The sequence below is a fragment of the Leopardus geoffroyi genome, chromosome D1 (genome assembly GCF_018350155.1).
Source record: "Leopardus geoffroyi isolate Oge1 chromosome D1, O.geoffroyi_Oge1_pat1.0, whole genome shotgun sequence".
NCBI lineage: Eukaryota > Metazoa > Chordata > Mammalia > Carnivora > Felidae > Leopardus > Leopardus geoffroyi.
Genome location: NC_059329.1, coordinates 9,468,119 through 9,609,229, shown reverse-complemented (window position 1 = coordinate 9,609,229; position 141,111 = coordinate 9,468,119). Strand labels below are relative to the sequence as shown.

The following is a 141,111-nucleotide window of genomic DNA, read 5'->3' as shown; positions in this document are numbered from 1 at the left end:
CTGGCCCGGGTCTGCGGTCTCCTTCCCCTGCCTCGGCGTTCTCCGCCTACCTGGGGAGCTTCCCGCCAAAACCGCTCACCTGTGACTGCATTTGGCACCGGGCAAGAACTGTGGCTGAGCAACGCGTTGCTCACAGGCTCCTTTCTTTGTATCCTTTTCTCGTCTGTTTTTGCAGAAATCCCTCCACCTTTTGATGTCTCTGAGGAATCTTTCTGATAGCAGGGTCGCTTATAGACACACAGGATGTCGGCGTTTGAAAAGACACTAGAGATCACTTAATCCAGGGATTTGGAGCCTCAAATGGGCTTCAGAGTCTCAGCCCGCCTAAAATGTATGCGAATGTTTGCTTTCTGGAGATGGTCTGTGGGGAGATGGGACCGTAGCTTTTGTCGGATTCGCAAACGTGTCGGTGACCCTGAAAAGGTTAAGAAATACCTGTCTAATCCAATTTCTTTTCAGATGATGAATCAAGCCCCAAAGAATGAAGGGAATTGCCAGGGTCATGCAGATCATGGTAGAATTAGGATTGCAAATCACCACACACCAGTCTAACGTGTGGCGGCCCCAGGAAACAGGAACAGTGTTCTTGTAATATTTTGAAATGTATTACATGGCGCCAGATCTTGCTTTCTAAATGCCAATCTCTACTAAAAGGAACCAGACTCTGAAGAAATGGCTGATTCGAGGTCAGAAAGATGGAAAGTATAAAATGTCCTTGAAGGTCTTGTGCCAGTAAGCAAGATTTTCGAGGAATGGTGAGCACACATCAAAAGGAAACGAGCCGGTTTGACGCTAACTCCACCTACCAAGACTGGGACAATTAGAGCACCATGAATGAATAATGATAAAAATGAAATTCATTGTGTCATAATTCAAAAAAGAATACACAAGTGCATATTTAATCTTAAACTGTTAAATAAATATAAAGGTGGGGGGAGAAATAACTTTTTGACAGTTGATGCACTGGAAGAAATGGTAGGAAATCACCATTTTGCAACCATTGTAGTAATTGATTCAGATATGGAATTCTCAATAGATTTAAAAATTATAAAATAGATGTTAAAATCCCTGAGACAGGATATTTACACACTCTCAAAGTATCCTCAGGTTTCTTATTCATTACAAAGTGACAAAATGGCACCTTTACAGTGGAGAAATCTGACAGACAACACCCTAACAAATAATCAAAGTTAACGTCACCACTTATGGGATAAAAATGACATGATGTGCCTTCTGATGTGAGATACTGACAAGGATACAGTGTCTCTTATATAGTATCTCACTCAAAAATCCATGTTCTGAATCTAATCACAATGAAACAATTAGAAAAATGCAAATTAAGAAATAGTCTACTCACCCATTGGCCTATACTCAAAAAAAAAAAAAAAAAAAAAAGTCAGTGTCATGAATGATAAAGGCTAAAAACCCATTATAGATTTAAGTAAAGAGACCTGCCACTAAAGCCAACATGTAATTTTGAATTGTAAGAAATGTGCTATAAAGGAATATTTTCAGGACAATTGTTCAAATTTGAATATGGATTGTATAATAAATGGTTTTGTTTAAATGTTAATTAAGTCTTTTGAATTTTGTAATTGTGGTTATGAAATAGAGTGCCCTTATTAAGAGACACACACTGGAGTATTTTTGATATTGTAACTTACTCTCAAATGGTTTAGCAAAGATAGATCATGTGGCAAAATATTCAACCGATAAATCTAGATAAGGTGTATATGGTAGATATTGTATTGTTCTTGCAGCTTGTTTTAATTTTTAAATGAAAATTTAATGTGTATATGTATACATTTTATATTATTAATATTCTTCATGTAAGATCAATTGGTTCTTGGGCCTTCCACCCGCTGTTTTTCTGTCCTTCAATAAGGTACTGTGCATGCAATACCTTCTTCTACTGTGAATTATGTTGTTTGCAAAAGTGAGAAGGAAGGTTGTCAGACAGGTTTCTGGATTGAGGAGAGCAGTATGAGGGTTTTTATCACTATACCAGGAGCCCACATCCATACCGTGATTCAAAGAGTTCCTATATACATTTTGCCAGTTAGAGTAATGTGTTATAAATGCTCTGGGGTTGGGTTCCTTTGGGAACCTGATGCAAAGCTATTTACATAAGAACCCCAAAATGCAAACAGAGACCCATCTAAAGCTAACAACCTCCGCCTTTAAAGTACATCTTTTGAACAGAAATTAAGAGTCTTCTCCATCAGATTATTTTGATCAGATAACCAGGCCAACTACTTCCTTGCAGAGTCTGGAAATAGGACTCGATTTGGGGCTGGAAAGAGGAGGAGGAGATGGCAGGGAGTACCAACAGGTTTTTGGCAGATGAGAGATCGGTGCGAGGATGCTGAGTGTCTGGAGGTCAGAGGAAGAGAAGCCATGGATAGGAGAGAAGTAGGAGGAGCTGTGCCAGAAATAAACCTTGCCCCCTTGGAAATGCAGCAGGTGCACCACTGAAAATTATGGTAGGCTGTAAATAGAACCCTGGACAGACTATGTGGACTAAGAGTATTGCAATCTTGGAATCTGTGATTCAGCTCAGTTTCCTCAGTCCAAGAGATCTACTTGTCCCTCTGCAGTTCTTTCCCTAAGTGTCTCTTATGTGCTTTTGCGTCAAATGACAGCTATATACATTTTAGAAATTATTAATATTATCCAACTCTTGTGTTCCTCTCCTCTTTCTCTCTCCCCCTTTTCCCTCTCCTCTTTTTTTCTCCTCAAACACACACACCACCACCACCACCACTAATCAGGAAAAAGAAAGATAAAAGGGACAACAGGAGACAAGAGAGGTTTCATACAATTCCCATAGTTTGTCATCTCCAGTTTTATTATCCATGAGGGAGAGCACTCTGGATACCAGATTTCCTACTTGCTTGACCTTTAAAATGCAATATACCTAGTTAATGCTGTGAATCCATTATATTTGCCAGTGAGTTAGTAAAAAGAGGTTAAGATAACATGCGAAAAGGCAAAAGCATGTATATATATAAACAATTAAGAAAGATGACGAGAAGCTGAGATAAGAATGAATTCTAGAACATACTGAACTTAGAACAAAAACGTGGAGAGGAGTTAGCAAAGAGTTAACGCAAGAGTGATTTGAAATGTGAGGGGAACCTTCATGGGTTACAGTGCTGTATGTATTTTGTAGAAACTGATAGTCTATGAACTTGAAAAACAAGATATGTGCCATGTTTCCTTGATCATGAACAACATCTGCATTTTTACTGTTTTATTGTTTTAGGACAGAATAAAAGTCAACCTACCAGGCAGCTCAGGACGGAATTCAGATTTAGTTCAAAACTGAAACCTGGTGGAGACTTTATTGGAGGCCTTTGCTTAGAAAAAAGAGATTACAAAGCTAAAATGAATGCTTTTCTTTTTATATTACACAAGGAAGAATGTACATGAGAAAGTCCCAATCACTCACCTGTGCCAATTAAAATAGCTTCTGATGCTTATAAAATACAGGTATTCCCCAAATATGCATCGATCTGTCAAGTTAATGAACATGTGGGCGCCACTATGTTTAAGAAACTATTATGAAAATAAAACTAGAGGATGGACGCTATTTAAACAAGGCTTTCTTTGGTTCTTTTAAAGGATGGGTAGCCATGTTCTGGCTTCAACTTTTCAAGTTTAGTTTTAGCTGTGATGGATCTTCTCTAAATGAAAAACATGTGATTCTCCCTAAACTTTGAAAATAATTTCAAAATTTTTCTATCTCCTCCCAGACAACAGGTTTTCTTAGGATCCTAAATTTGAAAGGGATCTCAGAGTATCGTAGGGAGTCTATCTTCCCTTCTGATACAGAAATCTCTAGACACTTGACAGATGGTGCCAAGCAGTGGTTTCCTGCTTCATGCTTCATGCTTCATTACATGTCTCACATGTAATCTATGTGAAACAGTTCATTTCAGTAGAAAAGATGCCCTCATATTAGCTTCAAAGCTGCTTCTGACTTCTATCCAGTTTTAGTTTTTTTACCTGCCACAAGACATTACAAGCAGACACACACCTACCATCATGTTCTTTCTTCAGGGGTCCAAGCAAAACATTCCCAAATTCACTGTCTACTTAATTATGTTTCTAGCCCACTACCCTTCATTCTTGTGCTTCTCTGGACTCTGGTTTGTCGATGTCTCTTAAAATATTATTCCCCAAACTGAATACAGTAGCCGAGGTATAGTCTAAGCGGCGTAGAATACTGGCCTGTCTCTCCTTTGATCCACACGCCGTACTCATACTAGTTCAGCCAAAGATAGTGCAATTTTTCTTTTTAGCAGCTACAGCCCAGAGTTAAGATTAAGGACAACTGAAATTTCTTGGTCTTTAAAAAAAATTTTTAATGTTTATTTTTTTAGAGAGAGAGAGACAGAGCATAAGTGGGGAGGAGCAGAGAAAGAGAGGGAGACACAGAATCCGAAGCAGGTTCCAGGCTCTGAGCTGTCAGCACAGAGCCTGACATGGGGCTCAAACTCATGAGCTGGGAGATCATAACCTGAGTCAAAGTCAGACGTTTAACCAACTGAGCCACCAGGACGCCCCTCTGGGTCTTTGAAAATAACAATTATTATTACCATTTTCTCGGACAACTGATTTTTCAAAAATATCAATAGAAAATCTTATAGTTAAAATGTCATCTTGTTGGTTTTGCCCATTGTTCCAGCTAATTGAATCGTTTGGATTCTTCACTCTCATGTCTATCCTATTACCTAATCTTAGTTTTTGGAGCCATCTGCCAATTCCACCAGCATGCCTACTAGATCTTTATTGCAGTAATTATTCTTTGCAATGCTACTCCTACTACAAGTGTGTGGCTCACAGTAGGTTCGTAACTGGTATGGTAAACCAGTAAACAGGGCACAGCCTGGACCAGAGTCTTAGAGGTGACCACTTGGTATCTTCCAGTTTGACTTCCAACAGTTTACTGGTCAACATCCATTTTATTTGATTTCTCATACAACCATGAGTTCCAGGAAGTTTCCATGTCCATGCTGCTGGGATAAGATGCTAAAGAGGGTCGTCAACGTTCTAATATCATTGTTTCTAAGTATAAGCTACTCAATTCTCAGTTACTTTCTATGTAGTTCATTATATGCTGTTAGTTGAGTATTTTACCAATCTTCCCTAACCCCACTAGGGCATGAGCTTCTTTGAGGGGAAGGATAGTATCTCAGTCATTTTTGAAATTCCTAAACTCTTAGGCAGAACTCAACAAATACAGTTTAGTTTGACATTTATTGCATTCATGTGGTAGGCACCATAACAGAAACTACGGATACAAACATGAGTAAGGCACTGTCCCTATCCTTGGGAATTTTATGCCTTGGAGTGGGAGCTCTAAAATCTGAGCGCTTAAGTGTGAATCATGGCTCTACTCCTTACTAGCTGGTGACCTTGGAAAAGTTGCTCAACCTTTCTCTGCCTCAGTTTGTTATCTCTTAAATAGTGCTAATAATGGTGCCTACTGTAGAAACATAAAAAAAAATACCGAAAATGTAACATGGCGAGAGCCGAGAGATGAAGTTTGTACAGACAGCTCAAATGAGAGGCAATTAGCTCAATTTAATGGTTTGCAGGGAAGGCTTCCAAAAGATGAAACTTGAGCAGAGTTGTGAAGTCTTAGTAAGACTTTGCCAGGTGGGAAATGCTTGGGTGAGCATATGAAGAAGAAACATCATGAGCAATGGTCCTAAAGGTGTGAAGAGGCATGATGTGTTCAGATAACTGCCATCAATTGTGAACTTTGAACCTCAGTGATGAGAGTGTCTACAGATAAAGCGAAAAGATAGGAGACCAGGTCGTGGAGGGCTCCCTCTTCTCCTTCCCTCCAGATTGCTATTCCTAAACCCTTCCAAAAAGAAATTCTGAAGTTGCAACTGGTAGGAAGCTGCTGGAGCAATGGATGCCAACTGTAGCTGTGATGAACTGTGAGGGATGAAGAAGAGAGAGATATTGAAGACTGCTACCAGGTTTTTGGAGAGCTTACCATGTTTTACTCTGCTGGACACTGAACATACAAAGGTGGATGAAATATGAACCCAGTCCTCAAAGAGATATCATCTATTTCATTCAGATATTTAGTCCTTATTTCTCAAAAAATATATATATAGGGGCGCCTGGGTGGCGCAGTCGGTTAAGCGTCCGACTTCAGCCAGGTCACGATCTCGCGGTCCGTGAGTTCGAGCCCCGCGTCGGGCTCTGGGCTGATGGCTCAGAGCCTGGAGCCTGTTTCCGATTCTGTGTCTCCCTCTCTCTCTGCCCCTCCCCCGTTCATGCTCTGTCTCTCTCTGTCCCCAAAATAAATAAACGTTGAAAAAAAAAATATATATATAGATAGATAGATATAGATATTGTGAAGGCTATTCAATAATTTGCAGATACCAATATATAATGTCTGTGTACTAGAACAGAATGAGTTGTGCTAGGAGTTATGTGTTCTGCAATGCCATTTACATGCTCTGGATATTTAATTCTGGAGCTCAGTCTAGAGAGTTAGGTGGAAAATTTGGAGATTGTACCATGAAATCAAGGATGTGGAGGGTATCGTGCAATGGGAATGTCAAGAGTCAAGGAGAAGACATGGCAGCTACTTATTGCATTCTGCTGGTCTAGGAACAGGTTACTCACAGCTCAGAAGGATCCGCCCACAGATTCATGGGAGGCCTGGTTTTGAGTTTTTACCATTATGACTCATCACTGAAGTGAATAAACCTTACAAGTAAGTAAAGAGTCATTGTTTTCTCATCTTCAGTCTTGGAAAGTTTGTTATATTGTAAAAAGTGGAATCTTATTAGCTAATTTACTAGTAGATTAATTTTTTGTTGGTTTTTTTTTTTGGCTTTATAGGTATATTTTGGGAGCAAAGCCTAAGTACATTTCAGTTTTTTAATATAATCGTCCATCCAATTTTGGTGACTATTAATTTTAGCCTACTTTTTATCAGATCCCTTTAGATTATTTGTTTATTTAGATTTCTTCTATGTGTAACTACAATTTTTTTTTTAAATTTTCACCTATATTTAGTCTCCAAGACTGAGGAATAGATTTATTTAGTTCACTAGTTTAAAGATAAAATGCATAGAACAAGCAAAAAAAGAAAAAAATCCCACTACCCCCATCCCACCCCTGCCCTCCAAATAAAAGAGTGAAGGAAAAGACAAAATCTTATTTGTTTACTCACAAGAGTGGGAAAATAAAGAGAAGCATCCCCTCCTTGCCAAGGAGAGGCCATAAAAATGGAAATGGATAGCGATGGGAAAAATACTTTTAGAATCTAGGGATAAAAGAGCTTAAAGGAGAAGAAATTCAAGAAGGAGGTAATACTTTCAATCACTGAAAAGATGTCAAGCAAGATAAAGATGAAAAGAATTCATTAAGTTGAGTCATGAAGAAATAATTGATGATTTTTGCACAGAATTTCAGTACTGAGGGCGGAAGCCAAACTTGAGTGGGAAGTGGTGAAGAAGAGGGAGTATAGACTGTTCTTTCAAGAAACTGGTCTGTGAAGGAATAAAGATCGACAGGGAGGTAGAGTTAAGAGAAAATTTTTTTTTGTTTTTTATTATCTTTTTTTGTTTTTTAATTTTTTTGATGTTTATTTATTTTGAGAGACAGAGATAGACCATGAACAGGGGAGGGGCAGACACAGAATCTGAAGCAGGCTCCAGACTCTGAGCTGTCAGCACAGAGCCCGATGCGGGACTCAAATCCATGAACCTTGAGATCATGACCTGAGAGGAAGTTGGACGCTTAACCCCCCAGGTGCCCCTGTTTTTTATTTGTTTAACTGGTAGAAACTTAAGGATTTTTGGAAGAGGAGAGGGAGACTGAAATAAAAGTAATGAGAGATCATCTATAAAGGGCAAAGAAATCTAGAACACAAGGGACTTTTCAGTGAGAAGGTGAGATGCCTCCTTTACTATGATGTGGGTGGGGAAGGAAGCAACAGTGCTTTGTCTGCAGGTAAGTGGGTAGTTTGTAGTGCAGGAACTTTGTCCTTGGAATCGGTTTCATCTATGAAAGTAGGAAGCATGTCATCCACAGAGTTAGAGAGTAGAGGATTGGAAACTTTCGATGAAGTACGGAGGTATGCAAAATCTGCTATGAAAATGAGCGGGGAAGTTGATTAGGACACATCGCAAACTTGCTGGGCTATAGGAAGCTCCAAGACGGTCCAAGTGAGGTGGGAGAACCGTGAATTGGTAGAAATACCAATCCAAATGGTCATGGGACTTTTTCTTCTTTTTTAAAAGTTTATTTATTTTGAGATAGAGAGCACACACACATGAGCAGAGGAGGAGCAAACACAGAGACTCCCAAGCAGGCTCCACGGTGTCAGCACAGAGCCCAATATGGGGCTCAAACTCACAAACCATGAGATCATGACCTGAGCCCAAACCAAGAGTCAGTTGCTGAACCGACTGAGCCACCCAGGCACCCTGGGACTTTGTCTGACAATGTTTGGTAGCCTGGATGTCAATTGATACAGTGCTACAATATGCTGGGTGTCAAAGGGTCAAGGGAGTAGAGAATTAGGCAAGAAAATTACTGAAAACAAATACCATGCAGTCTGGATAGAGAAATGCATGAGGGTAAGAAGGGGAGGGGAGACTGGTGGGAAAAAGGAGGGCTCAAGAGTTTGGAGCATAAAGGAAATGAGCGTGAGGGCATGCAAGACCTTGAGGAGTCATGTCTATGCTGGTACGTTTGACTTAGATACTGTTTTAGGTGATAAGATACAAAGAATATCCTCAAGAATGGGTGATTAAAGAGGGGTGGTCTGCCTCTTTCCCCAATCTATTCCCAGTTACTTAACACAATGCCTGGGACATAATAAGCCTCCAACATTTATTTGCTCAAAAAAAAAAAAAAGAATAAAAATGATTTCTTTCCTGCTTTCCAGTATGTTATACCAATTTTCCATTTCCCCACATATTTCACTAGTTAGTTACAATTACGGTAAATGTTTTAAAAGAAAAGTACTGCCTGCTATGGGATTGCATAACATGAGGTCCTGATCTAGTATGGTGGTGTAGGGGCCAAGAAATTTCCCTAAGGAAGTGACATTTAAGGTAAGGTCTGAAAAATAAGTAGGAGGAAGCCAGGGGATGAGAAGTGGACAAAGTTTTACCAGTGAAAGCAAAAAGATTTAGAAGTATCTTGAGGTTGGAAGAAGCTAAAAATGTCACAACTATATAGTTACAATGGCAGCTAGAGGGATGGGCTGAATGTGTAGATTGAGATATTATATGAAGTCCTATATATCCTAAATCATGGAGTAGGTTTTGACCCATTAGACTCGAAATGTGCAAGTTGACTTACAACTACTATTGTTAGCTCATAAGCATAAATACGAATTATAGGGGCACCTGGGTGACTCAGTTGGTTAAGTGTCCGACTCTCGATTTTTTTTTTTTTAATTTTTTTTTTTTCAACGTTTATTTATTTTTGGGACAGAGAGAGACAGAGCATGAACGGGGGAGGGGCAGAGAGAGGGAGACACAGAATCGGAAACAGGCTCCAGGCTCTGAGCCATCAGCCCAGAGCCCGACGCGGGGCTCGAACTCACGGACCGCGAGATCGTGACCTGGCTGAAGTCGGACGCTTAACCGACTGCGCCACCCAGGCGCCCCCCGACTCTCGATTTTAACTCAGGTGATGATCTCCCAGTTCATGTGAATGAGTCCTGCAATAGGCTCTGCACTGACAGCACCGAGCCTGCTTGGGATTCAATCTCTCCCTCTGTCTCTCTAATTCCCCTCCCCTGCTCTCTCTCTCTCTTTTGAAAATAAACACAAATTCTAAGAATTATAATATTACATGGATGTGTGATTCCACACAAATTTGAAAGCTGAAAGATCACATTCACCTAAAATGTCTCCTCCAGCAGCCTGCTACTTCCCTTGTGTAAAGCCAATAAGGAAGAAACCTTTGGATTAAACAAAACAGATGCAATAGCCTTCTCAAAACCACTATTAAAATTCACTTTGGTTACCTGGAGAGAAAGTCTCTAGGCCTTCCTCGCCACTATTCTCATTTTTTTCCATTAGTTTCATGATTGGGTTAATTAGGTATTCACATAGGGAAAAGAGAAGCATCAGTTAATGAAATGAGGAGAAGGCAAGGAATAGCAGAGGCCTCTGTCTGATGATGGGGATGAGAAGCTCACGTAGGTAAGTGTTGTAAAGGAGATTCTGAATCTTGCGCTGTCCTGGTGCAGCGAAGGTCCCAAAGGATATTTGTTTCACAATTTGTATAGTATAAACCTGGATAAAACTCAAAGTTAGCCAAGATAGAAATTACCATAGGATGGATGCTGACCCCAAGGTCAATCTTGGGGGAACTGTGTAGTACTTAAATGGGTTATCTCTTCATTTGATGGGCCCCCAAATGTGGGGCAATGATCAGGTGGAAGCCTATGACACAGAAGGTCAAAGAATTCACCTGAGGCAGAACAAGAAGATAGAAGTTTACTGAATACACTGCAAGGGAGCTGCAGGAAGGGCAACAGAGGAGAGGCTGTCTGCCATGAGGCAGTGGGAGGCGCTGCTTTTAAGGAGGGAAAGTGAGGAGGAACGGTGACATATGGAATTTTCCCTTCTCTGGTAACTGTGTCTAGTTTTAGGTAGCCCATTGGTCATTTAGAGCCTATGGCTATTTCTGGCTGGGCTGTCCGATTCAGCCAGGTGGGTAGCCTGTATTCAGCGAGGTGGTCAATGTGGCCCTTTCTGCATTCCATTGCTCAAGCCTGTTTGTCTAAAAGCAGCCTCCATAAACTGTAGAGGAAAATCATCACGAAAGTAGGAAATAATGGGGGGATAAAACAGAAAAAATCCCCAGGCACAGAGAAGCCTGGTGTATGTATGTATCTGTGTATATGTATGTATGTATCTGTGTGTACATCTGAAGCTTGGGGCAGGACCCTTCTGTGGAATTCGCACCAGGGGCTCAGATTGCTGGTTTAAGTGGCATCAGAACCAGAAGCCAGAGTGTGGAAAACTGGTGGGGATTGACTGACCTTGAGCATTTACTGAACACTCCATAATAATCTCCTCTGTCCCCAAGGGCTGGCGAATTATAATCTAAGGGTACTTTCTCCTTTATGTTTTTAATGTTTATTTTTTGACAGAGAGAGAGAGAGAGAGAGACAGAGAGTGCGCGCGCAGGGGAGGGGTAGATAGAGAGAGGGAGACACAGAATCTGAAGCAGTCTCTAGGCTCTGAGCTGTCAGTACAGAGCCCAATGCAGGGCTCAAACTCACAAACTGTGAGATCATAACCTGAGCCAAAGTCAAGAGTCAGACACTTAACTAACTGAGCCACCCAGGCACCCCTAAGAGTACCTCCCCTTGAGGCTGCTTCTCCTTGAGGGTTGGAGGGTAGAGTGGGCCTAAAAATAGGACTGGGACCTGAAGAGTTGTTTGATGGCATGATACCCAGACAGAGCAATTAATGATGGTACTCTGGTGTTTGGAGCTCTCTCCCCTGGGGTTATCCCTTCCCCTCTCCTTGATCTCACTGGATGTTGACACAGACTGGGATTTGCCCTTTGGTCTTTTCCCACACCAAATGCTCAGACAGAGTAGCTGATACCATCAGAGAAATATATGCTCACAGGCCAAAGTAATGAGACATTAGGAGCATAACTACTTCAAAAGAAAACAACAGCCTGCATTACAGATGCCACCAGAAGCAAATATGTTAAATCCAATGCCTGACAAATATAAAACAAACATAATAAATAATCAGTAAGAAAATCATTGAAATCAAGAGGAAATACCAGGCATGAAAAAAATAGAAATAACATAAACTTTCAGAAAGAATACACATGGCTGAACAACAAGTTAGTGAGCTGGAAGATCAGATTAAGGAGCTCTTCTAGAAGGAAGCAGGGAAGAACATATAAAATACAAGAGATAAAGAAGATTGAATTACAATGCCAACTTCAAACTTACAGATAAGAGGAGTGTCAAAAGGTTGTAGCCGGTACAGGGGTGCAAGAACATCTGACTCTGAGGGTACAAAGCAGACCAAGTTTGGCAATTCTCCGCAGACAAACTCCAAAGGCGGTGAAACAAGAAAGGACTTTATTTCAGTGAGGCCAACAACAGGAAGACAGGGGACTAGTCTCAAAGACTGTCTCCCAAGTGCTGAAGATACTTCAAGGTTTACATAAGGAAAAAAAAAGTTGGTGAGTATGTGTCAGTGGGCAAAGTCAGGTGGATCATTGTCTTGGGACCAATCATCGCAGGAGTGGGAGGGCTTGGTGGCTCAGGGAGGGCCTTATTGGTTGAGGTTCCCATCAGGAGATGCTCTACCTGCGGGGTCTTTTTCCTGGGTTAAGAGACAAGCTGAAAAGAAGAACTTAATGAATTGTAAAGTTTGAGGTCGAAATGGAGGTAGTTGAAGTCCTCTTTCAAGGAGAGAAAAAGTGGAGAAGAAATTTTTGAAGAAAACATATTTCCCAGAATTAAAGTTTCAAGACTTTCTATTTATGAAGTACCAAACAAGCGTGATAAGGAGAAACTGACCCTGGTATTATTATAATAAAATCAAAGCTTTTACAGGCAAAGATAAAATTCTAAAAGTTTCTAGAGAGACAGAGAGAGAGCAGATCAACTATAATGAAACAAGAATCATCAGGATCTCAGACTTTATGAGAGCAACAAGAAGACAATGGTAATATTTTTAAAGTATTGGAAAGACAAAAGAGTTTTGAGCCTAAATTTATACCCAGCCAAATTTTCATTCAAATGTTTGGGTATAAAAAAATTATTTTCAGGTATATAAAGCCTCAGTAGGGTTGTCATACAAAGACCCATATTGAAAACACTATTGGAATAAGGAAGCAATTTGTTTAAAATTGTAATGTTTATTTTAGGGGGAGGGGGGAGACAGAGGGAGTAGGAGAGGGAGGAGACTGAGTGGGGGAGGGGCAAAGAGAGAGGGAGACACAAAATCCAAAGCAGGTTCCAGGCTCTGAGCTGTCAGCAAAGAGCCTGATGCAGGGCTCAAACTCACAAACCATGAGATCATGACCTGAGCCAAAGTTGGACATTAACCAACTGAGCCACCCAGGTGCCCCAGGAAGCAAATTTAAGAGATGCTGCTAGAGATGCATGGAGTAAAGATAATCCAATACCCAAATCAAATTTGGTGTTGTTTTTCAAAAATTAGCCAAGACTGAGGAATAGGAAACAAAGTTTGTCTACAATAGCCTAGACTTAAATTCTACACAATATTAAGAAGTAGTGTCTTTAAGTTAAACGTTTCTTAAAAATTATTTCATGTTTATTTATTTTTGAGAGACAGAGCACGAGCAGGGAAGGGGCAGAAAGAGAGAGAGGGAAACACAGAATCCGAAACAGCCTCCAGGCTCTGAGCTGTCAGCACAGAGCCTGACGTGGGGCTCGAGCTCATGAACTGAACCATGAGATCATGACCTGAGCCAAAGTCGGACACTCAACTGACTGAGCCATCCAGGCGCCGCTAAGTTAAACCTCTTTAAGGTAGGGTGAGTAAAACAATAAATTTAAAGAAAGTAATAGGGACTAGAGAAGAATAGCCAAAATTAATGAATTAGAAAGTAAAAATACAATACAGAAGATCAACAGAACCAAAATTTGATTTTTTGAAAAACACGAATAAAATAGACAAGCCTGTGGCAAGACTGCTCAAGAAAAAGAAGAAAAGCAATTATTAAAAGACTAGTATTTTCTTACCATCTTTTTTTTTTTTTTAAGTTTTATTCATTTATTTTGAAAGAGCATAAGTGGGGAGGGGCAGAGAGAGAGAGAGACAGAGAGAGAGAGAGAGAGAGAGAGATAGAATCCCAAGCAGGCTCCCTGCTGTCAATGCAGAGCCCGGCTTGGGGTTTGATCCCATGAACCGTGAGACAACCTGAGCCAAAATCAAGAGTTGGATGCTTAACCAACTGAGTCACCCAGGTGCCCGTCTCTTGTTATCTTCAAATCACAACTTTAAAACTTGAAGAGTCTGAAGTATAAATGAAATTGAGGGCAAAGGTGTCCATTGTGTTGTCATAATATCTCCACACTACACTTTTGAAATAGATGGATAGATTCCTAGAAAAATGTAATCTACCAATTGAATTAAGTCCTTAATAGTGCTACAACTAATAAGAAATTAGGGCTATTTATTTATTTATTATTTAATGTATTTTTGAGAGAGAGACACGGAGTGTGGTGAGCAGGGGAGGGGCAGAGAGAGGGAGACAAAGAATCTGAAGCAGGCTCCAGGCTCTGAGCTGTCAGCACAGATGAGCTCACAAGCTGCTAGATCATGACCTGAGCTGAAGTGGATGCTTAACCAACTGAGACGCCCAGGTGCCCCAAGCAATTTAAAAATCCTATCACAAAACATTGAGACTGGTAGTTTTATAGGCAAGTTCTAGTAAACTTTTATGAGACATACCATACTCAACTTATTGCAAAGTGTAACAGAGAATGGAAAAAGAGGGGATATTCCCTATCTCATTTATGAAGCCATGTAGTCTTGATCCCCAAGCAAGACAAGGATAATATGAAAAAGGAAAATTCCAGATTATTTTCTTGGGAATGTAAGTGTAGAAATCCTAAATAAAACATTTACAAACTAAGTCCCACAGAGTATATAGAATAAGATATGCCATGTAGTGTTTTCTTAAGTACGCAAACAAATTTATAGAAAATCTGTAAGTGTAACTTACATTAACAGCTTCAAGGACAAAAATAACACAATCATCTTAAAAGATATGGAGAAATATTTCATAGACTTTGAGCATAAACTCATGATAAAAATTCTTAGCAAATCAGAAATTTGCTTAACCTGGTGAGAGAGATTATGGCACACATTATACTTCATGGCGAACAGTTGTAGCATTCAATTTAAAATCAGGAATGAGACGGGTGCTGTTTATCAACACTGCTGTTTGACTCTTGTATCATCAGTTTTAACTAGTGCAATAAGACGAGAAAAAGAAGATAGAGGCATAAGCACTAGGAAGGAGAAAACAGACTGTCATGATTTGCTGATGGCATGATTGCTTCAGAGTCAATCAAGGCGCCTGGGTGGCTCAGTCTGTTGAGCATCCGACTTCCACTCAGGTCGTGATTTCATGGTTCCTGAGTTGGAGCCCTGCATTGGGCTCTGCGCTGACAGCTCGGAGGGTGGAGCCTGCTTGGGATTCTGGGTCTCCCTCCCTGTCTGCCCCTCCCCCGCTCACACTCCGTCTGTCAAAAAGTAAATAAACATTAAAAATAAATTTTTTAAATAAAAATAAAAAAAATCAAGGACTCTTGGAACAAGTAGAAATAAGAGCATTTAGAAAAGTCAATTAACTCCTGTATGACAAAATAACCATAAAATGTAACAAAAGACACCACATAGGACGCATTTGAAAATGTCAGATACAAGTTTTTAAGAATATGTGCAGGACCTCCATGAAAAAATGTAAAACTATTGAGACTACTACAGAAGTTCTAAGTAAAGGAAGAGAAATCCTAGGATATTTCTTGTATCTTCAATGGAGAAAACTTTAAGATTTTAAGTATTTTAATTCTCACATTGGTTTGTAGGCTTAATATAATCCCCCCAAACTTCAATACGATTTCAATGGAACTTGATCATTTATTCTAAAGTTTATGTGGGAGATTCAAGGACCAAGAAGTCCAGACATTTCTAAAGAACAAGAGTGGGGAGGAAAGATTTGCTTTACTAGAATAACAGGATTTATTTTGAAACTACAGTATAAACATAGTATGGTATTTGCTTAGAAGTAGAAAAATAAACCTTTGGGCAGATGGAAAACTCAGAAACAGAGCCATACATTTATGGAACTTTGATACATGATAGATGTAGTATGGCAGATCAATGGGGAATGGATTTGTAAAAAATGTCTATCTATATGGAATATAGAATATCTAATAAGTGGATTTGTAAAAAATGACTATCTATATGAAAAAACTGATATGGATCCATGCCTCATGTCATTTGTGAAAAATGAACTCCAGATAAATTAAGGACTAGAATATTAAAAGTCAAATTTTATTAGAAAATATAGATAACTATCTTTCTGACTTTGGGGTGGGGAAGCATTTATGAAAGACTCATGGTAAGCCTCTAACCGTAGAAGATCAATAAATCTGACTATATTAAAATTAAGATCTGAACAGCAAAAGAATCTTACAGAAGGAAAAGAGAAGGCACCAACTGGAAGAAAGTATTTACAACCTAGCCAACCAAGAATTGATAGCAAGAATTTATAAAGTTTTCTTCAAATTAATAAGGAAATGACAAACCAATAGAAAATGGGCAAGGAATACAAATAGGAATTCCAGAGGCAAAGATACATATGATCAGTAAAATCATGAGATGGTCAACTTCATTGACTGGGGAAAGCAACTGAAACCACAATGACATACCAGTTTTTACCCATTCGGTGGCAAAATTAAGAAGCATAAGAGTGCCAAGTATCACAGCAAATGTGAATTGACAGGGTGTCTTATATCAACTCTTAGGATTGTAAATGGGGATGACCACTTTGGGGTTTATCTAAACATTGAACATTTCCTTATGCTATAACTCAGCAATCCTACTTCTAGGTATACACCAGAGAAAAATTCTATGTGCCGTAGGAGACTAACAAAAACATTCCCAACAGCAGCAGGAACATTTAGTAAGATAAATACCTGAAACCAAATACTTATTGATAGGAAATGAAGAAGTTGTGGTGACTTCACACAATGGCATATTACATAGCCAAATAAATAGCTATAAGCAAAAACATGAATAATCTGAGCAATGTGTTTTTTAAAAAAAGGAAGTGCCCAAAGATTTTATAGGTTGATACTCTTTTAGTCATGTTAAAAACAAAAGAAAATTGAACAATCTCTAGAAATACAAGTGTGTGATGAAGCTATAATTTCAAAAATAAATTATAACAATACCTGTAAGATTCAAGGAAGGGGCAATAGAAGAATGGATTGAGGAGAAGCCCAGAGGTGGATGTAAAGGATTGTTAATGTTCTAATTCTTTTATTGGGTGGCTGGTTAACAAGTATTTTTATTATTAATAATGAACAAATACACAAATAAGTACAAAGTATACATAAAGAAAAACAAAAGAGTGTCATACTTAGGCCAATGATCAGAGTGTGTCATGAATCAAACATAATCCAATTCTGTGCACTTCGGTGAAAAGACAGCTATAATATCAACTCCTCCGCCATGTTTTGGTTTATTATTAGGTTGTGATTAATCCATATGACAATCCTAGTTTTGATTTCTTCTATAATCTTCTTAAACATGGACCAAATCATAATGAGTTAACGTAATTTGCTCAAGGTCACCAAGCTAGCACGTGGTAGAATCCATATTTTGAAGAGTCATCCCTTTGATTCCAGGGCCTAGCCTTGAACAAGTGACTGGGTTATGCTCCCCATCACTAAGACTGGTTTATGCACTACTGTATCAACCAAGAGCAACTGTTCTGCTGAGGATAACAATTCTCTAGGTATGTGAGGGTAAGAGGTCACCTAACTTTTAAGTATTTTGCCACGACAAATTGAGGAAACTTGCACATCTGTGTCCTCATGGATAAGCTGTGTTAAAACGAACTCACATACGGAGCAATAGAAATCTGAAGGCAAAAGAGTTCAAGTAAGAAATGTCACACACCACTAGGTTCATTCCTCTAGCATGTGTAATGTTACCTCGTCATAAGCCCACGCAAGAATGCAAAGATAAGGAACGTTTGCAAAATGTTTTCAGCTGCTGTAAATTTGCTCTAGGCCTAATTTATTCTGCTTTATGATCTCATTCTTCTTTTTGGTTTCTTAATTCTTTGAAGAACACCAAACGCGAAGCTCAGGCCCCCTCTACTGGTCAGTCACATTTTGTTGTAAATGTCTTCCTAAGTAGACATCCATCCATCAATCTCCAAGACTAAATTTGATCATTATCAAAAGATTTGATAGCTTTTCTAGGGCCCTGATTTATTTTTTTCTTTTGAGGGTAGAGTTGACAGTGAGAAAGAAGAGAATATATACATTTTTTTTCTGAAGGAAACCGACGTCACCAAGAACTTGTTTTGGGGCCGATGCCAAATAACTTGTACAAATACTTTGGGGGAAAAGTATCAGAAGTGTGATCAGCTTGAGAGGCAGCCTCAGCAGCCTTCGCTTTAGAGCTAAAAGAATCTATTAACTTTCTTCAACTCATCAAGTTAAATTTATTAGGTAGTCTCACAGAGTTCTGTCTTTTTGGGTTTATCTCTCCCCCATTTCCCCCAAAGTTGATGTTTGTCTCTTCTTTCCTGTGTTTACATGTCAAATCTATTCGTCAGAGTAAAATGAAGACCTCTGAGGACAGAAATCACATTTAATTTTCTGTCAGGTTCAGTCTCCAACTCCCAAATAGTGCATACCTCATGGTAAATAGCAATTATGCTACTTAGCTAGCCGTCTCAAATTGCCACGTAACAACAGAAAACCTCCCATCCAGTAGCCCAAGGGCATCTAAATCAAAAGGATGAAAGAAAATGCTGACCACTTCCCAGAAGACTAAGTACAGTGATTGTACTGTTGTGCCCATAATCACTGTTTGATCAGAAACATTTCAGGTATGTTGTTTCCAAGAGGCTGAAGTAGTCAAGTTCAGGAAACATCTATTAAAAGGACTTCCATTTTCTCCACGCCTGAACCTCCAAATCCTTAAACACTAAAGAGGGCGAAACAATATGGTTCTTCTGTTCTTTTCAACTCAAGTGGCATTTTATCACAAAATCCTAATATAAATATAGGATCAACTCCGAGTATCCAGAAGCTGGACAAGAGTCAGCAAGACTCCGGGCGGGAAGCCAGGAGCCCCAGGTTCTGATCTCACCCCACCAAATTGTAGCCAGATAGTCACCGGAGAGTCGCTTCAGTTGAGTTTGTGCCTCAGTTTCCTCCTTTGTAAAGCAGTAATAATCATAACTTCTCTCTAGACTAACTTCACTGGTGGATAAGTAACGTATGGGAAAGCACCTTGTAAGTCAACTTTTTGTTCCTAGATGCTCTTCTTACTCTGCATTCTCTCTGGAGAATAAAGGGAACAGGTCACATGCACTTTTTGTACTCCATGATGCATCCATACACTGGGTGCTTCTGACCGCCTTCATACTCACCAGCTATCGAAGAGCACAGGGGCCCCCTTGCATGGGGGCATTCAGCACGGACATTGTATGGTCATAAGCCCATATATCCACTTTTGTAACAACCACTGTTTGGGGACATTTGAATGATGGAAGTGCCTAGTTAAGAGGCAAGACAAATTAATCAATTCTTCAAATCTTCTCTTTCAACAAGAATGAAGAGACTTTTCTACATCCAATTATTGTTCTTCAATAGTGCTGAGTGTATCATTTGCTTTACTTCTTTTAGGATGGTTTCACAACCGTTGGATATGGTGGCTCAGCCATGTTTTGCAATGCGAAATTATTCATATTCTTCTCATAGTGTGTATTTGAAGGTCTAACTAAAACATTTATGAAGCGTGATACCAATTCTTTGCACTGGCAACTACAAGCACAATCAATTTCGAATGAGGAATCATCTTATTTTTATAAGCCATTTAATGACATTAAATTTTCAAGAATTAGATTTAAAAAGTTTAAAATGTTGACATTATCTTTCTGATCTGTTATGTTATTTAAAAAATTTTTTTTAAATGCTTATTTACTTTTGAGACACAGAGAGAGGGAGAGCAGGGGAGGGGCAGAAAGAGAGAGAGACACACACACATACATAGAATCTGAAGCATGCTCAAGGCTCTGAGCTGTCCTCACAGAGCCCGATGTGGACTCATGGACTGTGAGATCACCACCTGAGCCTAAGCCGGATGCTTAACCGACTGAGCCACCCCGGTGCCCTTACTGTTATTTTAATATCTATATTATCTTTCCTTTTAACTTTAATCAATGCTTGGTGCTTATTTTAGAAGAGACGTTTGACTGTATGTGAAAAATCGACATCTTTAAGTTTTACTTTAGTTTTCATGTTTGATGACAATATAGTAACATTTTATTTCTTTTTTTTTTTTCTTTTTCAACGTTTTTATTTATTTTTGGGACAGAGAGAGACAGAGCATGAACGGGGGAGGGCAGAGAGAGAGGGAGACACAGAATCGGAAACAGGCTCCAGGCTCCGAGCCATCAGCCCAGAGCCTGACGCGGGGCTCGAACTCACGGACCGCGAGATCGTGACCTGGCTGAAGTCGGACGCTTAACCGACTGCGCCACCCAGGCGCCCCAATATAGTAACATTTCATACAGTTTGAATACACTTAGTTTTCTTCCTTGTTGGCAAAATAAAAATTATGTGAAACATCTTCATCATCACAGCTTAACTAGTGATTTTGCTAAAATAAAAGCAAGTGTAGTAGATTCTCTATAAACATGAGTTGAATAGATAAAATGCAAATTACAAAAATATTAAACTACCTTGAAGAGCACGAACTCTGCCCCAGAACCAGAAAAATCAATTGTAAAACATCAGTTTTTCGAGTTGGGTTTCTCAAGGGGGGCTAGAAGATGTGCTATGACTTGGTGGGGGTGGGGATTTCTCCAAGTCTTCATTAAACATACTGCATCTCCTGGAATACCAACTTTCTCTTTTAAGCTTTCATTTATACATGAACAACAGAGTCAGCATGAGATTTAAACAAGTATTTTAAATAAACAGGACCTGAGAGACATGTCTATTACCTAGAGTATGTTGGGTCACTATCCCAGGACTGTGCATTTACACACATAGGTGACTGTGTGTGTGTGCATGTGTGTGCACATAGGTAGCTGGCCCTCCTCTCCTAGTACTTCGATGGAAAAACTTAAGAAGCACTGACAGAAATAATAAACAACTGACTTGGAAAAGATTAGTGGGCCTAAGGAAGGATTGACAGAACCCTTTAAAAATCCTTCATTTGAACAGGAGTGAGGCATTCCACCCTGTGGCCAAATGGTTTATTTGTGTGTGTGGCACTAATGAGACTCCATCATTAATTCTGCTTCTGAGCAGGCTGGTTAATTGCATTCTGTAACTTTGCTAATATAGCCCAACATTGGCCAGGCTGGTGCATCACTTTTCGGCCACTAGCACAAGTGAGGCAGAGAATGGGAAGACACGGCCCAACCCAACAGTGCTTTAGGAAAACAACCGAACGCATGTTTTTCGTGGGTGAGCAGCGCTTCCTTCATGGAGATCTGCCCTCTGAGTTCTCGCTCCACTGAGGCACCATGAAATCCCAAGTGAGTGCCATCCTCCTTTTTGCTCCCCTCTGCTCTATTTTCTTATTTCTTCAGTAGGAGAGCGTTGACAGTAGGGAGAAGAGTCAGAAAACAAGAAACAATGTCAGGGGACAGGTGGCCCCGTCCGAGTTCTGCTCAGGGCACCAAGTAGTTATGAAATTTGGAGGAAGTTCACTCAACTTTGCTAGACTCCTTTTTCCTCATTTGCAAATCAGAGTTTTGGTCACCAGGTAACTTCTGAAGTTCTTTCTAATTCGGATGTTCTGGGTTATGTTTGAATGCTTTCTTGTCAAGTTCTCCTTCACGTGACCCCCTCAGAGAGTAAACTTAATGAGATTCAAAAAAGACTTAATCAGATACCTTTTAGGAACTTTGGTAGGATTAAGGCATTTCCAAGCTTCTCAAAACCTAAGATTTATACCCATAGTTCTGATTTTCAATTGTAACTATCAGGAGGAATGAATGATGTGTATTAAAATCATCTTTCTGGGGTGCCACAGTGGCTCAGTCAGTTAAGCATCTGACTCTTGGTTTTAGCTCAGGTCATGATCTCATGGTTTCGTGGGTTTGAGCCCCACATCTGGCTCTGTGCTGCCAGTGCAGAGCCTGCTTGGAATTCTCTGTCCCTCCCCCACTCATGCTGTCTCTGTCTCTCTGTCCCCTAAAAGGACCTAGAAATAGAGATGAACCCAGGAGCAGTGAACACTCCTAGCACCCAGAGTAAGGTCTCTCTATATTAGTTTTCTTTAAAAGTAATGAAGGCACATAGTAGATGCTGTGTATGTCACCCATACCCTCCCTTTAAAGGGGAAAGACGTCATTCCTCCTGATGTAAGGACATCGGTAGCTGTTGGCTCGCAGCTGAGTCAATAACAAAGCATTGCCCTAAACCAAGGTTTCTCAACCTCAGTACTATTGACATTTTGGACTGAATAAACAGTTGTTGGGGGCTACCCTAAGTATCAGAAAATGTTTAGCAGAATCCCTAGCTTCTACCCACTAGATACCGATAGCACCCACTCCTGGTTTTGACAACCTAAAATATCTCCAGATCCTGGCAAATGTCCCCTAGTAGAGGGTGGTATATAAAGTTGCTGTGGTAAAGAACCACTGCCTTAAAATTAAGAGACACACTTTATTCAAGGTTACTCAGTGGGGCAGCCCACATCCAATGCCTGGTGAATGGAAGTTATCGAAATTAGACTCTCTTGCCTCAAACAGGACAACGTGAAAGGCAAAACCATCCCTAGAATTCTGTGGGATATTGGGCATAGGTACACTGTAGTTCAGTTCCTTCCTCTGCCCAGTTTTACTTCTGTCACCCCTACTCGCCTACCCACAGGTGTTGATTCTGAGTGCAGTCCCCAGTAAATCAGTGTTTGGGAAACAAAAGCTGGTATTTGGCTTCAGGATTGGCTTCTTCAGCATTGATATTGGCAGATCCAATTCACAATCAAGTCCTACAACACTTGTGTTGTTTTTTAAAATCCCATATGGACTTATTCTGTAAAACCTCTTGGCACATTAGCATATTTTTGTTTCCTGGAGGTTCCTTTGGATTTATTTGGCTTTGGTATCATGATTATTTATTGTATTTTCACTTGAAATACAGAAAGAAAGAATCAACTTGTTACATTTTGTCATTAATGTATTTAACAAGTATTTATTGGTCTGTGTCCAAGGCGTTGTTCTTGGCACTCTGAAAAGACGTAAGAACGAATCTGACAAATATTATGATCTCAAGGTACTTCAGGCCCAACAATGAAGACAAGTGACGGGCCAGGCATTCAACTAGTTGCTGATAAATAGAGATTACACAAGGCCTTGTGTAGAAAATATCCTGGAAGCAGAAATTATAAAAAAAGGACCGATTCAAATTAGCCAGACAAAGTGGAGTGGGATAGAAAAAAGCTAGGGGTCCTTTATTTGCTTATCTAGAAACCTGATCCTTCAGGTCTCAGAGTAGACTGGACTCAGTCTGGAGATAGAGCCACAGGAATGCAATAATGGTGGCCTTACATATAAACCAGACTAACCTGGTCATCTTAAGGAAATACATAGAATACAGACCAGAACGCCCATAACCTGAGTATTTCTTTTCCTGCCAGTAGATCTAGGTGAGCAGTTTATGTTTACTAAGATTGCGTTGCAGTCCTGGCATCAGAACTGGGGGTTAGTTGCATGATTCATTGGTCCCAGGCTATGATTGCTGATGCATGCATGTCTGCAAAATGGATAGAACCACCATCAGAAATGGACTAGCCTAATTTGAGGGCCTCATCTCTTTGAGTAGTGTTAGATGTTACACAATCACTGTATTTTTTCTGTAACTCCTTTTTTTTCCTGTTTTTCTGTGTTGACTATCCAGCACAGAATGACTGTAATGGTCAGTCTTATTTTTATAGGTCCAGTCAACTGCCAAGTATTAATTAATGTCCTTTGAATTTATATACTTGTTTTAATCCCTATTCTCTTCATTATCTCTTGTCTATATTATTGACATAATCTCCTATGTGGTCATACTCTCCCCTGGTTTTGTCCTCTTCTAATTTCTTCTTCACACGATGGACATGATGGACTTTCTAACATACAAGTCTGATCACGTGATGCAACTGTTACAGCCCTTAACTGTCTCTCCATAGCCTTTGGGACTGTATCATTAAGAGTCTTGTTAGGAAACAATTTATGTCAGATGGGTCAGCGGAGGAGCTTTCAAGCAGAGTGGTACTTGCAGATATACAGATAGGGTTCAAGAAGCTAACAAGGTATGGGAATCTACCAAGAGTCTGGCCACAGGGGGAGGCTGTTACCACCTAGGGCTGAGGGGACAAGGCAAAGGAGTGGATTTACTGTCTCACAGCTTTGCTCTGGAGTTTTAATTGCACAGGGCACAACTACTGCTATAGATAAAACATCAAAGCAGAAGCGGGTGGGGAAGACATACTATGACCTTTCCTTCCTCCTGCCCACAGATAAGCTGGAGCTTCCCATTATCCAAATTGTATGGGGAATCAGCTGGCCAGGGAGTAGGATGATGCAATCTGCAGCAGGGGTCAGCTTGGTAGGATACAGAGCAGGGCAGAGTAGGGTAGAAAATACATCTGTGCAGCAGTGAGGGTGAGATACAACAAGCCATGAATAGGGAGCATGGGGATTCCTAATATCTAGCTTAACAATGTTATTATGAAGACTAAAGAACATGTTAAGGAAAGTACTTTTCACTCAGTACTGAGTTAACATCTTGATTATTATGATAAACAGGAAACCAGCCATTGGTGCATAGTAGATGCTAGCTAAATGTTAAGCTAGTTCCATTGTTCTCTTCCTGCCATTTGATTATTATTTCCTGTAAGGAGAAATTCTGGAGTTTCTACACCACTCTCCTTTACCCTCTATCACAAAAAGAGTTTCCTTCCTCATCGGGACTGGAGACCTGTGATTCTTCCTCCTTTTCCCTTCTTTTTAATAAAAAATTTTTTCAATCGAAACTCTCAATCATATATAAAAACACAATGCTGAAGGGGCATATGCATCCCAATGTCTATAGCAGCGCTAGTGACAATAGCCAAAGTATGGAAGGAGCTCAAATGTCCATCGACTGATGCATGGATAAAGATGTGGTATATAGATGCAGTTGAATATTACTCAGTGATCAAAAAGAATGAAATCCTGCCATTTGCAACATCACAGATGGAACTAGAGGGTATTATGCTAAGCGAAATTAGTCAGAGAAAGACAAATACATGATTTCACTCCTATGTGGAATTTAAGAAACAAAAACAGATGAACATAGGGGAAGGGAAGCAAAAATGTGAGAAAAACAGAACGAGACAAACCATAAGAAACTCTTAAATATGGACAACAAACCGAGGGTTGCTGGCAGAGTATTGGGTGAGGGATGGGCATTAAGGAGGGCGCTGTGGGGATGAGCACTGGGTGTTGTATTTAAGAGATGCATCACTAAATTCTATTCCTGAAATCATTATTACACTCTATGTTACCTAACTTGGATTTAATTTTTAAAAAAGATGGGGCGCCTTTGTGGCTCAGTCGGTTGAGTGACCGACTTCAGCTCAGGTCGTGATCTCACAGTCCATGAGTTCGAGCCCTGCGTGAGGCTCTGTGCTGACAGCTCAGAGCCGAAGCCTGCTTCGGATTCTGTGTCTCCCTCTCCCTGTCCCTCGTTCATGCTCTGTCTCTCTCGGTCTCAAAAATAAACAAACATAAACAAATATTAAAAACATTTTTTTAGTTTTAAAGAAAGAATTGAATGGTTTTTATTTTAATATCTAACAGAATAAAAAAATAGAGAATGCAATGAGCCTCCCTATGTCTCTCATTCACTCTAAGAAATTGTCAACAGCTTGCTTATCTTGTTTTCATTCATCCTCTCTACCTTTTACCTAGCTAACACATTTTACAACAAATCTCAGAAATCAGGTCATTTTAGTATAAACCTCTTTAACCAATAAGGACTCTTATCTTTTACCAAACCACTGGCGATTTTCCCTTCTAATAAAACAAAGGTAAATCTTTAATTTTGTCTCATGTTCAGTCCATGTTCAAATTTTTCCAAATGTCTCAAGCTGTCTTTTCTGGTTTGTCCATACCAGTAACCAAACAAGATCCCTACATCTATAATTCCTTTTAAATTTCAATCCAACCAGAGTAGTATCTGCCCTGGAAGCAAGTTGTGGCAATGACCTGGGTGTGGGCATTTGGGGGCCACCCTCACAGGTAAAATTCCCTCCTATATTCTCTTTATCATCCACACAAAAGAGGTGCTCTAAATCTCCCAAACTGCTGATAGCTCTCCAGCCTACTTAATGGGGCAGAGTCTTTTCTTTGAATCTAGCAAGAGGTGATTTGAGGTGAGTTATCTGCTAAGTAGCACACTATGCTATGCATTGTTGCCTACTCCAACTGTTTATTGAAGATTCTTGTTCATTGCCTTGCAGGTAGGCCTGGGGGTGAAATTGTGAGGATCTGTGGCATAGGATGGGGTTCCTCAGCTTCAATCCTATCTAATTAACTCAGTCTCTCATAAGATTAGCTGTTAGAGATTCTAGAAGAAAAATAAATTACCACCAAGCATCTTTGTCCCGTTTCCTTTTTCAGCTTCTTTGGAGTCAAATGGCAATGGCTGAAATTCATGCACTGGGATGAAAAGGGAGGTTACAGCTTATTAAATCCAAACTTCCAACCAGCAGGATGCCACCTATGGTAATAAGAACTAACACCTTTATAAGCAAGTGGTTTAGTGACTCAAAAATCACATGTGGGGGCTTCAAATCCTACCCCCTCTAGGGGTCATGTGGCCTTTTTGTGAGCCTCTTGAAAGAATGAAGACCTTATAATGCTCATGGTCAGCAGATGTCTTCCTGCATTTCAGTGAAATCTCTCCCCCTCTTTTGGGAGGTTTGCTGTTGCTCCACAGAATATCACAATTTGTTGAGGGGTCAGAGATCTAAATCTATGATAGATCAGAAATGCACTTTAACTTGCAGTAGAAATGGTCTTGTTGCCTCAGTATAATAAGGTCAAAAGTGTACTGGGCTGCCAAGCACAAAGAATCTGCAGAGGGGACACCATACACAGAATTGCTCCTTCAAGTTTTGAGGAAGTAGTCAGTTCATCTAATCCATAGAAACAAACACAGAAAGTCAAGCAAAATGAGGAGACATAGGAGTATGCTTCAAAAGAATGAACAAGAAAAAAATCTCAGAAAAAGTGAAACAAAGATAAGCAAAATGCCTGTTAAAAAAATTTTAAGTAATGATCCTAGAGATAGTCACTGGGTTAGAAAAAAAAGAGTGGAAGAATTCAACGAGACCATCAATAAAGACATAGAAAATATTAAAAAAAGAACCAACCAGAGTTCAAGAATACAGTAACTGAAATCAATACACTACAGGCAATCAACAGTAGACTAGCAGATGCAGAAAAACCTACCAGTGATTTACAAGACAGGGTAATGGAAAGCACATAACTGAATAGCAAAAAGAGAAAAGACTTAAAAATGAGGATAGATTAAGAGATCTCTTGGATACTATCAAGTGAACAAAACATTCACATTACAGGGGTCCCAGAAAAAGAAGAAGATACCAATGTGTGGAAAACTTACTTGAAGAAATAAGTGAGACCTTCTCTAACCTAGGAAGAGAAATAGACAAAGTCCAAGAAGCACAGAGTTCCAAACAAGACAAGCCCAGGGAGGTCCACACCATGGCACGTAATTAAAAACACGTCAAAGACTAAAGATAAAGAGAGAATCTTAAAAAATGGCCAAAGAGAAACAAAACATACAAGGGAAAACCTCAAAGCTATCAGCTGATTTTTCAACAGAAACTTTACAGGTCGCAAGGGAGTGGCATGATGTAGTCAAAATGCTGAAAGGAAAACCCTACAACCAAGAACACTCTAGCTGGCAAGGTTCTTATTCAGACTTGAAACAGAGATCAGGAATTTCCCAGACCAAAACCAAAACAAAACAAAGATAAAGCAGTTTATCACCAATAAGCCTTTTAAGAAATGTTTAAAAAAGTGGAAAAGAAATGGCCACGATTAGACATAGACAGCTATGAATAAAAAGATGTAAAATATGACAACCTATACATGAACGTAGAGGAGGGAGTGGAAAAGAGAGAGGAAAAAAGGGTATTTTCTTTATTTAGAATGTGTTTGAACTTAAATAACCTAATTAGTATGGACTGGTATTTACTTTGGATGTTATATATGAGCCTCATGGTAACCACAAAGCCAAACCTTATGATATACAAAAAATAAAGAGAAAGCCAAACAAAACACTGTAGATACTCATCTATCACACAGAGAGCAAGAGAAAAAACGAAGAAGAACTACAAAAACAACCAGAAAACCAATTTAAAATGGCAATAAGCACCTATCTATCAGTAATTGCCTTAAATGTAATGGCCTAAATGCTCCAATCAAAATACAGTGGTGGAATGGATAAAAAAGCAAGACTCTTCTATATGCTATCTATCCAAGACCTAAAGACACTTACAGACTGAAAGTGGGAAGATAGAAAAACATTCACCACACAAATGAAGAAAAGAAAAAAAAAAAGTTCATGTAGCAATGCTTTTATCTGACAAAATGGACTTTAAAACCAAGACTAACAGGAGACAAAAAAGTATAAACCCAACACTAAGATAACATTATTATAAAGATCTACATACCTAACACTAGAGCACCTAAACACATAAAGCAAATACTAACAGACATAAAAGGAGAAACTGATGGTAACACAATAATAACAGGGGTCTTTAACACTCCACTTACATCAACAGATAAAGCACCCAAACGGATCATGAGTAAGCCAACAATGCCTTTGAATGACACATTGGACCAGATGGACATAACATATATATCTAGAACATTGCATTCAAAAACAGCAGAATACACCTTCTTTACAAGTGCAAATGGAACATTTTCCAGAATTGATCACACATTAGGCCATAGAACAAGCTTCAATAAATTTAAGATTGAAATCATTCTAGGCATCTTTTCCAACCACTATAGTATGAAACTAGAAACCAATCACAAGAAAAAAAAAAAAAAACGAAAAAAACCCACGAACATGTGGAGACCAAACACACAACCAATAGGTAAATGAAGTAATCAAGGAGCAAATCAAAAAAATACATGGAAACAAATGAAAATGAAAACATAATGGCCCACAATCTCTGGGACACAGAGAAAATAATCTTAAGAGTGAATTATATAGCAATATTGGCCTACATCAAGAAACAAGAAAAAAATGTACCCTTATACACCTAAAGGAACTAGCAAAAGAAGAACAAAGCCCAAGGTAAGTAGAGGAAAGGAAGTAAAGATCAAAGCAGAAATAAGAGACTAAAAAAAGTAATAGGAAAAAGAAATCAATGAAACCAAGAGCTGGTTCTTTGAAAAGACAAACAAAATTGACATGTTTATCTAGAATCATCAAGAAAAAAACAAGGAATGGGGCGCCTGGGTGGCACAGTCGGTTAAGCGTCCGACTTCAGCCAGGTCACGATCTCGCGGTCCGTGAGTTCGAGCCCCACGTCGGGCTCTGGGCTGATGGCTCAGAGCCTGGAGCCTGTTTCCGATTCTGTGTCTCCCTCTCTCTCTGCCCCTCCCCCGTTCATGCTCTGTCTCTCTCTGTCCCAAAAATAAATAAACGTTGAAAAAAAAATTTAAAAAAAAAAAAAGAAAAAACAAGGAAGGACCCAAATCAATAGAATCAGAAATGAGAAAGAAGGAGCAACTGACACCACAGAAATACAAAGGATTTTATAAGAATACTATGAAAAATTATATGTCAATAAACTGGACAATCCAGAATAAGTGCATAAATTCCTAGAAACATGCAACCTTCCAAAAGTGAACCAGGGAAAAATAGAAAATCTGAACAATTTATACGAAAAGAAATTCAATTGGTAATACAGCAACTACACAGAAATAAAAGTCTAGGACCAGACAGACTCACAGGTGAATTCCATCAAACATTCCATTCTCCTCAAACTATTCCAAAAAACAGAAGATGAAGAGGAATTTCCAAATATATTCTAGGAGGCCAACATTAGCCTGATGCCAAAACCAGACAAAAACACCCCCAAAAAAACAACAGGCCAAACATCCCTGATGAACATAGATGTACAAGTCCTCAACAAAAATTAAACTCTCTACAACAATACATTAAAAAAAGATCATTCACCTCAATCAGGTGGAATTTATTCCTGGGATGCAAGTATGTTTCGGTATTTGTAAATCAATCAACATCTGGCATTGCATCAACAAAATGAAGGATAAAAATCGTGATCGTCTCAACATATGCAAAAAAAAAAAAAAAAAAGCATTTGACAGGATTTAATATTCATTCATGGTAAAAGCAACTCTCAATATAATGGGGAAAAAGGTAATGTACCTCAACGTAATAAAGGCCATATATAAAAATCTCACAGGTAGGAAGTGGTAGATTCCCTCTAAGGTCTGGAACATCACAAGGATATCCACTCTTGCCACTTTTTAATTTATTTGTTTTGAGACAGACAGAAACACAGAGAGACACCGGCCGACAGAGACACAGAGAGACACCGGCCGACAGAGACACAGAGAGACACCGGCCGACAGAGACACAGAGAGACACCGGCCGACAGAGACACCGGCCGACAGAGACACCGGCCGACAGAGACACCGGCCGACAGAGACACCGGCCGACAGAGACACCGGCCGACAGAGACACCGGCCGACAGAGAGAGGATAATGTGCACGTTAGTGGGGAAGGGGCAGTGAGAGGCAGAGAGAGAATCCCAAGCAGGCTCTGAACCACCCATACAAAGCCTGATGTGGTGCTCAATCGCATAAACCGTGAGACCATGACCTGAGCCACAATCAAGAGTCAGATGCTTAACCGACTGAGCCACCCAGGAGCCTCCTCTCTTGCCGCTTTTATTCAACATAGTACTTGAAGTCCTAGACATAGCAAGAAGACAAGAAGTAAGAGATGTCCATATTGGTAAAGAAGAAGTAAAATTGTCACTCTTTGCAAACAACATGATACTGTATATAAAACAATCCTCAAGAATCCACCAAAAAACCACTAGAAGTAATAAATGAATTCAGAAAAGGATACAAAATTAATACCCAGAAATCCAGATCTTGAGATGTTTACAGATGAGAGCTTTACAGATCAAGGACAATGAAGAGCTAGATGCAGTGGTGACCCAGCAGCTATTATCCGCTGCTATATGATTGCCCAAGGGAACAATTGGGCAGATCAAGCCAAGTTGGCAGCCTGTACAAAGACTCCCAAACTCTCTAAATGTTAACCCCAATATTCCAAGGAGGATGAGAGGACCTCAGAAGAGCTAAAGAATGGGGATATGGACACCACGCTGCCTCTAAAGCCAGCTGGAAATCTAACAAACCCTTATCTCAGAATATCTTATGGAAGAAATGATTAACCATATTCATCAATGCACCATTATGGGTGACATACTGCTGTTTGGTGGTCCCACCACAAACCACAGGTTCCCTACATGCTGTTAGCAAGGAGAACATCAAAAAGAACACTGCTTGGACCAACAAGCTTCTGACAGACATGAAAGTACTATTTAGTGGGGGAGAGATCATCTCAAGAAATCGGTGAGTACTCCTTGGGTACAACCAATCCCCTCTAAGGCCTTGGATAAAATCCAGTACAAGAACTCACAAATCCTGGAAGTGCAGAATGCTGGGTTTCAACCTGGAACTAAGGAATATTTCTCAACGAGTACAGAAATATTCCCTTCCTTTAACCCCAATCTTCATCTGGAAGTAACTAGAGTGGTCACAAAGTTAATTTGGAAATTATTTCTGAAATATCCACAAGATTTTAAAGCACATGCCTAAATAAGATTTTGATCATTACAAAATGTAGTTATCTATTTATCCAAGGTGGCAATACGATTCTAGAGGCAAATGCAGAGAGTTGTATAGTTGTCAACAAAACTTAGCTCTTTTAATGTTGACAAGATTCAACTTTAATAGAAACTTTGTTTTTCTAGGCAGATTAAAGATAAAGAAAAACCTTTGTTTGTAACTTAGACCAGTAATCCAAGAAAACTCATTTTAACAGGGAGAAAAGTCAAACTCCCATCTTGTGGGGGATAAGTTTAGCAATCCCCTGGGCTTACACCAATGGGTTAACAAGGCATAAAGAAATACAAAGCCATAAAATGCTCACACCTGAGTCTGGGTAAACCAGATTGGCACCCCAAGAATAGGGGGGTTCAAAGGCACCCCTAGAATAGGGAGGTGCAAAGGTGCCAGAAATAGAGAGGGGGTGCAGAGCCCCCAGAATAGAGAGGGAGAGGCCAAGGCCTACAATAGGTACAGGGCAAAGGTGCCCAATACATAGGTATATGAAATAAACAAGATTAGATGTTCAGGGTGGAAGCACCCCCAACTTAGTACTACGGCAGAAAGCTGCTTTCACAGGAGGATAGGGCCACGTTAGGTAAATTGGTGAATTGGACTATGGACCTTTGCGCTGCAGGCAAAGCAGCCCAGAGCCGAGATGGTTAAAAAAAGAAAAGGTGCCTTGTCAACCCTGAGGTTATTTCCCCCTGTTTCATCCCCAAGGCTGGCTAAGGTAAATAGAGGTGCTGCCTCCTGTCGGCTGGAAACAACCCTCCTCCGACTACCCAGCACCTGGTTTTTGTTTTATATTAACCCAAACCACGAGTATCTTCAAGACCCCCTTTCCCTCATGTCCACAAGTTAATATTCACAGATTCATTGTCTCTTTATGCACGTCCATCACCATGTTTGTAAGCCTTTTGACCCTAATAAAAGCGGGGCAAGGGCCCTTATTCGGGGCTCTTGTCTTTTCCTGGACATCAGCCATCTCTCACTTTCAATCCTGCGTCCCACTGTTTTGCTAGACAAGAGAGAATTTTAGATTCAGAGTCTACAACACCATCTTATACCAGTATACTTCTGACATTAAAACTCATGCATTCCAACAAGATGAATTAAGCAAACTTATGTGGTCTCTGTTTCCCTGCCTGTCATCTTCCATGTTGATATAGGATGTTCTGATCAGAATCTCCATCAGGAATGTAGGGCTTTCAGCTGGAGAAAGGCAGCCAACAGTCCTCAACTCTCAGAGATCATCAAGGATTGCCTTGACTGAAGACAGCTGCCTTGCCAAGGTCATGCCCTCTTCTCAGCTGGTCACATACCATGACTATTATAAAAGTGCATGACTTTTGCTCTAACTTAGGATGGTTCCCAAGGATGAGCCTACTTTAGAACTCCCCAGAGAATCAGTTAAGACTTCTGTTGATATTGTATCACAGCTGGATATCTCTTACTCTCCCTTCTCTTCCCCAGGTGTTGATCACTCCAAAATCAACTTTTTTTTTTTTTTTTACATATTAGCCTCCATAATCTTAGCCTCAACCATGCAAAAAATTCCTTTCCAAAGATTCCCTTCTCACAAATCTTCTCAACTTTCCTTTTTACATCAGAATTTGTCCTAAGTTTTCCCTCTTTAAACAACCAGTCTCACTTTGCTTCCAGAGTTATTTCCCTTATTATTTCTGGTAGTCTGAATGACATTTATTGAAGTTATTTGGTTGTTTATTTGTTCTTAGATTACCCATAAAACCTCATTAGGCATTAGACAAAGTACTAAGGTTTTTCTCTAAAAAAAACCCCAAACAAACCCAAATGAACAAAACAGAAACTAAAATAACAAAAAAACTAAAACCACAACAACTAAAATGGTGATAGAAAGACCAATACCATACACTTTTTCTTTTCTGACAAATTTTGTAATAGAAAGAACATGAACCTCCTTGACTTTCAGTAAACACAGGCAGAACAGAAGTTCTACATATAATGCTGACAACTCTAAAGACAGATCCATCTTAATAGAACAACCTGAAATTAGCTTTAATACCAAATATTTTCCCAGACCACATAAACTTGAAAAATGTTTGGGTCAGTTCCCATTTTCCTGAGTTTTAGAACGCCCAATTCTTACAAGTGCTTGCTTTTAAGCCAACTAGAGCTCTCTTACAAATTAATTTTAGGAATACCATCCAGAGGTAGAGAAAGCATTTCACATTTATAATATACACGGACACCCATACAAATACACAGACAAGATGCTAACAAAATCTTAAAGGCTCAATTTCCAGATATCATCTTTTATAAACCAAACTCAATTGCAAGATGGGGTTTTAATTTACAGACACACCACTTGGCCATTTTTCTCAGGAGTCTAATGGATAATGTGGCCAAGTAGTGTTGCAAAATAAATAAATAAATAAAAAATAAAAAAAGATTGCCCAAATTTGGAGAATACAGCCCAAAGGGCAGCATGTGGGGATCAAACGGTCATTTCTCATTTCCCAGTTAGAACATGGCTAGCTTTATTCAAAGATACCAAAAGTTTCAACGACACACAAGCCAAATGAAGCCCAGAGTTCCTCTGTGAGCCCTGGTTCCTCCCCAAAAGTCAGAGCTTCACCGATTGAACCAAGAGGGAGGAAGACATAAGGTCACATGCCATTGCACACAAAGTACTCACCAAGAGCCATCCGTCCAACCCAAACTCAAAACGATTTCCTTGCCGCAGGAGCTAAATTTGGTGCCGAAGTTTGGTACACCAGTTGGGGTGAGTCCCCTAGGATCAAGAGCCTAAGCAGCTGCTTGGACTCACCGGATTTCCCTTGTTGGCTGGGAGTAGATGAACGGTGGGCAAGGAGCTCCTGGACGGCTTGCCAAATTTGTAACTGAACCCCCGTTCGTCCGCCTGAGGCACAGCTAAGATAATCGCTGAGACAGCGAGTATGCGACACCAAAAGGACTTATCTGAGAAGTGACCGAACCAGGAGACCAGAGCGCAAGCCTCAGATCTACCTCCTTCAAGGAAAGTCAGGGAAATGTAAAGGCAAATATAAAGGGCCTGGGTAAAAAGCTGCAGCTGCACTTGAGTCCCGTGAACCTTTAGTTACCAGCTTCAGCGACTTAAAGCAAGTTGTTGACACAATTCACCAACTTCTGTTTGTTGTTGCCCTATTTCCTTCTTCCTAGGCAATAGGAATGCTTTTTAAACTAAAATAACTGTTACCTACCCCACCCAGTTGGAGTATGAACTTTTAAGTTCTGCAAACTTTTCAGCTGACCTATATAGACTCTGCTGTATCAGCCTGAAAAATGAATTGCTCATCCATTCAACAAATATTGATGGTCTACTCTGTGCAAGGTGCTGTCTGGAGTGTGGGAGTTACAATGCTGACAGGGCGGACTGGATCCCCACCTTGATGGGGGGGCAACCTAACAGGGGCCCCAGTAGGTGACACAGGGGAGGATAAAGGGATAGATTATAGACCCAGGACATCTGAAGCAAAATGGGAGCTTTGATGTTTTGGAGCAACGAATCGGTCCTTCAGACCACTGGGTCACTCATTTTGCTTATATGTTGTGAGTCCACAAAATACACTTCCTGGGAGCAGGCGTAAGTGATGTTTCTGTTGTCCACCCTACTCCCTGTCCCCGTGTAGCCGGCCATTGGGCAGTGATTACAACTGACTGCACGTGATACTGCTCAGACCCAGACCAGCTAACTCCATCTAGTTCGGGGCTCTGTGTGTGAGACAAAGTGACAAACTATGAAAAAAGTAAGATATATGATCAAAGGTTACGGGGCGCATGGGTGGCTCAGTCGGTTGACCGTCCGACTTCAGCTCAGGTCATGATCTCCCAGTTCATGGGTTCGAGCCCCGCATTGGGCTCTGTGCTGACAGCTCGGAGCCTGGAGCCTGCTTCGGAGTCTGTGTCTCCCTCTCTCTCTGCCCCTCCCCCACTCACACTCTGTCTCTCTCCCTCAAAAATAAATAAGCATTGGAAAATTTAACATAATAAGCTAGAAGGGGTTTGCTGATGATATTAGATAAGAGCCTGCAGACCTTCAAAGTGTAAACAGCCAATGTTGGGCCAAGAAACTTTTCTGTGGATTTGAGTCCAAAAGTATTTGAGATAAGTCCCATAACACAAAGGAAGAATCATTATCATCATCAGCCAAACCATGTTGCTGCTGCCGTAAAACAAACACACGAGGAGAATAAGAGCACTACCGGGGCTGGGCACACAAAGAGGCCTAGAAGCCGAGACTCACATTCCAGTTTTAGTTTGTAACGTATTTCCAAGTTGGATATGTCCAAGTTTGGATGCGAGGAGAAAGAAAAAGAGGTCCCCTGAGGTTACATGCAGAGGAAGGGCTGTAGACACAGACAGACTAACATTCTGCTTCCTGCTTTTGATTTGATTTGATTCTTTGAAAAAAAAAAAAAACAAAACAAAACAGATCTAAGATTTGTCCGTACACTGGCCAGCCTGATGCCACAGTACGTGGGCTTTGAAAAGATTCTGTAATTTCTGTCTCGTTGTGATTATATCTGCTGCCGAGATATAGTATATATATATGTATATACACACACACACACACACACACACACACACACACACACACACATATATATATATATATATATATATATATATATAAAACAGAGCAGAGCGAGAAAACCAGAACCCAGAGATGGCTTTCCCAAGTCCCACAGCCTCAAACTTATCCCTGCCAGGGAAGTCACTCTCCCTTGAAAGTCAGATAGAACCAGTCGATTGACATTTCTTTTCTACTATGTGCCTGACCGTGGGCAAGGTGCTTTCTCATAAGGCTGATCTGGGTGAGGAGCTGGGGTTGGGGATTTGGCCAAACTTGGGGATCCAACAGGGGCTAATGGGGGTCACATGCTTGCCCCCAAGACCTGAACTGAGCATTTTCATACACATTCTCTTTTCCTCACAGAAAATAGGAGAGTTTTGCTCCTCTTTTCGTTCCCATTTCCATTTGTTCAAGTGTTTTTCATGTGCCCTAATAACCATATATTTCATTTTCCACCCATCCAGACTCCTTGCTCCTCCCCGTTCGGTCTGAGGAGAACTCGTAAATGTCATTGGTCACAAAGCCACTCTCCACGCTCGCCAGAGTCACGAATCCACTTTCGGATGGGTTCACGGCCATGTTGTCATAGTCACAAGACAGGTCATCGAGAGTGGCTTCTCCCGAACACACTCGGAATGAAATGTTCTTCAGGTCTGGCCGGGTCTCAGCCAAATCGGCTTCACTTTGTTTTCGAATGATGTTGTAAACCTCTAGGTCTGGACTGTTCCCCGCATGAGGAGAGGGCCAGATGGTGTGCTGCTCCTTCGTGCTGGGGCCTGGCTGCTCCCCTTTCCTAGGAGGAGAGAAAAGCGGGGCCAAATATTTTAGACAAGGGGACTGAGAATATCCCCGTGTCTCCTGTTCAGGCAGGAGAAAGCCAGCCTGGGAAATCACTACACTGTCCTTCTCACCTACGGAAACTTACAGGTCAGGGCTTCGGGGTGGGGTGAGGTGGGGTAACAAAACGGGGAAGTGTCGTATTCAAAGCGATTGCGTAGCTATCATTCACTGCTGCAAGAGCATAGAACAGAGGGGGTTATCCTGGGATCCTCAGAGCTCCCAGAGGGTCCATGGATAGAATTGGATGGGGAAAAATATCACATTAAAAAAAACTCATCTCCAAGTGAAAGTGAGCCTGTCCTTCAATTCTGAATGTAGGCAACAAACTAGAGTAGAATTAGTAATACCTTTGACTCGATCACCAACAGAAATCACAGGTTATTTTCATATCACATCACAGTTGCCATAGAGGTCTTAAAGTATTTTACACTCATCTCTCTTTCAAAATTATGGTAATCATAGCCACTACTAGATAAGGAAGCATTAATAAAGAAATGCATGTATTACCAAATCACAATCATTTTTGGAAATATTTTGCTAAACTGTTTTATCAGTATAATGGCTTCCCTTGTAATCCAATATATTTTATTGTAATATATTTAAAGGTATTGTTCTGGGAAGGAGTCCATAGGCTTCATTTGACTGTTACAGATGTCTGTGGCACAAAAAAAAGGTAAAACCCCCTGAGATAGACTCCAGCTTCAAAGTCACAATTCCCAAATCCTGGCGAGGTGTTAAATAGATAGAGTAAGGAAGGGAAATTAAAACCAACCAACCAACCAACCAACCAACCAACCAACCAAAACAAACAAAAACAACTGCAGAGTGAGCAGTTGGAAAATATATTTGTAACTTTTAACTGAATTCTCTTTTTGGGTCAAAGAGAATCAATTAATAAAAATAATCATAGTAAGAGCTAACATTTTTGACTGCTTACTGTAAGCCCATTCTGCATGAATTAATCCTTCTAATGATCCTATAAGGAAGTTATTATTAAATGAAGCAGGTTCTACTTCTGACCCTTGAATGATGAAGGGCTTAGGGGTGCCAACCCCCCACACAGTTGAAAATCTTCATGTAACTTTTGACTCCCGGCAAACTGAACCACTAATAGCCTACTGCCGACCTGAAGCCTTAATGATACTGTAAATAGTTGATTAACACATATTTTGCATGTTATATGTATTATATATTGTTTCCTTACAATAAAGTAAGGGAGAGAAAAGAAAATGTTATTAAGAAAATCACAGGGCGCCTGGGTGGCTCAGTCGATTAAGCGTCCAACTTCAGCTCAGGTCATGATCTCATAGTTTGTGGGTTCAAGCCCCATGTTGGGCTCTGTGATGACAGCATGGAGCCCACTTGGGATTCTCTCTCTCCCTCTCTTCGTGCTCCTCCCCTGCTTGTGCTTGTGATCTCTCTCTCTCTCTCAAAAATAAATAAACATTAAAAAAAAGAAAGTGATAAAGAAGAAAAAAAAAAAAACATTTACAGTACTATACTGTATTTACTGGAAAAAAGCCCACAACATGTATAAGTGGACCCACACAGTTCAGACCCTTGTTGTTGTAGGGTCAACTCTGCATTGATATCTTACTCATTCACCTTAAAATAGTCATCAAAGGGAGTCAAATCTTAAAGTCCAATCGACTATAAACTTAAAAAGTCAAATCTTAAACAAGTCGAAACTTAAAGCAAATACAAAGGTTTACACAAGTCAAATCTTAAGCATTGGTATTTTACTAATTCATCTTAAAATGGTCATCAAAGGGAGCCAAATCTTAAACTGGACCTTAGTTTTTCTGTTGTAAAATGGGCATACTGGCCTTCTTCTATGTATGGCATGATGATGGGGAATAAAAAACCCACTGAGAATAGCTGTGGGTCCCTCAAAAATGGTGGCCCATGATTCATAAATAGAGGTCCTCTAGGCTACTTAGTGGAGCTATTTGGTAGCAATCTATAATTGTATATTGAATTAAAAGAAAGTCCATTTAAGAGACTGAGCTATTTCATTTTTAATAAAGTGATTTCATTGCAGATGTTTGCCAGAAGGCTCTGGAACAGTCATATTTCAATGGCTCACTATTTATTCCTTCCCCCAACTAACAAACATTTTTGGAGTGAGAGTATTCATTCATGAAAGTACTGTGCTGAGTGATGTGTGTATACAAAGTAGGCAAATAACACAGTTTCACCCCTCAAGTCATGTAAAATCTTCCTTACACAAAAATGAAAGAATATAAGGTCACTCTCTTAGTCACAACTAAGCACAAATGCTTAGTACTTCTGAATGTCCTGAGCCCATCGGAGAATATACTCTCAAATCTGCAATGGTGATTCTCTTGGAGCCGCTATGGCTTTTTAATGAAGTAAACAGAGCAATGTCCAAATCTCAAAGAGTCCAGAAGATACAAAGACTCACACAACGACAGTTTTACTTGCCTCCTTCTATAGATCCAAACCCAACACACAACTGTGATGACCACAAGGAGAAGGACGATGCTGGGGATTAGAATGTAAGCAAGATTTAAGGCAGCTTCTGAAAAGAAAATTGCATATTATCAGCATCAGTGGTTTTTACGTGCTTCAAAACAGGCTTAAAAGAGCATAATCAACATAGAGTATTTCAAAGAGCACATTCCTGGAAGGAAATAGGTATACAGTTACCCAGTTGGCAAAGTCTTCTAGTTTCAATAAGTGAGCGTTTTCTACCTATCTTGTTATCCTAAGTAATAGAGAAAAGAAGTTTAAGTGTTGGAGTCTCTTGCAAAATATCAGAGAGGCATTTTTTGAATTAAATTTGTTTTTTTTTTTCCCCAGAGGAAAGAGATACTCTCTTTTCTTATCCTTCCTGTCCCTTAACAAAGCAGGGGCTGCTTGGGCAGTGTTGACGTCTTTGGCTCTTGGGACAGAAATGGTAGTTCCCAAGGTGGGGTGGGGAAGAGGGAGGGAAGAAGAATTGAGTCTCAGTGCTGTTACCAGGAAAGAGAAGGTCACATGAAGCCCATGAATCAGACTGTAACCTTCCAACAAATCTGACTAAGACTAATTGGATCCAGTTGGGACCAAGAGCGGTGACTGTGGAGGACATTCAGAGGTCTGTTATCCCGACCTATCCTTTAAGACTTAGAACCAAAGAATTTTCTGTCATGGGGCTTGAGGAGGAATCAAGGACTGGGGTCTGACCCCTTTCTTACTCCCACTGGTCCAAGGTTCCCAACCTTCTGGAAGCTGTTGCTTTGTTTTCCTGTGAGGCTGCACACCTAACAACCACACAAAGAGCCCAAAGCAAAACCCACTTTAAATGCCGCCATAAAACCGATGAGCACTGAAAACGCCACCCACCTCTGTAGAGCCCTTTGTACTTTTTTCAAAGCATTTTAACACATTTTATCAGTTGTATAATAAAATTTGACCTTGCTTCTGGAAGAGAGGCCCTAAATCTTTGGAATTTTGCAGGTAACAGGGGTAACTTTATTATTCAGGAGCCCCTCCGACCATATCAGAGTTTATGCTGGTAAGATGTCTCAGGAAGGGGGCTCCTCGGGGGTCTCAGGACAGGAGGGGGCGTGAAGAGTGAGTTTAATTTCATGGCCAATGACCAAATCAATCATGCCTATGTAATGAACACGTTGATGTGCCAGGAGGGTGATTATGCATCCTGATTCCCCAGGGAGACGACACAGAAACTCCCCACATAAGACCCTCCCGGACCTTACCCTACCTGTTTCTTCAGCTGGCTGGTGGTGATCTGTATCCTTTACAATAAAATGCAGTCCTACATACGGTATTTTCCTGAATTCTGTGAGTTGTTCTAGTGAGCTATCAAACCTGAGGGGGTTGTGGGCATCCTCTGGATTTGTAGCCAGAAGTGGGGGTGGCCTGGGGACCCCTGAACTTGTGACGGATGTCTGAAGTGACTTGCTGTAGACTGTGCCCTTAACGTGTGGGCTCTGTCCTAGCTTGGTGTGGCTAATGCCAGAACTGAACTGCAGTCTTACAATATCCGATTTCATTTGACGGCCACAGTGAGGCTCTCGGATACGTGAGACACATGGCGTTACTTCCGTCACGCAGAACATGAAAACTAAAGCACAGAGAAATGAAGTGGTTTTTAAAAGTTGCCCAGCCACATAAACCCAGATCTCCCTCTTTGAGACTCCAGGTGAGAGCCCAGGTGGAAATTCCATCAGCGATCCCAGTTATCACCCCCTTTTCTCTGATCCTTCTTGATTCCAATTGTGAAATGTTTGTGTCCATTTCCTCTATTTGTTTCACAAGTGAATGTCAAGGTCGGACCTGTTGGCTTCACGGCCTGGGTTTTTCCCCTTTGTTCCTCTACAGCCATTCTCTCGGTACCCCGCCCCCACCCACAACTGCTGGGCGTCCCCCAGCCCTATCTATCCTCATCCTCAGGCAGGCATTTCACCTCCTGGCCGACTACTCTCCCCCTGTGGTTTCACTACAAGCCCCAAAACTTCGTGCACTTTCTGCAAAGTCACAGAGGCCCTGTCTAGTTCATTTTTTAAGTGGTTACAGGAAAGAACCAAGTAGAAAGTGTAACCTTGGTCATCTGTGATCGGGAGAGTCCCGTCATCTATCTCCCCCAGGAGAGTTGGGTCCATACCATTGTTTCCTTTAAAAGTCTCTCTGGCATCTTCTTTCCGTGTGTCTTCTGGAAGCATGGGTGTTGCTGGCTCTGTTCCTTCACCTGGAGACAGACACACTGACTTGAGACCCCAGAGAAAAGGCCTCATAATCCAGATAGTCTCCGAGGGTGGCCAGGTTGTGGGTGGGATCCCCCAAAAAGAGGAGCAGTTTGACTCGGGCCATTTAAAAGCATAGAAAAGTGAAGGGTTGAGTTTGCCGGCCCACAGGTTCAACTGCCTTCATCTTCCTGGCATCTTTGCTGCCAAGAATCATGTACCGAAACGGACAGCAGGCAGCTGGTGTCAAGGCACATAAGATACAGAGGTGCCAAAGGGAAGGGCCAATGACTCACTTCTAGGAGCATAAATTATCCGTTTGGCTCACTTCTTTTCTCATTAGATGGAATTATTCCTCTCAGATTGTCAGTAATGACAAGTCACATCCCAAACTGAATTTGTGGTTGCTGCTTTTCAGCTTTGGGAGAAATCGGCAACGCCAGGGAGAGATTAATGAACTACTCGACAGGGCTGCACGCGGCATCTACCTCTCCTAAAGGCATGACTTAACACCCGCGCTCTTTCTGTTGGAAAATCTGGTCTAAAGACCCTATGGTTCTAAACCCATAAAGGGGGCCTGTGAAACAGTCCAAATGAACCCAACTCAAATGAGAGCTTACCTCCAGGCTTTGTAGAAGGAGCTGTTGGCTTCTCTGTGGCAGAAAGAAACAAATATGAAAATAAGTAACAAATAAGTAAATTTCCATGCCATCTGAGTGAAACTGGCCAAATCATGGCATCCACTTATTTACTCAGTCTTCCGATAAACTTTATTTTGTGTTACTCAATGCTAGGAACTGGGTTAGCAAGCCAAAAGAATCACTTTTTCACCAAGACTAGCCTTCCCCCAGCTTTACTTGGGTATTTTTAAAAAAGTATTTTAAAATTTTATTTATTTCATTAAGTTCATTTTTGAGAGAGAAAGAGGAGGGAAGGAGGGACAGAGAGAGAGAGAGAGAGAGAGAGAGAGAGAGAGAGTCCCAAGCAGCCTCTTTGCTGTCAGCATAGAGCCTGATGCAGGCAGTCACGACCGTAAGATTATGACCTGGGCTGAAATCAAGAGTCAGATGCTTAACTGACTGAGCTACCCAGCCCCAAAGTATTTTAAAATTTTAAATATGGGAATTTCCAAATATAAACAAGAATAGAAAGGCTGGTATAATGAACTTCTACGTACCATCACCCAACATATGGCTAATCCAGTTTCAACAGTAATCCCTATCCCTCCCCAGCTACACTCAGGCCTCAATTTTAAAACAATCTAAAAAAAAGACGAAGAAAAGCAAAGCAAAGAAAAAGCAATCCAAGACATTTTAACAACTCTCACTAGGGATGTTTTAGAGGGTAACAAACACGATGTCCAAGCAGTGGAAGTGGTTGTAGGGGGGTAGGTAAGCAGACCACTGCCAGCCCCAAGGCAGACACTGGTGATCCAGAACCTGAGTCATCCAAAATGTTGCAAAGAGCCTCAGGACAATCAGGTTGCACAGAACAGCTACACTGAATACTTTTACCTTTGGCTGAGAGTGTGTGACCCTCAGGTACTGGTAGTGAATCTCTCATGCTAATCAGATGCTCTGGCATTCATAGGGATGGGGTCCTTAAGGGTGTGATTTTGGAATTCACAGTCCTAAGCCCAGGATGCCAAGGCCATTCTGAAGTTTCATTCAGAAAGGAAGCTTTTAATCATCTTCCTGTAAGTGTGTGTGCAATGCAAATCCATTCATTTATTTAAAAAAAAAAACCCCACTTATATAGTTCCTGCTATATGATAGAAACATCATCATGTTCTAAGTGTTTTATAAAAACAAACATGATTTACCCTGATAACAGCCTAATGAGGTGGTTGCTCTTACTACGGTGATTTTGTACACGAGGTGCCTGAGGTACAGGGAGAGTAAATAACTTGTCCGAATCTCATAGCTATTGAGTAGCTGAACTGGGATTTGACCCAAACGACTCAAGTGAAAATTAAAATTGCAAGGAGACAAACTCAGCTAGGTACTGGAGACGCAACAGCAAACGAGAAGAGTCCTTACGCTCTCTGGGATGGCCATAGCATATGGAAACACAGGAGGATATTAATAAATACTAATTTGTGACATTATGTGATAATACATAGTGTATTCAAGAACATCACATGATGTATTCATTTTCTTGTCCCTCCATGGTCCCATCCACGGTGCAAAACTGCATTAAACATGGCACAACACGAATGCAGCATGCCATCACGCCCTACGATGTATCTGCAATGCACTGCCTCAGATGATTTGTCTCTCATTTTCACTGGATACACCTACGCCTTTCGCACACCTCAGACGTAAGCCAGAGTTCAGCCCTGGCTAGCGTGCCACCTGCTCTACGTGGTCATGCTGTCTAGTTTTAGATGTTATTCAACCAGTCTCTTGCTACCTGGCATAATAGATGGTGTGCCTTCCTGTTGGGACCGCCCTGGATGACCTTCCCCTAGCCCATCAGGTGCGGGGATTCATTGCTCCAAAGTGCACGTTTCCAGACCTCATGTCAACCAGGTAGTGAAAGGCAGAAACTTATAAATAGGCAGTTAAAATACTGTGTGTGTGAGGTGCTCTGATCCTCCCAGGAGGAACACCTAACTTGGTTTTGAGGGGCCCTTGGGAGGTTTCCCAGAGGAGATTTTTTTTAACTTCTTATTTTGAAAAAATGCAGATTTATGAAAATTTGCTAGGATACTACAAGGAATACCCATATAGCCTTCACCCATAAGTTACAATTTTATCATATCATTTATTTAATTATTCTGTCTCTCTGTATCTCTCTATGTCTATCTATATTCTTACTTATACCTACATATACACCCACATATGTACAAAGAACACATACAGGACATATGCATATGTGGGGGGGGGTTCTCTTACATAACCACAGTAACAGTGATCAGAACCAAGATATTGTCATTGATAGTCTATTACCTAATCTATGCACCTTATGGAAATTCTGCCAATTGTCCTAAAGCTGCGCTTTATACAAAACCATCATCATCCTCCAGGATCCAATTCACGATCACCTGTTGCACTTAGTCGTTCTGAGAGGTGATGTTCAACGTGAACCACAAAGGTGAGGATGAGTTGTCTGGGAAAGGGGAGGAGTGTTTCAAGCACAGGGAACAGCAGTCAAGAGCTCTTGGGCAACTTCACAGAGTGCAGAGGGGAATAGGGGGGGTGGGTGGACAGCTTCACAACGTGCACAGGGGAATGGGGGAGTGGAGGTGAAGAGAGCTGCTCGTGCAGCTTCTTGTATGGCTAAGGTGCGTGAAGTCATCCTGGAGATGGGTGGCCACATAAAGACAACGTGTTAGTAGTTTTTCTCCACGTGCTCACCTCCCTCTGCCAGATCTAGTCTGCCCTCCTCTGTGTCCCAGGAGGCTGACGTCTATGCACTGTGTTATTGGGACTCCCTTGCCTTTTCACTTCTGACTGGGCTTTGCTGATGGGAGGCAGAGGCAGGAGAGCAGAGAGAGGTCCCAGGCTTTACTCCCCAGGCTCCCTTCCTGCATCACCACCATGGTTTGACAGTCGCTGCATTTTATGGTTATGGCTTCTGGTGGGTGGCTCCTATTCCATGACTCCAAGCTCATGGGAGCTCTGGGTTCTGCTAAAACCATTCTCTCCACTTGCTCCTTTGGGCTCAGGGGTAGTAACAGTGTCCTACTGTGGCTAGTCCCTGGGCACCTCACCGTCTCTTTCTTTGCCACACTTCTGTAAATATCCTTTTATTATACTCTCCTCATTAATCCTGTACATCTTTTTTTTTAATCTTTTTCCTGTCAGGACTCGGTGTCATTCAAGTAATAGCAAAAGCAACAAAGAATAGTGTGTATATATATGAATATTATATTATGAATATTTCATATAGGTACATACATGTACATATATGCACATATATGTATATATGTATGCATATGTATATATACGCATATACACATATATACATGCTAGGTTCAAAGTCCAAAAATTAAAAGGTATGAAAAGAACTTTTAAAATCGCACATTTCCTTCAAAAAATGTTTAAAAATTACAACATTTTAAACCACAGAGCTGCTAGGACATAATTAACAGAGCGATGGAAAGTTTTGCTTTTACTGCTCTAAAGAGGCAACTTGCTAAGCCAGCCCCGTCTCAGCCACCTCCCTGCCTGAGTCAGCTCTGTGTTGGCAGGAAGGGCCAGGTCTCTGTGGGGAGGAGTTCACCTGGGGTGGGGTGGAGGTGGGGGAGAGAGAGGAAAAACACCTTAAGCAGCAAAAACCAGAGCAAGAGCATAGTCCAATTCAAAGAGTTTAGAATGACAGGATTATTCTCACCAGGAAAGGTGAGGACTGGGACCCAGCAGTTGGCTTTAGGGATCTGAGAAACTTCAGGGACAGATAAAAAAAAATCACGTAAGTTTAGATCTAAGCCAGTTACGATGGGGGAGTTTGGGAAACCCCAGGAGCGTGAGACTGCAGGCTTGTAGCCAATTTGAAAACCTTAACAGACCTAGAAGCCAACGCCAGATGAATCTGCAAGGTGGTTTAAGCCTGTTCCTCAAGGTGACCGCTATCTGTCCAAGGCCAGTGAAATCGGTGTACTCCATTATCTACCTCCTCGGGTCATTATTCTGTTTCCTTAAAGCCCCCAGAAAATAATGTCACATGGCCGTTAGAAGACTTGCAGGAACAATGGCCAGCTTCCTTTCATATTTCTTTTTTTCCAAGTTCCTACAGCCAACCTCACATGTGGAAAGAATAAGAATTTGTCCACTTAGAGGGCTTTTTGTTTCCTGAACTTGTCATGATTGTCGCTTTGTCAGACATAAATTAGACCCTTTCTTTTTTTCATCCCTTCTCTTAGCATCAGACCCTCCTCTCCTTTGCTAGAAGTACTCCTCCACGAGGAACTGTCACTGCATTCCCCAGTGTTCAACACCGCTGGCATTCCCAACAAGCTTTCTCAGAGACCACATAACAAATTCTGGGAACTAGCAGCTGCTTATGAAGTTAAGAGAGGCAGCTGGGGATTCAGCCACATGACTTGGGGAAGGATTCATTACCATCAGAATATTTGCAAATGAAATTGTTCTTCATGTTGCATTGGTCGTCATTCCACTGGAACATGTAGCGGCCCCCGATGCCAGCGGGTGCCGATGGCTGATGGTACATGACCACGCAGACCTCGCTGCCGCAAGAAGGCTCATCCACGTACCAGTTCCTGCAGGAAAGGGGCCAACAATGGAGACAATTGGAGAAGGAAGCCCCAGACTTTTCCCATAGAGTTCCAGTGAACCATGAACGTAGGATTCTGCGTCAGGAGACAGTAACACAGGGAGGAACTGAAGTGTTGCCAGTATGTAGAACCACGTGCTTTCTAAGATGGACATCACAACCAATCATCTGACATTTGCCACAGGCTCTCTGCAGGGAGGAATATATTACCATATGATGTCTGCAAAGCAATTATGAGAAGAAGCAGTCTGGGATGATCTTATTGCTTGCTTTTTGCGAACCGGCTTTTGTTTCTCTTTGTTGTAGAAATCAGACGCACTGACAAGAGGCATGGCTCATCTCAGCCAGAGCTTGCCTCGCTCCTATCTCTTTATGCTTTTCAACCATCATAACTGCCTTTCTAGCCCTAGGAAGTAGAGGGAAAATTCAAGCATCTGAGCAAGACTTTCCAAAATGGAGAGGCTGTCAAGGCAGGTGAGGGGGTAGGGACAGAGCAGAGGGCCCACCTAGTCTAATTTCAGCTTTTATCTTGTTTTCACTTCATCAGGCGGATGAGCCCCTCCTTCAGCCTCTGCTGCCACATTTCTTGCCTTTGTCTTCCTAGCTCCGTTAGCAGCCTGAGCTCCACTATCCGGTGGTACTTGGAATTAAATGGTGCTGCCACCCAGTTGAGTATATGGGTCCCATTTTAGGGCCTCGGATTCCACAGAGAGTCTGAATGCTGTGAGCACTCACTGCATGCAGTGATTCAGGGCTGGGTTTTATAGTCTGCGTGGTTACCCACCTGAGCTGCTTCCTTCTGAGGCCCCGATCTCACCCTCATGCTCAGGTTATTTAGCTGGGCCCTGCTGCTGTGCCTGGATCTTGCCAGAGCCCCTCCTTAAGAGGCAGCTGAGAGACAGGTCTCCTTGCAGCACCTCAGTACGGCTCTGCTTGAGGGCTGTGTTGCCCTCCACCCAAGGGAAGGTCCTTTGCTATGCCTACGGGGTTGAGTTTGCCTGGACAATAACTGAACTTGCAGCACTATTTGGACATTGTGCCTAGGCAGTTGGGGGCCCTGACTTGGGCTGGGCTCTACCCCATTAGTTACCTCCAGGCCATTTGCCAACCCAGTTGGTGGACCTTCTAACTTGACTTGCCTTGTTCTCTTCCCCACTGGCCTTATGGCTTTATGTTATTTCATTTCACTGATGATGGAATGGGTGGAATTTTATGCCTGGCACCTGGTTTGTGGACTTGAGCCAGGTCTCAGGCTTGGAATTCACTGATAGAAGAAGAGGCCAGGTCGTCAGGAGGAAGGACCCTGCAACGCCATGGTTGGTACACATGGGGATAATTTTCCTGTTCTCCCAAAGGTGCCTATGGCCATTTAGTAGAGTAACCATACACTGGGGGAAAGGAGATACCCAAATATAAGGACTGTTGGACACAGGATGCAAGGTGACATTGATATTCAAAGACTTGAAACATCATCAAGACTACCCATTAGAGTGGGAGCATATTGAGCCCAGGTATTGAGTAGAGCTCTGGCCCAGGACCAGCTCACAGTGGGACCCACCCAGCAGTCATTTACCAGTCTGCAGATATATGACTTGAACAGCCATAGTTGGTAGTTGGTATAGTCCCATGTTTGTTCCTTAGCCTGTGAGGTAAGAGCTGTAATAGTGGACAAGGTCAAGTAGAAGCTTCTGAGACTTTGCTTTTCCCCAACATCTCCAAAGCAGTAAATAAAAAAACCAGTATCTTACCGAGGGGAAGATCACAGAAAATGGTACCACCATTCTAGACAATGCAAGGGTGTTATTCGCCATCGTACCTTTATTTAATTCACTAGTCCGGCTCCTACAAAAACCAGATGGATCCTGAAGGATGACACTAGAACAGCATAAATACAACTAAGTAGAAACCTCAATTACAGCTTCTGTGCCATCTACGGTGTCTTTGCTAGAGCAGGTTAACTTGCCCTTGGGTACCCACAATACAGATCTGGTAAACACAATATTTTCCATCAGAAAGAGAATAAAAAACCATTTGCATTCACTTGGAATGGACAACAATACACATTTATCATCTTGCCTGAGAACTACATTAATTTTCCAACCCTCCGTCATAATGTGGTATGAAGAAATTTGGACTACCTACACATTTTGCAGAAAATCACACTGGTCTGCTATATTTCTGACATCATGCTAATTGAACCAGAAGAGCTTAGGAAGACTCATGTGCTCCAGAGGATTACATGTCAACGCTATGAAGATTCAAGAGCCTGTCACTTCATGAAAATGTGTAGGTTTCTAGTGATCTAGGGAATTCCAGATCATCCCTTTCATATTAAAGGACAAATATTGCATCTTGAAGCATCTTAGAATAATGTGAAGTAGGAAGCGTAACACCTTTGGGTGCTGGAGACAGCATATTTCACACTTGGACATACAGCTCTGGCCCATATATCAGCTGACACGAAAGACAGCCAGCTTTGAGTGAGGTCAAGAGCAGAAAAAGGACCCTGAAGCAGGTCTAGGCTGTAATGCAAGCAGACTTATTATGTAGCAGACCCTATTAGCAGAGGTATCCAGATGGGAAAAATAATGCCACACAGAATTTGTAACAAGCCCCAACGCAAGAATCACAATGTAAACCCCTAGGATTCTATAGCAAGGTCATGTCTTCTGAAACGGAGAGATAATCACCTTTTGCAAAGCAGCTCCTGGCTTGCTACTAGGCAGGGAGCACCAAGAGACCGTGCAATTCAACTTACCCATTGTGAGTGAGGTACTATCGGACACACCCAGTCCTGGGATGGGAAGGCCCAGAATCAATATATATTGAGGACCAAAGGGCACTGTATAAGCAGGTAGAGCAGTCTGCCATAGCCTCTAGCACTGTCGTTCCAAAGACTCTCCATCAGCTTACACCAATAGCTGCATAAGGGAACCCCTTATGACTAGTTGATAGAGGTGCCTGAGTTCGGTTCACGGATAGATCAGCCAAGAATGTGAGTACAATTCCAAATGGATGGCTGCTGCACTACAACCCCACTCAGAGTTGGCCTTGAAAAACCGACATCCTCCCATTGGCCAGAGCTTAGATGGTATACTTAGTCAACTACCTGGCACAGAAAGAGAAGTTACTGGAGGTCAGAATATACAGGGACTCAGGGGTAAGGCACAGAACTTGGCCAGCTGATCAGGAGTCTAAAAGGAGAAAGAGGGGAAGTGTGGGGATAGGGAACTCTCGGCTAGGAAGATGCGAATAGACATACGGGAATAGGCATGAAGTATGAGGATCTATCACATGTTAAAACCCGGCAGAAAGCCTCTAGCACTGAAGAGGCACTAAACGACCAGGGAGACAAACGACTCGGCCCGTTGATGTCAGCTAGCCTGGTATCAGCTGCCTTGGGGCCGGCACAACAGACACTCACTACAGTAGCCGTGGTGGCAGGGAAGGAAGCTATGCATGGGTTCAACAGTACCCACTCCCACTCACCAAGGCTGATCTAGCTACTGCCAAACATTGACCCTTCCAGCAACGGAGACCAAAGCTAAGTCCCTAAAGGAACACCAATCCTAGAACACCAGCCTGGCGTTCGGTGGCAAGTTGACTGCACTGGACTCCTTCCATCCTGAAAGGGGCAAGGATTCACTTTGACAGGGATAGACGTACAACCTGGGTACGGGTTTGCCTTTCCTGCCGCAGGGCCTCAGTCAGCACTGCTATCCAGAGCTTACGTAGTATTAGATCTACCAGGACACAATCCCAAATGACACCTCATTGGACCATGGGACCTACTTTACAGCAAAGGAGGTGTGGCAGGGGCTCGTTGCTGGGGCATTTACTAGTCATATGACATGTTGCAGCATCTGGAAGTTGCCAGCCTGACAGAATGATGGACGACACAGCTGAAGCACTAGCTTAGAGGCAATACTTTTGCAGGGAGGCAGGATCATCCTCCAAAACATCCTCCAAGGCTCAAGTATCATCCCGTGTCCCCAAGAGCAAGAACACACAGATCTGGGAGCCAGGGGGTGGAAACAGGAGGAGGCTTGCTTACCATCACTGGTTGTGACCCACTGGGGAATCCATGCTTCTTGTCTCTGCAATGCTGGGCTCTGTGGGTTTTAGATGTCCCAGGACCCAAAGGGGAAATACTTCCCCCAGGAGATCTAGGAAGTCTTTTTTTTTTTTAATATTTATTTATTTTTGGGAGAGTGCAATGGGGGGACAGGCAAAGAGAGGGGCCAGAGGATCTAAAGCAGGCTCTGCACTGACAGGCTAACAGCAGCGAGCCTGATGTGGACCTCGAACTTACAAATCGTGAGATCATGACCTGAGCCGAAGGTGGACGCTCAACCGACTGAGCGACCCAGACACCCCTGGAAAAGTCTTATTAAACTAGGAGTGATGGCTGCCACTTGGGCAAGAGGAGCAGTGATTATCTTTGTAGGAGGAAACGGGCCCCCATTGCAGGAGGATGTAGCTATGCTATCACCTATGCTGGGCAGGGAGAAATGTTTGGCATCCAGTTGTGTCCTTGGGTTCCTGTGGGTATTCACACACCCAATTTGGATGGCAGATGGAAAAGTGCAGTCACTCCAGCCTGAGAAGTGCACATTGACTGGGGCTTCACATTCCTCAGGGCTGAGGGTCTGGGTCCCTGCCACGAGGTAAGCCATGTTGGTTCCCTGAGCAGAGAGAGAGGGGAACCTGGGCTGCAGTAGAGGAGGGAGGTCACTGAGTATCAGCTGTGGCCCTGGGACTAGCGACAGTGATGGGAAGTACAGTTCATCCTAAGAACTTGCCTTTTTCAAGTTTCTCCCTGGAAGAGAGGCCCAGAACCCTGTAGGGGCTACTCCTACTCCTGGAAGGTGTAGATGTGGTCAGCACAATGGGTAGACTTTGATAGAGGATGATCAGCTGTCTTAAATGTAACAGGTAAAATCATGTATTTTAACCTGCATTCTTTGTTTTTTTGGGGGGGGGGGGGTTAGAGGAGGGGCAGAGGGAGATGGAGAGAGAGAATCTTAAGCAGGCTCCACGCCCAGCTCGGGGCTCGATTCCATGAGATCATGAATGACCTGAGCTGAAATCAACAGTCGGACGCTTAACCGACTGAGCCACCCAGGCTCCCCTAATCCGCATTCTTTTGACTGATCATGAGTTCAAACTTTTTTCCCCCATGTGACTGTTCACCAGTTAGATTTTCTATTTTTCAACGGTCTGCTCAGGTCTTTGGCCTCTTTATATTTTGGGGTTTTACCGACTTACAGAAACCCTTAGCGTGTTAATGACTTCTATAAACTCTTTATCTAGTAACACTGTAGTTTGTTACACTTTTCCAGTCTATGTCTGCCTCTTGACTTTGCTATCTTTTGATGTTTATCCATGTCACTGAATTTCTTAGGGAGGGACCGTGGCAAAGCCATGGTGCCAGGGTGCGGTGTAAAATCAGTAAGTCCTGGTGCTGTGGGTTTACAAGGGCCCTCCAAAACGCAGGATCCCTCAAGTCCCCTCTTGGTCCATCCAGGCCCTGTGGTCGGGAGCCCTATATTGAGTCTTAGCTCCACAGACCTTCAATTTCTCATTGGTGTTCTAATCCAAAAGGCTGGACAGCCAGAACCATTTCACTTCAAGCATCACCTGCTATTAAAACAACGCTTCCGGGCCACGGCCACCTGGACAGAGCTCTTGGGACATGAGTTGGGCACAGATCCCACCACCTTCACCACACTGCTTTGGTCAGCGGCTGTTCTGGTGCTGTCCCCGCAGGGTTCTGCCTGGCTGGGTCTTTTCCTCTTCCCCACTGACCTGGCACCATGGATTCAGCCCAACCCCTTTCTGAGTTACGTCAAGTGAGTTGGCTGCTGTGGATTCCACACACTTACCTGAATGTTGACGCGCTGCCATCGGTCCAAGCATAAAGGTCCTGGCAGGCTGTGCCATTGCTCTGTTTCTCCTCACGCCTCCTGAGCCCGATCCAGAAATCACCGTCAGACGCCAGGAGGTTTTCAATGAACTTTTCTATCAGTCTCTGCTCATCCTCAGACTCGATGCTCACCAGCTGGCCTCCATCCCTCCTGCAGGCTGCCTTGGCTTCCTCAAAGTTCAGTCTTCGAGAAGCGTCGTGGAAGTAAATGACTTTATAGCAAGGCTTCTGTGTCCCTCCCCGGCAGACCAGCTGCCCTAGAGAAAACAGAAGCCAACCTATTTCACTACTCCCCGAAGTATACCAGGGCATGGGAATGGAGCTATCCCTGGGCAGGGATTCTGATTACTCATCAGGGGACTGTGTAATGTCATTTAGCTTCTCAGAGCAAATTAACACCCCTTCCGGCATGGAGATGCAGTGATTTAAACCCTGATGCTTATATTGTGTAAGAACTCCACGTTTCGTTCGTTCCATTACAGATTCTTGAAAAGCAGACATTGTTGACCATCCTTTAGAACACAGGTAGATGAAGATTTATGGTTTCACCCCAAGCCGCACATCTAACACTGGCACATCATCGGGAAGCCTCAGGGGATAGTGTGGTTCAGCGTGAGCCACCTCTGTTTGGTGCTTCCTTCAGGTAAGAGAGGTATTCTGAAGTTGGGTGTGGGCTCCTCTATCCTGGAACCCTCTGCCTAGGTAGTAGGACTGAGATGTCACCCAGTCTGTGGTGTAAGCGGAAGCTAAGAGCATCAGGTCAGTGCGGGTTGTCTGTTGTTGAACTTGCCTCAAGACACAGCTGAGTTGTACTGAATTCCTACCATGTGGCATGAACTATGCTAAGGGCTTTTGCATTTACATATGTTATCTCACTGAACTCTCCTGATCATCCTGTGCTGTAGATTTGTTTATGCCCCATTTTACAGATGGGAAAACTGAGGCTCAGAGACATTAAATAATTTGGCTAAAGTCACATAGCTATCAGTATCTTCACTGGAGTCGGAAGGCCATTCTGATTACGGACTCAAGCCCATAACCATTGAACTATGCTGCCCAGTTCCCATGCCACCGCAGTTTCAGGCTACACTGGGAGCCTATGTGATGTGTGGTATCTGACCGACACGAGAAGGACTGAGCACCACCTCAGACAAACGTGTGGGATTCTACTGAGGAGGAACAACATCCCACCCTAGCTTGCATCTGGGTGCCTGAAGCCTTGCTGCACTGGAACTTTGTTCGACCAGCATGTACTCAGTGTCCACTCTGTGCCTGGCACTGTGCTAGGTCCCGGGAATACAGATACAAATACGAGCTCCTAGCCTGCAGAAGCACACGGCGTATGTTTCTGGACCCAAGCGTACAAGTGAAAACCACATTTCAACAAGGGGAGTCCCTCGCAATGTAAGAGCCAGACTGTGGGCCGTGGGTGTGAATTTCTACCACAGACAGAAGGATGACGGATTCTGGTTTGGGAGCCTCTTCCCAGCCCTCAAGGAGCGTTCTCATTTTCCTAATTTGTTTTGCAGCCGTGCAGCGAACAGAGAGCTTTCATTATTCCCAACAGTGTCCAGAATATGGGGCAAAGGCTACACTTAACGGCATTTTCAGTGCTAAATGGGAAGGGAGCACATACAGAGAACCCAGAAGACTCCTGCGAATTCTTGTTTCTATTGCTTCTTTTACCGGTTTTGTAAGGACATCCTCAATAAGCAACAAGTTATAAGAGTTTTGCATCTTCTCCCTTTTCTTTGTTATTCTTCTGTTATTGCTAGAACTCTAACAGGACTGGCACATTAGCAAATTAGGAGGCCTCAAAAGCAAGACATTTCGCACTAAGAAGGTGTTCCAGGGAGGGTGAGGGCAGAGAGGCTGTGGCTGGAAGGCTGCCTGGAGAGGATATTGGCCCAGCCCAGCTCCTGTGATTCTTTAAAGGTGGCTCCAAATGAGGGGGTGGACGGAAAATGAGCCCCAGGAACCTACAACCTGGCCACAGCATGACAGAAACTGGAGTTGAATTTACTGGCAGTCCCCACTTTTCTGCCCTTGGTTTACCAAGGGAAAAAATAACACCTTAAACGAATTTCCTGTATGGTCCAGCCTGGCTCCTCAGCGCAAGTCAGCGGGTGAGTGCCAGACAGAGAGCCAGAGCTGGAAGGATGCCTGAGGCGCATCTGGTTCCCCTGCCTTCAGGAAGTGTCTCTCTCTTCTCTTTTGCAGGAAGGGGAAGGGCGAGGGCTTCTGTTCCCCACAACCTAGGACAAAGCCTATGCAGCCCTGACCCAGGCAGCTTTATTCAGATGCACTCCCACCCCCCACCTTCTGCCACCGGGCAGTCCACCCCCATCCTGAAAGCAACTGCGGGTCCTTTCCCTCAACTCCGCAAGCAGGGATAACGCAGTGGCGGCTGCCATTCTCCGCCATCCCCTACGGCCAATCTGTCGGCGCCCCGGAGACCTGAGAAAGGGGCACGGACATTCTCTCCGCTCCCCCCCCCCCCTCGCCACCCCCGACATGCAGAACAAACGCAAGAGGCTAGAAGCCAGAGCACTGTACCTCCGCTGAGGTCCAAGTCCGAGGCTGCAGTGGCACGACAGGAGGAAGGAAGCAAACAGTCATTCCCCTGAGTCAGGCGGGGCTTGTCCCGCGCTAACTAGGGTTCTTTCCCGATCTCTAAGCGCTCTGGTTCCAGAGCTGGATCTGGCCATCCTCCCCCCACCGCGCCCCCCATCACCCCGAGAAGAGACTAGAGGTACCAGGCTGGGTGCCCCGCGCACAGCCGATCCAGAATCCCCACTGTACCCGCCGTCTCCAGGAGCAAGAGATCTCCCCAGTGGGCTGGAGGAGAGTTGGTGAGCCCGACCAGCGCCGCGGTCCTGGCAACTATTGGGCTGCACTCAGAGGGGGGGCCGAGGGGGTACCTCCTGGGGCAGATTTGCGCCCCCCCCCCCCCCCGCCTATGTCCTCCACCGCCCGGAACTCAGGGCGGGGAACGGCCTTTGAGGGTTCCAGGATACCCAGGGACTCGCGCTGGTCTTAGCCGCTGGGCTAAGCAAGCCGGGCGCGCAGGAGGGCTGGGTCCACCAGCGGGGCGGGGACGCCCCCAGCCCCTGCAGAGGGCCGGAGGAGAGGCGCCGCCGCCTCGAAGACGGCCAGCAGCAGGTGGGGTGCAGGCGGTGCCTCTGCGGAACCCGACCTGGAACCAGCCCCCGCCCCAGCTCGCTCACTCACCGCTTAGCAGGCGACCGGTGGCGCCCCGGGGCCCCGCCAGCAGCGCGGCCAACAGCATGGCTTGCAGCGCGGCTCCCGGCTGCATGGCTCGGCTCGGGTACGCCCTCGGACGCCGCGGCGCCTCGGCGGTGGAGCGGAGGGACCCGCAGCTGCGTGCACGGAAACCGCAAAGGCGGCGGCGGCCGCATCTCCCGAGGACCCACGGAGCCGGCACCCGAAGGAGGAGGGGAGGGCGCGGAGCCAGCGCGCCGCCCCCCGCCCCTTGGGACGTCACCGAGCCCGCCCCCCGACGGCCTCCTCCCGCGAGCTCAGCGCCAAAGACCCGGCTGGCCGGAGAGGAGCGAGCCGGGGAGGGGAGACCGCTCCCGGCTCCCACCCCCCCACCCCCACCCCCCGCCGGTCCCGCCCCGAGCTGCCCACGGAGATCCTGCGTTTGCCCAGGGCGCAGGGCCGAGGACCGTCCCAGTCTGGTTTATCGGAAATCTGATGAAGAGAGCACTGTGGCTAAGATCACGACCGCATCTCAACCCCACTCCCGGGAGACTTGGCCAGATTCACCCAGCGCCCTAGGCTCTGCAGTGTGGCCCAGTGGGACAGGCGAGGCACCGAAAACCTCCCTGGGGCTGCGTAGGCTGCAGTCCGGGTGCTCAGGGCTACCCCCGAGAGAGGAAGGGTGGGTGCAGAGAACAGATGCTCAAGTGGGCAGTGTGCCAGTGGCCCGACAAGTTACGGGGCAGAGTGGATAAGGTCCAGAGGCGATGGCTAAGTTGGAGTTCTGGCTGAGAAGAGTGTCACTGCACCTGAAGCCAGTGAGTGTCCCTGAACCCAGCCCGGAAAAAATACCGCTCTTTGCAGAGCACCTGTTGAGGGTGGGGGCGGATTGTAGGAGAGGGAGGAGCCTCCCTAGGACAGCGATCCGTCTGTGAAGATTTCCTCACCAACTCAGCCCTCGATGCGTGTGCTCCCTCTTCTAAACTGCGCCGCAGTCGTGTTTCACATTTGCTGCTTATAGTAAACAGTGTTTTCAAACGTATTCCAGTAACGAGGCGAGCCTCCCGTACCGAAACTAAAGTGCTACTAAGTGGCCGAAGGTGCTTGGGATTTCCTTGCCTTCTCCCCCGTGCAGCTGTGGAGCCATGCAGAAGCCCTGTGTCGGCCGCGGACTTCGAGTTTTGGTTTCAGCTGGAGCCACCGCAATTCTGCAGGAAAAGCACTGAATATGTGGGTGGGTGTGGGTGTGGGTGGGAGGGAATCTATTTCAGTCTCAGCTGCTAATGTAAGGAAGCCCTGCCACTGTAGAAAAAAGGGTCAGCAGGAGGAGGACTGACCTTTCATGGCAAGCTTATTTACAGCAGTCTTTATGTCTGAATTAGATCTCATATCCAACCTTCATCCTTTCTAGAAATTCCTGGTTCTCAAAATGAGGAGGGGACTGCTACCGTGAACAGAAACACTCGAGGTGGCATCTGATATTCTGCTTTTCCTCAAAGTCTGTGTGGCCTTTGGCAATTCCTTTGTCTAAGTTATCAGTGAACTCCTGGTGTCACTAAAGGTTACCTTAAGAGTTCTGAGAAGGTCTGACGGGGCAAACAGACATGTAAGTGTGCAGATACCAGGTTTTTAAATGTCCATTGAAAAGGATTTCTTTCCAGTATTACAGCATCTGTTACAACATAGGGGAGCTGTTATGTTGGCTCAAATAATTAAATTGTGCTGTGACTTCTCCCTTTGATGCTCTGGCCCTTGGTTCACATTGCCTTTGTTAAGGGACGTGGTCAGCCTAATGTGATAAGATTACAACAGCAACTCCAATTCTCCACAGGTCCTGTGTCCACACCCTTCACCGTATGACTTTGCACTTCTCCTACTAAAGGTGCTGAGTGGATTTCCCTACCCCTTGTCTTTGTGTTTGACATGTGACTTCTCTGGCCAAAGGAATAAGTCAGAGGTTTCTGAGCCTAGACTGGAAAAGGCCTCGCATGTTTTTGTTTGTTCTTTTGCTTCTCTGCCACGGTCTGAGAGGAACCTGGCTCAAATATCCCACTGGTCCATGTACATCCCAAAGAAGATGACCCATGGAACAAAGCTGCGTCAGTCAATCAGCAGACCTGAGAAGCAGACCTCCCCGGTAGAGCCGCCTCCGCCAAGCCTAGGTCAGTTAGCCCCCACCCCCCTGCCCCCCACAGCTACCCTGCTGATGTGTGAGCAGTAATAAATGTTGCAGATCACTTTGCTATATTGTTGCAGCAAATACCATTACACCAGGTAATGCAGAGCCCTGCCAACTGGGGAAGGCTGGCTGGCTCACTTGCAAGAATTTTTCTTGGTGAAATTATCTTGGTCCAGGGTCCCATCCTTAGATTGACAAGCCCAAACACAATCTAACAGATGGATATATATACACACTTATATACATATATATATATATATATATATATATATATGTATTAGCCATATATATACATACATATACACACACACACACACACACACATTGAGAAATATTATCGTCAAGCAAACCGATCTTGGCATTAGTGTGTTGAGAACATACTCTACCTCCAGGCAAGAGATTTCTCAGCAAGCATGGAATCACAACAAAGGGAGTTAGTTACATGATTTGAAAGTTTAGGCTTTGACAGCTTGCAATGTCCAACTTTACAAGAGATATATATCTATCTGGCAGACAAATCTATCAATCACCCTGATGGGGTACCTTTTATTCTTGATAGTGCTGAGATGGGATTGCCAATTGGTCATTTTCTAAATTTCCCTTTTCTAGGCCTGACTACCTTCCTTCGTTCAAAACATTTTTCTCCAAAGAGTGTTGTGGCAGAAACAACTAGTTGTCCACCAGTATCCGTTTTCCACTTCTTTTAGTGAGCGTCCTAAATATTAACGAGGCAGATGGTCCTCCACTTAAAGACCATTTCCCAGTCTCCCTTGCAGTTTGGCGTGTCCCTGTGATTGAGTTCTGACCAGTGGGTCAGCCACTCTTCTGTGGGTGCTGTTGGGTGGGAGTCGCCTCTGATGGGGGTCATGTCCATTAGTGGCAGGTGGGGGCCAAGAGCGAAGTGAATGGTGGTCCTTAATAGAGCAGGGAGCTTCGGCTGAGCACGGAGCACAGCGTACAACCCTAAGACTGCCAGTTATGCAACACCGAAGGGACGAATCAAATACCTAACCCTCTCTTTTCCAGTACGTGCCTTTGAAAGTGAGGGAGGTTGGCAATGGGATTACGTGCCTGTGTATTAGATCTCTCCGTGTTAAGCCAGCTATTTACAGAACTAGACATAATTAATTTCTGACTTCGGACATGTTCCGGAAACTGAGTAAACTAAGTTTTTGAAAATGGATTTTATTTTTATTTATATATATTTTTTACAGCAAGAAGACTTTAAGGTTTTCAGGAAGGCCGTTTCATCTCCATGTCCTTATGGTTTTTACTAATGGTCTCAAGTTGGGGCATGTGAAGCCCCTGTTTCTTGTTTATCTGATAGTCATAATACAGAATCAAATCTGGCAGTTCCGGATATACCCTTCAGATGAGAACAAGATACATAGGAGTTAGAGAAGTGTAAGATGGGAGAGATGATCCTGTAATGCCAAACACAATAGGAGCCACCAAGTAAAACAGACACAAGCTTTCAATAACTGGTAACATCCCTAGAAGCCTGCGTATTTAACTTTTATTTCTTTGTCTATCTTAACAAGGTGATCCGAATGATCCTGACTTAAGAGAAGGTTGTTTCAAAAGTAAAGATCTACGTGAGCCATCCTCTCCCATTTGTCCATCAAGTTAGTCCAAGGCTTTGACCTCCTGTTGGTCTTCCTTGTCTGACTCTGGTATCACTTTCCTGTGGGCAGTAACATGAATCAGTTTTAATACACAGAACTCTGTAGTTGTAAACACAATGTAGCATGGAAACAGCTTTTCAAAGTTTCCCCAGTAACTGTCTTGGATTCTGGGGATGCATTAGGTTTTGCAACCAAGTATCAACGTGCAAGTGGGAGGAGGGGTCATTATGCAGTGAGGTGGGACTTGAAGGGCTTGGGAGAAGACTGCCCACCCTAAATATATTTTGCTCACCTGAGAGTGACACTTCTGAGATTTCATCATTGATTATTGATTTCTTTGGATTACCCATTGCTTCTTCTAGTCAGACCTCTTTTGAGATGCAAATATTTCTGGGGTGGGCAATAAACATACTGATACTAAAACCTTACCAGGAACACACTTTCTAGTTCTTTCTGACCGAAGAGGACCTAGATTATCATCAAATCTGTTGCAGGAGCATGGTGAGGGTGTATCTGTGTGTGCGGGGGGGGGGGGGGGGGGGGGGGGGGGCAGGCTGGGCGGACACGAAAGGATGGAGGGAGGAGGAAGAGGGCAAATTTAAGTACTTTACGATTGTATCTAAAATATTTCAAAATTTTTAAAATGTTTACAATGTGCCCTATAAAAGCATCACCTTCTAAATCAGCTAATACTGAACGACATGCTCTTTTTGAGCTAAAATTTTTTGTTACAAATATTTTCTGAATTCCCACATGCAGCCAGTGTGTCAGGCACTTTGGGCGGCCCAGTTTCTCACTGAGCTTACCATGCAGTGGCAGACAAGCCCACAGTACGTGAAAAGTTAAATAATTTAGGAGTTAATGAGTTGAGTTGATTCTAAAACACAGGTGCAAAGTAGCGTGTGGTTATTTGCCAAAAGAATGGTACAGACGGTGACTGCAGAAGAAGCTCAGGAAAGGAAGATCCCCGTGAACAGAATGACATTTAAGGCTCCAGGGCTGAGGAGGGAAAATGGGTAAGCTCGTATACAAAAGGAGTTAGGCAGGCATGTAAAGCATTATCTGCTCAAGCCTGAAATGATTTTGTAGGTGAATCAACATGGGTGGTAGCGGGAATGTTCTGAGCATTCCTGTAAAAATATGCACAGAAACCTGAAGCGCCCAGACCCATGAGCCCATGCTGGTTAAGTACCAGTCTTCCCCCATTATTTGAATCAGATAAATGAACCTTCCCCTTGGACTAGTTTTGCTTCACCCTTAGAAGCTAATTCAAATCATCTGGCTAAAAAGTAAGACATTAAGTTGCTGACTATTATGTGGACAACAAAGCCAGGTGATTAAACGATCTTTTCATTTCTTTCAGAACTTAAAACAAACAAAACAAACAAACAAACAAAAAAAACTAGTGTGGCCATATTTATTTTTATTTATTTATTTATTAAAAAATTTTTAAATGTTTTTATTTATGTTTGAGACAGAGCATGAGCAGGGGAGGGGCAGAGAGAGAGGGAGACACAAAATCTGAAGCAGGCTCCAGACTCTGAGCTGTCAGCACAGAGCCTGACACGAGGCTCAAACTCGTGGACTATGAGATCATGACCTGAGCTGAAGTTGGACACTTAACCGACTAAGCCACCCAGGCGCCCCTAGATATATTTATTTTTAAAAGAGAATTCCTTTGATAATATTAAAGGGAGTCAGCCTCAATACCAGTAGGATAAGAACCAAAATTCTATTACTCTCTGTTCTTCCCTGAATACAGTATGCAAATAAATATTTATAAAATTAATGTTGAGTTAGCCACATCAGTTTTCAGTCTTAATAACAAAAAATGTAGAGTTTTTTTAAAATAGGGCTTCTTTTTTTAAATAGGGTGTTTCCTTTAAACTCTTCGGGACCAAGTGTCTCCTCCTGCTCTAACATGATTGCAGGGATAAGGCTATTAACCCCTCACCGTGAGGCTAAAGCCCCCACCACATGAACCTAGGTTTCGCATCCTTAGATGTGGCTTTGGTGGGATCGGAGCTGGTAATCGAAAAGACCCGCTGAGTTGTTAAAGATGACAGGGCTGGACGTGGGGAAGGGAGTGGGGAGCTGAGAGGGTGTGGTGGCAGGTGGGTACTGTAGCCTGGAATGAGAAGGAGGGGAAGGGAATGTGTACAGAGATTCAGGCTTCATTCGTTGTCCTGTTTGCACCACTTCATGCTGGCATATTGCCCAGATACGCAAGTGGGCACACAGGCTTTAAAGTGGAGGGGGAGAAGGTTTATTCAAGGCCCTGTAAATACAGTGGGTGGGTTTTTAGAAGATTTGAGGGCAGGGGGCAAAGGGAGTATGAAAAAATAAGTGCTTCTCTATGGGGGGAATCTAGAAAGGTAAGAATATTTTTTTTTCAACGTTTATTTATTTATTTTTTGGGGGGACAGAGAGAGACAGAGCATGAGCGGGGGAGGGGCAGAGAGAGAGGGAGACACAGAATCGGAAACAGGCTCCAGGCTCTGAGCCATCAGCCCAGAGCCCGATGCAGGGCTGGAACTCACGGACCGCGAGATCGCGACCCGGGCTGTAGTCGGACGCTTAACCGACTGCACCACCCAGGCGCCCCGGTAAGAATATTTTTGACAGAAGTAAACTTACTTTGCTTTGTGTCCTTTGGCCTTTGGCTTGTAAGGAAGGGAAACCAGCTCTTTCTGAAAACAAAAACAAAACAGAACTCAGAAAGGAAAATTTTTAATTCTTGCGCTGATTGAAATTTCCTTACTTGAAAAAAAAAATCGGAGGGAGAATTACCATGGAGTTTACACAGACTAGCTTCTTAAATCTGGAGACTGTGGGGTTAGAAATGTTCCAGATTAAGAGAGTTAGGGTTCATTCACGAGAGCAGGTGTTTGTGCATCTGTAAGTTTAGGGGGTGCTATTATTGTTTTCCTATTTTTATTATGTTTCTCTTCATTTAGCATTTGTTTTGGTATGATCTAAGCAAGACCGATCACTGGAAAACAAAGATCAGCACTGCGGGGACCCATGGGAATATCCTATAGCCTTAGGATGCGTGATGGCAGACACACTGGCCATATCACCTTGCTTCTATGCCAGCAGACCTGCGCTCTCTGGAGATGGCAAAACTACCTGATGTCTGTATCCTGCCCTCACTCCAGTAGATAGAAGGCTCTGGGCCATGAGTATCTACATATCTGGGGACAATCTATAAACCTCTGGGAATGTGCCATAAGTCGCCCCTCCAGATCAATGTATCTGAGAGCCTATCGATCTCACCGAGATCCTTTCTTCTCTTTGTTTTCTTAAGAGTTGGAGAATCTCATCTCTCCTTTTAGCCTGTTTAAAGGAAAAAAAAAAAAAAAGTGAGTGAGTCTTTGACTCAATAATAAAGGTTTTGTCTGTGAAGGGTAGATATCATTGCATTTGCCTTCCGGTGTTCTTTGGAAGAATTTAAAAGTATTTAATGTCCATGATAGATTTATACTTTTCATGTGTAACACAGTTTATTCCAGAAGATGCTACTTTACAAAATAATATGATTTTCATACTAAATGGAAGGTTTTTTTTTTGTGCCCATCTAATAATCTAATAATAACCTTTATTAAGAGTTTACTACACAAACTATGCTGAGAACTTCATGTACATTATGCCATTATTTTCTTATAATAACCCAGAAGTTCGTCACTACTGTTACCCCACTTGATAAAGGAGGTAACAAGGTTTAGTAAGGTTCGATAACTTACCCAAGCCATGAAATGGCAGATCTGGAGTCAGTCCCAGCTCTATTTGACAACAAAGCCCAAGCTATCATCCACCCCACTAAATTGCCATCAAATGGTAGTAAGCCGCAAGATCAGCAAACTCAGACAGCAGGCCACAACCTAAGTCTGTGACAAGACGGCTGTCAGCAGTGCACACATGGAATGGAACCTCATTCTCTCATCTCTCCTCTGCCTTAGATGCTGAGACAAAGACATCCTCAGGTAAGTTTTCCTATGTCTTAAAACACTAATTTAGTGCAGGCATGAAGATTTATCAAGATATAGACTATATAAAAAGGGGCAAGTATGGGTACAAAATTTCGTTCATAAAATCCAGTTATGTTCAGTTTTGGAGACAGCCAGGGAGAACATTGTATCTAGGGTATTTGAGAACGAAAGAAGAACCTGAAAATCAGACAAATAAAATTTGTAGCTTTGAGTGGCCAAATAAAATGAAAGCAGCTCTGTTCAGATCAAGGCTACAACCAGGAAATAACTGGGAACAGACACAGATTTGTCATAGCCAGGTACAAACTCGGAAGTCACCCATCCATCCAAATTGATTGAACACTGCACTCTTTTCCTAGGGCTGGGGTAACGAAGCACCATGAACCGGCCGACTTAGAACAACAGATATTTATCGTCTCACAGTTCTGGAGGCTGTCTCACAATTCTGTCAAAAAATCAAGGGGCTGGTGGGGCCACGCTCCCTCTGAGACGTGTAGGGGATCCTCACGGCCTCTGCCCAGCCTCTGGTAGCTGCTGGCCATCTGTGGCACTCCTTGCTTGCAGTTCTAGACCTCCAATCCCTGCCTTCATAGGCATGTTGCTTTCTCGCTGTGTATCTCTGTCTTCACGTCTTAGAAGGACACTTATAAGGCCCACTTTACTCCGGTAATAACTTACCTTAACTAATTTCATCTACAGCGACTCTATTTCCAAATAATTTCACATTCTGAAGAATCCTGGGGGTTAGGACTCGAACATATCTTTTTTTCAGGGGAGACGCGTTTCCATCCGTGACGAGCACCTGTGATGTAACATCACTGTGCTAGGGGCTGAACAGCACAATTCCTGCTTGCAAGGTAACTGTGCCATGAAGGCGTTTGTATAGGCTGCAATCAAGAGACCTGACAAGGGACCCTTAATTCAGACTGGGGGGGGGGGGGGTGTCTCTAGGGGAGACTCAAAGATGTCCCAGAGGCGACAAGCTTGCTCCTCCAAGTGGTGGTCACCAGAAAGCAACAGACACAGGACGGGGATGAAAGCTTTTGAGGCGGAGGAAGCTGGGTGTGCCAAGCCCTGGAGGCTGCTGCGTCGCTAAGCAGTAGTTCTTCAGGACGAGTCTTCGCCCCGGCGCCCCTGGCAGGTGAAGCTACAACCGCGGGGTGAGCTCCACAGAGACGCTGGAGGAAAGGAGCCCAGGGGGCGGGAGAAATCAGCAGCTGGGCCAGGTCCACCTGTGCCTTGGCTTTGCCCCGTTTTGCTCCCGTCATGTGAATCTTGCCTTTTATAAGCCTATGAAGTTTTTATTTGGGGACAGGATTTCTACCTTTCACTTGAATGTTAGGTCTCACATAACATCACGGTTATTGAAAGAAAACTAATTCAGGATACTTGCAAAAACGAAGCTGAATTTCGTAACACCTGTCAAACTTGCTAGGGACTGGATAAAATAATGTCTGTAGATAAGGACCGGGGATGTTTTTAATGTAGGTGTTCAGTGTTGGTTTCTTTTCCAACTTTTCCATTACACATGTGCTCAACGGGAATCAATGGCTCCCGTACTGTGATTACACAGCACTTTGTGCCTTTATTAAGGTATGGATCTTACTTTCCTTGTTTTATCTCATAGTTGCTACCATGACTCTTTCAGGGTATTATCCTTCTTTTTATCCTTCTTTAGAGCCTAGCGGTGCCTTGCAGATGATATTCCATGAAGTTTTGTTACGCTGAATTGATTGAGTCACAACATGTGAATGAAACTATTGCACTAATACACAATTATTGGCCTAAGGGGGAAATTTAAAAAAAAAAAGAGGAGGAAGAAAAAGAAAAATGTTTTAGAAAGTGAAATTAAACAATGGATAGTTCTGAAGATTCTTTATGGACAAAACTACATGATTATTTTGTGTGTAACTCTGGGGTAGCCATAGGCAAGTTGTATTGACATAATGCTTCTCACGTACAGACACATATTTAGTTACAAGATCTAAAACAATAGTAAAATTAAAAATTCACCTGTCTTAAGAAGAGAGATGCGTTTATTCTATGATCAGTCCAGACCAAGTGCATATTCATGGTAGGAGAGTCACTGGCTCTGGAGTTTGGCCAGCACTGAGGCACCAGCACCATGGTGTAGAGTGTGCTCTCATGGCATGTGCAATATCACCCAGGGCTCTAATCATAGAATTTTTTTTTTTAAGTGAGGCATGGAGCAAGTTGGCTGGGCTGGTCAGCTGGGCACCTGCTAGGGGGGCCTCTACCTCACTCATATGGTGGCTCCCAGCGCCCCCGCCCCTGAATCCCTGCTCACCTCATCCCCTGGCCCTGCCTTTCTTGGTAAAAAAAAAAATAAAATAAAAAAAAATAATAACTCAAATAGATTTTATGTTAAAAAAGAAATTGATTTGTCCTTTTATTTCAGGTCCTTTTTTTTACTATAATGGATTTAACTGCCTGATCAGTTTTATAATGTAATGCACCAGAAACAAAGCTTTCAGATATGATTTGATTTCTGATTTCTGGATGTGCTTCCTCGGAATGAATAAGAAAAAACTACCACAGGCAACCGTGTCATCAGAACAAAAACAGTGCCAACTATTCTAATAAATCTCTGCCTTGATAATTAAACAAATTCAGTGGTAGGAGAAAATCTCTACAATTTAACCTACTAGTAGGGATAAATAATTTACTTGTTAATTTCATAACAACAAAAGACTAATCATTTCTATGCACAGTGTTCTGGTTGTATTCATTAATGGGATAGAAATTTTAGCCATATGATTTATTAGTTCTTCAAATAATAATATAGGGAGATCAGAATTTAAATTTAAATATTTTAACATAGTATTTTCTTCTATATTTATACATTTAATTTATATACTATTCTTAAAAAAATAAATTCTGGACTAAAATTGGTTCCAGGAAACTAGGATAGTTAATATCTCATTGATGGTTAATACATTTTGGTGTCACTTCAAGAATTAAAGGGCTTAGTTTTCTCTTTTTGGCTTTTCAGAGCCAAACAACATGGGCGGCTCCACAGACTATGGAGTCAAACACTTGGGTTGGAATCTCAGTTCTGCTGTATGATTAATGGCAAGTAGTACCTTAAATAGCCCTCCCTGTTCCTCCTTTCTTCCCTCTGACAGTAATCACTAAGCCACAGGTTAGAGATTTGTGATCCTGGGCAAAACCAAGAGCCACTTTCTGAGTCTTGGATTTCTCATTTCCAAGCAAGGTTGTTGTGAAAACTGGAGATCATACAAACTGCTTTACCGAATGCATGGCATATGGTAAACATTTAATAAGCGGTAGTCATTATTATCGTTATTATTACTCTTATTAGAGAAAAATTTTCTTCCAATGCTTTCAAAATGTGGAAAAGTGGGAAAAAGAGGATGGATTGCCCATCCTCTGTGGACAGGAGGATACTGATGATTCCATCGCTGGCCTATGGGTGAGCTGCTGGATAGAGTTGGATGGAAGAAAGGGAAGATGAGGAGGGTTAGTGAAGAGATTATTTGCCCTTAATTATGCAGTGCAAATTCCTCTGCCCACAAATTTCCAGTGCATTATAAACTTTCTCCTTAGTTAATCTTCAGTTATACAAGAAACTCTTAATAAATACTAGTCTTTGAAAGAAAGGTCCTTTCTTCTCAAGACCTGGTTCCCATATGAAAAATCCATTTCTTCTGTGGATTATGATTGAAATTTTTCGACTGAAACATTCATCAGAAATAGCATACGTGTGTAATTCTCTGATTTCTTATCTACATTACCAAAAGAATATAGATGACCACAGCATAAGCTGAACTACTGAATTTAATCTTAAGATGATTTTAGAAGAGTACTGAATTGATTTTAAAACCAATTCTTTGCCTAGTTGCCTGGCAACCATCCCAATACTTAGAGAATCTAGAAACTCTTGGAACCAGTAGGGTATAGTAGTTAAGCACCTTGGCTCCATTGACAGATAGACCTGGGTTCCAGCTGCCTTTGCTAGATTTTAGCTGTGTGACTTTGAAAAAGTCACTTACATGTTTCAGCCTAAGCTTCTTCATCTATAAAATAGGGGTAATGGTGGTAATTCTCGGAGTTGTTCTGAGGATTACATAAGGAGGTGAATAAAGGATTTACTGCATATGTGCTTTTTTTTAGTTCCCAAAGTATCATATTATACAATGATTTTCCTTTCCTTCTGAAAGGAAAAAAAAAAAACATGAAGAAAATAGACTAAAAAATACTGGAGTAAATATATTAATTTACATGGAAATTTAAATTTTTTTACAAATTTTTTCCATTGAATATAAATGCAATATATACTCATGGTCCAAACATCAGAAAATGACAAAAAGTACATAAAAAATAATATTTGAACATATCCATTGCTGGATCTAAAATCTTTTTTTTTTAAAAAATTTTTTTTTTTTCAACGTTTATTTATTTTTGGGACAGAGAGAGACAGAGCATGAACGGGGGAGGGGCAGAGAGAGAGGGAGACACAGAATCGGAAACAGGCTCCAGGCTCTGAGCCATCAGCCCAGAGCCCGACGCGGGGCTCGAACTCACGGACCGCGAGATCGTGACCTGGCTGAAGTCGGACGCTTAACCGACTGCGCCACCCAGGCGCCCCTGGATCTAAAATCTTAATATAAGTTTAGAATTTTAAAACATGTAGAAAGTTTCATGAGAACCTTAAAGGAGCTCCAAAATAAGCAATCTAAGGATTTAAAAAATTATGCATCAAAGGGAGAAAGGCAGCCAGAGCAGCATTGGGGTAACTTAATGACCACAGTAGAAAAAGCATGCTCAGCAATGGCACGAAGGTAACAGTCCAAGTAAAAATAAATGGAGACATGGAAATAGGAATGAGCTGAAAGATGCTTAAAGATGATGATAAGCCTGTCTTTCCTGGGGCAAGATGTGTGTTTTGGGGGAAGAGGAGTATAAAGCGTAGGATAGTTGAATGGCATCATACTGAGGAACTTGACATAAAGACAGCTCTGGTTAAGCTTGGTTTAGTAGAAAATGGGAACTATGTTTCTGACCACAATATAATTTAGAAAATAAAAAGAGATATCTTAAGAATATTTCCAACATTTGGAAATTAAAAAGTATACTTCTAGGGGCGCCTGGGTGGCGCAGTCGGTTAAGCGTCCGACTTCAGCCAGGTCACGATCTCGCGGTCCGTGAGTTCGAGCCCCACGTCGGGCTCTGGGCTGATGGCTCAGAGCCTGGAGCCTGTTTCCGATTCTGTGTCTCCCTCTCTCTCTGCCCCTCCCCCGTTCATGCTCTGTCTCTCTCTGTCCCAAAAATAAATGTTGAAAAAAAAATTAAAAAAAAAAAGTATACTTCTAGATGTGATACACACACACACACACACACACACACACACACACACACTGGAATATTACTCAGTGATCAAAAAGAATGAAATCTTGCCATTCACAACAACATGGATGGAACTAGAGTATATTATGCTAAGCGAAATAAGTCAGTCAGAGAAAGACGCAGATCATATGATTTCACTCATATGTGGAATTTAAGAAACAAAACAGATGAATATAGGGGAAAGGAAGGAAAAATAAAATAAAAACAGTTTTGTATGTTTGTTTGTTTTTTTTTTGGTTTATTTGAGACAGAGAGAGAAAGAGAGGCCGAGAAAGAGGGAGAGAGAGAATCCTAAGCAGGCTGTGCACTGTCAGTGCAGAGCCCAACATGGGGTTCAAACCCATGAACTGTGAGATCATGACCTGCGCTGAGATCAAGAGTAGGACACTTAACCTACTGAGCCACCCAGGTGCCCTGCAAACCATAAGAGACTCTTAAATACAGAGAACAAACTGAGGGTAGCTGGAGAGGAGGTGGGTGGGGGGATGGGCTAAATGGGGGATGGGCATTGAGGAGGCCACTTGTTGTGATGAGCACTCGGTGTTGTATGTATGTGATGAATCACTGGGTTCTCCTCCTGAAACCAGTATTACACTGTATGTTAACTAACTTGAATTTAAATAAATTTTTTTAAAAAAGCATATTTCTAAATAATTCTTGGGACAAATTAGAAATCAAAATAGAAATTTAGAAATACTTAAAATGGAATAATAATGAAAATACTATCCAGCTTGTGAGGTGAAGCAAAAATAGTATTTTGAGGGATATTTATAGTTGTGCTTATGTTAGAAAAGACATAAAATGGACAATTAAGAAACAAACTGAAAAGAGAAGGAAGGTAGAAAGAAAATAAGAACAAACCTGAAATTGAAGGAAGAAGTGACACAAATCAATAGTAAGGTAGAAGCCAAATATATGATGGAGAATAGTAAAGCCAAATGTTGGTTTTTGGAAAAAGACTATTAAAATAGATAATCTTTTGGAAAAACTATTAAGAAAAATATACAAATGAGTACAAATGAAAAGAAGCAATAACCAGAGCTACAGCAGAGATTAAAAAGATGACTAAAGGGGCGCCTGGGTGGCTCAGTCAGTTGAGCGTCCAACTTCAGCTCAGGTCATGATCTCACAGCTCGTGAGTTCGAGCCCTGTGTCGGGCTCTGTGCTGACAGCTCAGAGCCTGGAGCCTGCTTCGGATTCTGTGTCTCCCCCACTCTCTGCCCCTCCCCTGCTCCCACTCTGTCTCTCCTGCTTTCAAAAATAAATAAGCATAAACAAATTTTTAAAAATGATGAAAAAACACTATGAATCCTTTATACCAAGAAATTTGCAAATGTAGACGAAATGGACAATTTCCTAGGGGGGAAAAAAAAACTTAGCAAACAGATCCAAGAAATAACAAACAGTCTCATCCATCTAAAACACAAAAACAAAATTAACAAGCAAACCAAACCTATACTACTCACTCAGTTTAGGGTCATATTTGTAATTTAAATTTTAATGATGACTGTAACGTTGGTCACCATTTAGCTCATCAGTCGGGTTTGCCTTGGCTTGAGTTGGGTCTAATTGTCGTTGCTATTTACCACCTCTAATAGCGTGTTGGCTTCACTTAGTTAGCTTCTATACTAGAGTCTTTTTCTAGGTTTCCAAGAACTATTGCAAAGGGTCTGTATAGCTGAAAATATTCCTGTCCCAGTGGATTTTTGATAGGGTTCTGGTTGAGAACCACTGATCCAGACCTTCACCATGATGTTCACCTCTTAATCTATACTTGCATAGAGAGGCGGTATTTACCTGCAAGGGTTAACTAACTTTGGCCACACGTTTTTGGTGAACTTTCCATAGTTGATATTTCCAAATTTATTTTCAGTGACAATTTTTTTTTCAGGTGGTACATAAAATAGGATTATGGGGAAACATTATGAGAGTCTCCTTAACAGTATGGGCAAGCCAATCTTGATTGTGTCTTTTAATCGGGACATGGGTACCTGGGGGACGGCACCTTTCGTCATCTACTCATCATATCTGGATGACAATCTACATCATTTGATAATCTATATCATCACCCTTTTACCCTGTTAGTCAAAGCATCTCATTTAATCCTAAAGCTTGGTTTATACCTGGCTAACCTTTCAATTATGGGTTAAAAGAAAATAGAAAGGGAGAGCAGAGAAGATAAAACAGACTTTCACTGAATCACTCTTGGATGACAGGCCTTGTGCAAGGGATTACTCATTAAACACTCATAACACAGTGAAATGGGTATTATTATTATTATTACTGCTTTACAGGTAGAAAGAACTCAACCACATAAAAATTAACCACTTTTCTTGGGGTCACGTAACTAACTAGTAACTGGCAGGACCAAGGATTCAAGCTCATTCCCAACACTGTTTGTTTGACTCCATATCCTCTGCTTCTTTTGCTATAGTACTTCGAACACATCCTGGAGATTTTGGAACACTTACACACACACACACACACACACACACACACACACATACCGTGACAGATGATTTCTTCATTCAGTCTTCATTTTGAAAATGAAGAATTAATTCAGATTAACCATGGTGAACAAGACAAATGTAGTCTGCTCTCAGAAAAACTTTGTATTCTAGTAGAAAATGGGAACACACAGAGTGGGGAGCTAACCCAGCTTGAGGTCAGCTTTGATCAAAGTTATTTTATGCTACCATGTAGCCCTTTGCAAAAAGTGGTTGAAGGGCAACGAATAGTTGAATTACAGTAGTACTTTTCAACTGATGAGCTAAGATCCTATTTAATATAAATATAAATATAAATATAAATATAAATATAAATATAAATATAAATATAAATATATTTTTATAATATATTATAAAAATAATATAAATTCATGATAGGATTTTTGATTAAAAGTTAACTATTAAATGGGAATCACACTCCAAATTTATAATATTCAGCCAAGGCTCTATAGTTTAACACAAGTTAAGGACATGAGCTGATCTTTTTTCTTGAGACTCCTAAATTTAACTTTTAATTCTATGCCTATGATTGGGAGTCCAACAGGAGCACTAGGGAATTCTAGTTCTTGTTCTACAGATGCAATCCTCAGTAGGTTCCGTGTCTCTTCCACGTGCCATGCCAACTTGAGGAAGGTGCAAATTACCAGTGGCTTTAGGTACAACTAGGTATGGGTAAAAAGTCTCACATCTCGGCTTGATTCCAAAAGGCGGTATGTAACTGCTAGCATGTTGATTTTGATAACAGAATGCTTCAACTATGAATTTACTCTATAAATTTACTACCATCCCCTGTGCCTATGAATTGAACTCTGCTCTGTAGATTCTATAATTTCTGTGTAGTAAATTTATACCTGCTATGTAGTAAGATACTGAACTGTTGGACCTCAAATGATCTACTATGTACTTTAAAAGACAGCGTGAATAATCAAGGAAAAGGCTTTCTCCAGTCTGAATTTTAGGAGGCAAACCCACCAGCAGTAATCCATGAGAGTGGATGGAGGATGTCAGAGGGCTATTAACTGGAGGAAGAACGCTGACTGGCAGGAAAAAGATGCATATCTAAGCACCTTTCCATACCTCCTGGAAATTGCTTGATCCTGGCTCAGTTCCAAGCTCTGACATATATAATTTTCATTTAAAAAATGACAGCTTACTAAAATGAGAAAAACATATCAGTCATTACATAAGAGACAGTCAATACACAGTTTTTCTTAAATGTAGATTCCAATAAAATATTAACTTATCTATTGTGAAGAATAAAAAGAAATCTATTTTCTTGGTTCTGTTACACATATTTTAATGGAAATCAGTACTAATTATCTGCAGAGCATAGCTCTTGTTTTAAAACATTCACGCAAAACAAACGCACGAAAGTACAAGTGATTTTTAAAACTGCTTAATGTTGCTTTCAAAGGCACTTATTTTTTTAAAAAAGCAATAAGTGAGATTTGAATTTTAATGTTGGGGAAAATAGGAGCACAAAATGAACATTGCATTTTAAAACTCACTAGAGCATAGATGTATTAAGGGTACTTCTACATGTGATTGAATTATAGACTATTGATGGCTCAGTCTGCGATAATTATTAAGGCTTGTCTTCAGCAAACAAGTAACTACTGAGTCTCTAAGGTTTTCATCATATTGATGCGTATAGATAAGGTGAGTGTGTTCATAGCGCTGGCCTCCTCTTTCAGGAGTGTCTTTCCTGTCCTGCCCATTAGGCTGCAAGAAGGAGGGGGTGGGGGACTTCCCACTGGATGGCTCTCCAATCTCATCCCTGGCCCTTAACTTCCCTGAGTTTCGGGCCCGGCAACTCCACCTGCTTCTCTCAAAGGCACCCCACACTTGTACAGTCTAAGCTGAATTCTCAACCCCTCCCCACTCCAACAAAACACCAACGCAACACCTGAACTTCATCTATCCAATGCTCCTTGTTTCAGAGAACGGCACCTTTTGTGCAATCCAGAGAACTCGGAGTTATCTTCAATAACTTGTTCAGTCTCACATTTCCTACCCAGTATAGGACTTAAGTCTTGGTTATTTTGCTTCCTAAATCTCTCCCAAACCTACTTTTCCTAATCCAAGCTTACCATTACCTCCCAGCTGGATGATAGCAATGGCTTCCACTCTGGTTTGCCCACTTCCTCTCTGGCCACTTCCAATCCATTCTCAGTTCTGTCATATGTATTTTAATGGAAATCATTCTCTGTATTATAGTCAGTCTCCTGACTTTTCCAAACAAATCCGATATTATCATCCCCCCGATGTAAAACCCTTCAGTGGCTTCTTATTGTTCTTACGGTGGCCTAAGCTTTGCATTGCTGGCCATTCAGCTTCTGAAGTGCCCTATGCCTTTCGAAGCACAGGGTCTTTGCAAAGCTGCTTCTGCTGTCTGCAATGCTCTCCCCCAAAGCTCCCAACACCCCTGCTTCTGGCCTAATGAATGCCCACTCTTCCTTCAAATCTCCAGTTAGTCTTTGCAGAAATCCTTCCTGTTCCCTTGATTGGGTCAACTCTGCCCTATTCAGTGTAGGCCCAACATCACGTATAACTCTTTCACAAATATCTCTCTCCCTGATTAGACTGCAACTTTCATATAAGGATAGAATTTGTATCTTTACAACATGTTGGTGACTCCACCACTGGACTCCAGTGCCCAGCACAGTGCCAGGAACACAGAGGTACTCAAAAAATATTTGTTGAGTGAATCTTGCCCAGTTCTTCCAAAACATATTCTCCTAAGTTTTGTCCTCATGATTCATTGTACTGTATGGCTTTGCTTGCCTCTTCTTGCCTGAGCTTGGCCTTGCCTCTTCAGCTATGACTGTTGACTTGCTTACATCTTTTTTTAAGGCTACCAAGTTTTCGGCAGCTTTGGGAGAACATTACGTAAAGTTCAGCTTGGCCCCATCTGACTCTACATTTCAGTATAGAGCCTTACCTGTATGGGGTGGGCCCTACACAATGTTGAATTCAACCTTGCGTTACAGGCGATTGTCTGTACCCATACCAACATTTACATTATGTCTGCTGGAAGCATTATGGTCATAAACTCCAGAGAATGCAAAGATAATACATAAAACATGATAAGCATCATTAAAAACTATCTTTTTTCTTTCTGTTTTTAGTTATTCAGTGTTCCAAAAATGTATCCTTTATAATAAAAGTTTCAAGACTTAGATATACTGTCCTAAATAATAGCTAAGTTTTCTCTAATAAGTTACTGAATTAAGGTAACTATGAAAATATGTCTTTTTTCCTCAAAAAGTTATTTAAGTGTTTATCTCTATAATAGAACAACTGTTTGTAGGTTGATTTTTTTTAAATCATTTTTATTTATTTTGAGAGAAAGGTGGGGGGAGGGGAGGAGCAGAGAGAGAGAGAGAGAGAGAGAGAGGGAGGGAGACAGAGAGAGTCCTAAGCAGGCTCCACATTGCCAGTGCAGAGCCCAACGTGGGGTTCAATCTAACAAACCATGAGATCATGACCTGAGTGGAAATCAAGAGTCAGACACTTAACAAACTGAGCCACCCAGGCACCCCTGTAAATTGATTTCTGAACATTTTTTTGACTTGGCTAAAAAAATTACCATTGGTTTAGGGCACCTGGGTGGCTCAGCAGTTGAGTGTCAAACTCAGTTTCAGCTCAGGTTCTTGATCTCACGGTTTGTGGGATCAAACCCCAAGTCAGGCTCCACATGTCAGTGTGGGATTCTGCTTGGGATTCTCCCTCCATCTCTCTTTGCCCCTTCCCTACTCTCACGCAGTGCACACACATGCTAATAAATAAACTTAGAAAAATGCCATATGTCAATTTGTTTATCTTGTATACTGATGGCTTTAAAGTAGTTTTCTGGGTATGGCAGCGGGGAATAACACAAATGTTTAACGCTGTGATTGTTGGGGAGAAGGGTTTATGCTACTAGGACTCTGCTTTCTTGTTTATAGCCAAGGCTTTCTCTTGTATCAGAGTTCTAGTACATGGAATATTGTCTTCTGTGTTCAATTTCTTTCTTGTTTCCTTGTCTAGTACCCCAGATACTCCAGGACAGTGGTCCTGCCTTATTTTCTACTCTTGACCCCATATTCTAATTCCATTTCCATCTGTTGCCTTTTCCTGGTATCACTTCCTTTGGAAAACATACAATGCTCATCTACTGTGACTTTGTCCTATCCACTGTATTTCCACTATTGCCTTGTCAATTATTTTAAAACCTACATAATCCCATTGTGTTTCATCCTACACTCAATAGTTTCATTTAGTCATGTTTCACAAGCAGATAATTAGTATGGGTTCTTGACCAGGTGTATCTTAGGGGTTAAAATGTTTTTATTCTGTTCCTGAGGTGAATGTATATAGAAGACAAAGTACGTAAATCTTAGGGAAGAAAGAAGAAAAGATTTGGGACATGAATTTGGGACATGTCCGGGTTGAACTCTGGGGCTGTGTCTGTATCAGGCAATGAATTCGTGTAAATGATTGCAAATCTCGTCTATCTGATTCCTTTTCCTCCAAGTATGTTTTCACGGACTGTAGAAGTTGCAAAGAAGATTAACAGGGGAACCTCATCTGTCAGCTGAAAATGTTTCCCAAGTCTGAATAATGTTTGAAAACAAAGTGTTTCTATAGATGATATAAAAGAGTAATTCATACATATTTATGTAATCTTTTCATTATCATTTGCTACCAAAATATTTGCTTGTTACTGTGAATGCACAGTCTATTTTTATGATTCTTTCACTTGAATTCTTTGACAAATTAGGAACAACAGGAATTTAAATGACTAAGTATCTTTTGTTGGTGAAGGAGAAACCTACCATTTCCTAAGGTTCTATGGAGGAAAAGAAACTTCGTTAATATTACATTAGAGCAGGATAGCAAAACTAAAAAAGTGCTCGATAACACTGTTACTGAGAAAATTTAGGTTTGTCTGGGTAGCCAATTCTGATCAATTTGATAGCAAAGAGGATTTTTTTTTATGTGAGCATCATGGTAAGGACACTGAGAAAATTTCCTACATCTTTGGTTTGGATCTATGTAACTGATAAGTATCCCTTTTATTACTGTGAAGTATAGGATAGTATATAGGATATATATACAGGATATAGGATAATGGAGAATGCCGTTAAGGTTTTCCACTTTCATGCTGTTTCATAATTCAGTGAATAAAAGTATTGTGAAGCTTCTTAGATTCTTCTCTTAAGAATGTTCTCATGGCATGATTTGCTTCCGGTTCATGGAAATGCCATATATTTGCAAGCTCACTTTTGAGGAAGACTTACACTATGGTCAGTCTTGGCTGCATAGGTTATGTGAGAGGATGGACTAAAACCCCATTCCCTATAAAGAGTATATCTGGGATGTTGTTCTGGAGATGAATAATTTCCTTGTAGAAATCTTCAGTTTATACATACTCATGTCAGAACTCTGATTTCAGATGGACATTTCCAATAAGTCATCGATTTATATGACTTAAAATACTGTTCTGATCTCTTCTTCCTTCTCCCAGCAAATGAATTATTTATAATTCTTTTCATAAAGAGATAATCAGCTAAAGAGCTTTCTTAAAGGTGGCAAAACTAAAAAGCAAATTAGTTTTATGACTTCAAAAAATTAGCTGACTATTCATTTATTATAATGTTTGCAGACTACTTTAGAACTCTCAAAGGAAGAATAATGGTCCAGTATAGTGCTATAAGGTTTCCTTTATGGACAGAGTAAGCCATTTAATCTTGACAGACTCAACTGTTTTTGATTTTCTGCCATGGATATCCATCAAAGAAACAGTAGTTGTGATTAATAGCATTTTGACCACTAACCAAAAGCATTTATAATGTATACCTGGAGAATATTCCAAAATGGAGGATAACGTTACAGTTTTTAAAAAGTTCAACAACCAAAAAATCAATATCAGTCGGGAGAAAAAGCTTTTATAAAGGTACTTCTAAGATATATGGAAATGAAATTTTTAGATTTTTCATTAATTTTAAGGAACAGGAGAAGAAAAAACCTTTCAGAGAATTGATGGGAAATACTTTCCCCCTATTTTAACATGAAAATCACACTGGGTATTTACTTATCAATGTATATGTTCAAGATATGTAGAAGATTCTCTGAAATTAAACAGATCATTGTAAAATTTTTATTAGCTAAAAAGAACCACCCACTGCCACTTTTTTGTCTGTCATCAAGCTAAAATTTCTAGAACGGTGATGGCAGCAACACGAATGGGGCACAATAGACTTAGAAAAATGGTAGAATCCAAAAACTGACTCTATGTTTTCATAATTACACGGAGTCACATTCTCTCCCACCACCTAGAGACCCATGAGATAAAGGCAAAACTGAGAATAGAAGTGATGTGCTAACACACTCCTAAAGCCAACTTGCAAACAGATTAGCTTTGGGGAGTATTCTTGCAAAAATTATCAGCCTAGAAAAATTTGCCAGATGGATATACGTGGAAAAGGCTAAACAAACTGGAAACATCATTGTATAGACCATATGTTCACTCATTAATTCATTCACTTATGCATTTATTTATTCAATCAACAAATATGTATTGTGTTTCAATAACCAGAAACCAATAACGGGCTTAGGCACTATGAAATGACCTCTATTCTCACAGAGGAGAGGAGAATTCACATTTGTCGAAGGCAAACTACGGCCAGGTGCGTCACATGACTTGTATCAGTGTATGAAGTGGCCATCTTTATCATTCCTCTTTTTCTATCTGAGGAAGCTGAGCCTCACGGTTAAATAGGTCGTTCTAGGTCACGCAAATAGTAAGTGGCAAAGTTGGACTTCCGAACTGGCTTTGTTTCTGAAGGCCACTACACCATGGTGCCTGTGATCTGGCAGGGAAGACGGGAACACACACAAAGGCCCATAGCACGGATCAGAGGCTGTGATAAACGCCGTGAGAAAGATGTACGTGACTTGCCATAGGAGCGTGCGGGGGGAAGCCGTTCATTCTTCTAGCGTCTAGGTCGCCTCTCCCGGCACAGAGAAGCTGGCACTGGAGCTAGGTTCTTGGAGGTAAATGGGGAAGAGCATTTCAGGTAGAGACACCAAAGCGCACTGCAGGTTGAAGAAACAGCTTACAGTCTCACGGGGCTGGAAACAGTGTTTCTCACACACGTTTTATTTACACTACAGTTTTGAATTCTAACTTATTTGGGAGCAGAGCCCAACGGTGCCATGGCCAAAATCATTATCACACAAATGAGTCTCAGGGGCTTTGAAGTGAGGATACAGGCTTTGAATCTAGGCTCTGCCACTTACCACTTGTGGGAATCAGAAGATCACTTAAACCTTGTTGGATTAAATGGGAATCGTCGTCATGAGACTATTGTAAGGCAAATAGGAGCTGATACAAGGGAACTGCTCAGCTTAGTTTCTAGCACATGGTATATACTCACTAAATTGGCCGTTATGGACACTACATCACAGTAGTATCTGAAATATACCGCAGGATTCCTTTGCCTTTTGTACCAGGGCACTGTCTGAACAGCATTCTACTATGCTGCACTGACTAAGCTCTTCAATGTACTCACAAGGCATAGCTTCAGTGACATTCTGTTTCTTTCCTGCGGGCTTGCTGTTTTGTTGGGCCTCTTCTGCTCTCAACAAATAGAATCTTCTTTACCGCATTGCACACCTACTTGAGCTGATGTCCAATTTGGCAGATATCACAGAATAATCTGTCTATTTAGGCTCCGCAAAAATTATTTTACCCATTCTCCACTTCGCTAGTACCTACGGGGAGGCTATGGAGTATGCCCTAGCCTAGTGGTTGCGAACCAGTTGTGCAATACGGGCTACACTGGGGGTGGAGAAGGCTCAGGGAGGAGGAGGAGAATGGTACAAGTCGGTCAGGTTATGGTCAGATCGAAAAGGAACTTAACATACTGAAGGATTTGGTCTTCATCCTGCAGAAATGGAGAGCCAAGGAAAAAAAGGAAGTAGGTGGATGGACTGAGTCGTTCATCTCCTCACTTCCCACCCCCACTCCTATGTTGAAGCCTTAACCCCATGTGTAACTGTATTCTGAGAGAGGGCCTTTGGGGGGGGGGTAATTCAGGTTAGATGAGGTCATAAATGTGGGGCCCTAATATGATCGGACTGGCGTCCTTATAAGAAGAGGAAGAGACACCAGAGTTCTCTCCCTGTGCCATGTAAGGACCCGGTGAGAAGCTGGCCATCTACAGGCCAGGAGGAGAGGTTTCATCAGAAGCCAACTCTGATGGCACCTTCATCTCAGACTTTCAGCCTCCAGAGCGTTGAGAAGATAAAATTCTGTTGTTTAAGCCACCTAGTCTGTGCTATTTTGTTACCCTAGCATGCTGATACAGAAGGAGAGAAGTGTAACTGGATTTGGGTTTTAGGAAGACAATCGGTACACTGTGGAGGACTGCTCTGCATATTCTTTGGTCAAATCGATATGTTCTTTGAAACTCAGCTCCTTTGGGGAGATTTCTGGATTCCTTAAGCTTCATTTTGATGCCTTTCAATGTGTTCCCACAGTGTTATGTGCATACAACTATCATGATGATGTATCATAATTCTTGTCTTTAGTTGGCTGTCTCTACCACCAGACTGCACACTCCTTTAGATCACAGACCACATCTTTCTCTGTATTCCCAGCATCTGGTATGGTACTTGGCGCTTGGTACTTCTCAATAAATATCTGTAGCATTAAGTAATTAATGTAGAAGAACCCGAGGCAAGGAAACCAGTTCTAAGACTACTGATATAATAGTCCATTAGCAGGGGTGCCTGGGTGGCTCAGTCAGTTAAGCGTCTGACTTCAGTTCAGGTCATCATCTGGTGGTTCGTGGGTTCAAGCCCCACATCAGGCTCTGTCCTGACAGCTCAGAGTCTGGATCCTGCTTTGGATTCTGTGCCACCCTCTCCCTCTGTCCCACCCCCACTTGTGCTCTCTGTCTCCGTCTCTTGAAAATGAATAAACATTAAAAAAAATAATTCATTAGCAGAACATGCAACTGTAACTCACATCATCTTAATTGTTTGGCAAAAGGTGATAAAAATTGACAATAGTTTGTCTTTAATCTTTTGTTTTTCATATCTTCCAAAAATGAAATTAAAAAGTATTGAGGAAGTTGACTTGAATGATTTTTACCTCACTAAAAATTAGGTTCCATCCCACCCATTAAGTCCTGGTATAAATACACAGTACCTAATAGCCTCAAGAAAGAAGAAAATGCTGACTATTTATAATCACCTCATTTGTTTGGAAGAATCACCAAAAATCTATACAGTGAATTAATGTAATCAGCAAACTGAAATGCATTATTCTGTAATCTATGTAGAATTCCCGATAAGTCTTTCAGAGTTTGCCAGTACACCAATGATTAAAAGATATTAGGCCCAAACCAATCTTCTATCTTTGCTTTTATAGTGCAGCAGCAGTTACAGGAATGGAATTTATCCATGAACCAAACAAAATGTTCCTATAAATCACCATATTAATTGAGGAGTTAAAGTCTGTGCCTGTGCCATTTAAGCAAAGGAGGGATGTTGCCAAAAAGAGATATGCTCAGTGGATTTGACTGTGCTAATGTGTTCAATTTCACCCTTTAGTCGCTGTGGTTCTAGATGACAGACTCATCCCTCTGATCATTTAATTCTGACCTATTAAGATAGCCATTTCTTTTAGATTTTTCCAGTTCTTACAACGTTCTTAGAACACTGTATATGGTTTGGGGATTTATTGGATGGCAAATGTGTGAAGCCATTTTCCCCCATTTCCCTCTGATTCTGTGGGCTTTTGCAGAGACTGAGAATAGCCAAAACTTGATAGAAGTTTTTAATCTTTAATTATAATTCTAACAAAGGTTCTCTAATTGCTCAAGCTGACATACAAGAAGTAGAAAATTTTTACATACATGTGTTTAGAAAAGAATATATATATATATATATATATATATATATATATATAATTTTTTAAACGTTTTTAAATTTATTTTTGAGAGACAGCATGAGCAGGGGAAGAGCAGAGACAGAGGAAGACACAGAATCCAGAGCAAGCTCTAGGCTCTGAGCTGTCAGCACAGAGCCTGATGTGGGGCTCGAACTCACAAACTGCGAGATCATGACCTGAGCTGAAGTTGGGCACTTAACCGACTGAGCCACCCAGGCGACTCAAATGACTAGGCTTATTTAGAAAATAATAATGAATTTCTAATGAAAATATGATGACCTTGAAAAATTGGCCTACCTTTTGGAGATACTTTTCTTTCTCCTCAGATTGCTGAGTCTTTAGGGTTTCAGCAGTGATGTCTGGACTCTCTAAAGGAAACAAAGTCAAATTCAACCTGAAATAATTTTATCCTCATTTTATACTAAGGTTGATATGAAACTGGATAAATATTAAAAGGTAATAGAGCGGGAAGGTAGACACAAATATGTACTGTCTTGAAACTTTATAAACCAGATGCATAAATAATCGGAGACTGAATAATTGGCTATTGCCAAAGGGAACCTCTAATCTCTTTAGAAGGTAAGACAAGAGTCCAGAGACAAGAGAAGGTCTCTGAAGAGAACATATTTGCAGTATCAGAGTTTCCAATTTCTATATTCCTATTCAATGTGGTAGGGAATTTAGACTTTCTCCTCTGGGTAAATAGGGTGGTCTCTGAGACAGAGCTTTGGTATGCAATTCAGAAAGTTATGCCAAAGTGTAAAGTCATCTCCTTATACCTAGTACCTAGTTTCTGAAGAATCTAGGAATCAGGATGTTGAAATGCATAAAACTTGGTACTTAATGTTTTTTCCAGTGAAAAAAGGCTGAAAGTAAATTTTCTCTAAAAAATACAAAGGGGAAGTAAAGCAATTATTGGTAAGACGACGGCATGAAAGGTATTTAAGCTCTCTAGACCTATAAAAATTGCGTAATAGCAGTTTGCATATCTGCTTACTAATGTCTTACACGTCTGGGAACTTGGCTCCCAATATTGATTCTGCTTTCAACTTTCTCGGAGGCTTTCCTGTGTGAACTTGATTACGTAAACACCCCATTCAGTCAACATGTAACGTTCCCCCAGATTATTCTCTACCGTTTAGCCAAAGAGCTGCCATAACTCAAGAGATACTTTCAGATGTGATGTTAGATGTAACAAATACACCAGTGGTGCTTTTGGGGAAGGAGTGCTGAGAAGTTTGAAAAGCTGTGGGTATAGGGTTTTAGACATGTGAAACGAAAGATTCTTTTAGAATTCGGTTCTGCAGTTACTTCTGGGAGGAGCTCTGCAATCCTCCGGGTTGGTGATGATGACAGGAGGCATCCACTCACCAGTTGCACCGCCCCTGGAGGCCCTGGCCACCGGCAGACGCTGACTGCTACCTCTGGACAGCACCAACTGAGATTCATTGGTGGGATACATCGACGCGGCCACCCAGAACTGCTTGGCCAAGTTGGAGTCCTGTTCTGAAGATCCTGTGAACACCAGTAATCCCTGAGGGCAAATTTCAACGGACTCCTTTAGGCCTGGGCGACCTCTGCCGCTGGGCTTTGTTTCCATGGCAACTCAGGACGCTTCTCCAAGCTCCCTTGGCTTCTTTCCCAGCCCCACCTTGTAGAGAACTGTCAGATTGGCAACAACCACGCCAGAAGTCCTTAGTTTTCCTGGATAGGTGTGGGGGTGCAGCGCCTGCACATGGGCTATCCGAAAGCCCACGTCTTCAGGGCCACAGGCTTTAGGGTCGGTCCAAGCCTTGTGAGTCCAGATAGCAGAGTCAAAACATCAAGTTGGAGGCGTTTCTTGTCCTGTTGGGAGTCAGTGGGGCAACACTTCAACGCTCTCACATCCCCAGTCAGACTTCGACCCACCTCCCACCCAGCTCCCTATCCCCCAAATATATCTAGATATCTACATAAAGCTTTCAATTTCTTTGCTCTGCCACCCGAACCCACCCCCTCCTTCCACACCAGATTGCCACAGCTCAGCATGCCCTATGTGGATATTGGTTGGAGAATCCAACAGGGAGGCTAACATCCTAGCCTAGGGGAGCCCAGAGGTCCAAACGGGGCGATAAGCACCTAGGTGTAAAATTTTTGTTAAAGAGTCCCCTCCGCCCTATCCTTTCAGGGAAATCTAATGGAAGAAGCTGAATTTAGATCCTAAGTGCATTTACTCATCAGTCCGGCTAAAAGCTGTGTGCTCTGCAAGAGTCTTAAACGATTACTTAAAATAAGGGGCTATGGCTCATGTATGGACTCGGTCCAAATAAACTGTGAAAAATGTTCATGTATTCTTAGAAAAAAAACCATTATGAAGTGTGAGCGAATCACTTCCCTGGGAGATTTCGTTAATCTAGGAACAATCTCACTATTTCGGCCAACAGCAAAGGTGTGATTACCATGGCAGGAATTGACATGGATGGCCTACAGCCAACTCAGGAAAGGATAAGGGGACACCTGGTAATAACCACAACTTACAACTTGATGGCACTTTTTAATCTTTCAAAAATTTTCATACAGCCTCACAGAAAGATAGTTTCAAAAGTTGATAATCACAAGTCTATACAATGGCAATAGATCAACTAAGCAAAAAATTATATTCCCCAATATATCCAAAATTTTGGGGGGTTAAGCACCTCAAGGAAGTTGAAAAATTATAAAAACATATAAATATATATATATATATATATATATATATATAATACATTGTATATTTAGCAGCTAAGATACTGATTTCTCTCTTGGCTAAGCTATTCATAGGCAATGGGGAGTATCTGCATATTCCAACCCCCCTCCCCCACCCCAAACACACTGATGTGCATAGGCAGCTCATTTGGACGATTAACAAATCTTTTTACCTGGCCGTGTGGTTAGTGATTGGTACTATTAGCAATCAGCTAACTACACTGCCTAGTAACTAGACTCACAGAGCGGGTAAAAAAAAGTTCACTTCCATCACACACTGCAGACCAAGTTGGTGCCCCAAACGTGGTGATAGGCAAATCATGGTTTCAGTTGTAGCTCCCTTTAGTTGGTGGGTTGGTGAAAATGAACTTACTCATGAAAAAAAAAAAAAAAAAAAAAAGGCACAACGGATCACATCATACAGCATTAAACGTCAAGTTCAGGGCTCGTCCCCTGAGTCTAGAAGTCATTATAGCTTACATTAATGCCATTCAACTGTCCAGATGTCGCCCTGCTTGCAGGAGATGGCCCACTCTCGCAGTGACTCCCCGGGGTAGCTCACAGTTTAACCGCACGGAGCAGCGGCCGCCCCCCTGGGGTGCAGGCATTTCCCCCCCCCCCCCCCCCCGCCCCGAGAGCCGACCATGTGCTCCGCGAGCAGCGCTGTGCCCCGCAAATGCTGACGCATCGAGTCTCGAAGCGCAGCTTTCTCCTAACGCTCGGGATCCGCCGCTTGCCGCCGAGGGTGGCTGGCGTCCTCCGGCCCGCGGGGCGGCGGGTGATGCTGTGCCTTGTTTTGATGGCAGTGGAGTTAGTGATTGTGAGCACCAGAGTACAATCAGCTAATTACACTGCCTACAAACCGAGCACCGGGCGCCCGCGGGCTGCAGCTCCGGGGAAGGTCGGCGGCGCCCACGCCTTGGCCCCGAGCGGGGTCCGGGCCTCGTTTCCCCTCTGGCGACGCCCGACGGTGCCCGGACGCGAGGACCAGGGCGCGGGGTCCCGGACTCCCCGGGTACCCTCGCCCGGCCCGCGGGATGCGCTGGCCCCTGCCCGGGCCCCCGCATACACTTGGCGTGGCAGGGCCAGCGGGCAGCGCTCCGAAAGGCCCTGCACCTGCGGGCCGCGCCCCCCACCCCCCCAACCCTAGGTGGCTTCATCCCAGCCTCGGCCGAGGCCCCGCACCGGTCCCCCGTGCCTCCCGGGGCCCTCCCCCTCAGGTTCCCTTCCTTCTCTGTACGCTTTCTGGGGCCGGCTCCCACCTCCCTCACTCCCGGGTCCGGTGCGCCCCAGAAAACGTTTCTTCAGGCCCCAGCCCGAACCCTAGAGCCGGCTCTCTCAACCCCGTGCGCCCCGCAGCTCCGAACGGCCGAGTGACCGTGGCCGTGGCGGGCCAACCGCCCTTGGAACCCCGAGGCGGAGGGGGCGGGGCGCGCGCGAGGTGGGGGTGGGTTGGGGGAGGGGCGGAAGCTGCCAGAAGGGGCCGAGGGCGGGTCCTTGCGGGGAAGAAGCCCTGGAGACCGAGGCACAGATTCCTGAGAAGTTTCTCTTCCTGATAGGGCAGGAGGGACAAAGAGCTCCTTTTCCCCTACCCCTCCCCAAGAAGCCCCACACGCCCACCCAGTTTTCATGCCCATCTCCGTCAGAGAAAACAACTTGGCCTCGTACCAAATTGTAGGCTCTAATTTTCCAGATGGAGATAGGCCTGGGTGGCCTCTGGCTTGTGGGACGACTGCCTTTGAGAATCCCGTCCGCACCCTTGCCTTCTCCTTGGGCTCCTCTTACAGTCTTGGAGGGCCATGCAATGAGGTGGAGGGTTGGATCTTCTAGTCAAATAGCCAGTCAGCCAACTCGTTAGTTAGATCAAAGCTTGGGCCTCACATATTTATTTAATTACCTGGTATATATTCAGCACCTAAGGTCACTTAGTCTACCCTCCGTGTGTATAATCTAGGTGGTAACACAAAGTGAACACATTGTTTATCCCTCAAGGCAGTATATAATAAATTACTAAACTGGGCAGAAATAGAAGAGGGTAGGTTGGTATCAGTGAGAACTGTAATTGTCAGGGAAGGTTCATGGAGGAGCTGAGGCTTGAGTAGGTCCCCCAAGCAAGACTAAATCTGGATATTCAGGGAGAAACAATGTCTTGTGACCAGTTACATTTTTCTTATTCTCACAACTCCACATGTGATCATGTAGATGTATTTATGTGTGTATTTGGAGTAGACTGGACAAAAAGGACAGTTCGACAGGACTTCTGGGAGACCTGTAGGAATACTTCTTGTCTTACTTACTCCATGCCCTCTTTTCCTTCAATGAATAACTCAGGAGAGGATAACCTCAGTTTAGTGAAACTCAGTTGGGAGTAGCCCCCCACTCCCCACCCCCAGTATGGTCTTCACGCATCTGGTATAGAACACTCACTGTTGACCCCAAATGCTTGGTTCTAAATTATTTCCCACAGAGGAAAACTTCGCAGCTATAGATTGATTCCCTAAACCCAGCAAATGGTTCCATAGATTCCTCTAATAGCGTGAATTAGGAGCAACTCATCTAGATCATTCAAAACAAATTCTAAACTCATACTATTAAACCACCAGAAGAACTTTCCAATGATGAGTTTTCAGTATTACAGTATTATCTTTCAATATGAACACACCTTTTTTGCCACACGCATCATTTGTTCTGACAACACCAAAGTGAAGAGTAAGAAACCAACTTTACTGTACCAAATGTATGGTACAGAAAACATTAACTGTCAAGATCAACTTATAAAGTTAAATTGCAAAAAACAGGTCATTTATAACTAACAATAATTTGCATTCATCTTATGGTTGGGAGAGGCACAATGTTGTGGAACATATTACACAAATCCCTCACATTTCTTTAACACGTACAGTAAACCAAGCCATACTGGGCAATATGCTGGAATCAGAGCTTATTAACCTGTGAGCTTTCTAAAGATAACTGTAGAGCCAATTTTGTATTTTGTAGTTAAATATACACGCATAAATAAATGCAGGAGTGAAATAGCTTTCATTCCATTAAGAACGTGCAGACTTACAAGTTTTGGTTAGGACGTAATTATAAAAGCAGTTCTGTTTTTTCAAATTGTGAGTCAATTTACCCAATACAATATTAAATACCTCTTCCTGGTTGATGTTTTAGAATCATTAGTTGCATCTAACATGTCTTACCTGAGTTGGATTGCTGCCATCCAAAGCACTGGTTGCAGTAGATGCCTTGAAACTTATATTTTTAGAGCTGTTCTTCAAGGATGATAAAAAAAATAAAGAAAACATATGTAAAAGTCATCAAGATGCATTGTCTCCAGAAATAGATTTTTTTTTTTAAACGCAGTTCATTTTGCAGGTAGTGCAACTAAAAAAAGTAAAATAACAAGAAAAAAATGTGTCTTTTTTTTTTTTTTTTTTTTTTTTTAAAGAATGCTTGTTCTTAGGGTTGCTGTTGACTTGGCCTGTAGTTACTAGAGAAACTCCAAGGATCTCATTCCCTTTATGGTTCATGTCTAGGCATGCCTGGAGACCAGGGAGACCCATGATTTAATCTAAGTAAGAATGCTTGTGGTGTTTTAAAATACCAAACAGAAGATTGCATTTGTTTTAGACAAAACCAGGAAGGTACCTTTCAGGGAGAGTATTTACTGTTTTATTGAATTTCTGAGCTTTTGGTGATTAGGGTGATGGGGAAGGATTGCTAAGGGGAGGCGATGAGAGTTAATGATCAGGAGGAAACCGAGAAGAGTATAGAAAACATACACCTTCTGCTTTAGCTTTGGAGAACTTACATTGGTTAAATTTACCACTCCTAGATGAAAGACTAGAGTGATGGGGATTGGGAATTACAAAAGGTGGAGACAAACTTACTTTCTTCTTTTAACACACACAGACACACCATCTGAACATATTCTATGTTCCATAGCTTTTGAAGGATGCCGTTAGAGAAGAAGAAGTGAAAAATCAGACTGATTAGAAATTTATTGGAGTTTAGCAGCTTATTTTAGAAAGATTTTTTTTAATTTTTTCATTTTTTTCAAATGTTCATTTGTTTGAGAGAGAGAGAGAGACTATGTGCAAGCGGGGGAAGAGCAGAGAGAGAGACAGGATCTGAAGCGGGCTCTGTGCTGACAGCAGAGGTTCTAACCCACAAACCATGATCTCTTGACCTGAACCCAAATCAAGAGTTGGATGCTTAACTAACTGAGCCACCTAGGCTCTGCTTAGCAGCTTATTTTTAAACCTATTTTTTAATTGTTTATTTATTTTTGAGAGAGAGAGAGAGAGAGTGTATGAGCAGGAGAGGGGTAGATAGAGAGAGGGGGACAGAAGATGCAAAGCAGGCTCTGTGCTAAGAGTAGCAAGTCCGATGTGGGGCTCGAACTCACCAACCGCGAGATCAGGACTGGAGCCGAAGTCATATGCTTAACTGACTGACCCACCCAGGCGCTCCTAAACCCACTTTCTAAATGCATATTTTCTCTTAGGAAATATAACACCATGTTTTGATTTTTATATAGACCAATAAATGTCAGACTACCTTATTACCATTTACGCTACTCTATTAAGAACTGGTGTATATGTTGATGCAAGACTAGATTGAAGTCAACCTAGTACCTTTGAAGAGCTAAAAATTAATGAATCTGTTTAATTATGACAGGAGATTTTCTTTCCAGCTAAAATGAGCTGTCAGGAGTTTTTATAATTTCATACTTCTGATTCCATTTCCTTGTGCTCTCATTAGTAAGAGTGCCCCAGATTCATTAGCTTCTTATTTATATTTATTGATTAATCAATACTGTTGCTTTCAATATGAAAATGTTCAATTAATTTATCTTTTAGTAAATCAGAAACCATCTAAAAAATAGACTTCGTAATTAAAATTGCTTGAGCTCTTTGTTAAGGCTTTAACAGTACGAACAAACATTTTTCTTATTAACCATCTTGAAAGAACACAGTCCAGGGATTTATGGTTTAGTTGGAGAGATAGACAGGTTGTATACACAGCTAATTAAGAAAGGGTTTAGTAATTATATTAATATTAATATATACAATATACTATTCATATATTATTTATATGTTTATATTATATATAATTACTTAAGTACCAAGATGGTTAGATTAATAGATGCTTCAAGACTTCTTAATACTAATGTAAGCTTCATTGTTCTTTTAAAATTAATTTTTAATTTTTTAATGTTTAATTAATAACAGATAATTATCTTGACACACAACTGAAATCATACGGTATTTGTATTTCGGTCTGACTTATTTCACTTAGTATAATGCCCTCTAGGTCCATCCACATTGTCACAAGTGGCAAGATTTCATTCTTTTTTTATATGGCTGAGTGATATTCCATGGCATATCTATATATGCACCATATCTTTTTTATTCAGTCATCTATTAATAAACACTTGGGTTCTTCCATATCTTGGCTGTTGCAAATAATGCTGCCATAAACATAGGGGTGCACTTCTCTCTTCAAATCAGTGTTAATTGTTTTCTTCGGATAAATACCCAGAATTGGCATTACTGAATCATATGATATTTTTATTTTGTTTGAGCAATCTTCATAGTGTTTTTTATAGTGGCTGCACAATTTACATAAGTGTCATTATTGCCAGTATTTAGGAAAAAAGAAAAAGCAAATCACCAAAGGTGGGGACATGGAAAAGGCTATATGGAAAATAAGGGATCAATCTGGGTCTAGAAGAAAAAGTAGGACTCAGATAAGGGGAGAAGACAGAGGTGGATGTTCTTGGCAGCAGGAACAACTCATGAAGGAAACATAACGATCAAATTCATGGAGACCATAACATACACGGTCAGTTGGGAGAGCAGTGAGTGTGTCTGCACTTGGGGAAATAAGATTAGAGAGGTGGGTAAGTAAGAAATAGATCGTGGGGGACTTTAGGTGTCAGGCCAGAGAGTTTTAATCTCATTCTTCTGATGGGGCTATGACTTACATGATGTGTTGTTCTATGGAGATTAATAAAGTGGCATAGATTAGAAGAGGAAGAGACTGAGGAGCCTCAACGTCCATTTAGGCAATTATTTTAATGGCCTTGGCATGCAGTGATGTAGAAAATATGGTATGAATGGGAGAGGCTTGGGGAAGGAAAGTGCACAGGACCTGGTGACTAAAGTGGAGAGAGACCAAGATGAACCTCCCGTTTCCAATGACAAATGAAGACGCTGGGAGGCAAAAGTAGTCAGAGGCTAAGCAGGATGCATTTACGGCCAGGCATGTTTAGGCAATGAAAGGACCTTGGTAAAGGTGGATATTTGGGGCTGCAACTCTGGAAAGGAGAGATTTAGTTATTCTAAAGGTGCAATAAAGTGCCGAGGATAAATGAGATCTCTAAGACAGGTATGACGTCTTATTTTTCACTGACCCTCCAGCATCTGCTGGAGGCTTTATAAAACAGTGCTACTTACTTAGGGTATTTAAAAAATACACTTTCTGGGGCTCCTGGGTGGCTCAGTTGGTTAAGTGTCAGACTTCTGCTCAGGTCATGAACTCATTGTCTGTAGGTTTGAGCCCCGCGTCGGGCTCTATGCTGACAGCTCAGAGCCTGGAGCCTGCTTCCGATTCTGTGTCTCCCTCTCTCTGTTCCTCCCCTGCTTGTACTCTGTCTCTCTGTCTCTCTCTCAAAAATAAAGAATAAAAAAAAAAATAAAAAAAAATACACTTTCTGTCAGAAGTGGGATTTCTGCTAAAACATCTGTATTTTTTTCTTCATTAGCAATGATGTGCATTTGCATATGGACATCATTTGCAACTTAAGTAAGGGAAGCTAATGAAATCACATCGGTCTGATGATAAGACTGGCTATAACATCAAAAAATGTAGTGAGTGTTATGTTCAACATAGATGACATTATAAAATTATTTTGCCTATTTTTAAATTATTAAATGCATAAATATTTTCATCTTATACCGAGGTTTAGCTAAGACCAAGAAGACAAATGCAGAATCAGATTTTCAAGGTTTACTGTTATCGATGAACCTTGGGCTTGAAGGTACCTTAGCGATCCAGCTGAAATTCCCTCATGCTAAAATGAGGAAATGCAGTTCGGGAAACTGCTAACTTGTGCAAGGTCATTTCGGTCATTTTCCTGTTTTCTACCGTTTGACTCTCTGTTACAGTCTTAATTAGAAGGTAAAATAGGTCTTTGATATACTTCCCCTTATTTCTGTTCTTCATCTACATTCGAAACCTCATGGTCAGAAACCTCATGTTTGCCCCGTTTCCATGTTTCCATGGTGCTTCCCCTCAGGCTCCCTCCCCTATTTCCAAAACATCTCCAGACAGAACGGGATTCTTTCCTTGTACCGAGGATGACTCGTTTGACATTTTCAGAAGGAAATCCTGAAAGACAACGTCTAGTCAAGGGACTAAATGCCTCATAATGGGAATTCTATTTTATTTTTATTTATTTTTAATTTGCTTAAGGTTTTATTTATTTTGAGAGAGACAGAGATAGCATGAGTGGGGAGGGGCAGAGAGAGGAGACAGAGAACCCTAAGCAGGCTCTGTGCTGCCAACTCAGAGCCCAACCGGTGCCTGAACTCAGGAAACCATGAGATCGTGACCTAAGGTGAAACCAAGAGTCTCACAGTCAACCGACGGAGCCACCTAGGAGCCCTTCGTAATGGAAATGGTAGACATGGCATAAAAGCGGTGCAAGAGATGTTTTATTTCTATTTTTTGTTCTTAAATTTCTGCATCCATTTTCTTAAAAAAATTTTTTTTTAGGTCTGTGTATTGAATTTGAGAGAGAGAAGGAGATTGAGCGTCCCAAGCAGGCTCTGTGCTGTCAGCACAAAAGCCGACATGGGGCTTGAACTCCCAAACCATGACATCATGACCTGAGCCCCTCCACATCCATTTTCTATTCTACTTAAATATGAGGTTGGTTTAGGGGTGGCTGGGTGGCTCAGTCAGTTAAGCCTCCGACTTTGGCTCAGGGCACCATCTCTCAGTTTGTGAGTTCGAGCCCTGCGTCGGACATTGTGCTGACAACTCAGAGCCTGGAGCCTTCTTTAGATTCTGTGTCTCCCTCTCTCTCCGCCCCTTGCCCACTCAAGCTGTCTCTCTCTCTCTCTCAAAAATAAATAAACATTAAAAAGATATATGAGGTTGGTTTAGGCTGGCCCAGTCTCAACCTTCTGCTAAATTCTAATATCCTGCCATTGAGCATTATTACTACCTGGGTGTTTAATTGCCATGGAAAACAGAGCACTCAGTCTGAACCGAGCACCGTTCTTCTGATCCCAGCTCTTCTGCTGAACTCAGTTATTGCAGTGATAACCTTATTGTCTTGGTTACTAACGCTGGAAACTTGGAGTGATTTTTGACTATCCCATTTCTCAAAAGGTTGCATCCAAATAGTCACTTGTGTACATATCTGATTTCCTTCTCCAGATTATAAGCCTCTTGAAAAGAAAATTGAATTAAAAAAAATTTTTTTTAACATTTATTCATTTTTGAGAGACAGAGTGTGAGTGGGGGAGGGGCAGAGAGTGGGAGACACAGAATCCGAAGCAGGCTCCAGGCTCTGAGCTGTCAGCGCGGAGCCTGACGCGGGGCTCGAACCCACCAACTGTGACATCATGACCTGAGCCCAAGTCAGATGCTCAACCGACTGAGCCACTCAGGTGCCCCCGTTGAATTTTTTTTTACCCCCATGGCACTGAGCAGCATCTAATATGTAGTAGATGGTCAGCAAACAGTCATGGATTGAATATGAATTATAATAGAAGGTATAGATGTCATTATGTATAGGAGGTGATTTAAATAAGGTGTTTAAAATCATCATAAACAAGTAACTGAAGGAAGTGTTGCATGATGTTTAGTTTCTATTTGTTCTTTCTGAACTCTAAGTACATTGTTATTCTGCTGTTCTATTCATAACATTAAGGCCTGCCTGGGCCTGTTTCAGAAAATAATGCTAGGGAGGGTTCAAAGCCTCATCAGCTAATGTGTTTCACCAGCTCAAAATGCAGTACAGCAGTGTGGCATCCGGGAAGGTGAAATACTCAAAGAATGATTAAACACCTGGCACCATTTTAGTATTATAAACGCAAACACTACACCATTTGAAAAGGAAAAAATGGAGGATATGTTAATGCATATTGTGCCCTTAGTTTTAACGTAAATTTTATTTCAGCAATATGAGTAGTTGTCCTGGTTTTCAATTTTTTTTTACTTCTAACATAAATTAAAAAAAAAAATTAACCTTTGCAAATCCCAGCAAAGCCTAGAAAAGATGAGAAGAAATGATGGAAAACTGTGATAATAATCTGTGTTAACCTTAAGGCATTGTGAAGCCATCAAGAGTATAAAATGAATGGGAAATCTTAATAGCTAGGAGCCCTCTCTCTGAATGCACTTCTACCTGTGCTGCATGTAAGAATTATTTGCGGAAGCTTTTAAAAGTCCTGAGGTCCTGGTTGTACTCTATCCCCTTTAAATCGGAATCTCTGGGGGGAGGAGTCGGGCATCAGTATTTTTAAAAGATATTCAGGTGATTCCAAAGTGCGACAGTTTGCCAACCCTGCAATTGAGTAAGGGGAATAAGAAATATGCCATGGGAAGCCGAAATCAATAAGATGCTATGAAAAAGAAAGATCATTAAGGTCCTGGTTGCAACTTAATTTTATTTTTACATGTTCTGGGCATAGAGTAGATAATTAAATGCTAGTTGAACTAGCCTTATTGAATCACATCATTACTTGCAGGTGCTCAGGGACCATTTCCATTGTCCTTACATTATCATTTCTCATACCTCCTAAGCATCAAAGATATTACCCTAGCCAGGGCAATCCTATCTGTGTTTCCAATAATAGTATCGATACTTCATCTCAGTTCGTCACTGGTGAACGTTTTAAGTTATACCACTCCAGCGTGCCCGCTACCACTAACAATGAAGTTTTTACCCCAGCCAACAGGGGAGTAATTCATTTCCAAAATTCTACTGTAGAGTCTCTTTCCTTAAAACATCTGTCTCAGATTGGCTTCCTCTATTAGAAACAGACTCTGAGATGGGGGGACTACATGCAGAAGGTTTCTTTGGGAGTTCTCTTGAGAGATACACCCGCAAGGGAGTTGGAAACACAGCACGGAGAGAGGGAGAGGCGGACCAGTGATACACTTGCAACTGAGGACTCGGCCTATTTTATGGGGAGCTCTAGAGACGGGACGGCTCTTCAGAATTGCAAGGGGACCAGGTTTTCGTATCCCCACATTAGCCCGTCAATGGCTGCAGGTGGCCCCTTGCAGAGGAGGGGAGGATATCTTTTCTGTGAGGTAGTTTCCGAGGGTAAGTTCCAGTGAGAGACACAGCTATGAGCCATGAGCATCTGATAGTTCCAGCAGTTGGGAGAGGATGGTGTTGACGCTGAAGAGGGGAACTGGTTGAAGGGCCTCGGTATCTGTTACAGTGTCCAGAACGACTTCTCTTTGGCCACTGGGAGCCCTTCATGTAGGCCCTTGTATCTGTTGACATGACCCGCTAGTTTTGTGTAGCTTTCTTGCTTTCTGGTAAAATACTTTCTAGGCTCATCTAATAGATTTCCTGAACTCGAACTGGAATCAGCTGGCGTGCTAAGGGTTTGTTCGTTTGCTTTTTTAAGCGAGAAATGGTATTTAGAGACCACAAAGTGAGCCATGGGATTGTTTGTTGATTCTAGGCCTTTCAGTAGGACAGAATTAACATACAAATTTTGGGGGGGAAAAACCCCCTCAAGTTTATATTACTATTACCATTTCAAATATAACATAGGATTTTTCTTAATTTCCTTGATTTTACACTTTTATCCTTTTTCCTTACGTTAAAAATCTTAGTTCATAACAATAGTAAATGTTTATATGTCTCTATTCTATTCTTTTTCTATGTAAAATTTCAAAAGAGTAATACTAATATTACTGTAAACAGGCTACAGAATGACATTTAAAAATGTATATCCTGGGGCGCCTGGGTGGCTCAGTCAGTTGGGCCTCGGACTTTGGCTCAGGTCATGATCTCGTGGTCCGTGGGTTTGAGCCCCGTGTCGGGCTCTGTGCTGACAGCTCAGAGCCTGGAGCCTGCTTTGGATTCTGTGTCTCCCTTTCTCTCTGCACCTCCCCCTCTCACACTCTGTCTCTGTCTCTGTCTCTCTCTCTCTCTCCAAAATAAATAAACATTAAAAAAATACTATAAAAAATGTGTATCCATCCAGCTCTCTCTAGAATATATTCCAATGTGTTCTAGAGTCCCTTGGATTTTGTCAAAGCACTTTGCTTGATCTTTATTCCATTCAACTTGTTAGTAGCAAGACACATTCTTGTCACATTGGCAAATAGCAGGTAGTCAAAATGATGAGAGAATTCACTGAATGACAAAATAATCTCGATTCCTTATAGTGATGTTCTAGATTTAACACAATGAAATATGATAGGTAAACTGCAATATGCAGTTGTCATTTAATCCGTAAAGCATCAGGAAAGACTTAAAAAAACTTTTTTTATTGTTTATTTACTTTTGAGAAACAGAGATAAGAGCACGAGTAGGGGAGGGACAGAGAGAGAGGGAAACACAGAAGCAAAAGCAGGCTGCAGACTCTCAGTTGTCAGCATAGAGCCTGAGTCGGGGCTTGAACTCATGAATTGTGAGATCATGACCTGAGCTGGAGTCGGACGCTTAACTGAGCCACCCAGGTGCCCCAGGAAAGACTTCTAAGAAAATAAATATAAAGTTATTATTTATTAATAAGAAAGGCTACCACTTTTTGAGCACTTACTATAAGCCTGGCGTTCTGCTGGATACTTCATATAATTTTATAATTTAATCTTGACAAGAAGCTCATAAGGCAATAGTAGTAATATCTATCGTTTACAGACCATTTACTGAGAACTTGGTGCTCTTTGAGGCATCTTATACTTAATTCTCATAACAACGCTACAAAGTGTTCTAGATCTGGAAGCCTGATTCCAAAGCCTTAGGTGCACTTTTTACCCCCTTTTTCACAGATGAGATTTTGAAGATGAGAGAGATTGAGAAACTTCCCTAAATTTCTGGTTAAAGATGGGCTGGGATTCAATCCCAAAGCTTGATTTTACAGCTGATTTCTTTCTTTCTTTTTTTTTTTTCTTTTTTTAATGTTTATTTTTGAGGGAGGGAGGGAGAGAGAGAGAGAGAGAGAGAGGACAGAGGATCTGAAGCCGGCTCTGTGCTCACGGCAGAGAGTCCCCTGCAGGGCTCTAACCCATGAACCAGAGAACCCATGAACCCATGGGCTCTACCCCATGAACCTGAGCCCAAGTCAGACACTTAACTCACTGAGCCACCCAGGTCCCCCTAGTTTCTTAACTGCTCTGCCTTCCTGTAACAACTGCTAGGCAGGCTCTGGACTGGGTGCTTTGACGTGTTATTGATTGCAATCTTGTTAACAACCCTGGGGCGGGGTGGGGGGGGGGGTCACTCTTATCCCTCCCATTTCGTAGATCAGAACCTGTTCAGGAGGTAAGCAAGCTCCTCCAGGTTACAAAGGCAGTGAGTCGTAAGTTGCAACTCACACCCAGGTCTAACTCCAAAGCCCATATTCTTCAACATTATGCTATGCAGAAAGGGAAAGATGTAAACAAACAAACAAACCCCAACAGCACTAGTGAAAAAGACTACTTGCAAGTTCAGCGCGAGGCAGCGGTGGGATATCGCTGCCAACAAGGTGAATGCCACCCGAGGCTGTGTTCTAGAAATACAGTATTTGTAGTAAGGGTGGAGACAGTCCCACTATAATCTGTGATGGCAAAGCTTACCTGGGCCATTGTGTGTCATTCCAGGCTCCACACTCTAAACGAGCATTACTGACATGCCTGAAACTCATTCATCCACAGGGGAGGGCCGAGCATGAAGTGTCTGAGTAACGTGTCTATGGGAAGAACTGTTAAAAAGTTGAGGTTGGCTGTGCAAGAGAGAAGACTCAGGAGGGATGGAATAGCTAAGGTTTGAAGCGTCTGCATGTGATGGAAAGTTAGATGCAGTCAGTGGTTCCAAAGGGAAGAGCTAAGGCTTCCCTTAGGAGGGAGGAGGTACGGCCTGGTATTTGCAGGTTTCTAGAAATGAAAAGGGCTTCCTTGTAAGAGAACGAATTCTTTGTCATTGATGAAGAGCCTGAATGACCTCAATGTCAGGTGCGGTGGTCCTTAAATTTTAGCGGGTATAAGAATCACCTGAAAGAGTTTGTGAATTACAGATTCTCAGACCTCACCTACAGAATTATCAATTCAGTAGATCTGGGGAAAGGTCCACAAATCTGCATTTTTTTTTTTTTTAAATTTTTTTTTTTTTCAACGTTTATTTATTTTTGGGACAGAGAGAGACAGAGCATGAACGGGGGAGGGGCAGAGAGAGAGGGAGACGCAGAATCGGAAACAGGCTCCAGGCTCCGAGCCATCAGCCCAGAGCCCGACGCGGGGCTCGAACTCACGGACCGCGAGATCGTGACCTGGCTGAAGTCGGACGCTTAACCGACTGCGCCACCCAGGCGCCCCCACAAATCTGCATTTTTAACAAGCAACCCAGTGGCTCCAAATGAGGTGGTCAGTGAAGTACACTTTGAGAACCAGGGAGACTGGATAAACTCCAAGATCTCTTCCACTTATTTGACAAATAAACATTTTAGTAAAAAAATGAGCATAGTCAACATAATGATTGTTCAGAGAAAGTTGCCTTCCGTTTCAGAAAAAATCCAAGGCAAGATTCTTTAATATGTTGACAGTTACAATTAGAGACAAAAGTATTGGGATGTAGGATGTTAGGATACGGAAGGGGAAGGCTTGATTCTCAATCTGTGTCATAAGAGATAAGATTTTAATAGCAAAACAGAAGAGACAAATCCAGGTGGAAATCTTTGACCATTTTAAAGAACTCATTCTACATCTACCAGGGAGCAATCTGAGGGGGACCTGGAAGAAGCTATCTAATTAACCTAAAGGAAAGCACCTGTGTAAGGTTAAACACCTGTCAGGCTTTTGACCCAGGCTTATATAAACTTCAGCCTAAAACTAACAAAACAGGTGTGGGGGAGAGTGGTTTCTAACTCTGGCCCACTTTTATTTTTGTTGTTGTTGTTGTTGGGGCTAAAGCACTTTTTCTGGCAAATATAGTGTATGTTTGATTAACCTTAACTTTTACTTAAAGCATGCAACCTGAGAGTCACATTTTAGAACTACTATACTCTGAAATGTTCTGCTTTCTGTAAATACCTTTTTAAAAAGTGGTGCTCGGGTGTAATTTACTGTCCCGTATCCAGACTTTTTTTTTTTTTAACTTAAGTTGCATACTGGTGTTTTATTTGTTTCTTAAGTACATTAAAGTTTTAAAAGGTGGGTTTTTTTTCTTTGAAAACATTAAAAACTGGCTAATTGAGGAAATGGTGTTCACGGCTGTTTTGGTAGTGGACCCTACTGACATGCTTATTTAGTTGACGAAGGACCAGCAAATGATTTCTATTTTCAGGTATATAAAACTTCCAAGTGGCGATTACATGTTGATTGTAAGCTTGATCCTGTTTCTAGTTCATTTATTCTCACTTCCTTTGAATGGTTGCAGTCCTCCTCCTTTCTCTTGAATCATGAGAGATGAAATTGCAACAGCCGTTTTCTTTGTCACAAGATTGGTGAAAAAACATGATAAACTGAGTAAACAGAAAATAGAAGACTTTGCAGAAAAGCTGACGACAATCTTGTTTGAAACCTACAGAAGTCACTGGCACGCCGACTGCCCTTCTAAAGGGCAAGCGTTCAGGTGAGAGCTGGCATATAGGATGACAAGGGGAACTAACGAGCAAGCAATAACCATTGGCAGTGATTCTGTTGGTGGTCTACGAGTAACAAAAGCTTTATGGCCTCAAATTTATTTGAACTTGGGCTTGGAAGAAATGCAGCAGGTGGCAGTGCATAGAGAAAACTATACAATTTCAACATCGTTGAAAACTGTAGTGCAACCCCCCTTACGTGGGGTGAATTAAACTATCTCTGACTTGTGTTTACCGTGAAAGATTGGCAGAGGACGTTCGGCAAAACCAATTGCGTGACTTAGTGATGTAACGTTGTGAGTAGCTGATGTTGATGGTTCTACTCGGAAAGCCGTGGAGGGACAGGGTGGGGGTCAGTGGTATGAGAGCAGTTGGCCCACCACATGATTCCCGTCTACTAAGGCGCCTGTCACCAAGTGTTTGTTTCCCTTTCCTTGCTTTCTAAAGGTGTATCAGGATAAATAATAGTCAGGATAAAGATCCCATTCTAGAAAGGGCTTGTGCTGAAAGTAATGTGGATTTTTCTCACCTGGGACTTCCAAAGGAGATGACCATATGGGTAGATCCCTTTGAAGTGTGCTGTAGGTGAGTAATCTCACTGGAGGCGGTGTGCTCTGTGATCCCTGGAATCATGGGTTATAGAGTCAGTTCTGTGCACCTTTGTGAGAGATGATCCACTAAAGCCCTGCATTAGCGGTGAGGGCACTGGCTGGTTAAGGTTTCAGATGCAAACTTTCTTAGCACAGACTTCCAGTAGGAGTGGACACAGTGGAAGCACAGAGACTTTACACAGTACAGTCAAACCTTGGATTGTGAGTAACTTGTTCTGCGAGTGTTGTCCAAGACGAGCAAACATTTCTAATAAATTTTAACTTGATTATGAGTGATATCTTGCAATACGAGTAGTATGTGATGCCTAATGTCACATGATCATAACTGAGCCAATGGTTCTTGAAATTCTCTTTGCTATACAAGTGCTTTGGATTACAAGTGTGTTTCCGGAACGAATTATGCTCGCAAACTCAGGTTTTCCTGTATTTGAAATTTGACTTCAATCACTGCACTGTATTGCCAACTACAGATTGTAAGGCCTAAGTATTACAGGCAATATCAAGGGGGCAGAGGAATTGGAACTCAGTTCATTAGTTGAATCAAAAGAGACTAGTTTTTATCTTTGTCAGAGAAATTCACCAAGCTAGCCCTTACAGAACACCCTCACTAATTGCTACCCCGTGGAAGCTGAAGGTCACGGTGTCTTGCAATTTGCTTTGCTGTCAAGCCATTTCAATTTGTTTCTTAAAATAACTTTTTGCAGATTGGTTGAGTGGTCTGTAGAAAAGGTTAGAAATGAAAAAAAACCTTGGATTTTTGAATCCTTAATAAAGAAATTTTCTTTTCTACTTAGGTATGGTGAGAAAAACCATCCATTTACAATTGCTTCTTTTAAAGGCAGATGGGACGAATGGGAGCTTTCCCAACAGGTCAGCTATGCTGTTAATCGAGCTACATTAGACTACGCCTCTGGCATTTCCTCTGATGAAGAAAGTTGTAACAAAGAACCGCAGATCATTCCTAAAGTCAGCAATCCAAAGAGTATTTATCAGGTGAAGCGTGGTCTAGTTCTCGATGCTTTTTTTTTTTTTTTCTGTCCTAATTCTGAAAAGAATTTGTTCACTGTAAAAGAAACAAATGGAAAACAGAAACAAAACCGTAAAGATTAAAATCACGTTATTAACATTCTAGGAAAATTTTTTTCTTCTTTGTGTAGTTTCTTTACTTGGTGGAGTCCTCAGGAGTTACATAGGACTGTTGCTCCATATTATTGGAACAGAAGTTTCCTTTAATCCAAATTCCTTCATAATTAAATATTAAAATTAGCAGACTTTCTTGCTAGTAGAAAATAACCTACCACTTGTAGAAAATTTGGAATATTAAGAAATGGTCAAAGGTCTGTAATCTCACCATGAGAACAGGTGTTCTAAAAAAATACATAATTTAAATACATATTAGATTAATACATTAAATATATATTAAACATAAATATATTCATATTATATATATTATATATACATACTACATATATATATATATATATATATATATATATATAACCACAACCCACAGAAAGGTAAGCATATTTATATGTTGGAAATAGGTTTAAAGAAATAATACCCTTACTTGACATAATGCCCCCGATATTTTCTACTAAATTGATTTCAACCACCTAAATTGATTTCATGACTCAAAAATGGTTGCAACCCACAATTTGAAAAACATTACTCTAGACAGAATCTTGACTGACACTGTATGTATATACTTGTTTGTACGTTTGCTGAAATTAATCACTTCTGTTGTAACATTAGAACAATTGAAATAACATCTTGGCATTTTTTTCCCTTGTAATTTAACCAATCAATTACTGGCACTCATCTGGATTATTTCCACATTTTTATGATGCAAAAAAAAGTTGATAACTTGTAGAGATAACTGTATTTTAAGTTAGTGTGGAGATTTGATTCTCAGACATGGAGTTACTGGGTCATATGGACATTTCACTGTTCGGAATATATGCCAAAGTAGCATCTAAAGGTTTTGTTTATTTGTAGTCTAACTAGCTCTATGTAATGAAAGTGTCTCTTGTATCATTTTTCCTAAAACTGGTTATTCTTACTTAAAAATAATTTACTAAAGATGCTACCTGTTCTAGACATGGTTACTTTAAGTAACATTAAAAAACAAATCTCCATGTGCCCAAATGTTTTGGGTACTTATTAGCATACGAATTTTCTCCTCACCTATTTACATTATTAGGGGTCTTAATGTATTCTTATAGGCTCTTCAAAGGTTAGAAATATTTTAACCCCTTTTCATATTACTGGCAAATAATTTTTCTATAGCTTGTGTAGTTTATAAACTATAGTTTATTGTATAGTTCTATATGTGTAAAAGTTTAAAATCATATATTGAAATAGATGCCCTTAATTCTATTCTTATGCTTAGAAAGATTTCCTTCCACCTAGGGATCAGATCTGTAGTCAGCTATATACTTTGTAGAGCAACGTACTTTAGGAGTGTGATCTGTAAAACATCTGTATTGGTTATTTGGGATGTTGAAAATGGATATATCTAGACCTTAGCCCAAAAGATCATGATTAGACAGTTCAGTGTTAAGCCAGAGAGGGAGGGTGGGGTAGAGGAGAACCCAAGAATATACACAAATTTGAAGATGTGTTTTTAAGTATTTTTACCTACTTTGATACTTTTTTTTTCAGGTTGAAAACTTTAAACAGTCCTTTCAATCTTGGTTCCATGTCTCCCGCAAAAAGAATATGGCAGATGGCCGTATGGGCCTCCTAGGAAATGCTTATGCATTGCATAAAAATCATAGGCGTCAGAGGCCTGCTGCTATCTACCGGGTAGACAGGTACCACTGGGTCAACACCAACCGATAATGCAGTGGTCGGGCACTCGTGGGATAGAGCTCAGAGGAGCGGCTTCATTTTCTCTATAACAAAAGGGAGTCTAAAATTGAGAGGCCCATGAAACAAAAAATAACCATCTCAGGGACTAGAGTGGCGTAATGGCAAATCCTCCAGTGCAGATCATAACAGTGTTCTTAGCTATACTTTTAACTCTTAATTTTATGTGAAGTTTTATGTAACACTAATGAATGTACCCAGTAAGGTAATGGAATGAAGATAGTGACCGTGATGAGATTCAATGAATTATGAAAAGTAACGGTTTAAATAAACGTACTATGTTTTTAATAACTTGCTAGTTCAGTTTTGTGTTTTTGGTTTTTGATTTTTTTTCTTTTTGTTTTCGTTTTTGGGTTTTTTTGCAAGAAAGCTTCGAAAGTTTGTGTTTCTTCATTAGCCATTAAAACAAATAGAACTTCACTTGGCAAAGTGTGAGCCTCATGATCCAGTCTCCTGGTTCCATTTTGTTACCTGCCATCACTGCTCTATTTCACAAGGCCATTGGGAGCTTGTTTTAAGATTACTCTTTAAGATACAAAATTTCCCTTGCTTGCATGTCTTTCAAAAATTGTCATCCATTTCTAAAACTCTTAATAGACTTAATTATGACTTTCATAACAGTGACACCTGCTCATTATAAGGATTCAAGCTAATTTAAAATAAAAAAACTTGATAAAAAAAATTCAAGCTAAGCACAAAAACAAAACAAAATGCACCAAGAAAAAAAAATCCCTACCATCCAGCCAGAAACTACCATTATTAACATCAAATGGTGACCATCTTTCCAGTCATCCTACATATATAAGAACTGATACACAAGTAATTTAATAAAACCATGCTATAGGAGTTACTAAATTTTTAGGACCTGTTTTAATTTTTCACTTTAGTTACCTCACCAAAATGGAGAAACTGAGAGTGAAATATTCATGAAAGTTTCTACCACAATATCTTTTATTTTCCAAAGGTTTTCTCTGAAGTTAAAAAACAAAACAAAACAAAAAAACAGAAAAAAAAAAAAACCAGAAAAAAATGGGGAAAAAAAAAGAAAATACCAGGAGGTTGGAATCATCTTTAAAACTTTGACAATTTTATACAGTATTAATTGTTGCTATCAAGCTGCAGAAAGCATTCTTAATTTTTTTCCTGAAGGACAAGTTGTGAGATATTAAAATCTTAGGTTATGCTTTCTCTTATAATTTCATAAACCTTACAGGAAACTGTTTTTGGCAGTATACCGTGGAGAAAGCTGAGACCAGTTGGGTTTCCCCAACTCCCCACCACTCATATCAACATCTTCGGTGGCTTCCTTTGCCTGCCAGTCTGAGAACCTTTTCCTCTATATTGGAAATCTATGTCCATGTGTCTGTCAGTCATTTTACATCAGTTTTTCCCAGAATACTGTGCCCCTTTCTCATCCGAAGATGTAATTTTTCTAGACCAATCTTCTACAATATTAATACTTTCTTTGTCCATCCGTTTCAGGGATACCAACTCTCCTGATGCTGGATCATTACTTTTTGTCTATCTGATTGCTTTAATATCTTTATTTCCTTTTTTTAAAACCATGATTGTCTTAAGTTTTCCTTGTGCCAGTTTGATTCTTACTCCTGTCTGGTCTTTCTTGTTGCTACCTATTTCTTAGTTCCATAATGATATTTTAGATTTCAATCAGTGACTTTCTCTGTAGGAGTTATTCACATGTATAGTTTGATCAGAAAACGAAAGAAAACTGTATAAGATAGTTACTATACGTAAAACAACCTAATACTTAGGAAGAATGGGTTTCTAAGAACCTTTACACAAGGATTTTATTAACAAAGTGTCTCTTGAAGTGAGTGAGGTTGTTTTGTTTTGTTTTTTAATGTTTACTTAATTTTTTTTTTCAATGTTTATTTATTTTTTTTGGGACAGAGAGAGACAGAGCATGAACGGGGGGAGGGGCAGAGAGAGAGGGAGACACAGAATCGGAAACAGGCTCCAGGCTCTGAGCCATCAGCCCAGAGCCTGACGCGGGGCTCGAACTCCCGGACCGCGAGATGGTGACCTGGCTGAAGTCGGACGCTTAACCGACTGCGCCACCCAGGCGCCCCATGTTTACTTATTTTTGAGAAAGAACAAGTGAGAGCATGAGCAGGTGAGGGACAGAAAGAGGGAGACACAGAATCCCAAGCAGGCTCCAGGCTCTGAGCTGTCAGCACACAGACATAGACTGTGTATGCCTGTGTATATGCGTGTGTACACAAATTATACCTTGAAGATAACTGAAAACTTTTAAAAAGAGACAGCAGTAAGTGCACATAATGCGGCAGAAAAGAGATCATGATCCCCATCTTGTAATCTGTGGCATTTCCATTAAAAATCGGGTGCTTACCAAAAAGCTGGCAGCTGTTAGCGTATTAGTGGAATCAGATGGAAGGCCCGAGAAGTCAGCCAGGAAGTTAATAGGATCATGTTTTGGCTGGTGCCCCACTCAGCCAAGAATGAGGAATATAGAGGAAAGCTCTTTAATTCCTGCATGACTTTTCCTTGTCTCAGAGGCCCTGGACCCTTGGCCTAACTACTTTATATAGTCTTATGCGTCTGGTTTAATTCATCTTCACTCTGCTTTTTTGGGAAATGCATTTTGTAACTTATGCAAATAGCTAAATAAAGTTCTCGAGGATATGCACCCATTATTTATCATATCAAAGTAAGATTTACCTTCTCAAAGTACTGGCGGAGTCTTTAACCCTATGAAAGTGCTATGCTTTGACTTGAGGCGGGGGGGGGGGGGGGGGGTGCTTTGTTTATGAATTGCCAGTTCATCAAAGAGACAGGAGAATGGTTCCCTCACCGGCCAATCTTAGGGCAACTACATGTTACTGGTATCTGTGCTACGAGGGCAGTAGATACTTTTAAGTGAGCTAATAACTAAGGAAACCGTTTTAAGGCTGACAAATGTGGTACTTCCTTTGCCTGATGGCTAATGTTTTAAACTGAATGAGTCTTTGAGATGACTGAGTGACCAGCCGCTAGCAGCAAAGAAATAAGGACTCACTGTCCGTGTAAGACGGCAGAGATTGAAGATCTGTGTGCAGTGAATTGACTTGGAGATGCTCTCCTTGTGGCTGGACTGAAAACTCTTTGTTAAACCTTAATTATAAATCTTTTTTAAAATTTGTTAAACCTTTTTTATTTTTCATTTTTAAATGTTCATTTATTTTTGGGAGAGAGTGGGGGAGGGGCAGAAAGAGAGGGAGAGAATCCCAAGCAGGCTCTGTGCTGTCAGTGCAGAGCTCAACGTGGGACTCGATCTCATGAACCCTGAGCTCATGGCCTGAGCTGAAATCAAGAGTTGGACACTTAACCAACCGAGCCACCCAGGCGCCCCTGTTAAATTTTCTCGACTAGTCTGCTCCTTTGTCACTTTGCTTGAAAGACTCAATAACAATTGTTACATAAAATAAACCTCGATTGCTACTCATCTGGGAGTACAATAAAGAGAATTATCCATGTGAGGAGCAGCCTGAACTGCTGTCATTGGATTTGTCTTCCGAGCTGGCTTTTGATACGAAGTTTGTGTTTGCAAAAGAATTTTCTGGCTTACATTGAATTCATGGGACAGTTGTGTCCCTCCTGATTAGCACTTGAACTTCAGTTTCAGATGACTCCTCATCTCTCTAAGGTGTTCCAGCCACAGTCTCCAAAGTGACTTCTGTGTGGACCACATGGCCTGTATCTTATCACCAGATCTCCAAATTCTCATTCCGGATCACCCGATATTGTACAAATATACCTGACTACTTTGTGTGACTCAGTAACAGACAATTTTACATAAGTTAGTCAGCCTTATATATACAGATACACAAATTGACATTTCTAGAAAGAGGTTCAGTATTTTTAAATAATGAACATTTTAATAAGATATGTGGTCTAATGATTTTTTAGTCACATTGAAAGTGTCAGCATGTTATCATCTGTGCCAGATATTACCATCTATTATGTTATATATCCATCCAAGATTATGTGATTTACACATGAATAAGTATTTTTAAAAATCCTCTTAATAACTTTATCAGATATATTTACATATTTAACATGTTTTAAACATGCAGACTGAAATGAAATCACCATTTTCTTTCTAGATCTAAAAATACAACAGAAAAAGAAACATGTAGTTATTTCTCTAAAGACGCAATCCACAGAACAAGGAAAAATAGTTGCAGAATAAGGAATTCCTACAAATAAATTAAACGGAGAATCCAGTGAAAAATGGGCAAAATACTTGAATAGGCACTGCTCAAGAGAAGATATTCAAATGATGTATAAATACAGGAATGGTGCTCAGTTTTAATGGCCACCGGAAAAATGCAAATTAAAATCATATACCACATGCCTGGGTGGCTAAGTCATTTGAACATCTGACTCTTGATTTCAGCTCAGGTCATGATCCTGGGCTCATGGGATCTAGCCCCAAGCTGGGCTCCACACTGAGTGTGGAGCCTGCTTAGGATTCTCTCTCTTTCCCCCTCTGTTCCTCTCCCCCGCTTGTGCACTCTCTTTCTCTCTAAAAACAAAACAAAAACAAAAATACCACATACCCAGAAGGATGCAAGAATGCATAAAATAAAAAAGATGGAAAAAACTAAGTGCTGATAATCTTCTGCTGGCAGCATATATTTAGACAATCACTTTGGACATCCAGTTGTAAGTTTCTACTAAAGTCAAACATATCCACACCCTAAGACCTAGAATTTCTAGTTCTAAGTAATACCTGACTCAGTATAGTCACATATAGTCACCAAAAGGTACACAAGACTATTTGTAATAACCCCAAACTGGAAGATACCTACAGGCACACGAGTATCGGAAAGAGTAAATTTTGACAAATCCATACAGTGGGGGTCTTACAGCAAAGAGAATCAACAGACGACAGCTACATGCAGCAATATGGACAAGCCTCACAAACATGATGTTGAGCAAAAGTAATGCATATTTTATGATTCTATTTATGTGACGTTAATGAATAAGCAAAAAACAGTTGATGGTGTCTGAAGTCAGGATGGTGGTAATTCCTGGGGGGCAGATGACTGGACGGAAGGGACATGGGGGACACTTCTGAGAAACTAATGATATTCTCTTTCTTGATGTGGATGCTGCTTATACAGAAATGTTCACTTTGGACAATTCATGAGGAGTGGGTTTATGATATATGCACTTTTAGAAGCTGTGTTATATTTTAATATAGTTTTATTTTTATTTTTTTTTTTTTTCAACTTTTATTTATTTTTGGGACAGAGAGAGACAGAGCATGAACGGGGCAGGGGCAGAGAGAGAGGGAGACACAGAATCGGAAACAGGCTCCAGGCTCTGAGCCATCAGCCCAGAGCCCGACGCGGGGCTCGAACTCACGGACCGCGAGATCGTGACCTGGCTGAAGTCGGACGCTTAACCGACTGCGCCACCCAGGCGCCCCTTAATATAGTTTTAAAGGTAGTTTTTACCCAAGACATGGGCGATAACTTTAAATAAAGTAGACTGGGGCCCAGGACTGGAGTCAGTGTTCAGTTATTTTTCCAGCTTGCTAGTTTCTGATCTCAATCTTGACACATAAGGTCACCACGCTGCATGAAAAAACGAAGACGTTTGGGGCTTTTCTCTTTGCGAATTATCCATATACCTTATGGATATTAGTGTTGTGTTAGCGAAGTATTAGTGAAGTATTGGTGTTGGTCATTTGGAACCAAAATATTTGTTGGCTTTTAAAGATATAACATTTTACATGCTTATGATCAAACACCTGTTATAAAAGAGCAACAGGTATCATAAGGTATAACAAGAGAACCCCTGAGTGGGAGGGTAATGGACCCAGTTCTAGTTACTTCCTGCTCTCGTCCCGCTGGGTGAACAGGGCAAGTCTGCGTCTCGGTTCCCACTTCAGGGCTTTACCCACCTGAAGGCAAAGGGTGAAATCTTTTGGCTCCTTTCTAACTGACATCTAAGATCCCCCATCTCCCGGTACTGGGAAAACTCTTAAATAGGGTGATTATCAGGTAGCATTTCATACCACCATTCATTTCCAATCCTTCATTCTGCTGACTTTTTCACTTACAAATATGGCTCCAAACACATGATGAAGTGTTTCAAGATGTAGAGCAAAGCAGTCTTAATGCTGTAGATCATAAGGCCATCTCACCTCATCCTCGTCCTCACTCTGATCTCTCCGTTTTCTTGGTATCTGTTTTTCAGCAGCAATGAGGCTTTTTAGAAGATGTTCCATATTGGTGAAGAGGAGAAGATCCTTGTTTTTCTTAATATACTGTGGAGAGTGTGGAGGAGAGAGTTAATGCCTTTGCTCCCGTTTCCTTTAAGTACTCGTGGATATTCTTAGCCAGACTCTGGATCTGAGCATAGTACATGCAATTCTGCTTTTAAAATAAAAGCAAGACCTCTCCCTAAATGGTGGCTGACAGAGGACTAGCATTCCAGCTCCACAATGACCTCTGGTGTGGGCAAGTTTTTACCACTCCTAACCCTCAGTTTTCTCACCTGTAAGTTAGGAACAAAAGTAGCATCTACCTTATAAGGGCATAGATGAGATGCGTGTAAAACTCTCAGCAGAACAGCTGGCACGTGACAAGTATGTAATAAACGTCTGCTATTCCCTGCCCTGGAGTTACCAGGGTGAGGTTGGTGAGATTGGAATGTTTCAGTAGATAGCATCAGGGATTACACAAACCCCTTCATTAATACAGTAAATATATTAAAAGCCTACTTCTAAGCCTGGAATGTGGGCTATATCAGGAAACAAAACAAACAAACATCTCTGCCCTCATGGAGCTTATGTTCTATTAGGGGAAGAAATGTATTAAACAAGGTTAAGTAAGTAAATTACACAGTAGGTTTAGGAAGTGATACAGGAGAAAGGAGATTAGAGCCGAGTAGGGAGAAGGTGATGAACAGGAGAAAAGAGGGTTGCAAATGAAGATGGGCTGGTCAGAGCGGGACTCACTGAGAAGGTGACACTTGAACAAAGTCCTGGAGGAGGTGAGGGAGTTGGGCATGCTCTAACTCCTTAGACCAGGGTCTCTCAACCTCAGCACGACTCACATTTGGGGATGGATAATACTTTGTGGTGGGGACTGTCCTATGTATTGTAGGCTGTTCAGTGGCATCCCTGGCCTCTCTCCACCAGTTAATTGCAGTAGCCCCCTTTCTGGAGCATGATAATCAGAAATGTCTCCAGACGTTGCCAAATGTCCTGTGGGGTATAAAACTGCTCCTGGTTGAGAACCAGTGCCGCTGCAGGCAGAGGGCAGTGCACCTGGTGTGTGTAAAGAACAGCAAGGAGGAAAGTGTAGTTTGGAGGTGAGTGACCAAGGGGAAGAGTAGCAGGTGAGGCGGTGAGAGAGAAGGTGACTTGGTTTCCTTGGCTTTGACTCTAAGTGAGATGGGGAGCCACAGCAGGATTTTAAACAGATCCATTTTCATTTGAAAAGGATCACTCTGACCAATGTGCTGAGAGTAGACTGAGGAGAGGCAAGGTCGGAAGGGGGGACCAGTTAGTAAGTATTACAGTAATCCAGGTGAGATGATGTGGGCTTGCACTACGCTGGTAGCACTGTAGGCAATGAGATGTGGTCCTATTATGAATATACTCTGAAGGTAGAGCGACAGGATTTCCTGATGGATTAATTACAGGGTGTTTGTAACAGAGAGGTTTCAAGGAAGACTTTGGCCTAAGAAACCAGAAGAATACAGTTGCCACCAACTGCGATCGGGAAGGTTTCTAGTAGGGGAGGTTTGGGCGGAAGACAGATTGGGGGCATAATGAATTTGAGATGCTTCTTAGACCCGGAAGTGGAGATGGCTCATAAGCAGTTGAGTTGAGTTAGTGAGTTGGGCGGGGCTGGAGATAAAAAATTTGGGATTCCTTGACATATGGTTGGGATTTGAAGCTTGAAGATGGGCTGAGATCCCTAAGGGGAGCAAATATAGACAGAGAAGAGAAGAGGACAGGAATAAACCCTGGCCCTCCAACATGAACAGCCTAGGGAGAAGAGCCAGGACGAGCAAAGGAGACTGCGAAGGAGCAGCCACACAGGTAGAGGCAAACCAGAGGACTCTGGGGTCCTTGGAGCCAAGCCAAGATTGTACTGAGGACAAGGAAGTAATCAGATGTGTCAGGTGCTGCTGCTGAACGCAGAGAGAGAACTGAGCATTCTCTGGGGTCTCTGGGGGCTAGGGTGTGATTGATTCTGGAGTCTGGATGACCACTGTCACCATCACCATCAACGAGCCCAAAATAAATCTCTGATTGGTAACTAATGGGGATCTGATCATAGATAGGTGTATATGGAACATTTACTAGGAGTCAGGAGATCTAGCATCTGATCTCAGATCTGCCACTACTAATAGCTTCATGATTTGGGGCAAATTGCTTAATCTCTCCTTAAATTCAAAATGTGACTAAAAATACGTCTGCTACCTATTCTGCAGGATTGCTGGCTGAGAGAGAATATATGAGAGAACATATACATAAAAATGCTTTGAAATTTATAAAGGTTTATATAAATAATGTGAAAAAAGATGCAACTCAAGAGTGAACTGATCTTTCATGAAGGATAACAATTTCAAGATCCCAGATTTAAACTTTGTGATATTTTTAATAGTTAAATATGATGGTATTCTCATAAAAGCACTTTAGATAACACAGTATTAAGAATACCATTATCAGGCTTGCATAGAAAAGAGCACACTGCAAGTTGGGTAAAAAAGCTATCACCTGGGCATCTAAATTTAGTCACTGAGTCACCGTAGTTTTAAAGATGGAATTCTGCAAATTGATAAATAGGTTAGTGGGATATGAGTTAAGTAACTATGGGGCCACATTAGCAATCCCCGAACTCAAACAGCCAGATACCTACTGTCCGCCTGGCAGGGCACAGGATTAAAAAATATATTGTGGTATGTGGTTTGAGGAGCGGCCTGGGTGTCAAGGCAGTGTACCACCAGGGGAGGCCAGAAATATCTGACCAGGTCGGACACCGAGGCCTTTAGTCCATGAAGAAGTCAATCTTTAACCAACATGCGCTACACCAGTTGAAGTTAGTTACCTCTTCTGATGACTCGGGCTCCAAGTGAGACTCACACTTCCTTTCAATGAGTTTCGAGAGAAGATCTCTTCCTCTCTCAGAGACGGGCTGCTCTTCCAGCAGAATAGCACTTATGCTTCGGTCAAGCTTACCGTCCCAGGAAACCGCTGACATGTGCAGCGCCATAGAGAATGCTTCCCTGAAATAAGCCTGCAAGCCCTGGTCAAGGAAAAGGTGAGGGGGGCCAAATCAGTTCCATTCTAGATAATTACTATTATGCAGCTTCAAAATAATAGCTGAAAGAAAGATGGGGTTTGATATCCATCATCTTCGCTTGCCCTTACCGTGGGTTATTATTGTCATTTGCAATTCTGGTGAGGCTTATGTGTTGGCAAGGAAATAGCCAAGAAAGCTGTGATGCCATTCTCATAGGAAGGCCACTTCTTTTTGAGTTTTTACAGAGTGGTACACGCATTTTGTTATAGGCTGCCACAGGAAATTAGGTCAGGAAAACCTTCCTCCTGGCCAGGCAGTAGGAACCAGAGGCCAACAATGGGACCTAAGTAGCTTTGAAATGTTGCACAGCTTAACAAATCCGTCATTCTGGGAGAGAAGCAAAGAATCCTGTGCATTTTAGAAATACCTTGTAAAATGACCTCAGAAAGGCAGGGTCTGAGTCCTGGTGGAAGTCCTTGGCAGCGATGTGGGCCAGGCAGTGGATCAGCAGCAGAATGAAGCTTCCCACAGATGCCAAAGACTCTCTCCCAACAAACAGTATGTTTTCAGCGCTCTTAGTAGAGGAGATACCCAAATACGGAGATATCAGCCTCAGGGAACATCTCCACTACCTCTTTCTTTTCCTGCTTTCATGTGGTCTAAATTAACTTTTGGAATCATAAAGTCAGAGACTCCCCAGGCTTAATGGAAATTTACTGATGATGAGGTAAAAACTATTGCTTTAGTTCAACTCCCGGAATAAATCATGTTCGAATCGCAAGGGAGTGATACTATTCTGGGGGCCCACCCCAGGATGTCTGGTTCTATTGGCTGGCTTAGGAAAAACCTTGGCATCTCCATTTTTACCCAGCTCCCCAGGTGGTTGATGCACGAGGTCCAAGGACCTCAGTTTGAGAATCAGTGCCTGACAGGGCTCTCTTTGTCTTTCATGCCTTTATTGTAATTAGGTTCTCAAATATCCTGTCTTGTCTAATTGACTTGAAATAACTCCCTTGTTCAGGCAATAGGTTGGCTTGGAAAAAGCATTAAGTAATTTGGAGTCAGATAGTCTTGAGATCTGGTTCTGAAATGAGCTCTGGGGACAGCTCAGAATAGTGGTGAAACAACGAGTTTGGTGTTCTAATACACCTGCACTTGAGTTTAAACTCTTCATAACACTGTGAGCTTGGGAAAATCACTTGGCCTCAATGGGTCTCAATATCTTAACTCATAAAATGGAGGTCACAAGAGTAGTCGCCCAATAGGGTTGGGTTGTCGTAAGCTGTAAATGAGATAATGCACGTAAGGCACGTGGCCAAATGCTGGACACACAGTACTCCAGTAGTCGGTGAATCCTGAGTTTGTTTCCCCATCAGTAAAATGGGATTAAATTCTTGCCTAATTCATAGATAGCTTTGAGGATCAAGTGAAATGATGCCTGGAGGGTGCAGTGTGGGAGTTATTTTTGGTCTTAATTAACTTTCCCAACAACCGAGTGGTCAAGTGTGACCCGCATCCTAGTCCTCTAGCATTGGTTAGCAGTGCCCCCTCTCACAATCACTGTTTACCAATGAACCGTTATCAGTATTTCAGGTCTGTGTCTACTGGCTTAGGGCTACCACCAAGGCACTGCCAATCCTCCATATTCGAGGAACTGCAAGCACAAGAGCAATTTCGATCCCTTTCTGCGGAAAGATGCTGATTGTGCAGGATTTGCAGAGGCTGGAACCATGACCCTTATGGGAAACACCAGTCTGGAACCACCGACTTTGATGACAGAGATTCATCAACAGGCACAAAGCCATTATGATTCTCTCTCTGGACACAAGCCGGGACATACTCATTTCACTAATTAAGAGAAAGCTTTTACATGGTGACATTTATTATGTCTTACTAAATGACTTATTACCAAGAGGGATAAAGTATGTCAGGACTCGAGAGAGAAAAATGTTTTATAGTGTTTGTTCTTTTTGCTTCTGTCTATCTCTTTAGACCCTAGAATTTTACAAACCCGCCTCTGGGGCTGAATTTGCAGCACCTGAAAGAAGAAGGAGCCTTCGAAGGCATTGTCTGAGGCTTCCATGGCAGGCAGATGAGAAGCAATCTGCAGGGTGATTTCAGGAGCCTGAAAAGAATAAGAAACAAATAAAACCCAAACCCAAACCCATCCTCTTGCTAAAAAATTCTCATGTGGCTCAGCTCCGTAGCACCAACCAAATTAATGGGAAGTAAATGCATTGGAACATCAATTTAAAGTGTAACAGGATACGGAGATTCAGTATACACTAAAGGAAAGTGGAAAGAGTATTTCTGTGTTCGATATTTATGCTAATTATAAGCATTAACTTACTACTTTTCTAACTCGAGGGTGGCAGTCAGGCATGGGGGCTGTGAAGCATGATGCTTGAGTCCTCACCTGGCTCTACCCTTTTGGTTGTGTGATGTTGGGTAAGTTAACTCAACCACTTTGTATTTTCCCACCTTATTTTTAAAATGAGAAAAAAAATAGATATAGGAGCCTGGGAAGATGACAGAGTAGCAGGATCCTAAGCTCACCTCATCCCACTGATACACTTAGATAATAGCCGTATCAATGCAACTGACCCAGAAAATGACCTGAAGACTGGTAGAACAGACTCTTCACAGTTAGTCATAGAGAGGAGGCCACATCAAAAATGGCAGGAGGGGTGGGGACATGGTTGGGAACAAACCCCCAGTGAAACGGGGAGAAAACCACACACCAGTTCAACTGCAGCCCCAGCAAGGGTTGGGAGCAGACGTCTCAAATGACTGCTAATCCCACCTACCAACAAAATCTCACAGTGGGCAGTACGAGGAGAGAGCCCTGTAGTTCAGAGTCACTGCAACCCTAACAGAGGGATGGGGGGCAGACACCTGGTCTGACTGCAGGCCTCACCAACAAAAGCCTCTCAAGGACAACACAGGGAACGCACCCTACGGTTAAGTGTGACTAAAGCCTTGGCAAATGAGCTGAGGGCAGGCATCTGGTCTGATACAACTATAAGCCCAAAGCGGCCCCAGACTAGCCCCTTAAGAGTACAGGGACCAAACCCTGTCCACAACAGGCAAAGTGGGTCATTGCAGCTGAATGGACTGAAGGCAAACACATCTCAGTCACAAGAGTAGGGTGCACACCGCATACACAGGAGATACCGCTGAAGCATCTGGTCTGCTAAACAGGGGGCATTTTACTTTAGGGCACTAGAGGACCTCTTCTTCATGTGGCCCCTACTTTTAAGAGCAGGAGACTTAGCTGACTTTCCTAATACATAGGAACAAAACACAAAGTTAGACGAAATGAAGAGACAGAGGAGTATATTCCAAATGAAAGAACAGGACAAAAACCACAGCAAAGAGCTCAATGAAATGAAAATAAGCAATGTGCCTGATAGAGAATTCAAAGGAATGGTCGTAAAGATACTTACTGGACATGAGAAAACAGTGGAGGATCTCAGTGAGACCTTCAACAAATAGATAATTAAAAAAAGAACCAATAATAGAAAAATAACTCAATAACTGAAATTAAAAATACACCAGAAGAAATCAAGAACAGATCAGAGGATGCAGGACAAGACAGAGAGACAGAGGACAGAAAACTTATTAGAAGAAATAATAGCTGAAAATGTCCCTGAGATGGGAAAGGACACAGATATCCAGACCCAGGGGGCAAAGAAAGCCCCCAGTGAAATCAGTCCAAGGAAGTCTACACCAAGACACATCCTAATTAAGATGGAAAACAGCAAGAGAAAATAAAAGCAGCAAGAGAAAATAAAAGCATTACCTAACAAGGGTAACCCCATAAGGCTACGAGTGGATCTTTCAGCAGAAGCTTTGCAGGCCAGAAGGGAGTGGCAGGATATATTCAAAGGGCTAAAAAGGAAAAGCCTGCAACAAAGAATATTCTATCCAGCTATGCTATAATTCATAAAGAAGGACAGATAAACAGTTTCCCAGAAAGACAAAAGTAAAGGGAGTTCATAACCACTAAATGAGCCTTACAACAAACATTAAAAGGAATTCTTTGAGTGGAAAGAAAAGGCCACAATCAGGAGTAAAAAAATTAGCAAAGAAAAAATGACACAGGTAAATACAAACATAAAAAAAATAGATTAATCACTTATAAAACTGGTATGGAGGTTAAAGCACAAGAGCAGTAAAATCAATTATATCTATAAAAATCAGTCACAGTATTCACAAAGTAAAAGGATGTAAAGTATGGCATCATATAGATAAGATGTGGAGGAGGGAGGTAAAATTTTAGTGCTTTTAGAATAGGTTCAAACTTAAGTGATCATCAACCTAATATGGACTTCTATATACATAGGATGTTATATATCAACCTAATAGTATCCACAAATCAAAAACCTATAATAGATAGGCAAAAAATGAAGAGGAAGGAGTCTAAGCACATCACTAAAGAAAGCCATCAAACCACAAAGGAAGGGAGTAAGAGAAGAAAGGAACAGAGAAGAACTACACGACAATGATGAAACAAGTAACAAAATGGCAAAAGTACATACTTATCAATAATTACTTTGGATGTTCTGGCAGGGAACACAGCTACTTGTATACCTCAATAATTAGTTTGAATGTAAATGGACCAACTGCACCAATCAAAAGATATGGGGTGACTGAATGGATAAAAAGCAAGACCCATCTATATGCTGCCTACAAGAGACTCACTTTGACCTAAAGACATAGATTGAAAGTGAAGGTATGGAAAAACATTTATCATGCAAATGGGAGCAAAAATAAAACTAAGGTAGTAATACTTCTATTGGACAAAATAGATGTTAAAACAAAAACTATAACATGAGACAAAGAAGAATACTACCTAATGATAAAAGGAATAATCCAACAAGGATATATAACAACTGTAAATATTTATGCACCCAATATGAAAGCACCAAAATACATAAAGCAACTATTAACAGACATAAAGGAAAAAATCAATAGTAAGTAATACAATAGTAGTAGAGGACTTTACCACCCCACTTACATCAATGGATAGATCACCTAGAGAGAAAATCAACAAGGATACAGTGGCTTTGCATGACACATTGGACCAGATGGATCTAACAGATACTTTCAGAATATTTCATCCCAACACAATGGAATACAGATTCTTTTCAAGAGCAAATGGAACATTTTTCCCAACAGATCACATGTTAAAGCCACAAAACAGGTCTCAAAAAATTAAAAAAAGACTGAAATCATAACATGAATATTTTCTGACCACAATGGTATGAAACTAGAAGTCAATCACAAGAAAAAATCTAGAAAGAACACAACTATATGGAGGCGAAATAACATGCTGCTAAACAATAAATGAGTCAACCAGCACATAAAAGAAGAAATTTAAAAAAATATGGAGACAAATGAAAATGAAAACACAATGGTCCCAAATCTTTGGAATGCAGCAAAAGCGGTTGTAAAAGGAAGGACTATAGCAATACAGGCCTCACTCAAGAACCAAGAAAAATCTCAAACAACCTAACCTTACAAATAAAAGAGCTTTAAAAAGAAGAACAAACAAAGGCCAAAGCCAGTGGAAGTAAGGAAATAATAAATATTAGAGTAGAAATAAATGAAATAGAGACTAAAAAATTAGAACAGATCAATAAACCAAGGATCTGGTTCTTTGAAAAGATCAATAAAATTGATAAACCTTTAGCCAGGCTCATAAAAATATACAGAGATGAAGAGGGAGGGAAGGAGGGAGAAATGACTCAAATAAATAAAGGAGGGGAAAAAACAACCTACACCACAGAAATACAAATGATTATAAGAGAATATTATGAAAAATTACATGTCCACAAATTGGACAACCTAGAAGAAATGGATAAATGCCTAAAAACATATACCTTCCAAAACTTCAACAGGAAAAAATAGAAAATTTTAACAGACTGATTACTAGCAATCAAATTGAATCAGTAATAATTAAAAAAAAAAAAAAAAACTCCCAACAAACAAAAGTTCAAGGCCAGATGGCTTCACATATGGATTCTACCATTTAAAGAAGAGGCAACACCTATTCTCACACTATTCCAAAAGGTGTAAGAGGAAGGAAAACTTCCAAATTCATTCTATGAGGCCAGCCTTATCCTGATACCAATACCAGAAAAAATTTCTACAACTCTTCCCCCCAAAAAACTATATGCCAATGTCTCTGATGAACATAGATGCAAAAATCCTCATGAAAATATTATCAAACTGAATCCAACAATACATTAAAAAAATCACTCACTACAACCAAGTGAGATTTATTCCAGGGGTGCCAAGTGTGGTTCAATATTCACAAATCAATCAACGTGATATATCACATGAACAAAAAAAGGATAAAAACCATATGATCATCTCAATAGATGCAGAAAAAGCATTTGGCAAAGTACAACATCCATTCATGATAAAAATCCTCAACAAAGTAGGTTAGAGGAAACATACCTCAACATAATAAAGGCTGTATATAAAAAGCTCACAGCGAACGGCATACTCAGTGGTGAAAAACTGGGAGCTTTTCCTCTATGATCAGGAACAAGACAAGGATATACACTCCCACCACTTTTATTCCACATAGCACTGAAAATCCTAGCCACAGCAATCAGACCAGAAAAAGCAATAAAGGTATCCCAATTGGTAAGGAAGAAGGAAAACTTTCACTCTTTGCAGGTGACATGATACTATATATGGAAAACCCGAAACACTCCACCAAAAACCATTAAAACTGATGCCTGAATTCAGTAAAGTCACAGGATACAAAATTAATATACAGAAATGTGTTCCATTTCTATAACTAATAATGAAGTAGTGTAAAGAGAAATTAAGAAAACAATCCCATTTACAATTACACTGAAAATAGTAAAATACTTAGGAATGAATTTAACCAAGGAGGTGAAAGATATGTACTCTGATAACTATAGAACACTGATGAAGGAAATTGAAGATGACACGAACAAATGGAAAGATATTCCATGCTTATGGATTAGAAGAACTAATATTGCTATAATGTCCATATTACCCAAAGCAATCTACAGACTTAATGCAATCCCTATCAAAATGCCAATAGTATTTTTCACAGAGCTAGCATGAATAATCCTAAAATGTCTATGGAGCCACAAGAGACCTCAAATAGCCAAAGCAATTTTGAAAAAGAAAAATATTGCTGGAAGTATCACAGTTCCAGATTTCAAGATATACTACAAAACTGTAGTAATCAAAACAGTATGGTACTGGCATAAAAAGAGACACATAGATCAATGGAATGGAATAGAGAGTCCAGAAATAAACCCATACTCTTATGGTCAATTAATCTATGACAAAGGAGGTAAGAATATAAAATTGGAAAAAGCTTCTTTAACAAATGGTGTTTGGAAAACTGGACAACTTATGTTGAAGAATGAAAATGGACCACTTTCTTATACCATACACAAAAATAAAGTCAAAATGGGCTAAAGATCTAAATGTGAGACCTGAAACCACAAAACTCCTAGAAGAAAACATAGGCAGTAATTTCCTTGATGTTGGCCATAGAAACCTTTTTCTACATATGTCTCCTAGGGCAAGGGAAACAAAAGTAAAATGAAACTATTGGGATTACACCAAAATAAAAAGCTTTTGCACAGTGAAGGAAGCCACCAACAAAACAAAAAGGCAACCTACTGAATGGGACAAGATATTTGCAAATGATATATCTGATAAGGGGTTAATATCCAAAATATCTAAAGAACTCATTACAACTCAACACCAAACACACACACACACACACACACACACACACACACACACACACACAATCTGATTAAAAATGGGTAGAGGACATGAGGACATGAATAGACATTTTCTCCAAGGAAGACACACAGATGTCAAAGAGACACATGAAAAGATGCTCAACATCATTCATCCTCCAGAAAATGCAAATCAAAACCACAATGAGATACCACCTCACACTTGTCAGAATGGCTAAAATAAAAAAACATAAATAACAAATGTTGACAAGGACACAGAGAAAAGGAATCCTTGTGCACCACTGGTGGGAATGCAAACAGGCGCATCCACTGTGGAAAACAATATGGAGGTTCCTCAAAAACTTAAAAATACAATTACCAGGGTGCCCGTGTGGCTCAGTTGGTTAAGCGTCTGACCTTTGCTCTCAGCTCAGGTCATGATCCCAGGGGCGTGGGATCGAGTTCTGCATCAGGCTCTGTACTGAGTGTGGTGCCTGCTTGGGATTCTCTCTGTCTCTCCCTCTCTCTCTGTCCCTCCCCTGATCACACACTCTCTGGCTCTCTCTCAAAATAAATAAACAAACACTAAAAAAATACAATTACCATATGACCCAGTAATTCCACTACTGGATTTTTACACAAAGAAAATGAAAACAGTGATTTGAGAAAATATACGCACCCCTATGTTTATTGCAACATTATTTATAATAAGCCAAGATACTGAAGCAACCCAAGGGTCCATCAATAGATGACTAGATAAAAGAGATGTGGTAGATATAGACATAGTTATAGATAGATGCCTGTATCTATGTCTGTATCTATATCTATATCTATATCTATATCTATATCTATATCTATATCTATATCTACATCTACATCTATATCTATATATCTATATCTATATATCTATATCATGGAATATTACTTAGCCATAAAAAAGAATGAAATCTTGCTGTGACAACATAGAAGGACCTAGAGGGCATTATGCTAAGTGAAGTAAGTCAGACAGACAAACACCATATGATTTAACTCATATGTGGAGTTTAAGAAACAAAACAATGAACAATGAGGAGACAAAAAAACCAAATTCTTTTTTTAAAACTTTTCTAATGTTTATTTATTTTTGAGAGACAGACAAAGTGCAAGCAGGGGAGGGCAGAGAGAGAGGGAGACACAGAATCGGAAGCAGGCTCCAGGCTCTGAGCTTGAATCCACCAACTGCGAGATCATGACATCACCTGAAGTCAGAAGCTTAACCGACTGAGCCACCCAGGCGCCCCAGAAACCAAATTCTTAAATATAGTGAACAAACTGGTAGTTGCCAGAGGGGAGGTGGTGGTGGGGATGGGGAAAATTGGTGAAGGGGATTAAGAGTACACTTAGCATCATGAGCACTGAGTCATGCAGAGAATTGTTGAATCACTACATTGTTTGTGTACCTGAAACTAATATAACACTGTATGTTAATTATACTTGAACAAAAACATGAGAAAAAAATAATAGCATGGCATAGGGTTTTTGTGATTAAATGAGTTATTTCATGCAAGTTATTAGAACATTTTCCGGCATGTACAAAGTACTTAATTGATTCTCCTCACCATCATTTGAGACATTAGACTGTAGATTGGTAAAATGACTTCTATCAGTCCCCTTAAAAGAGAGATTACTAAGTACTCTATTCCAGCTGCTTAATCCTAAGGTATATCTACCACCTGAAAGCCTCCTTCGTGGTCACCTTGACCTTCTTGGCTGCATGATGATTGCTCCATAGACAGGCAGGAAACCAGATTTACCTGAAGCTGGGGGGTGAGGAGGTCCAGGATGGAGAGGCCATACTGGTAAACCACAAACTCCCTGGCAGAAAGGTCTGTGGCTTGCACAGCGATAAGCTCTTCCTTCAGCATTATCTGAGGTTTCGGGACATCCTGCAAACAGTTTTCTGAGGCTACAGAGGTAAAGAGAACACAGTAACGATTCCACTGATTTTTCTGTACGGTGATGATTTTAGTAAGGGCAACAACAACACAATTCAGCTTAGGAAAAAGTGTATTTGCATCGATCGGTCCATCCACCCATGCCAGATACGTACACTGTGCCTTGGATCCTCCTGCCCATTTTCACGGAAAAGCAAGTGAGCCTCAGTCAATAGGAACAGAGGTGCCCAGAACAACAACAAAAAGATGAGGGTCTGGAAAGGATGGCAACCAATTTTCTTCTACGTGTTTCATAGGGTTGTTTGGAGCACTAAATGTAATGTACTCAGAACTGGGACTGGTACAGAGCAAGCACTCAGTAAATGCTAGCTCTATTAACAAAATAATCTTACTTCCTCACAGATTGTCTCTAATGGGCCTTGGGTATTTAAGCATTTTGTATGATCTTTTTATTTTTGAGAAGACAATGAAAAAAGCTTGGGTAGCACGGCATAGCAAAGAATCCTGGGCTAGTAGCTAGAAGACCTGAGTTCTGGTCCAGGTTTTGGAAGACCCTGGGAAAGACACTAAACTTCTTTGAACATCAGCTCTTTCATCTATAAAACGTACGTTAATAATCTTTCGCCATCTTACAGAATTAGAGTTTGGGTTACCAGGTGTAAATAAGACAATGCATGAAAAATTGCTTTCAACATCATAAAGTCAATACCATCGTAAGACAATGGAGGTTGAAGTGTGGGTGAGAAGCCACTTCTCTGCTCACACTCTTCTTAGTTTTCCCCCCAAAGGAGGGGGAATTAATTAATTAGTCGAGTTCTGGGTCAGCAAACATTTTCTGTAAAGGGTCCAAAAAATAAGTATTTTAGGCATTGCTGGCCAAGAGGCAAAACTGGGGTTCAAATTCAGCGTTCCCATCGTTGTGCTGGAAGTGTGGCCTCCCTCTCCCACGGTGCTTTCCCTTCCTTCTCTGAAATGCAGTGATGTGTCCTCCTGGGAACTCACCACCATATACCGCCTGCACCCCCTTTTGGCAGTGCCTTTGTAGCGTTGGATAATTGTCCACATGGGTAGGGAGGTTAAGAGCACAGGCTGCGGGACTGAATTCCAGCTGAACTCCTTGATTTTTGACAACTCACTGGACCTATTGGGATGCCTCAGCTTCCCTCTCTATAAAATGAGTAAAAGTACCTACTTTACTGGGTTGGTGTAGAGATTAAAGGAACTAACGTATCCAAAGAGTGAGGAGAGCGCATGACAAATTGCAAAGCCCTCCGTACACGTTATTCTTCTTTTGACTTCCCCCACCCCAATCATTTACAAATGTAAAACCATTTTTAGCTCGTGGGTCACACAAAAACAGAGAGCTGGCTGGAATTGGCCTGCCGGCCATAGTTTGCAGATCCCTGGTGAAATTCAAGGATGTTTATGGAACTGCTTTGACTAATGGCTTGCATTGTGGTCAACTGAAAGGCATACGGGATCTCCTCTTAATCCTCTTCCACTTGGGCACTGAGTGGACTGAAACAGATCTAATTCTTCAGGGCAAGGCCAGCCATTCTCTTTTGACTGCGAATGTCAAGGGGTGGTATTGGTAAAGTGATCTGGACTCCCTTTTTGGTGCAAGGTCTTCCTTTTCTTTGTCTTCTGCCTATCTCCCTGCGCCTCACACTTTCCATTAACTCCTTGTAACATGTGGCTGGCCAGTATGGGGTAAAATCCCGAGATTTAGATTCAGTGTTTAGTGGAAAGATAGAAGGTCTTTAGGAATTCCCTTTTGAAACTGACCATATTAGTATTACAGTGGAACTTTGACTCCTATTTGTTATTCCTTATACAGAAAAATCTCTTAGGAATCTTAGGTTGGGGGTGAGGGGAAAGGGATAATTGGTGACGCAAGATTCTGACATTCCCAGTCCCTGGGGTCACACCATCAAACACATTCAGTGCACCATGAAAGTTCCAAGCAGGGGCTACAGGGAAAGGAGGTTACCTTGTTGGTGATGCAGTTGTGCTTGCAGTTCAGCTTCCTCCTTGCGGGCTTGGGACCAGATGTCTACTTTCTTCAGGGTAGAAAAGACTGGTGAGGTCCACGCGATGTCAACTTTATCTGTATCTGCACAGAGACAGGGAGTAGTTGTTGCAGTAAGAGCACAGGATTGGGGCTAAATAAGAAAGAGCCAGATGTAGTGTTACAAGTGACAGGTGGCCTGTAAGATGGCCCCTATGATTCCCCTATGTGTACCCACCCCCTTGTGTTATCCCCTCTGGTTGAGTGTGGGTTGGACCTAGTGATTCATTTCTAATGAATCAAATATGGCTCAAGTAAGGAGATCAGGATACAGAAAGACTGTGGCTTCCATTTTTTTTTTTTTTTTTTTTTTTTTGCCCCTTCCCACTTGCTTGCTCTGAAGGAGGCCAGCTGCCATGTTGTGAGCTGTCCTGTGAAGTCCAGGTGGCAGGGAATTGATTCCCCAGGTGAACCTTGAGATGACTGCATCTCTGGCCCAACACCTTGATGTAGCCTCTATGAGACCCTGAGGCACTGGCCCCCAGCTAAACAGCACCCAGATGCGTGACCCACAGTAACTGTGAAATAAAAAATGTTTGTGGTTTTGAGCCACAGAATTTTCTGGGAGTCTGTGGTAACAGCAATATATAACTGACACGTTGGGTTTCTCTATATTCCTCCTGAAGAACGTATGTGACCACACCCTTACAGTGCCAGAAGCCCTAATGGTTTATTAGAACTTATCAAAACATGGCCAACATTGGCAGCAGAAATGAATGCTGGGCCAGTGACCAGCCTTACCTGTTCCTGGCCCCTGATCCTCTGGTCCTGGACCATAACCTTGAGCTCCCACTAGCGCTGCAGTGAGGCTCTTCAGGAAGGGGATCAAGAGTGGGCAGGCAGCAGCCTGGTCCCTTAGAGAAGCCGTGACTGTTCCATAGAATCTGTCTCCAGGGTAATTCTCCAAACAAGCAGGGGCTCCTGAGGCAACAATCTAGGACAAAATAGTCAGCACCTGGTTCCATGCATGGTTCCCACCCGTCCCATGTGGCTGCTTTGGGAGCTTCTCGCTGAAGCCCCAACAAATTGGACATGCAGATCTCCTTGGCCGAGTCCAGAGTCCGTACCTGGGTGTGCAAGAGGTGGAGGCGGCTAAGCTCCCGTTGGTACTGTAAGTGACCGAGGGCTCGATCGAGAAAGTTCTGTCTCTCCCTTAGCACCTCCTGAAACTCATCAGAGAGATGCTGAACCACCTAGAGCACAGGAAATGAAATGCCCGAATGAAAATAGAGCTTTTCTCTCTCTTCTTGTTCCCCTCCCAGCCCGTCCACTTCTCCTCAGGGCACCCCCATCCCTGGGTATTACATCGCCCTGAAGAACCACATCTCACGACATAGGAGGATGCGCGCATTGTACGTGGGTCCCCTCATCAGCCTCCGAGCCTCACCTTCCTGAGACGGTTCCAGATCTGGGGGCTCTGACCCCTACTCTGCTGTAGCCACGTCTCCTCCTCCTGGCCCCGCAGCCGGCCCGCCGCTTGCCCCAGCTTCTCTGCTGCGTGTCCTAAACTCTGCAGGACTCTCTGCATGCCTAGCGCCACCTGTGCCTCCTGCTCCCCCTCCTCTCTGTCTGCTGCAAGGGGCAGAGAGAAGAGCCATGTAACGGCAGCCATGTCTGGGGACAGGGAGAAGAAAAGACACGGTGGTTTACTGCACCTGCCAGGTCCCAGCCAGGGCCTGGCTGGGAGCCTGGGAGGCGAGCACATTCAGAGGGCAGGAGGGGCTCCCCACTCCCGAGATTTCTGCCCTGGGGATCCGGGCCCAGGGGATGCTGTCCCACCTCGAGAGAGCAGGCCCCGCTCTGGGCCACTCTGCACGCTCAGGGCTCTGGCTCTCCTCTGAGTCTCCTGCAGGTGGCAGGACTCCAGCGCAGCACAGGCCTCCTCGGCAGCCCTCAGCTACACAGGGCAGGAAGCACAAAGAAAGGGGCCTCGGAGAGGAAGGCAGGAGCTCTGGGCTGGGCCCCCTCATGCTGGCCCTTCCGCCTCCTCCTCCTCTTCTTTCTTCTCCTGCTCCTCCTCTGTCCTGAGACACTTAGGGGTGACCAGAGTCTAGGGCCTGGAGCCAAGGATCCCAGGACTCTGTCTGCCCTGAGATGGGTTCCATGTTTTCTGTCAGGAGGCGTGACAAAGGCTCCACACTTACAAAAGAAACCTGTGTCGTCTGGATAAAGGTCTGTGTGGGGACCATGAAGTGGCACCTCTGGGCCTCACCTGTCGCTGGGCATCTTCGCCCGGAACGGAGAGGAGCTCGTGGCTCAGGTGCCCCAGATGTTCCGCTAGACGCACCTCTTCTAGCTCCCGGCGGTGCCAGTACTGCTCCCGGGCTCTCAGCTCCTTCTCCAGGGCATCCAGCTGCAACATCCAGCTTGTTTTAGGCTCGCGCATGGTTTTTCCTCGTGGCCTGGGGTCTGGCTGATGATCCCGAGCTTCTCCAGACACGGGCCTCCCTCCCTCACCCCTGGGTGTCCATGACTGAGCTTAGCGAGGCGGTCGACTTGGTTGTAGATGGAAAAATCGTAACCAAGTGCCTTCTTCGAGTTCCCAGTCTCCTTCTCGCTCCTTCCAACGCCTGGATTCTCTGGAGCCACCTGGCCCCCTGTTCCCACCTTCCTCTTGGGAGGCCAGGGCAGGTGGGTGCGTGACAGCAGGAAATTCTCATCCCCTCCTATCACCCCTTCATACGCATCTGGGAAACTGTGAGTCGGGGCTACAATTAAAATGTCTTGGCTTCTAGCGAGAATCTTTTACAGCATATCCATCTTTGTTCCTTAAATGCACTAGGCTGAGAACATAACAGGAGGACCCTAAGTTATTTCCATTTTCGTGGAGGCCTGCCAAGGGCTGAATTATTGCAATAACCTCCCGACGGGGTTCCTGCTCTAGCCTGGCCCTGTTCCCATCCATCCTCTGCACTGCTGCCACAGGGAACTTTCTAGAATGCTGACTATATGTACACACGCCCACACATAAAGATGTCTGGGAGGAGGTATGCCAACCTGTTAATAGTGGCTGCATTTTGTGGGAGACGGGGGTGAGGGGAGTAGTGTTTGGGTGGGGGGCTACTGATGGCAGATGGGATAACAGGAATGAGGAAGAGGGATCTCGTGCTTCTTCATTTACATACATTAAAAAATGTAGGATTACGAGTACTTTATTTTCTTTTCGTGTCGTGCCAAGTTTTCCAAATTTAAGAGTCTTAAGAATATTCGTATCTGATCATATCACATGTCTACTTAGAATCCTTCAGGGGCTCCCATGGCTTTCACGATAAAGTCGTATCTCTGGGCCTCAGTCAGGCACCCAGGGTTATTTGTGATTTGTTTCCTCCCTTCCTCACTGGCCTCCCCTGCTGCCTTGGCCCCAACACCTCCCTTACTCTCCTGGAAATGGTGTGGTCTCACACTGGCCACCCTTGGGCTTGCCGGCCGCTGGGGCCATTTCTGACTCATGGTTTCAGCCCAAGTGTTGCCTTTTAGGGAAGCTTTCCTTGAGCTCTCCTCCATGTGATTTAGATGCCCCCTGCTAAATGCTCCCTTAACACCCTTACAAACCATGATCATGGTGGGAAGCCATGGCCGGCCAGTTTCCTGAGGGTAGGAGCCCTGTCTAGTGTTTTTGTATCTCAACACCCAACACTGTGCCTGGAACATAGAGGGTATTTAATACGCAGCTGCATATTACAGCATAAACTGCTCCTACATACCAGCCTGGGGTCACTCACTCCCCGAGGTAGGGCCTCCAGCATCTGGACCATGGGCACCACCACTCCGGAACAGGGATCTGTCTGAGCACCAATGACAGGACCAGGTTCCCCAGTCAAGGGGTCTATGGCTTGAGCCCCAATCGAGATTGGGACAAGACCTGTGGGAAAGAGGGAAAGAAGGGAGGGGTGGTCATTGAAAGAGGTAGACAAGGTTGGAATGGAGCCAAAGGAGCCCTTAGAACCCTTTTTGCCCTTTGAGAGGTTCTGATCTGGACTGGAGAGCTTCCTGGAGACCACAGACCCTGAGGGTGAGGTTCTGAAGTGCTGGTTTTGGAAAGGACCCAGTTTTCTCAGTGGGGGATAAATGACCTGTGGTCCCGGGGTTCTGGAATCTCTGAGCACTTTATTTTGGGTCCCAGTAGCCCTAGTGGAGGCATTGGAATGGCCCTGTGGTGTGGTTCCTGAGCAAATGGGTTGGGGGTACCCCTCCTGAGCTTTCCAGGGTTTTCGTACCCGGGGCTAAGTCACATTCCAGATCCCCCTGGGGCTTTCGCAAGCCCCCAGTTCCCTCCTACCTTTGCCATCCGCATCTTCCATCGAACCCGCCAGGGGTGTGGGGTCACCAGAATTCCTATCAGTCTCCATGCCCAGGATGGGCACCATGAGCCCCGAGCCCTCAGGGTCTGGGATCTCCATCCCATAGAGGGCTGGGACCCACAGCTCTGTCCCTGGATAGCACATCATTCCTAAGACAAGGGGAGGGGGCAGAGAAGGGGAGTGGAGGGTCAAGTTCCGGGCTCAAAGAGCTATATCCCTGACGCTGACCATAGAGGCTTCCCTAGAAAGACTGCATTTGTTTCCTTTGGGGCCCAGCTTAGCATTTTGAATTGAGAATGAAGAAAGTGAGTGACGACAGGACTTTTGAGAAGCTGAGAACAATTTCCAGGCCACACTAAAAAGATAAAAGAAGGAAACAAATATTCGTGAGCACTCTCTATATACCAGAAACCTGAGCTAGGAAGTCCACATATATTACATTTTGTTTGGGTGTACAACTAACTCTGAAGTATATACTATTTTTATTTTCATTTTAAAGATGTTAAAACAGAAGCAGAGTGAGGTTTAGTAACTTGCCCAAACTAAGTCAGAGAGTTAATAAATGGTGGGGCAGAGCTTCAAACTCAAGTCAGTTCTGTCCCCACACCCTGGTTCTTTTTTGTCACATCATGGGCAGAAGCTTCTAGAAAGAATGAGTGAGATAAGCTCCAGGAAGATGTCCCTCCTACTTCCTTTCCTTGCCCATCCTCGTCCTCGTATTAGGAGAGGTAGAGGGGAGGTGGAGGCAGGGGTGACTCCTTTCCTGAGTTTATGAATGGGAAGCTGGAGGCTATGGTTGAACAAGGGAGGGAGGGGAGGCAAGGACCCAGGCCTGGCTGTGCAGCTCACTAGCTGTAGGACCCTGGTTGGTCAAGTCACTAAACTCCCTGAACCGCCCAGACTCCTCAGTGCAAAGTGCGTGTTATAACACATTATGGTGTTGGGAGCCCTGTGAAATAACGAGAGAATATACACTTTACAAACAGAACGTAAGACCCAGCAGGGTTGGCGAGAGAGGGCAGATTTCAAGCCGAGCGTTCATGGGGTCGGACATGAAGTCATCACATCCCTTCTCTCTTCCCTTGGTCCCGTGTGTACCTGACCTGTGAGGCTGCAGTCCTGTCCCTGAGCTAATGAGATGAGAGTATCCAAGCACCCGGTCAGCCTGGGCCTGGGATTTCAGGGCCTGAGAGCTAGGTCTAGGTGAACAGGTACCTAGCCTTCCTCCGCTGGCCGCGATGCCACCTGCTGTCTCCAGCTGCCGCTCCAGTCTCCGAGCCTGCTGCAGGACATGGTGCAGACTCAAGGCCAGTGCCTGTCTCATGTCCTTGATGGCAGCCTCCAGAAGCCCCTGCATCCTTGACCCTGGCCTCTCCTGGTAGCTGCGCAGCACAGCAAGCACTCGCCTCTGGGCCACCAGCACGTTGGCATCCAGCAGGGCCTGTGATCCTCCCATGTGGGGCACGGTCCGGCCCTCCTGTCGCGCAGCTCCCTGGAGCCGGACTGTCTTCCTGCTCAGTGGCTCCTCGAAGCTGTCGCCAGGCAGCATAAGGTTCCCCGAGGCGTCTCGCAGCCCGCCCAGGGCAAGCACCTGACCTGGAACCCCAGAGGGTGAGGTAGAAGGGGGTCTGAGCAGAGATGCAGGGATATGAGGAATGAAGGAAAGCCAGGGCCTGCACACAGTAAGCGACAGGCGTGGGGGACTAGACGATGGGGGAAGGGGAGAGGGCCGAGGGGTAGAGAGGTGGTGGGAGGAGCAAATGCCCCTTCTTGGTTGAAAACCTCTCCTTACTTTTACTGCAGAGTCAGCTTGGGTCTCTTTCCCCCCTGGACACTGTGCTGGAGATGGGGAAGGGCCAGCAAAGCCAGGATGCAGAACGAAGGTGGGGTAAGAGCAGAGTGAGGAGAAAGGGTGGAAAGAGGGGTTTGGGGTGGAGTTTGCAGCCTGGACCGGAGCACGGGGGGTGCAGGGGGAACGGGAGGCCAAGGGCGGACAGGAGAGGCTGGGAGCACAGCACTGAGGCTGACAGGACACCTGTGTCTTCATCCAGCCCGACTCCCAGGATTGGCGAGATGCCTCCAGTGACTGGATCCTCCATGGGGCCCCCCAGCTCTAGAGGGGCCAAGGTCTTGGTGAGAGGGTTGCAGTACGTGCCCCCAAGAGCGAGCCACTGCCTCGTCTGAGGGTGCAGGGTCACAGCCAGCACGGGCACCTCGATGCCAGTTGCAGGGTCTGTCATGACAGCCCCCATCTGTGACGTCCTTCGTGGCTGCAGGACGGGCAGGCAGGCGGTCGGAGGGGAGCCTGTGGCGGGGCAGGTCGGATAGGGCACATAGGGGAGGATGGCAGCCTCTGACGTTCGGACGCCACCTGGACAGGGAGACAGGGAGGTGTTGGTCCTCTGGACATGTCGGCCTCCCTGCCCCAGCCCTGCAGAGCCTTCTTTCACCGAGCTGCCCTCTCCAACCGGCACCCTCTGCAGCCACAATGCTCAAATGAGGAGGGGGAGGAGGCGTTTACTGCTCTGCTCGTCATCACACCCCACCGTGCAAGGACAGAGCCCTGCTCCCTGCCCCGTGCCCCCTGGGGGTTCATTCCAGAGGGCACCAGCAGACCTGGGCTGGGTGGGCGGGTGCTACTTAATGGTTAGGGTCTCACCGGAACCGAAGTCAGTGGTGGGCACCAGGGTAGCTCCCTGCAGATCGTACCCCAGGTTTCCAGCTTCAGGCAGCACCCTCCCGGTGTCAGGGTGGACGAAGTAGCCAGGAGGTATGGACCCTGCATGGCCACTGGCCGGAAGCATTGCACAGTTGGGGCTGGGGACCATCAGCTTGGTGACCGGATTCACACGGATGTCATCGGCGCCCCCTTGAGGGCCTGCTGAGGCTGCGGGAAGTCAAACAACAGCTCAGCCCTGGGTGTGAGGCCAAGGGGGCAGATTGGGAGCTCCCTGGGCTGGTGCCTGGAAGGAGTTGGTAAGAACCCCATGCACAGCCCAACAGCAAGTGCTCCCAGAGGGCAGGGGATCTTGTCTTTTGCTGAGTGCGGGGCATGCTCTCCCACTGAAGACGTGACATTGCGATAGCATCGTATTGCAGGCTGGCAGTGCCCGGGAGGACCCTGGGAAAATGGTCTTGACAGCCTGTGGGGTGACCTGATGGGGCTGGGGACTCCCTGAACTCGGAGTGCCCACAGAGAACCCAAGAGGATCCTTTTCCCACCCTTCACTTCCAGAAGTCCAGCATTTTCCAAATGTGGCCTCTTGCACCCATGTGTCAGGCTGTGCTCTCGAGAAGTGCTCCCTTAGATGTAAAGCTACGCTTTGTGGTAGTTTTGCTGGTTTCCTCCTCTGTCCTTCCCATTTCTGAGGCTCTTTCTGCAGCACAGCCGTTTGCCCGGGGCACCGCACAGGAAGTCCCTCCCAACTTTGGGGGTTTCCACTTTGCTATGCCCTTCTCCTCCCCTCCTCCCTTGCCGGGTGTCTTAGGGGAGGGACCACGTTTCTGCCGGGCCTGCTGCCCTGAACGCAGCGCCACGTTTCCTGGGGAGCCCGGCCAGACGCCGAGCGGGACGCACCTGGCCGCAGCAGCTCTGCCCCAGTGCCGGTGCCCAGGACGCCCCAGGCCTTCAGGCGGTGGCCCTCCTGCAGCACAGTCTGGGACAGGCGGCTCAGCACGGCATCCAGCTGGGGGGTTTCCCTGCAGGGCCACAGGGGTAGGCCTATAAGGGGAAGCGCAGTTTGGGATGGAGAAAGGACACGTCGGCGGCGTGGCCGGCTCGGGACCCCGCGAAGCCATCCTCGCTCCTCCCCTAAGCCAGATCTCATCACGCCTGCCTCAGCCTCAGTGGATACACACCCTTCGGGGTTGGGCCCAGCCTGGGAGGACTTGGCGGGCCTGGAGCCCGCCTGTGCCTTCAGCAGCCGCCGAGCTGCCATCAGCGCCGAGCAGAAGGAGGCCCACTGCTCCTGCCTGGCACGGAGGTCTTGGCGGAGGAGCCCCAGCTGGTGACTAAGGCTTGCTGCGTACGGACCCGCTAGGCGCCCCCTGCGCTCCGCCTCCTCCTCCGCGGCCCTGGCAGCAGCCTCAGCAGCCTGGGGTCAGAGACAACACTGCCTGCTTGCCCGCAGGGCTGCAGACGCCAGGGACAGCGGCCCAGGGGTCGGACACCCAGCTTGCTCCAGAACATTCTGGGCAGGCCCCGCAGCAGTGGCAAAGGGGTGACAAAGCCCCAGGGGTGGCGGGTGGGGTGGGGCTAAGAGCCCTGGGGCAGTTGGAGAGGGGTCACGGGGCGGGGAGAAGTTAGACTGGAGGAGGAGTGGGGGGCGGTGGGGGGGGGGGAGGGGGGATTAGAGGCGGGGCTCAGGGAGACCCAAGAGTCACATTTGGGCACAGGGACCGGACGGGAAGGTGTGAACGCATCCCAACCTGCTGCAGCTCCCTCGAGGGGCTCCCCAGAAGCCGGCCAGTAGAGGCTGGGATGCGACGCTCAGCGCCCCACAGCTGCCGGAGAGAACGGGCTTCACTCAGGAGTCTGAGGCACAGGAGTTTGAGCTGTGCGAGAGGGCGGAGTTCACCTGTGAACTTGTTCCAGAAGCCACGCGATCGCTTTCATTGCTTTGATCACAGCGCCCTCTGCTGCCCGTTGGTGGAGGGGCGCCACGGCCCGGAGACCCTCAGAAGGAATGGTGAAGACCAGCCCAGGCAGGTCCGGGCACGCACAGACCGCTGGCCCAGTTAAGATGCTTGGACTACAAGTGTGCTCTGTTTTGCTCCCAACGCCCGTCACCCACCGGCCTGAATTTGTTCATGCCAGTTGGGCAACCTAGGACCTGGGATGGGGATCGGAGAGGCTCCAGAAGTGGCCCTAATAGATTCCCTATCACTGATCTGAGGCCCCCCAGATCTCGTAAAATCAGCCCTAAATTCAATCTGAAATCTTCTGCCTCCCTTCCCTTATACTTTCCTCTTTTTCCTGATTCCTTATGGGTAGATGGAGGATTTCTTCAGGTCCTACACCCTGCAACTAGCTCCCTTCTGAGATGCGTTTCCAGCCCCACTCACTTCTCCAGCTGCTCCCACTTACCTCTTCCTTGGTCTGGCCGAGTTGGGTTGTCACGGACACAGACTGCCTGAGCAGGATCGCAAAGAAACGTTCTGGGTCAAACCACTCCAGGTCTACCTGCTCCTCAGCCTCCCAGCGCCCCCCTGTCAGGGGAAGGGAAACAAGATTGTCCTGAAAGGCAAAGATGAGGCTCCCTGCAGATCTCCACTGTGTCTTCTTCCCGCCGACCATCAATGGTCTAGACATAGGCTTGCGGCTAAAAGTGTGGTCCTTGTACCAGCAGCTCCAGCTCTACTGAGGACCCTGTTAAATATGCAGAATTCTAGGGGTGCCTGGGTGGCTCCGTTGGTTAAGCATTCAACTCTTGATTTTGGCTCAGGTCATGATCTCACAGCTTCCTGAGTTCGAGCCCCACAGCGTCAGTGCAGAGCAGGCTTGAGATTCCTCCCTCTCTCTCTGCCCCACCCCCACTAGCGCTCTCTCGGTCTCTCTCAAAATAAATTAAAAAACTGCAAAGCAGAATTGTAGGTTCCATCTCTGACCCAGTGCAGGAGAAGATCCCCAGGTAATTCATAACCACATTTAAGTTGGAGAGGAACAAACAAATTCCAGGGCTGCTATCTGAGGACCATACTTTGAGTAGCAAGGGTAGAAGGTGAAACACCTCAGCGTGACGCATCAATGCCTTCTGCAACTTGCTCCTCTAGGTAGAATTTTCTAACTTGGGCACTTTGTACATGGTTACGTTACTTTTCTTTTGGAAAGCTTTTATTTGGATGTCCTTACCCCCCTTCACACTGTGCACTTCTAGAATCAGGCAGTGTCTGGCATACGATAGGCGTTCGATAAATATTTACGGAGCAAATGAATAAATGAATGGAGGAGAAGGGAACACTGAGTAACCTAGGAACGTGAAAAAAGGAAGCAGGATCTGGCCACTTGGGTTTGGGGACACTTCTGGGATTCTGGCACTTCCGTCACTCACCGTGATCTCCGCCAACCCTGGGGGTATCAGAGTCTTGGTGTGATGGGCCCCTCCTCACCAATGTCATCCCAGGTCTTGGGGAAACGTAGGCATCCAGGTTGTATCCTTGCTGATGCTTCCTGAAGGTGGGGCTGGGAGCGGCCTTCCTGGCCCAGCTCAGGCGGTGACACTGAATCTACACGGTATATAATGTGGTCATGCGAAGGACGGGGGGAAGCATCTTCTTTGACGACTGGGAGGAGCGAGGTCCCTGCTCAGCCACACTTAGGGAGTGCCTCATCTTCTCTTGTTGGGACCATTCCAACAGTCTCTCTCTTTGTGGTTTTCCTCCCTAATCCATCTCTATCTTTCACCCCATCGCTAGACTAAAAATAAAAGCCTTACTAGAGTTTTTCTCTTGCTCAAAAGGTTTAATGAGTCCCCGCTGCCCAGCAGGGCCCATGGGACCATGCGGTCTCTCTGGTCTCTCCCAGCTTCAGCCTCATCTCTCTGCTTGCACCCCCGTGTTTGGCTCCCTGAGCAGGTCAATGTTGTTTCGTGCCCCTGCGCCTTCACACATAATACTCCCGCCCTCATCCCTACCCCTCCTCCCTAGCCCATTTCCTCTCCCAGCCCTCAGCTCACCAACCCCTCTTCTCCTACAGGGACCGCATTCTTCCACGTCTCATGTTTCAAGCCTCTTTCAGGGATCACCTCTTGACAAGTCTATCCTGACCCACGGGAGGACAGTCACCTCCTTCCTTCGTGCAGCCGGGCACCCTGGACACGCTTTCGTTCTAGTGCCCTAATGTTTCCTGACATTCACTTGTTTCCTTGTCTATGTTCTCCTGATGGAACTTTGATCGCTAGAGGCCTGAGGCTGTGCCTTTGTCACTTTTGCACCTGAGCAACTATTATAATGCCTACCGCAAAAGGGGCCCCTGAAGACCCACTTCTGTGGAATTGGAGAGGCAGTCTTGCCCACTGGCTCAGAGGTCACTTGTCCATTTTACTCACCGACAGAAGCAGACAGAACCCGAGGAGCAGGACAATCTCCCCCAGGACTTCCGGCCAGTCAGACCTCTTTGGGGGCCTGGGGATCTTGGCAATGCCAGTTTGGATGAGATACCCAGGAGTCGTGGAGGCGAAGGGCCCTTCTCCAAAGCACCGGCCCCCTGGCGGGAGGGTGCGGACGTACTGGGCAGAAAGAAATCTGTTCAGCCTTTGTCCTACTGTCTGCCAGAGACTGGCAAGGGGACGGAGCGGGACCCCGGGCCTGTCAGCACGAACCAAAGAGTCCAGATCTTTGTGCATACCTCAGGGGAGCAGAATCTGGGTTTTTCCCAGGACACGAATTCACAGGAAGCAACTGAGCAGCTGTCTGCACGTTCTGGGGCAAGGTCAGCACAGCCTCTTAGGAGCTGCGCAGACAGGATGAGATGCTAAATTCTGTGTGTGACCAAGTCAGTGCATCTGGATCGGTGGTGGCCTCATATGCAGGTCACACGGGTACAAGCTTGTGTAGATGGGCTCGGGGTATGTGCCTTCAGGATGAAAGAGAGGGGAGTGGAGGAGGGGAAATGAGGCAGGGGGCTGGGAGAGATGTCTGGACACCTGGGCTATTTTCATCCTCACGATCTTCCCCTCCTTATACGTCACAAGTTGGAGTGAACGCTTGGCACCCCCAGAATTATCTGTTATCACTGTGGGAGCCTGAAGCTTTGATAGGGACAACCTGGGCATCTCCTTCCTTGGGGATCTGTCTGCGATGATTATGAAGCAGTATTTTTTAAGGCAAGTGGGAAATGATGGGCTAGGGTCTTAAATGAGGCAAACCATCACAGACAAACCATCTTCCGATGCCTGTTGCCGCTCAGACGAAAGACGTAGACCCCAGGCTCCTGGAACTGCTGTAGAAAGAGGTAGGGTTCTTGATCTTGGAGCTGGGACTCCTCAGCGAGGGCCCGGAGGCGCCCCCAGTCAAATCCCCCCAGAGTGTTGTAGAAGTGGCCCCTGGGGACAGAGAAAGGAGGCGGTATGTTGTCTCTTGGAGGCGGCTACGGGCATAGGAGTGTCTCGTCTCCAATACGTCGATGGTGGCAGGGCTGTGTCCTCTGGACACTCACAGGTCATACTCGGGGTAATGCTCACGGGTCACCAGGAAGGCAAGCGTATCATTGATCTGGAGGCAGACGGTGGGGTTTCGGATGCCTGGCTCTGGGGGCGGCAGATCCCCACGGCGTGTGGAGCTGAGGCTCATTGACCAAGAGGAGGCCAGATGTCCTTCCCTAGAATTTTCTGGGCAAGCAAGGTACAGAACGTGAAGAATACCAGTCAGGTTTAGGCAGATTCTTGCCGGTGGAGATGGGAGAGGAGACCCAACAAGTGCCAGGTGCGCTGCTCACCTGCATCGTGTCCTGGGGGCCTGGGATCTCTGGCGAGCAGGCCGAGGGAACGCAGGAGTGCATGACCTGGTCTGATCAGGCCCAGGAACCCAGTCCCTAGGACAAGGCAGGGATCTCCCTCAACACGCAGGGCCTGCTTCGAACGTGGTTGGGTTCAACTTTCTAAAAGTCGAGGGATCACCTCGTGGGGTGTCACCCTCCAGCTTCTGCCCGAGGGAGCCACGGAAAAGGGCGAGGATCGCCCACGTGCGGTCCTGAGCCTGTGGCCTCCCCCTGTGCAGTGGTCTTACCGTCCATCCTGACCACATACAGAGGGACGGGCTTCTGCCTTTGGTCCAAGTTGCAGGGATGGCCCACAGCACGAGGTGGGGAAGGCCTGTCCAGGAGGTAAAATTCCTGGGAACGAGGAGGCCTAATGTCAGGTCTTCCCGTAAGACCTGGTGAGTGACACAGTGGCCCCACGGGGAGGTGGGGCAAGCACAGGGCCTCCCCCGAGCCCTGTCCGCGTCCTGACAGGGATGGAGGGAGGACGCGGTGCCAGTGATCTGAGAACGTCTCATCTGGATGCTATCCTTCACCCACGTGGGAAGATTCCCGAGAGAGTTTCCCCCTCCTTCATGAACAAATCACTTCTTCAAGGAGCTTTGCAGGATGAAATTAAATCAACGCCGGGGCCTTTGCTCTGGCACTAGACGTTGTGCCTATGATGGGGTTCAGTGAGTAGGTGCCAGGACCCTCTGCACAGGCGTGTCACACACGCCCCTTCTGAGGAAGCAGAGGCCACGAGCGCTGGCTCCTTGGGTCTCTGCTCAGCGTGGGGCTGGGCCTCGGGCACTGTACCTGGCTCCCGGCGCCTTCAGTGGTGGAGACCTGCGGGATGCCATCAGAGCAACTGAGCTGCAGGGCGTGTCCCTGTCCCTCTAGGCGCAGGGCACCACACATTCCACTTGAGCGTTGTCCCCAGCACCGACAGAGCCCCAGGCCTGCGTCATAGCCGTGGGCATCTCCTGGTGTGGCACACACCTGTACAGAGACTCAACCTTCTTAGGGACACCTCTCTGGGGGAGGGTCCCCCCAACTCTCCAGCTTTAGAGCATAAGCACAGGCGTCCATGTTTCCATAGATGGGGGAGTGGAATGAGCCCAGAGGCTAGGGGACTGGGCATGTGAACTATCGGCTGAGGGGCCAGGAGAGCTGGGGGTGTGCTATATAGACCCCTCCTACCTCGTGGGCACAGTGGTGGCTCCACTGGTCCTCGGTCAAACACAACCCCTCCTGGTTCCAGGTGGCCCCGTCTTTGCAGTTCTTAGGCTCCCGCTGGACACAGCCCCTTGGCTCTCCAAGATCTTGGTAGCCTGGAGGGCAGGGGCACCGCCCATCGCTGGGCTGTGGGTTGCGGAGGGAGGGATGGCTGGTTGCTACCTGGTTGTGGTGAACCACCCCTTTGGCCGTGACACTGCCTGAGATGGGCCAGAAGATAAAGGCGGGGGAGGGGAATTAAAGGTTCACCAGGGCTGGAGAGGCGTCAGGTGACAGGGGAAGGCTACCGGCTCATGCTGGTTAGGGTCCAGCTGGGGCTAACACTTGGGTCAAAAAGACTTGGGAATTTCAGGAAAGGAAGGATTCACGTGTGTTATTTGTTGGCTTACAGGGAAAGTTCGAGGGGAAAGATCTGGGTCAGGGTGTGTAATTTGGGAGTCGTCGTGATGGAGGACAACTCTACCCTTTCCTCTAAGTAGGGTTACCAGATTTAGTGAGTAAAAATATAGCACACCCCATTGAATTTGAATTTCGAATAAACAAGAAATACATTTTTAGTATAAGTATGTCTCATCCAATTTTTGAGACACGTTATGCCAAGCAATTATCTAATTTATCTGAAATTCAGGTGTAAGTGGGCAGCCTGTATTTTGCCTGGCCATCTTACCCCACGTCACTTGGAAATGTGAGCTAACCCTGGTCAGGTTACACCGGAGCTGAACTTGACCAAAACAGTCCCGGAAATGCAGCGCGTCCTTGGGTCCCACCACCAGAAAATGTACCTGGAACACTCGGCCAGGCCCCAGGCAGACACACGTGTCCTTGCCCTCCTCCGGCTGGGTGGCCTCTGAACCACAGGGAAAACAGGCATCTTGGCCGGGCCAGGGGTTGAAGAATCCTCGAGGGCAGAGGTGGCAGAGGGGGGTGTTGTGGGGACCTTCTCTGGAGAGGAAAGTTCCAGGGGGACAGGGGGCAGGTGGTGGGCCAGGGCAGAGCCTACCTGTAGGGGGATGGGTGCACGGCAGTCAGCGCTAAGACTTACCTTCCAGGAGCTGCCGGTCCGCAGGTGACTCCCCCCAGAGGCTCCAGGTAAACACCCGACTATTCTCTTTCCCCACTCGGGGCTTCTGCCCACACCCCACCCGCCCCGCCCAGGTGTTTTGTAAGCCAACATCTCCCCTCATAGCTGTTTTTCTTTCCCCACTCCTTAACTGTATCTACAAGTCTTTCGGTGCAAATTCAGCCCCACACCCTACCCTCTGGGCACCCTGGTTGGTGCGCGTCTTCTGCACTGGACGTCTGGTTCCCACAGTCCTGAGGATTCTCCCTGCCGAGGCACATGGCGCTCTGGAAGGTAAAGCAGAAGAGAGCCACGCGGGCCCATGTCCCTGGGGTGCCAAAGGGTAGGACCCCCACCTCCTGGGCAGGGGCGATGGCGGCAGGGAGAGAGGCAGACATATGCAGGTTGGAGGAAGATGCACACAGAGAAAGACACCGACGAAGACCCAGTGCTGGGTGGGACACAGCAAAGACCCAGGGACAGCAACACTGGGAGAGGACGAGATAGGGATGGGAGAGGTACAGAGAGATCTGAGCACAGGGATCTGCCTGCAGAGAGAAACCCCGCTCACAGAGGCTCCAGGGAGCGCTCGCTGAATACTTCATGAAGATGAAATCTGAGATACGGATCCTCTGGGCGCCTTTGGCCCAGACAGCTCAGATATAAGATATCCTCTTATCTGTTTCTCCATAGGCCTTTTCCTTCCTAGGGCAGCTGGTGGGGTGTGTGTGTGTGTGTGTGTGTGTGTGTGTGCGCGCGCGTAGAACGGGGCTCAGGCGCACACGGGTAGCTCAGTCGTTGAAGCATCCAGCTCTTGATTTTGGCTCAGGTCATCATCTCGCAGTTTGTGAGATCAAGCCCAGTGTTGGGCTCTGCGCTGACAGCACGGAGCCTGCTTGGGATTCTCTCTCCTCTCTGTGCTCCACCTCTGCTCATGCTCTCTGTCCCTTTAAATAAATGAACGTGAAAAAAATTAAGAAAAAAAGAACTGGGCTCAGTGAGAGCAAAGGATGTTCCAGCTTCCTCCTTGGGCAAGGCAAAGCCAGTCAGCCTCACTTAAGCACTCTCCCTGTGTAAAATCCTGCAGGAAAAATGCAAGGCGAATGAGACACAGGCTTCTGTCTTTGGTGCACGTACAGCCAAGTTTCAGAGATCCACATGATTTTAGCATTAGAAAGGACCTTAGAGATTATTTAATTTTATCCTCTCACTTTACAGATGAGAAGACTGGGGCCAATAAGATGCAAAGTTTTAACAGATTCACACATCCCGTCAAAAGCTCTTAAAGAATATGCATACAGTGGGGAGCCTGGGCGGCTCAGTCGGTTAAACATCTGACTTGATTTCGGCTCAGGTCATGATCTCACGGTTTTGAGGGTTCGAGCCCTGCAACGGGCTCTACGCACTAACCGTGCTCCCTCTCCCCTCTCTCTGCGCCCCTCCCCACTCATGCTCTCTCTGTCTCTCTCAAAATAAATAAATAAACTTAAACCAACTTAAAAGAAAAGAATATGCAAATGCAAAATACCTGGAAAGCGTAAAACAGGCAGTGAGCCCTGAGAACAACCGTGAACCAGGTGTAGGCCTGGCCTCGTTGTTAATTACCTTTGGAAATTAGATAGTCAGTTAACTTATCACTTGGAAAAAAGTGATAATAAATAATACTGCTTGGCTTTGAAAATCGATCAAGCTAACAGGTGAGGAAGTGCTTGGAGAGCTGTAAAGTGTAACAGAAGCACGTTCTAATGGCTAAGGTGTGGCTGCAAAAGAAAGGGACCTGGGACTCTGGAACTTCCTAGGCCACCCAGCTCGTAAGTAAGACCTCTGCCTCCAAGTTTGAGGAGTACTGGGTCGGGAGAGCCTTAAGAAAATTTGTTGCATGACTTTGTAATCAGGCTTTGGCTTTGAAAATAATACATATGTATCTGGTTTGATTTGTCGCACCTAATTCACCAAATTTTACTCTGAATGACTTTGTGACTTGGTTGCCTCTAAAAAGAGATGCACCCATTCAAGACAAGCTGTCCCTCTCCTCGATGGCACTTCACTCACTTCTACATTTATTCGCTCGTTCTGCAGGGATTTCGTGCGTGCTTACTCTGTACCAGGCTC

The 141,111-nt window shown here is 43.3% G+C and overlaps 4 protein-coding genes across 11 annotated transcripts; 1 reads left to right on the top strand and 3 right to left on the bottom strand.

Moving 5' to 3' along the window:
• Positions 1-26,635: 26,635 nt before the first annotated feature.
• On the bottom strand, positions 26,636-56,646 carry LAYN (layilin). Of its 2 annotated transcripts, XM_045482752.1 has the most exons (8): positions 56,258-56,562; positions 55,583-55,606; positions 52,986-53,283; positions 46,929-47,086; positions 42,483-42,515; positions 41,784-41,867; positions 39,599-39,695; positions 26,636-37,106 (listed from the first exon to the last, which is right to left on the bottom strand). In XM_045482752.1, exons 1-8 carry the CDS (start codon positions 56,340-56,342, stop codon positions 36,743-36,745), a joined length of 1,143 nt encoding a protein of 380 aa, XP_045338708.1. In that variant the 5' UTR covers positions 56,343-56,562; the 3' UTR covers positions 26,636-36,742. The 2 variants fall into 2 exon arrangements, with proteins under 2 accessions (XP_045338708.1, XP_045338709.1); XM_045482753.1 differs by lacking the exon at positions 55,583-55,606 and having other exon boundaries at positions 56,258-56,646.
• A 3,275-nt stretch (positions 56,647-59,921) lies between these two features.
• Positions 59,922-87,970, bottom strand: HOATZ (HOATZ cilia and flagella associated protein). Of its 7 annotated transcripts, XR_006713719.1 has the most exons (7): positions 85,866-86,000; positions 83,251-83,724; positions 82,177-82,247; positions 63,329-63,388; positions 62,690-62,742; positions 60,345-60,442; positions 59,922-60,111 (listed from the first exon to the last, which is right to left on the bottom strand). XR_006713719.1 is itself a non-coding variant. In XM_045482749.1 (6 exons), exons 2-6 carry the CDS (start codon positions 83,477-83,479, stop codon positions 60,054-60,056), a joined length of 471 nt encoding a protein of 156 aa, XP_045338705.1. In that variant the 5' UTR covers positions 83,480-83,724; positions 87,804-87,970; the 3' UTR covers positions 59,922-60,053. The 7 variants fall into 7 exon arrangements, 5 of the variants coding, with proteins under 5 accessions (XP_045338705.1, XP_045338703.1, XP_045338704.1 ...); XR_006713720.1 differs by lacking the exon at positions 63,329-63,388; XM_045482749.1 differs by lacking the exons at positions 60,345-60,442; positions 85,866-86,000 and adding an exon at positions 87,804-87,970.
• Positions 87,971-98,226: 10,256 nt separating this feature from the next.
• On the top strand, positions 98,227-103,273 carry BTG4 (BTG anti-proliferation factor 4). The gene is made up of 4 exons (XM_045486873.1): positions 98,227-99,418; positions 99,876-100,013; positions 100,834-101,032; positions 102,701-103,273. Exons 1-4 carry the CDS (start codon positions 99,246-99,248, stop codon positions 102,878-102,880), a joined length of 690 nt encoding a protein of 229 aa, XP_045342829.1. The 5' UTR covers positions 98,227-99,245; the 3' UTR covers positions 102,881-103,273.
• An 18,107-nt stretch (positions 103,274-121,380) lies between these two features.
• On the bottom strand, positions 121,381-126,330 carry LOC123602199. Its single transcript, XM_045486549.1, has 6 exons — positions 126,157-126,330; positions 125,724-125,841; positions 125,332-125,516; positions 124,686-125,137; positions 123,867-123,989; positions 121,381-121,887 (listed from the first exon to the last, which is right to left on the bottom strand). Exons 1-5 carry the CDS (start codon positions 126,328-126,330, stop codon positions 123,980-123,982), a joined length of 939 nt encoding a protein of 312 aa, XP_045342505.1. The 3' UTR covers positions 121,381-121,887; positions 123,867-123,979.
• Between the last annotated feature and the right edge of the window lie 14,781 nt (positions 126,331-141,111).

Bases quoted from the DNA above. Each gene is read 5' to 3' on its own strand.
- LAYN (XM_045482752.1), bottom strand. From the start codon at position 56,342: ATGCAGCCGGGAGCCGCGCTGCAAGCCATGCTGTTGGCCGCGCTGCTG. The intron at 42,516-46,928 runs GTAATGAATCCT...TTTCTGCCACAG, and splicing joins CATTTGCAAATATTCTGATG to AGAAGCCAACAGCTCCTTCT. The intron at 41,868-42,482 runs GTAAGCTCTCAT...GTCTGTCTCCAG, and splicing joins TCCTTCTACAAAGCCTGGAG to GTGAAGGAACAGAGCCAGCA.
- BTG4 (XM_045486873.1), top strand. From the start codon at position 99,246: ATGAGAGATGAAATTGCAACAGCCGTTTTCTTTGTCACAAGATTGGTG. The intron at 100,014-100,833 runs GTGAGTAATCTC...TTTTCTACTTAG, and splicing joins CCCTTTGAAGTGTGCTGTAG to GTATGGTGAGAAAAACCATC. The intron at 101,033-102,700 runs GTGAAGCGTGGT...TTTTTTTTTCAG, and splicing joins ATCCAAAGAGTATTTATCAG to GTTGAAAACTTTAAACAGTC.
- HOATZ (XM_045482749.1), bottom strand. From the start codon at position 83,479: ATGGAAACAAAGCCCAGCGGCAGAGGTCGCCCAGGCCTAAAGGAGTCC. The intron at 63,389-82,176 runs GTAGGCCAATTT...TCCTTTAAACAG, and splicing joins AAGAAAAGTATCTCCAAAAG to GCTAAAAGGAGAGATGAGAT. The intron at 60,112-62,689 runs GTAAGTTTACTT...TACTGCCCACAG, and splicing joins GCCAAAGGACACAAAGCAAA to GAAAGTGATACCAGAGTCAG.
- LOC123602199 (XM_045486549.1), bottom strand. From the start codon at position 126,330: ATGCGCGAGCCTAAAACAAGCTGGATGTTGCAGCTGGATGCCCTGGAG. The intron at 125,842-126,156 runs GTGAGGCCCAGA...TGCCCTGTGTAG, and splicing joins GCGAAGATGCCCAGCGACAG to CTGAGGGCTGCCGAGGAGGC. The intron at 125,138-125,331 runs GTGAGGCTCGGA...CCTGTGCTCTAG, and splicing joins TCTGGAACCGTCTCAGGAAG to GTGGTTCAGCATCTCTCTGA.